Source organism: Zootoca vivipara, chromosome 14 (genome assembly GCF_965207765.1).
Source record: "Zootoca vivipara chromosome 14, rZooViv2.hap1.1, whole genome shotgun sequence".
Classification (NCBI taxonomy): domain Eukaryota; kingdom Metazoa; phylum Chordata; class Lepidosauria; order Squamata; family Lacertidae; genus Zootoca; species Zootoca vivipara.
The window spans coordinates 46,444,455-46,563,260 of NC_142597.1; the positions used below are offsets into that span (position 1 = coordinate 46,444,455).

Below are 118,806 nucleotides of genomic sequence, written 5' to 3' on the forward strand. Positions count from 1 at the left end.
AATAGCCTCCTTGTTTATCAAGGCAATTGGCATTCACAGTCATACTCTCTCACACACATGCTCTGTTGCTACAGCAATGTAAGTGTAAAACAGCCCAAGTGGGATTTTGCACAAAAAGGGAGGGGGGACTTTACACAAACCCAACAAGCAAAGAGAACAAAGACTCCACAGTGCTCTGCAATGCCCTTCTTGAGAACTGTATGCAGGATTCAAAGTGCACTCAATCACACACATTAGTGGCAACAGGCATTAGGATACCAGCAGGTTTATTTTCCTAGCAATTCCCAACACTCTTATTTTTTCTTAGCTTGAGTTGTGCAGCACTACGCAGTCTATTCTGTTGCATTTTTGTGGCCACTTGAAAGGAAAAGTTGTGGTCTGGATATATTGTGGGGCTGCAATACTGAAGAGAAGCTGGTGCCAAGATGGGAAGTGAGCACGTGAACTCCCTAGGGCCTGGGCTGCTGCTGCTGCTGCTGCTGCTTGTATTCTCTGCATCCTTTTATTTCACGGCACTCACAGCTCATTCATATCTGTGGCCCTTCAGATTCCTCAGCCAGTGTCCCTGCAGAATATAGAGCCAGAGGAGGAGGTGCACCCTTGGGACCTTTTGCTTAGCTTTAATTCTAGGGCGAAAAGTCTGCAGGTCAGGGTGCAGGATCCCACCCACAAGGGCCACCGAGAAGAAGATGAGTCTATAGGGCCATATTTTATAGCTTGCAGAACTGGGCACAGGATGGCAACCCACACCAGCAGCCAGTTAGGTGAAAGGGTGGCTTTTTGTTTTGCTTTCTGGACATTTGGGGAGAAACCCTGACTGGCCACAAGACACTTGCCCTCCTGGGTTTCATGCATCCTGGAGGCCTCTGTGGCATTCAGGGCTTCTCTTGGTCCACGGAGCAAGGAAAGAGCTTTCCCTCATTTCCCACAGCACAGTCACTCATCTTCCTCTCCTGAGGGGCGCTGGGGTTGGGGTTGCGGATGGCGCCCAGGAAGAGAGGGATGCCAGTGGTGTCCTCTTGGATGATGAAGAGGAAGGGCTGGTTGAGGTTGAAAGCAGAGAGGGAACGGTACATAGAGACACTGGTGGCGGCTGATGCCTCTACCCCGGCCTCAGAAAGCTCCAGGGCGGCTCTATGCTGGACACTGGAGACCACGAGGGGACCCTCCGTTATGAGGCGGAAATTTGGGGCAGAGAACAGCTCGCCAAGGCCTGCAAAGAAAGAGAGAGGAGTGAGGTCAGTGCCAAGGGGGAAGCTGCAGGCTTCTCTAGAGAGAAACCAGCCGTCGGTCAGGGTGGTGCTGGTTCAGAACATCAGCAGCGTTTGTGACCCAAGACTATTATCAGGGCTGTGCATATTTAGGGGATGAGGAGAATTTCTGCACCCACCTGCCCCCTGAATTCTGCCACTGCATTAAAATCGTTCAAATGGAGTGCCTGTATGTTTTTACTAAGGAGGCAGAATTTCTGCTGCTTCCAAGACTAGCTTGAAACAGAACCTGGACTTCTGGAGTGGAGATGGCAGAAGAGTTAGGAAAAAGTCGCACACGTTTAATCCATGAGAGAAAGAGAAAAAACCGCTGTCAGTGACTTGCTTGCAATACCAGAGCAGCCCATTTCGCACAATTAAACCTCCACCTGGAAGCACCTGAAGAGTCACCGTGGAGGAAGCAGAGGGAAATGAGGGCACAACATCCACTCGCCAACATGCCCTGCTAAGTGCCTGGAAGCTCTTTCCAACCTTCGTCTGGTGAAGACTGCAGAACATATCAGAAGCTGCCTGCGCCCATTTCAACAGATAATGTTGTGCGTAACAGGAGCACAAGACAGGGACTGTATTTAACACAGGGATCTGCCTTGCATGTCAGGAGTGCGGAACCTGTGGATCTCTGGCTCTCCTTGGACTGCAGCTTCCACCATCTTTGACAGCTGGCTTTGCTGGTTGCTAGGGCTGCCGGGAGGTGGAGCCCCCCACTTCTGTGCCAACTGGCAGCCGTGGCTTCTCCAGGCTTGGGGCAGGGGGACAGAAGCTGGGACCTTCTGCATGCAAAGCAGGAGTTGTGAAGCATGACCCATCAAGCTGTTTGAAATAAGGCAGGAGGTGGCTGAGGGTACCCAAAACCGTCCTGTAAAGGAGAAGAGTGAAGCAGGCTGGCCCCCTCCCTCCCTCCCTCCCTCTTACCCAACTGGCGGAGGGCTTGCTCTAGGTTCAAGTGGTGCTGCAGGTGGAGTTTGGGCATCTTCACCATGGTGGGCCTCTCCTTGGGGAAGTGGCTTTGGAAGTTGGCCTGGCTGAGATCAGAGAGCAGCCGAGAAAAGTTCTGCTCAGGGTGGTTTGGAAGGATGGCCACAAAGCTCGTGTTGCCCTTGAAGGGGAACCTGGCCACCTGGGAGAGAAGCACAGGGAAGAGTCAGAGCAGGGGCAGCCCAACAGAACATGAGCTGTGGATATGAAAGGGCAACTGCCAGGAGCAGAGGAGAGGAGCATCAGCGGGGCAGCCTTTGCCTTGAGCCTTCCTCTTGTGTGCTCCAGGGGCAGGAGAAAGGCCCGTGCCCACCCCACGTGGGAAGGCCAAGGAGGCCAGCACTCTCCCAAGCACTTTAACCTGGTGCCAGACCCTTTGGCAGCGTTGACAACAAAAGTCCCCCCCCCAGCTACCTCACCTGGACATCGTGGGCATCCAGGGTGAACCAGCTGAGAGGGTAGACGCGAGCCCGCATCATCTCCACGGAGACGGTTAATTCATCATCCAGGTAGAATGTGTCAGGCTCAGTCAGAAGGGGATCAAACTTGTTCTTCCAAAACCCTGCCCAAAAGGGGAATAAAAAATTGGTTGAGGAGAGGAAAGGCAGCGTCTGGAAACCAAGCCACCTGGAGTCCCGTGTCCAATTCTGGGCACTACAGTTTAAGGATGATATTGACAAGCTGGAAGGTGTGCAGAGGAGGGTGACTGAAATAATGAGGGTTCTGGAAAACAACCCTTAAGAGGAATGGTTGAGGGCGCTGGGTATGTTTAGCCTGTGTAATAGGAGACTAAAAGGTGCCATGATAGTCATATTCAAATAACTGAAGGGCTGTCACAGGGAAGATAGAGAAAGAGCTTATTTTCTGCTGCTCCAGAGGGTAGGACCTGAGCCAATGGATTCAAACTGCAAGAAACTGATGATTTGGAAGAACTTTCTGATGGTTTGACAGTGGAGTGGGAGGTGGCGGACTCTCCTTCCTTGGAGGTTTCTAAGCAAAGGTTGGGTGGCCATTTGTCAGGGATGTTTTAACTGTGGTTCCTGCATTGCAGGGGGTTGGACTAGATGGCACTCAGGGACCCTCCCAACTATGATTCTATGACACTTGTTTTTCTTGTAGGTGGTAAAAAGTACGGTCCATAAAATCACAACAACAATATTAAGTTATTAGGATGGATTAAAATGGGAGAAACAGAGGCCTTGTTCACACAGTTACTTCTTGGGCTGCTGCAATAACTTAAAGGCTGGCTGATCTGCTGGCTGTCCCAGCAAGTCAGGGGGGGTGGGGTGGGGAGGAGCAGCTGAGCTCACCTCGGAAGTGTACCGCATTGAGCAGCAGCATCACGACACTGGCCGGCAGCTCAGTCAGCATGGTGGAGATTTGCCCATGGGTCGCGTCTTTCACCCAGGTGTTGATGGCAGCCAGGTCTGCCTCACTGTTCCCAGACAGGGTGGCTGGCTTGGCTCTGTAAAACTTCTCCGAGTCCTCCAGGAACTGCTCTTTCACTGGGAATCCTGCAAAAGCACTTGATGTGAGGCAGTCAAGAGTTTCAGCCCTCCCCCTAAGCCTGCTAGGATTCTCCCCAACCCATTTTGCATGGATTTCCCTTCCCCCCCCCCTGCACTCGAGGTCCTTGGGATTCAAACTTCTTTGTGAATAGCAGCTGCCAGGGTGGGGGTGGGGACTCTTGGTCCAGATTGGGACAGAGAGGTGTGCTGACCCCTCCCAGTGCTGTTGTCCTAATGAAAACTGCTACCACCCATCCAACCAATGCTATTTGCACCATTCACATTATGGTGCAAATAGCAGCTGGGGGTGGATGGTGGTGACTTTAGTTGGGGTAAGTACATGGGCAAAAGGGTTAAGAAAAAGCATGACTATTCCTCTCCAGTCCCAATATGGATTCCCCCCCCCTCCAATCCCTCAATATCTGCAATCCATTAAAGGTTTAGTAGAGGTTCGCCTGAACCCTTCTATCCCCAGCTAAGTCTCTGAGATCACTCACAGGAGTGTTGCTGGTTGTTCCCCGAGTTGGTGAGGATCGTTTGACAACAACGAGAAACCAAGCCTTTAGTGCCATTAGCCATGTCCTGTGGAACTCTCTACCACTGGAGATTCAGTGGCATCTTCTATGCCAACTTTTAAATGCTTTCTAAATATAAATATTTATATTCTGCCAGCTATATTATTGTTATTGTTATTTTGTTATACCCTGCCTTTTCCCCTGACAAGCCTACACAGGCAGATAAGAATACATCTCCCACAATGGTCTACTAATGTTAGTTTTTAATTCTTTGGCTTTTAACCTGTTTTAAACTTTTTATGATTTTACTTTCTGTTTTTATATTGCTATGAACCATTGTGATACATTTTTTAATGATACAGCAGTATACAAATATTTTTTATAAATAAAATGAGAGAAATTCAAGCCCGCTCTTCCCTCTCATGCCCAAAGGGCAGGCTCGCTCTACTTCTCCTATTCCACACCTGCCTGTCCACACCTCTCACCTTTCTGTAGGTAAAGCCGGGCCGCGATGCTGAGCGTCGTCTGGCTGAGGTGCTGGGAGACAGTGCGCAGAGCCTGGTGCGGGCAGGGCACCGACTCCACGTGCAGAGCCTTCAGCAGTTGCTGCTCGGTCTGGTTGGCTGCGCCTGAGAGGGAAACCAGATTAACAGCAGCACAGTTAACGCTCAGCTAACCAGGGAACATGGTAACCTGACCCTGCAGACGCAGCAGCACTGAGCATGTGAGCATGGCAGTCGGGCGTGGAAGCCCTCTTGCTTGCGTTGGGCCAGTGGCCCAAATTGAGAAAGGTTCCCTGGCTGTAGTAACACTCTTAGCGTACTCTCATGTTCCTCCAGCCAGTATATGTCAGAGTTATGAGCATGCACACAGATAAAGCCTTCCAGTAGGATTCTTGCCAGCAAAGACTAGCAGAAGACCCTGAAATGGGGTGTTTCAAAGGTGGGCTGAGCAAGGCTGAGATCCATTAGATCCTGAGCCACTCTCACAGCTGGCACTCACCAGCTTAATTTGCACATGCATTTCCACCAACTATGAAAACCACCACAGGAGAGCTATGAGCTGCCTTGCTGAAATCTAAGGTTTGTAGGTGCACAAAAATATTTTGAAAACAGCTGCCTTGGGGTTAGAATCATAGAGTTGGAAGAGACCACAAGGGCCATCCAATCCAACCCCCTGCCAAGCAAGAAACACCATCAAAGCATTCTTGACATATGGCTGTGAAGCCTTCGCTTAAAGACCTCCAAAGAAGGAGACTCCACCACACTACTTGGCAGCAAATTCCACTGCCGAGCAGCTCTTACTGTCAGGAAGTTCTTCCTAATGTTTAGGTGGAATCTTCTTTCTTGTAGTTTGAATCCATTGCTCCGTGTCTGCTTCTCTGGAGCAGCAGAAAACAACCTTTCACCCTCTTCTATATGACATCCTTTTATATATTTGAACATGGATATCATATCACCCCTTAACCTTCTCCAGGCTAAACATGCCCAGCTCCCTAAGCCGTTCCTCATAAGGCATCGTTTCCAGCCTTTGACCATTTTGGTTGCCCTCCTCTTGTTCCAGCTTGTCAGTATCCTTCTTGAACTGTGGTGCCCAGAACTGGACACAGTACTCCAGGTGAGGTCTGACCAGAGCAGAATACAGTGGTACTATTACTTCCCTTGATCTAGATGCTATACTCCTATTGATGCAGCCCAGAATTGCATTGGCTTTTTTAGCTGCTACATCACACATGTCAAGTTTGTGGTCTACCAAGACTCCTAGATCCTTTTCACATGTACTGCTCTCAAGCCAGGTGTCTCCCATCCTGTATTTGTGCCTTTCATATAATTTTTTTTGCCCAAGTGTAGTACTTTACATTTCTCCTTGTTAAAATTCATCTTGTTTGCTTTGGCCCAGTTGTCTAATATGTTAAGGTCATTTTGAAGTGTGATCCTGTCCTCTGGGGTATTAGCCACCCCTCCCAATTTGGTGTCGTCTGCAAACTTGCTCAGGATGCCCTCAAGCCCATCATCCAAGTCATTGATAAAGATGTTGAATAAGACTGGGCCCAAGACAGAACCCTGTGGCTCTTCCCACTAGTCACTACTCTCCAGGATGAAGAGGAGCCATTGGGTTTGGTCAGTCAGCCAGTTACAAATCCACTGAATGGTAACATTGTCTAGCCCGCATTTTACCAGCTTCTCCCCACAGTGCTCATGCCTTCCCATTGTTATTCCATCTCTCTTCCCCCCCCCCATTTTGACCCCCGTGATGTGCGCCCACATTTCCAGTCACTTATCTTTTCCTGACTGCCTTACTAACACAGACATCATAAGTGTCAAAAAGGCTTCACCTGTGCAGATACACCTGCATAAGTTCCAGAGCAGTTAAAAATGTTGCTTAGCTCCCTGGCAAGTGTTTTCACAAAGCCCAGTCTGTGTTTGAAATATGATTGGTCGGGGGGGGGCAGAAGGTGATCTCGCCTAGGGCGCAAAAAACCCTAGCACCGGCCCTGTGGGCCACTGTGCTCCCAAGCGCTTGTCACATCAACCAGGAGTGAGAGAGTTGCTGCTGTAGGCCCTGTGTTAAAGCAGAAGAGGGCTGAAGGTCTTTCATCACACAAGCAGGAAGAAGGAGGCTTCCGTGCTTAGCACTCTGTTCTCCTTCAGTAACAGCACCAGCGTTGCCGGCAGGAGGTCTCTGGTTCAGGCCCCAACGGCATCTCCAGGCAGGGCTGGGAAAGACTTCCTGCCTGAGACCCTGGAGAGCCACAGCTGACAGTGTGGGAAACACCAAACTAGACGGACTACTGGTCAGACCCAGTACAAGGCAGCGTCTTCTGTTCCTACTCCTCCCATCTCCATTGCAGAAATTCTCAGACTGTGCAGCCAACGAGGCTCCTCATGTGCTGGGAGAAATTCAGCTAAGTGGAGTCCAGAGCACTCAGTGGCTGGCAAGCTGCTTTGCTTTCACCCCTGCCATCTCTGCATTGGTTATTCATTCAGAGAGATGACCGAATTGCCTCTCCTCGGAAGAGGCTGCCCCACACACTTAGGAGCCACCACTACTTGGAGGGAGAGCAGCACCTCACCTTTTCCACATCCTAAAAGCAAAGCCCTTCATTGCTGTTAACCATGAATAGCACCTTCACTTTTGAGTTCAGAAGAAGTCAACAAACCGGCTGTCTTTGAGAGATTTGGGGATACTGACCTAGAGCCAAGTGAGCCAGTGCCAGGCTGATGCTGAGCGGAGAGAAGAAGAGGTTGCCTTTGCCGTTCTCCAGTTCCACCTGCCGCAGGAGGTTAGCACCCAGCTTCATCACAGCCTCGGCCACCATGTGCGTCTTCTCCAGAGGGATGTCCCTGTCGCAGCTTCCTCCATGGTCGTCCTCCTGGGTCTCTGCCTCAGAAGAGCTCTGGGGCTCTCCCAGCTCCACGGCTGAAACCTCCTCTGCCAGGCTTGGAGCAGAGGGTGGCAGCAAGGTGCCAAGGAGGCCCTCCTGGGTCTTGGATGAAGGTGGGAGCACCTCCGCCTCAGGCAAAGCAACCTCCGGCAGCAATGCTTCTTCCACCAATCCATCTGCTTCATCGCCCTGTGAGGAAATGGGCCCTTGGAGCTGAAGGTAGGGAAGAAAGAAAGAATGGGCAGCTAAGTCTGGGAGAGAAGGAGACATATGGGTAGCTGAGGGGCAGAGGATGGGCTTGGCAGGCAAGAGGGCCCAGGCTCACCCTCTAAAGAAAGAAGCACCTTGTTTTCACTCTGGGAAAAAGCTGGCGAGTTCTCCGCTCATCAGGAGACCAGGGAGCTGCTGCCAGTCAGAACAGGCAGTGCTGGACTGCATAGACACAGAGACTGGCCTGGTAGATGGTAGTTTTCATAAGCATAAGAAAGGCCTTGCTGGATCAAACTAAAGGGGCCCCATCTGGTCCAGCCTCCTGTCCTCACAGTGGCATCTGAATGCCCCCAAGGGAAGCTCACAAGCAGGACCTGAGGTACAACGGCAGCACTCCCCCCCCTTGTGATTCCCAGCAGCTGGTATTCAGAGACAGAACACATAAATGAATCAGAGCCAGCCTAAGTATTCCTTAAACCAGGCATCCCCAAACTTCGGTCCTCCAGATGTTTTGGACTACAATTCCCATCTCCCCCGACCACTGGTCCTGTTAGCTAGGGATCATGGGAGTTGTAGGCCAAAACATCTGGAGGGCCGCAGTTTGGGGATGCCTGCCTTAAACCCTCATAAGGCAGCTTACAGAAAAATAAAAGCGAGACACAAAATCACATTTCAGTAAAAACCAATCACTTAAAAGCAGCATAGGCTGGAGAAAAAACCTGAAAGAGGTTTCAGCATCAGTGGCATTGTCAGGTCCTTTAAGACAGAGCTTGTGCCCTTCCAGGCGTCTCTGAACCGCAACTCCCATCGTCATGGGAGTTCTAGTTCAGCAGCATCTGAAGGGCCAGCAATTGGTTCTCCACACCTGCTTTGGGAGAAAGCTGACTGAATTGAGTGGGTTTGCAAGGCCCTTTTAAAAAGCCTCTTCTGGCAGGTTGTTCTCATGATAGTGTCTCCACTGAGGAAATCCTGCATGCGCTTGATTATTTTACCTTTAATAGTACTTCTCAGCAATTTACCTGGAAGAGACGCCAAGCCTGTAATTTCCTGAATCCCTTTGTAAATATTGGTGTTGCACTGGCTGCTTTCCAGTCCTCTGGGACCAAGGACACTCTTTGGAACGGTACATATTTTTGTTAGAAGATCAGTTTCACATTTGAGTTCCTTAAGAGCTCTCAGGCAATACCATCCAGATTATTCAGCACGGCCTGCCATCTCTCTTGCTTGCCTCTGTTCCCAAGACTCCCTTTCTCGAAAATGTCACTCCAGGCTCAGGGATCTGCCCTGCATCTCCTGCAGTGATTCATCCTCTCCACCATCTCCTTTTGCACAGCTTTGGCTCCCTGGTTGTCCAGAGGCCCAACTTCCAGAAGGTGCCCCCCAGCACCCAACAAAACCAAGACCTTCTTCCTGGCAGTCACATGCCCAAGCCCCTCTTCGGGGAACCTTTTAGAGAAAGCTGCCTCAACAGGTCCTGTCTTTGAACTTTCTACTTGCCAACCTAAATTCTGCTTCCGGGACTGGCTACGTTTGCTCATGCCATTGGTGTTGGCTTCCATATGTATATTATTAAAATGTGGTGATCCAGGACTAGGACTATCACGCAGCAATGTTACCCGCCCAGCTCTCCATTCCCAAGTCTCAAACTCGACACAGTATTTGCCTTTTCATTAAAAATAAGCAAATCTTTAAAAAAGAGAAGCTGTGGGATTCATCTCCCCTTACCTGGAGAATGTTCCTCTGCACATCATCATCAAAGGCATGGGCAATGGACACCTAAAATAATAGAATCTTAAGAGTTGGAAGGGACCCCCCAAGGGTCATGTAGCCAACTCCCTGCAATGCAAGAGCCGTAGCTAAAAATCCCCGACATCTGGTCATCCAACCTCCTGTTTAAGACCTCCACCACCTTCCCAAGGCGAGGCTGTTTGTTCCACAGGAAGGAAGCCCCCCCCCCACTAGTTGGGAGACCAGCAGCACATTTCAGGGGCCAGTCCCCCCACGGCCCCCACGCCCTCTCCTGCCCCTGCCTGTCTCCCCGCGAGTCTCCCTCGGCTGGACTTACCCCGTGGTGCAGAGCAGGCAGGCCAGCCAGCAGGAGCAGCAGCAGAGGCCAGGGCGGGGCAGCCATCTTTTAACAGAGGGGAGGAAATCTGCCAGAGATGGGCGGATAAGTGATGCCTAGAGTTGCTTCGGGGTCCCGTCCCCCCTTCAAGACAGACCCGAGAGACGCTTTCCCTTGAGCCATCCCCTGGCGCCCCCCCCAAAAGGAGATCTCCCTTGAGCCATCCCCTGGCAAGCCTCCCTTCTGCCATCACCCTCTTCTAGACTGAGGGCTGCAGACATTTAAATTTCACCCCGCGTCCCTTGGAGTTAGCACTTTGGTGGTTGCCTGTTGCTTTTTGAAAGGAAGATCTTCAGGGACTCGCTCGGTTCCTTAGCGCTTCCTGAGCGCAAGGGAGGGGAGAGGAGGAGGCTGAGCCCCCCCCCCGCTGCAGGCCGAGAGAAAGGTCAGGGGTGGGTGCTGGAAGCTCAAGCTGGTGCGTGGGTGCGTGAAGGCGCGCGCTCTTTCCCTTTCACGGCCACAGAAGCCGTGGGTAGCGTAGTGAGTCAGTGTCGGACCTCGGGAGAGACCCGGGTTCAGATCCCGCAGCTCAGCCCTGAAGCTCCCACGGGCTGTGAGCCTGGGGGCAGTCACTCTTGCCTCTCGGCCTAGCCTACCTCGCAGGGTTGTCGTGGGCATTAAATGAGGAGGGGGATAATTGGACATGCCGCCTTGAGCTCCTTGGTGGGATATGAAATGCAATTAAATTAAGAAAAACCAGGAAAGCAGAGCCAGGAGATCCCCCCCAAGCCCCGCTTAGCGAAGCAGTCTCTCTCTTCGCTCAGAGGAACCCAAACGGCCCATTGCGCAAGGATTCGAAGCTCTGGCTCCCCTCTTCCCCCCCCCCCAGCTCAAGCCCCCCCCCCCCATCTCACGTTGGTCCTGCACGGGGCTCTTCCTTGCACCTCTCTCCTGCCGCCGCCGCCGCCACTGCCGGCTTCGTGGAGGGGGGGGGTTGCAGAAGTGGCCCCCAAGTTTCGCCAGGGACCAAGTGCAGGAGCAACGCCTACTTGTGGAATCTCTCCCCCTTCCCCACTACTTCACCACCCTCCGTGGGCAAATATTGACTTTTTCTGCATCTGGTTAAACATTTCTCCGGGAACTGTGTGGCGGCGTAGGAAGGAACCTGAGCAACAGGACCGAGCCGCCTCCCCGCCTGCTGCCCGACGTGTGTTTGGGGTGGGGGGTCCTCTTAGAGGGCAAGAACGGGGGCACTTTGCACCCCGAGCCTAGCTGCAGCCTCCGTGCAGAGGCGAGCAACGGCCCAGCTGGGACTACCGAGCCCTCAAGCACCCGCCCGCTGGATCCTGGCCAAAGCTTAGGCATCTGGGGAGCGGGCAGCAGGAGCAGCAAGAAAGGGGGAAACGACTCTCGAAACTCTGCGTGCAAAAGGGACATGCACTCCCCCCCCCACCTTGAATACAAGAGCTGGGTCAGGCGGCGGCAGCTGAACAAACAGCCTGCCTTAGGAGAAATTAAGGAACATGCCAAAGTGAAGTTCAAGGATTTCCAGTAGGTGTACTCCCTGCAAAACTTAGCTGAATGCTACCTTAATCATTCCTCCCTGCTTGGCTGGAAGCTGCTTGGCCTTTCTAGGCCTCCTTTGAAATCAACTTCATGGAACTGTAGAGTTGGAAGCGGCCCCCAAGGGTCATCTAGTCCAACCCCCTGAAAGTCAGGAATTGCAGCTTTGCCTTGCCTAGAGCGCACTCATAACCTTGACTATGCGGCGTGTTTGTTTCTTGCAAGGGGCTGGACATACGTTTACTAAATAAATAAATAGCCAGACTATCTCACTATCTGGCACAGATTAACTACAGAAAGTTTTGGAACATCTTGGCCCTTTTGTGGCGCCCTGTTGTCCCTTACGGAGGAGGTGGTCTGTGAGGGGGAGAAGGAAGCAGCAGAGGGACACCAAATTCATGACACACACATAGAGAGAAAAGGCAATTGCGAGCTCCAGGGTGTTTATTAGAATATGTATATATATATAATCTATTGCAATCAGTTAATCAGCAAGGGGGGGTCTGCTCCCCGCCCCCCAGGAAAAGGGGGCAAGCACTTGCACAGGTGTGCTGACCCTTGCCTGGGTGGGGGGTTTTCCCACAAGCTGCCTCCCTGCCACTCCCACCCCAGGGAAAAAATCATTCCAGGAGGACAGGCAGAGCGAGCCAGAACGTGGCACAGTAGCCACCAAGTGCTCAAGATGGCAGGGCAGTTGGACCACTGCATCTCTGTGTGTGTGTGTGTGCATCCTCACTGGGATTGAGCAGAGACAGGGAGACTGGAGAAGTGGGTGCCAAGGGCATCTCCAAGGGCTGGTCAGCCAGGAAAGAGGCTGCCCCCTTCGCAGAGGAGGAGGAGGAGGAGGTTCCGAGGGTTCCAGGGTCAAGCCAAGCACCACAGGAGGGCCATTCTCCACAGGGCGGAGAGAAGGCACTCTCCACAGTCCAACTGGAGGAGCCCTCGGTGCCCGGGGGATGCAAAGCCTTTTCTCTTTGCATGGAGGCCAGCTCTTGCGGGGTGTGGGGAGGAGACGCATATGGGATGGGTGGGGGGAGCCAGAAGGACAGAAGAAGTCTTGTGCAGCACACACACAAAACACAGCAGAGGAAGTGCCCCCCCCATCGAAACAGGAATGCTGCGTTGGAGAGGGGAGGTGGAAGAGTGCAACCCTCCGTGGGTTCCTCAGGGAACGCCCACCCCCACTTCCCAGAGTGTCAGGCACATACGGTGATGAGAGGGTTGGGGCCTCTGGCTGCCCAGCAGCCTGCTTGCAGAGAGTCAAAGCGGGCACGGAGGTCTCCTAGAAGCCCCCTGCCCCCTCTCTCACCCAGTCCCCCCGCAAAGGGGCTCTTGGCCAGTGGCTCTGCCCCTGTCCCCAGAAGGGAGGAGAGACGCGTGTCACTGGAGCCGGGGCTACGCCAGGAGCCGGACGGTGCCGTTGTCAGAGCCCAGCAGGAGCTGGCACTTGGTGGGCAGGACAGCCAGGCTGGTGAGGGTGCCCCGGAAGTTCTCGGAGCTGAGCTTGGTGACACTGGGGGGCAGCGCCTCCTGCAGGGCGTAGACGCTGATCCTGTTGGCCACGGTCCCAGCCACCACCTCGTTGCCATAGAGGTCGAAGGTGTGGATGGGCTCCGAGGAGGCCGGCTTGTAGGTCTGCAAGGGCTTCGGCTCCAGCTCCTTCCAGATGGCCAGGGAGTGGTCGGAGGAGGAGGAGATCAGCACATTGCCCTCCGTGGCCTGTGGGGGAAACGTCACCGTCACCTCGGGGGCATCTCGGCCCAAACCCAGGAACCCCACCCAGAATGTGGGGGGGCAGCAGTCCTTAGATGTCCCTAACCCCGCCACTGAATCCTGCTTTGGGGAGGAAGTGTGGTTACAAAGTGGCGGGGGAAAGGCACTTCGCACATGCCTCAAGGCACTCTTCCTTACCCTACAAGATCGCCTTACCCTCCATATGCCCTCTCGACTTCTTCCATTGCCACAACTGGACATTGCCACATATAACACATGTCCCACATTTGCTCAAAACTCAACCTAATCTGTTTTAGTATTTTAAGTTTTTGTATATTTTAAAGAACTTGCAGATTTTTCTTGATTTTCCTTTCTTTATTAACAATCAAGTGGTGAATGAATTTTGTGACATAAATCATTTCCTTTCCCACGCCCCAGGCAGGAGCCCTGGCTAGTATTCAGCCCCAGCATTAACTGGGGGGCTCACCCGCCCCACAACCGTGCTTCATGGGGGACTCCAAAGGTGCCAGCTTCTCCACCGTTCTCGGCGTGCTCTCCAGCAAGAGGGGCAAAACCAGAACCGGCCTCTGGCATCTCACTGCCCAAAGGCCACCCCTCCCAATGCAGAATCGGTTGCAAAGGACCAGGGGGCTGCACATCCCATTTTGCCACCTGAGGCAAAGCCAGAACATGCGGCCGCCCAAGCCTCCCTTGCCTGCAGCAGCGTCTGTTTCCGGCAAGATCACGTGAGGTTTGGGCAACATTCTGCCGGAATCCAGTCCTGCTGTGGGATCCTGCCTTCAGCGCCCGCCACCCAAGGCAGCCTGCCTAATGGATGGGCCGGCCCTGCTGCCACACAGGATGCCAGTGGGGCTTTGTGGCCGAGGGCCTCCCATCAGTGGAGGAACAGCAAGTAGCTGGGCTGTTTGGCTCTGGGTGAAGGCCACAGAAGGCAGCCCAGGGAGCAGGCAAATAGGGAGAAGGGTTAGCCATTCAGATAGGGGCAGCCAGCCAGCGCTGAGTGGGAAAAGCAGGAACCACCAACACACACACACATACTCGGCTTCCCCGCCTCTGGCACACAAGACCTTTGTTCTCCTCCCACCAGCCCGGAAATGGCCCAGAGAGAAGGATCAACAGAGGGGACAAGCGGCCAAATCCCCAACGCCCTAACCCCACTTCCACACCCACACAGTGCAAGCTGCTCCACAAACGGATGCCTTCCACGGGGTATTGCTCACATGTGACCGCCCTCCTCTCTGGAATCACGAAGGCTGGAGACTTAACTGCAAGAGGGTTTTGTGCTTGTCTGTGTGCAACATTGCAATACCAGATCTCCCGGTTTCTCCGGCGTACAATCTGGGAATGCACTGGAGACATGTAAGCAGACAAGGCTACGGCGAATGATGCCCCTGTGTTGGATCTGAGGCTGCAAGGGCCTTGTGGCAGGGGCTCCTGAGACCCACCCACCCACCCATGCGGAGCATTTCCCTATACAGAGAGCAGGCCTCAGCCTGGCTCCTTGTGCTCCCTTAACCTGAACCCCTCAGCCCAGCGCCAAAGGGCACCAGGCGATACCTTGGACCCACAGAAGGGAATCTCCAGCTGTCCGTGGTGCAGCAGTGGGGAAAGGGAGGCAGCCGGTCTCTGAGCAAGAGTGAAAAGGCATCTAGGGCAGACCAGGAGAGGCAATCTGGGGCCCCCAGGGTGGTGCCATGGGCACAGTGGTGCCTCCAGACATCGCCTGGGGTGCCTGCAACCTCCTAATTCATGGCTTTTATTTCAAAAATTTAAACCTTGGTTGGCCACAGGTGGTTGGCTTAGATGGGCTCTCTTCTTGTGTCCTTACGATGGGATGCTCACCAGTTTTAGCCAGCATTTGAAAGGTCAATCGTAAACGAATTCGCCTCTGAGACGAACGAGGCGGGGGGGGGGATGCATCCAAATGAACCCCTCCAGCCCAGCCCCTTACCTTGATCTGCAAGATGTCTCCCTCGTGTGCTGGCCACACCTTCAGGATGAGGCCTGTCCGGGTGTCCAGCAGGGCCATGAAGCCAGAGGAGAAGCCGGCTACCACGCTCCGGCCACTGGGGCTGACGGCCAGGCAGCGGACAAGGCCAGCGTTGGCCCCACAGGCCAGGCGGAATTCATGCTGCGGGCACAGAAGGAGGGGAGGCAGAGGGGCGTCAGAAGCAGCATCACTCCCAGTCAGAACCTGCGGCAATTCTCCCTCGGTATCGCCTGCTCTGACTGGCAGCAGCAGCTCTCCAGGGTTTCAGGTGTGCGGGGCTTTCCTCCCAGCATTTCCCTGATGCTGCCATCAGGGGTTGGACCCGAGACCTTCTGCCTGCAAGGCCACTGCTCTGCCTCAGAGGACCATGGGAAGTTGCTTCAAAGCCACGCCAGGCTCTCTCTCCTTTTGGCCCTCCAGGGCCCTGGGAAAGGGAAACCCTCCCAGTACCTGCCACGTGGCCCCCTTTGTAAGTGAGGGGACTGGTGCGGGGCTGGACTGGGAACCTCCTGCCCGCAAGCTGGGTTGCGCTGCCCCCCAGTGGCAGCCCTTTCAAGGAAGGTGCCTCCCAACTCCCAAAGTTGTCACTTGGGGTCACACCCACCAGTTCAGGACTCCCAGATTGTGAGGCCCCTTTAGCCCCCAGGTCCACCATCACAGGCCTGGCTGCAGGCCAGACTCTCGGTCCACCTGGTCCAGTGCTGCTTGCTCTGACTAGAAGCATCTCTCCAGGGCCCCATCACCTGGGAGCGAACCAGAGACGTACATGCAAAGCAGATGTTTTGTCTCCGAGTGACAGTCCCTTCCCAACAGAACCCATAGGGAAGCGGCTGAGGGATCCCGGAAAAGAGACTCAGAGGGGACCTGAGAGCCACCTTCCAATCTCTGAAGGGCTACCACATGGACGGTGGTGCAAGCTTGTTTTCTGCTGTTCTGGAGGGCAGGATCCGAACCAACAGATCCAGATGGCAAGAAAGATTCTGACAGAACATGAGAAAGAGCTTTCTAAGAGCTGTTTGAAAGCGGGACAGACTCCCTTGGAAGGGGGCGCACCCTCCCTCTTTAACTGGAGGTTTTTGAGCAGCTCTGACCACCAAGAGGTTCTTCCTAATGTCCTGTCCAGTTGGCTGGCCATCTGCCAGAGATGCTTCTATTGTGATTCTGACATTACAGGGAGTTGGACTGGAGAACTCGACAAGGCTGTTATTCTAAGCTGCCTTCCTGCCTTTCTCTATCCAGCTCAGTCCTGGGAGTACAGGCAACGACACCCCATTTACATGGGTTCAATCTGTGTGCAACCGCACACACAGGCAACACGCCAAGCCCGGAATGACCCAAAAACATCATCAAAAGGGGTGGAACAGGGGGCTGGCAGGCTTTTTCAATGGTGCTTCCAATATATGCAATTTGACTTGAACATGCGTAAATTGGGAGTTGCCTGTATTGGCTCCCTGGCGTTTGTGGAAGAGAAAACCATCGCCTGCTCTCAGACCCTTTTCCAGCGGGGAGATGCTCTGTCCCAAGACTATGGCCTCCTCCTCACAGTCATGCCCAATGGGGAGCGGGAAATGCTGTTGGATTTTTTGAATAGTCAAGTTACTTTAGAGCCGGTCTAATGTAAATACTGTCTGTTTAAGAGAAACAGGTGCCGGTGTTTCTGTTAATTGCTCACAGGCGTGGGCTCTGCTCCTTGTATATAAGGCTCTGCCAGAAAGCCTTCTGTATCTCTTAGTTTGATCTTTCAGTTTGATTTATCTCTAAGTAGATCACTCTCTCAGTTGTTCTCAGTTTAAGAGATTCCTTAGTTGAATCTTAGTATGAGAGTCGCTTAGTTATAATGCGAGTTTGCTGTTAATTCTCGGGTAGTTTAATGGGAGTTTTGTGGGAGGTTTGGAAAGTGGGTAGATAACATTGCTAAGAGAGAAAGCATTTATCTTTAGTTTTAAGTCTCTTTAGAGAGTCAGTTTGTTTTTCAGTTAAAGAAACCCAACCGTTTGTATTTTCATCTGCATACTTTTACAAGTGTGCAGCTAGTAAGGGGTTTCATATAAGGGAGATAATTCCCTACGCTCTTGGTGGTATTTTCTTAGCCAGGTCAACTTCTGACTGCGTATACTCTGCGTGAAGCGTACTTTAAAGGGCTGCTGGAAACTGGGATATATGATTTAGGTTAAGCAAGTTTCAATACCCAGTTTTCTCCATTATTCTTATATATATATATATATTATTTCTCAATAAATGCCCCCCACCTCGGCCGACTAGAGCAGCCCCAGGAGCAACAAACCCTTCGGGTACCTGGAGTCCCGGCTTCCGGTGGTCGATGAAGCGCAGCACTGAGTCGGCGCTGGCCATGCTGATGCTGCCGTAGGGAGGCGGCATGGCGCTCACTGCCGTGATGGGCACTTTGCAGTCAGGTGCCTCAAATGTGCGGACGACTTTGCCTGCAGGAGAGAGACAGCCTGTTCAGATGGGGTGAAAGGGGCCAAAGAGGCTCTGAGCTGCCCTTTCCCTACACCACCCAGCCACAGGGGGCCACACTCCTGCGGCCCAGCCAAGCCCCTCCCCCCGCCTCACCCGTGAAGGGGTCCCAGATGTGGACGGTGCCATCACAGCTGACCACGTGCTGCGGGGCCTCCAGGGCGCCGACGTAGAAGACGGACTTCTTGTGCTGCACGTAGGTCAGGCGGGGCTCATCCTCGTGGGTGCCGTCCCCCCGGTTATAGAGGGGCCAGAGACGCACCGTCTTGTCCTTGCTGCCGCTGAGGAAGAAATCCTCCCCGCCCAGGGGGGCCAGGCACTTGATGGCCCCCGCGTGGCCCACAAAGCTCTGCAGCTTGATCTGGTGGAAGTGGAAGCGGGCATCGTGCTGGCTCACCCCGATCTCATACTGCCAGTAGGCCAGCCAGTTGCCGCAGAGGTGGTGGGTGCTGCGGTGCAGCTCCTGCTTCAGCGCATCCCCCTCCTCCCGGCGCCCCGGCATGGGGCAGAAGCTGCCGGGGCTCCCCGAGACCTCCTGCTGGGCCTCCTTGGGGACCTGGATCCGGTTGCCCACCAGCACGCTCCCGAAAGTCCCCGAGTGCGTGTCCTCACAGGGGCCAGAGGAGGGGTCTGCGCCCAGGGCGCTTTGCTCCAAGGAACCCGGGCCTGGCCCAGCTGCATCCTGGCTCCGGGAAGCCAGGCCTCGGGGGGTGATGCTCTCCAGGTAGAGGCCAGCCAGCTGCCCAACCAGCGCATGGTTGGGGACGAGGGTGTGGATGACGTCACCTGCAGAGAAGGGAGGAAGGTGGAAGAGCTCTGGGGATGGATCCAGGCCACACGCAAGGCCAGGGAGCACTAAGGCCTCACCTCACAAGCGCAACGGGGCCAAGGAGCTGCAAAGGCAACAGAGTCTGGGGCTTGTCAAGTTTTTAACAAGGAGGGAGAGAAACAGTCAGAGAGATTTATAAAAGTTGTGCACAGGTTGGAGAAAGGAAGCAGGGAGACGTTTTTCTCCCTCTCCCATGCAGTTCTAGAAAAAGAAAGCATTTATTCACACTGCTGCAAATTAACCTGTGGAACTCACTGCCTTAAGATGTCCAGGGTCCAAAAGGAAGAATGGGTGTTCCTTAGGGGCCTTCAGGCCTGCCAACCTCCCAATGTTTTGGACAACTTGGCCACCCCACTCCCTGCAGCCCAATACAGCTGGAGGGCACCAGGTGGGCACAGGCTGGGCTGATCTTCAAGGTGCCACAAGACTCGCTGCTGTGTCTGCTGCCCGAGACTCACACCCAGAGCCATTTGAGAAGGTGCAGAGTGTGTGCGCATGCATGTGTCTGCAAGAGCACAGAAGAGAGACATGGATCGGGAGAAAGCAGGGGAGGAGAGTCAGGCCACACACCATACCTAGCAGACAGGAGAAGGGGACAAAGGTGATGTAAGCCATCTCCAGGCTGAAAACCTTCTGCAGCTCCAGCACAGCAGACGGGTCCGGGGGCAGCAGCCTCGTCGGCAGGGCAGGCAGCTCCTGTGTCATGCCCTGGGGGGGGGGGGAGGAGGAGAAGGGAACCAGTCACAGACAAACCTCCGCCTCACTGGTGAGCTTGGCCTTGCTGGCACCCACCTCCAGGAGAGGATTCCCACCCAGCCCCAACAGCTGCCCTGAGAACAGCACCGCATTTTGGAAGAGGCCATTTCCCCCATGCCTGCACTTTTCATAGAACGGTAGAGTTGGAAGGGACCCCATGAAAGCAGTGTAGAAACTGGAATCCACTGTTTGTTTCTCCCCAACCTCTGCCACCAAGGCTCCCTAGATATAATAAGACCATTTTGGCTCTGCAGAGGAAAGATCACTTTCTGGACGTTTGTGGCCTGAGAAACGTCTCCTGGGTTGGCCTGATGCATAACCACTTCCACCCCACTCACCCCCAACTTCCATGTGCGACGAGTTCAAGTGTTGCTAAAGCCAGGGGTTCTTCGCACTCTCTCTCCCTCTCTCCCTCCACCCCCTTTAGCAGAGGCCGAAAAAGCTCCCTGACCTCCTGCCCTCTCTTCCCAACTCACCTGCTCCAGCAGCGAAAATGTCTCAAAGAACATGCGGAGAGTCTGGCTGAGGTGCTGCTGCACCATCTCCGACCCGATCCGCAAGCAAACCAGCGCCACGAGGCTGATGGTCTTGAGGCACAAGCCGACGCGGGCCTGGGCCCCACTGGGGAAGCTGGAGGGGGAGGGTGGTGTGTCAGTCAAGAAGGGTGCCCAAGAGACACCCCAGCACACACCACCCAGTCTCCCCCCAAAGGGCTCTGGGAGCACAGCAGGGGCTGCTGGGTTCCCCCAGCCAGCGCCTCCAGAGCAGAGACCCTCGTGGCCAGAGAGGGATGCCTGAGGCTTCCCAGGGACTGGTCCCTCCTGCTGCATGCCAGAGGGGGTCTGTCGCCCCAGCCTCTCATCCCAATACATCACCTGATGGTGTCCGAGGTGAGGAAGCCCAGGACAGGCAGAAGGACCTCCTGGCTGATTTTGGGGAGGATATCCATGAGGGTGGTGTCTGAGAGGTAGACGACGATCTTGCGGGTGAGCGTCATGGCAGCCAGGAGACCGGCCTCCTTGCGGCTGTTCAGCCGGACGACGCCTGCTCCGCCCCCAGGAGCCACCTGGAACAGGGAAAGGAGGCCCCACGTGGGTCAGCGGCAGAACACCTGCTTGGCATGCAGAAGGTCCTCAGGAGGCATCTTTAGGTAGAGCTAGGAACAATCCCCCCACCTTAAAATCCTTGAGAGCCACCGCTGCCTTTCCTATGGCACTTGAGAAAATCACAGAGTGGTAGAATTGGAAAAGACTCCAGAGTCATCTAGTAGAACCCCGGAGGAAGCCTGCAAGCAGGATCTGAGCCCAAGAGCCCTCTCTCCCCTCCGGTATTTTCTAGCATCTGGTACTCAAGCAACCATGGATAGCCTTCTCCTCCATGAAAAAGACCATGACCTCATTTGCACCACTCACCTCATGAGCAAGCTGAGGCAGGATCCACAGTGGCAGCAGATCCAGTCCCCAAGGAAGGCATCACCTGCTCCTGCTCCTGCCTCTGTGGCCACAATGGCTGTGGTGCGCTCCTTGCAGGCTGGATCTGCCACCTCCTGAGTAGCCGCCCCCATCTCGCCTCTGTGGCAAGTAGGAAGTCTGCTGCTCTCTGGGGTCCCCTGGCATGATTCAGTGCCCTTGGATTCCCACTTCAACCGTCCGGTTGATTCCCCCCTTGTTCCTAATACTGTATAGCTCTTCCCCCACCCCTTTGCCCCTAGTGGGAGGGGGCGCCATTTTGTGCTTCACCCCCGGTGCCAAACTGACTTGGGTGAGCCCTGCCTACCTTGCCCGCCTGGCCAATTGGACATCACTGCTGGGAGGCTCAGCAAAGCTCTTCCCAGGCAGCCTCCTCCTCCTCTTCTTCTTCCTCCTCCTCCTCCTCCCCCCACCACCCAGCGAAGGGGCTGCTTCCTCCCCTGACTTTGCTGAATACAACCCTCCGTGTTGGGAAAGAATTAAAATGGGGAAGTGCCCCCCAATACAGAAAGTGACCTCCACACACAGAGAGCGAGCAAGTGGGCAGAGGGCATTCAGAGCCCCTGGGGCTGAACATGAGTCAGCTTCTCCTTTCAGAGCAGCTGCCTGGGAGGAAATGAAACTCCTCCCTCCAGGACACAAAGCAAGGCAAACTCCCTCCTTGGAAGTGGGGGGGGGCAACATCTAGGATTTTAGTTGGCATATATCTGCCCAATCTTCTGTCCCGCTGGCCCCTCCTCTGCTCAGCCCCCCACTCCTGCCCTCTGGGAGTTCGCCAGGCACAGCTCAGGTACATTTCAGCTTCCCTCTAAAGCCATGAGGGTTAGAAACTTGGGAAGGTGAGTTTGCTTGGGCTGCTTTGTTTTTAAAGCTAAGCTTCTCTGGCTGCTGAAATCTTGAACAAACTCCTGTGTTCCCTGCAGCAAGCTGCTCAGGCTGCCCAAGAATGGTGCTGGAGTGGAAGGATGAGAACGAGCCCTGGGTAAGGGCCCTAGCTCAGTGGCGCAGAGCAGCTGCTTGGCATGCAGAAGGTCCCAGCTTCAATCCCCAGGGACACTCCCTGCCCCAAACCCCAGAGAGCCATTGCTGCCAGTCAGTCTGGACAACACTGTGCCCGATGGGCCCCGGGGTCTGACGCAGCATATGGCAATGGTGTAGGAGAAGGCAAGGTGGAATCAGAGAATCCTGGAGCTGGAAGGGACCCCCAGAGTTCATCTAGTCCAACCCCCTGCGATGCAGGAATCTCAGCTAAAGAATCCCTGGCAGATGGCCATCAAAACTTTGCTCCGAGGAAGATGGAGAGAGAGGGAAAGTGGAGCCCCCCTCCCCCACGCCTGGAGCCCTGTCACCCTCAGATAGAGACACTGACCAGGTAGCTGATATAGGGCAGGTACAGGTAGGTGAGGACGGGCTCTCCATACAGGTGTGCTAGGTGGATGAGGCAGGTCAGCACTGGCTCGGACACCACATCCCCCACCAGCAGCCGCTTCTGGTAGATGTTCCCGGAGCTCAGAGGGCTGCTCTCTTCAGCCCCGGCCACAAACTGCTGCCTCCCAGGACCTGCAGAAGGAGAAAGAGCAGAGAGAGAATGTGGGAGGGAACCTCAAAGGTCATCCAGCCCAACCCGCTCCCAAGTCAGGAAATCCCATTGCAACAGGAGCCCTGAAAGGCGCCGTTCAGCCACTGCTTACATGCCCCTGGTGAAGGAGAGTCCACACACCCACAGGGGCAGCTCAGACCCTCCATGCCCCTGGTTCAAGTCCTACCGTCTGGGGAATGCCTGTGGGGCTGCTGGGCTCTAACACCTCTTCCTGTCTCTGACCAGGTTGCCCATGCCAGCTGCTGTAGCCAATGGAAAACTGGAGCCCGGTGAAGACAAGTCCACCACTTACAGAGGGAATCTGTTCTTATCCTCAGAAAGTTTTTCCTAATCTTTAGTTGGAATCTCCTTTCTTGCAATATGAGTCTGTTTGTTCAGGTCCTGCCCTCCAGGGGAGAAAGCAACTCCTATCTCCTCTTCTGCAGGCTAAACACGCTGTAGACCCCCAAGTGCCCACCCGCCCCACTTGGGCACCAGGTTGGCAAAGGCTGTTCCAATAGAAGGTCACCCTCCCCTAGATCCACGAAAAGCAGCCTCCTTTCCTGCCCCATAACCCCCCAGGCGAGAATTACCAATGTAGCAAGACGTCAGGAGTCGGAGGAGGTTCCTGGCCACGTAGCGGGAGGTGGTGGTGGGGCCCAGCTTGGGCGAGAGCCACCTCACCATCTTGCATGCTGTGTCTGGGAGACAAGAGAGGGTGGGAGGGGGTGATTAGGCGGCACCCTGCCCACACCCAAAGGAGCTTCCTTTGCGGGCGCAGCCTGGCTTCCCAGCACCTCCCCAGCCCCTTCCTGCAAAGGCCTAGGCAGGCAGTGAAGGGCCCGTCCTCCTCCTCCCGTGGTCCTGCTGCTGTTTCTTTTGAATTCTTTTTTTGCTTATATTACTCTAAACCAGGGGTGGCCAACTCCCAAGAGACTGCGATCTACTCACAGAGTTAAAGACTGGCAGTGATCTGCCCCCTTTTGGGGGGTTCAGGTCAAAGATGTTTTTTTAGGAAGGGGGAAGGCCCATTTTAGGGAGGAGGAAAGGACTGTTTTGGGGGGGTGCAGGGGAAAATGTTGAGCTTTTTTTAGGGGAGCAAACTTGTTGAGCTTCTTTGGGGGGGGCAGTGGTCTACCAGTGATCTACCACAGATGTCCAGTGATCTACCGGTAGATCACGATCTACCTGTTGGACGTGCCTGCTCTAAACCACTATGACGTATTTCTATGATACAGCGGTATATAATTTTTTAATCAATGAATGAATGACTAGGCCCCCCTCCCCACCCACCCCCGGAAGGAGCCTTGGCTCACCCAGCAGAATGCTCCTCTCCTTGTCCCCCTCCTGGTCCAACAAGCCCCTTCCGACCCGGCCTTCCTCCTCTTCCTCTTCTTCCTCCACCTCGCCATCGTCATCATCTGCCAGGCTGGCTTCCACCGAGGCGCTGAGTCCCATGGAGAGTGTCGGCTCCTCTGTGACCACGGTGGTGGCGTCATCGTGCTCTTCCTCCCCATCCTGCTCGCCCTCGTCTTCCTCCTCCTGCGGCTGCTCCTCTTCCTGCTCTTCCTCCTCTTCCTCCTCGCTGTGCTTCAGGTCCTGGCTGCTGTCGAGGGATTTGAGGCTCCCTTTGTCCTTCTGGGACTCCCCGTCGGCGGCCGACCGGTCCTCCCCCAAGGAGACCTCGCTGGCGCTGCTCTTGTCACTCAGGCGGCCCAGGCTGAGGGATTCCTCGGCTGCCGCGGCCTCTTCCTCCTCCTCCTCTTCCTCCCTGCCCCGCAGAGCCTCGGCCACGTAGAGCCCGTTCTGGAAGTCCTCACTCTCGGGCAGGTCGGCCTGGTCGTGCAGGCTGACCCCGGACATGTAGCCCAGCAGCTGCAGTGCCGAGCCCCTCTCTGCCTCCGCCTTGGCCTCCTCCCCAAAGGAGCAGGGCCCGGGACTGCCACCCCCGCTCTCGTCGTCGTCCTCCTCTTCCGTCGCCCCCAGCAGGGCCTTGTTCTCCTCCAGGGCGGCCCCCTCGGACCCCACCAGCACCTGCAGGATGTGGGGCAGGAGGGCGGAGAGGAAGAGCTGCAGGCCCAGCCGCGTCATCAGCTGCGCCACGAAGCAGTCGGTGTACAGGTAGAAGCGCCCGTGGAGGCAGCGGGGGTTTTCGTAGGCCCCCACCAGCAGCTTCAGAAGGTACTTGTGGGCGTTGCGGGGGCCCAGGGCCCTGGCAATGGGCTCAAAGAGGTACCAGGCGGCGTGGACAGCCGTGCGCTCCCCGGACAGCAGCGCCAGGACGAAGGGCAGCAGGATCTCCAGGCCCTCCGGAGTGATGCTGCTCAGCACGCCCTCCAGCTGCCGCCACAGCTGGAACACCAGCTCCCGGCCCTCGGCCTCGGCCTGCCGAGACAGGTAGGTGGAGATGAATCGGTGCAGAGCTGGGAAGTAGGCGGGGAAGGGCAGCAGTGCGCTGAAGGAGCTCCGCAGCTGCCAGGGGCAGGGCGGAGGGAGGCCCTGCCAGACAGGGGGGTAGTCAAACAGGAGCGGCCCCCACCCCGCCCTGGCGAGCTGTCCATCCGCCACCTTCAGCTGCAGCAGCGTCTCCAGCAGGTGCAGGAGAGGAGCCGGGATGTCCTTAGGGTGCTGGTGGCACAGCCTCCGGGCCGCCTGGAAGCGCTCCGCCAGGGCCGCCCCGGGCTCCAGCGCCCGCAGCTTCGAGGCAAAGACGATCTCGGCCACCACGACCCCCAGGGCCTGCATGTCTCTCTGGAAGAGGTCCGAGGGCCCCGGGGGCAAGCGAGGCTGGCGCTGCTCCGGCCGGCCCACCTGGGCGTGCAGCCCCTTCAGAAGGAAGGCGTCCAGCTTCTCCAGCTCCTCCAAGGCCTGCAGGAAGTTGCAACCCTCGGGAAGGACGATCTTCGCCTCTGGCCCTTCCGCAAGAGGAGCCCCCGCTTTGGTCCTGCTGCGGCCGAGGTGCTTGCCCTCTGCGGGGATCCCCGGGGGCGGGGCGGGGGTACCGGGCAGCTCTGTGGCCCGGCCTGCCCCGGCCGGGAGGGCCTCCAGTGCCTCTGCCCCCTGCTCCACCTCCTCCACCGCTGTGAACCGGCCCCCATCCCACGTGCCTTCGCATGGCGCCGTTTCCACGACCGGCCCGCCGGCACCCTTGGTGGCCTGGCCCTTGGGGGCACCCCCTTCCAGGACTCTCGTCTCCTGCACGGGGGGGATGAGGGGCCTGGTGATGGGCGGGGCTTCGGCGGAGAGGAGGGCGCAGCTCCCCGCTAGGCGCCGGGGGTGGGGCTGGTCAAAGAGGGGCACCACCCCGTAGCTGGCCAGGTGGGTGTGGCCGTCCACCAGGTGCAGGCAGACGTTCTTCTCCCTGACAGCCTCCTTGCCCAGCAGCTTGTAGCCAAAGGTGAGGTCGATCCAGTGGTGGAGGTCCTGTGAGACCTCCGTGCTCTCCAGCAGTGCCCGGTGGGCCGCCACAAACTCCTCGCGGCCGCTGCACCAGGCTGGCACCTCCAGGTCCGGCATGTCCGGGTGGATGGAGCGGAAGATGGCGGGGTCGGAGTAGAACTCGGGGATGCACTCGTCCGGCGTCCAGCCCTGCATGCGCTCCATGCTGGCCGGGTACTCGTTGGGCTCCCACTGGGAGCGCACATGGGAGCACAGTACGGCCCGGGGCGTCCGCCGGGCGGTGTAGACGTAGTAGGTGATGTCCGAGAGGACGTCGGAGATGTGGTGGGGCACATGGGGCTGCTCCCCGCCCAGGCCGCCCCCAGCCACAAAGGCCTGCTTGGTCATCTCATAGGTGAAGTCCAGCTGCTTGTCGCCCTTGTTGAGGCGGAACTTGGACTTCCGAAGGTCCCGGAAGCGGCCATTGCGGGTGCTGAAGTCCACCACCCAGGGCAGGACGGGATGGTAGTTGGGGTCACCCGCCCGGCGGCCGGCCAAGCGGTTCAGGTGCAGGAGGTAGTCAAAGTTGCTGAGGCGCCCTTGCACCCAGTCCAGCACCAGCTGCCCCAGGCCCTTCCGAGGCGCTGCATGGATGCCACCTCCGTCCACCAGCGGGTCCCTCTCTGCAGTACCCGCCTCTGTTTCTGCCACCACCTCCTCCTCCTCCTCCTCCCGCTCGTAGTCCCGGAGCTGGACCCTGAGCCGGGCGCACAGCTTCTCGTCCACAGCCACGTCGTGCAAGGAGAAGGCCCCACACGCCAGTCCTGCCCGGTGGCACGCCTCCATGGCCTGCAGGACCTGGAAGAGGATGAAGAGGAGCTTGGCATGACTGTTGGTCAGCTTGGCCGGGCTGAAGGTCACGATGTCGTGGAGGCAGAACTGGACGTAGGGGAAGACCACGTACAACATCTCCGGGGAGTCGAGCAGCGCCTCCGCCGGGAGGATGCTGGGGCAGCCCAGAGGAGGGCAGCTGCCGGGTGAGCAGCCGCCCTCTTTAGCTGGGGAGGTGCAGGAGGGGGTGCCCCTGCCCACGGGGACGATGGGGCAGCCGTAGAGCCTCTGGAGGGCCCCACAGAGTACCTCCAGGGCAGGGGCCGTGGGTGGGGTGGTCGCGTGGCAGTACGGGCGGACATAAAGGCGGTGAGCCTGGCTCCACAAGTTCCGGTAGTTCTGAGAAGCCACGTGGCGCATGAAGCCATGGAGGGTCTCGGGGGGCTCCTTGGGGTCGCCAGGCACCACAGCCAGCCTGTAGCGCAGCCGGTCCTTCCTCAGGCCATGGATCTCCACCCTGGTCCAGCCGGATGGCAGCTTCTGCACCGAGTGCTGGAGGCAGGTGCGCACCTCCACATCGCTGAGCCCATCGGGGCGCGGGCACAGGCTGGGCAGCACTCCCCGCTCCTTTAGGCCGGCCAGCCACTTGGTGGGCACCAGAGCGATGACGTGGGAGCTCCCCGTGGCAGCTGCCAGCTGGCTGCGATCAATGCCCAAGTCCTTCTCCACTTGCCTGAGGAGCGTGTCCATCTTGGGGGGCAGCACAGCAGCATTCCCTGGGGGGGGGGGTGGAGAGAGAAAGAGCCACAGATCACTGGGGCAGAACATAGAACGTCTGTGGAAGGGGTGGATAGCTAGAATCACAGAGTTGGGAGGGACCACAAGAAGCATCTAGTCCACCCCCTGCAATGCTCAAACCCACCACCCTGACTGAGTTTGAGTCTCTCATGCTCTACCCTCTGAGCTCACAGCCAGAGGCCTGGGGCAAAGTTGGAATGCCTGTTGTACCCAAGTCCCATTTGAACAAAGGGTTGGGCTGATGACCCTTGGGTCCCTCTGTGGTTCTATGGAAGAGAGCAGCCAGAGACCAACTCAGACCATGTTGGTCCATTCACCAAACAGCGGCTGCCCAGTCTCATGAGAGGCCTGCAAATAAATGGGTCTCTCCATCCCTCTAGCTCAGCACTGCCTGCTCTGACTGGCAGCAGCTCTGCAGGATTTCAGGCCAGGGCCATTTCCTGCCCTTCCTGGATTTGCTGCCAGGGACTCAGCCTGGCAGCTTCTGCTTGCAAAGCAGGGGCAGCGGAGCCCAAGCGGAGCTCAGAGACAGGAGGCCCACCTCGCTCCCCAGCACCCCGTTTCCCACGAGGCCAAGGGATCCCACCCCACCCCGAGGAGGCGACCAGCTCCTTCTTGCCAGGATTAATTGCTAAGAATTGAGGAAGCGCCCAGCCCGAAGCTGCCTCGCGTCACGCGCCTCGCACGCTACGAACTGTCAGCTGACGGTGCGCTTCGCCCGCGCTGCCCCACGGAAAGGGGAAATCCACTCTGCCCATGCTCGGGCGACCGGGCTGCTGCCAGGACCACGCGGGAAACGGACTCCGGGCTCCCCTCCTCCTCCCTCCCTCCCTCCGCTCAGGGGTCGCGGCAGCGGCGTCCCCTCTCCCGGGTCTCCACAGCACCGTCGCCGAGGAGGAGGATCTCCTTCCTTCCCCGCAGGGCGCGACCGCCCTACCTCCAGCAGACAGCAAGGCACTCTGCACATGTTCAGAGGCCCGCCTGCCCCGCTTCCCTGGCGGGGAGGGCTGCTGGGCGAGGCTCGGGGCCGAGCAAGGGCAGGCGGGCCAGCCTCACCTGGGGGCGCGCGCGGGAATCAGGCGGCGCGCGAGGAGGCGCCTTCCTCGGCGGCAGCGGCGGCGGCGGCCGATCTCGCTCCGCTCCCAGCCATGTTGGGTCAGCTGACGCGCGGGTCACGTGGCGCCGCTTCCCGAGGAAAGACACAAACTCCACGTGGCCCGAGGGTGGGGAGCGGCGTGCACGCGCAGCCAAGGAGGAACGGGGCGCGGGCGCGGGGAGCGTGTTGACCTAAATTCACGTAAATTTGGAACTTCCTGCCATATCACTATTCCGTTTGGCAGCTGCTGAGAACAGTAATGTTTACTCAAGTCCACCTTGGTGTGGGATTTAATCTAATATTTTAACTTTTCATTTGTTTTAAAGCAACGTTATAAAATTTTCTCGATTTTATTGCTTCATCTTTTTGTAAACCGCTTTGAGGTTTTGTTTTTGCGATCACGTCACCTGCACATCAGATATATATGCTTTTTCATGCAAGACCATTTGCAGTCGTTCACAGTCGTCAACAGCTATCAGTCAGTCAATCACTCATTTTCACCACCCTTCGGAGTGATACCCCCACCCCCCCCTTTCCCTACATAAGCGCCTGGGGACTTCTGCTTCAGTGTATTATAATTATACGGGTGAATTCTTACTATTAAGTCAAAACGAAATAAAAAAAATCCTTCCAGCAGCACCTTAAAGACCAACTACCGGTAAGTTTTTATTTTGGTATGAGCTTTCGTGTGCATGCACACTTCTTCAGATACGCTGGTGTGCATGCACACGAAAGCTCATACCAAAATAAAAACTTAGTTGGTCTTTAAGGTGCTGCTGAAAGGAATTTTTTTTATTTTGTTTCGACAACGTCAGACCAACACGGCTACCTACCTGTCCTGTAATCAGATATACAGTTAACGAAATGTGCTGGCGATTTTTTTGCCGAATGATTGACGCGGGTCACAATTCGTACTGTGCCTTATAAAGTTGAAAAAGCCACAACCCCCCCCCAACCTTCTTTTGAATTTGCGAGAGTTTGGTGCGTGGGTGGGTGAGAAGGAACATCATTGCCCCGGCCCCGCCTAGGAACGCCAGACCCGCCCCCGCCCCCGTTTCTGCCCCCCGCCCCCACCCCTGTAGCATCTGGAGCTGCGATGCCCCCTGGTGGCAACTGCTGGGGTGACACCCTCGTCTTTTTCCGCGGTGGCGGGTGGCTCTTGTTGCGACACAGCCGGGAAAGGTGGGCAGGCTGCACGAGGAAGACGAGCCAGCGAGCCAACCCTCTTCCCCTCCAGGCGCCTTGGACTGCAACTCCCATCAGCCCCAGCGGGCGGGCAAAGGCTGCTGCAAGCTCTCTCCTTTCTTCCCAAAGGTCGTGTCGTGACCTCTCTGGTTTGCACAAGCTCTCCAGGGCCCTCTCTGAAGATCAGATCTATGGGGTGGTGGGGCACCCCAAATGCTGCTGGACTCCAACTTCCATCGCAGCATGGCCAATGGGCAGGTCATGGTGCTGGGAGCTGTAGGTCCATCTGAAGGGTGGGGGTGGGAGTCGCCACCACCCTTGCATTAATGCCTTGTAGTCTGGGGGGGGGGCCCTTCCTGGCGCCCACTACTCTGCAAATCTCAGCTGCTGCTAAAAGCAATTCATTTACAGCAAATTGTTACTCCAAGGAGTTCAAAGCTGCGTATCTTGTTCCTTGTTCCTTCCCATCCCCAATTTATCTTCACAACAGACCTGAGAGGTAGGCTAGATTTTAGGGGTAGCAACTGGCCCAAGTTGGGCTGACTGCTGAGTTTTATTATCTTGGGCAGCTGTGCCATCTATTGAGGGACCGTAGGGGGCAAGCCAACCCCCATTTTCACTGACGGGTCAATGTTCCTCTGCCAGCTGAGCTCCATTGGGCCTCCTCCCACATCACGCAATGTTGGGCATAACGCATCACACCTGATCTTGGGTCTCCTCAGGCCTGGTCTGAGGTGCCAACCCTGAGACACTGACGAAGTGGAGTCCCAGCCCTCATCTGTAGGGCCCCATTGCTGCTCTCCCCCCTGCACCACACCAGCTCCCTCCCAATATTCTGAGACCTTGATCCTCAGTGCTTCTTCCTCCTGGTAACTTTCCACTCCACCATTTTTGGATGACCAAGCAGATGCCTCTCCTGGGAAGCCCCCCAGCAGGACCCCCATAGCTGCTGCCCTCCAAGTTTCCTATTCCCAGCAACTGGTATTCAGAGTCCGACTGCCTCTCACAGGGAAGAACATTGCCATTGTGACTAGGAGACACATGCATTCCCCTCCTCTGTTCATCTTATCCTTCATAACAGCAGCAGTTGGATCAGGCCAAAGCAGGGCTATCTAGTCTGGAATCCTGTTCTCACAGTGGCCAAATATCCCTAGGGGTCTAGGTAGACTGCCTTTGTACCTGGAGGTTCCATAGGACCATAATAAGAGCCTGGCTGCTGGATCAGGCCAAAGGAGACCCATCTAGCCTAGCATCCTGCTTTCACATTGGCCAGCCAGGTGCCCCCAAAGGGAAGCATGCCAGCTCTCCCCAATTTGGATTCCCAGCAATAGGCACTCAGAGGCCTCTGGCAGTGGCTATAGGCATTCAGCAGCTAGTTCATAGCTAGACAGAATAATATCTGCAGAGACAGGAGGATCTCTCTTGCAAAACTATTCCAGACTTTGGGTACCACAACTGGAAAGACTCTGTTTCCATAATTCATCAGCCACCATCCAATAATTGGAGGGTGGGGGCAGAGAAGGAGCATCATTTTGTGGGATGAGCAATTGTTGAGAAATTATTGTCCCATGTCGTTTGGGGCTTTAAAAGGTCAAAACCAACGCAAGAGATAAGCAATACAACCCTATGTGCATCTGCTGGGAAGGAATGGCTAAATAGTTACCTGGAAGATAAATAAGTAAAACCACCTCCCTGTGGCCAGCAGATGGCGCCCCAGCCAGGTTTTTAGATAAATGGGTTTTCCTTCGGGAAACTTTTGGGTGAGCCTTAAGGAGAGCAAGTCGAGGGTCTCCTATGTTCCCTTGCTGCTGCTGCTGCTGCTGCTTTTAGTCTCTACTCCCTCCCCACCGACAGCGCACAGCGCAGTGGATAAAATGTATTTTCGCCGCTTGTGAAAGTTGCTTGCTTTTTAAAAACTGAAAAATACGGTACCTTTGATTGGTTCAGAAAAGGGGTCAGTTTTGACCCACCAGCGGGTCACCCTCTTCCTATTTCTATCCCACCTTCCGTTTTTATCCTCGCAACCAGCCCTGTGAGAGGAGTTGGGCTAAGAAAGAGACCGTGCGTGGCCCAGGGTCACCCAATGACCTTCCTGGCTGAGCAGGAACTGAAGTCGGGGTCTCTCAGAGGTCCCAGCCCGGCATTCTCGCCTGCCCACCCCTGAGGGGCTTCTCCTCTCACAGCAGGGGTGTGTGTGTGTAAAATGGTCACTGGAGGGAGAGGAGAGGCTTGCCTGCTTCTGAGCGAACTCCTTAGCTGTGTCCGCAGGCATTCGCACGGCTGATGACCCTCCCTCCTCCGGTGACGGGCCAGGGGTCTGAGACTGAGTGGGAGAGGGGCAGCCAGGGGCTCCTGAGGGGGAGAGGACTGCGAGGGGACGGCAAAGCACCATGGGGGAGATGTGGGTGGCTGTCGCCTTCCTGGGATGAGCTGCGCGCGCTCTCAGCCTCAGTCTCCCCTCTGGGAAATGGGAATAAAAGAAACCTCCTTCCCGGAGGGGTGAGCAGGGCAGCGTTGCCCGAGTTCTCCCCTGTCCAATGTGGACTCTAGAGAAACGGGTCGGTGCCCGGATGGGTGCGCGCGCGCGGCCACGGGGATGGGCGCCGCACAGGTGCGCCGGAGATGCTGCGCTGCCCTGGCCAGGGGCGGCCAAGGTGAGTTACATAAGTCCCCGCTGGGTGCCCGAGGCAGCCGCCTATACATAGCCCGGCGGCGGCCGCTATTTCAGTCCCGGGCGGCGGCGGGAGGGGAGGCCAAGCGGCCAGGAGGAGGTTCTGCGGAGGTCAGAGCGGCGCAAAGGCGCCCCGAGGCCGCAGTCGGGAAAGTGGCGCTGGCGAGGCAGCGGCTCGTAAAGGCTCTGGCACTAACGGGGCTGGCGATGGGTGACGTCGGGCAGGGCCGACGGGAGAGCCTGGGAGTGTGAGCCTCTTCCTCGTGTCTTCCATCTAACGCAGAAGCGGAGGGGGCCGCGGCTGCGGCCCCCTTCCCTAGGAGAGGAGTTGGTTCTTCTTCTTATTATTATTATTAGAAATCCCTACGGGAAGAGCCAGCTTTCTAGCTGATGTTATAAGAATTTTGAGGTCATATATATATATATATATATATATATATATATATATATATATATATATATATATATATATGTTCATAAAACATGTACATGAATGTACAGAAACATGTCTGAAGCAGCACAGGAAGACAGAATATGTCACAGAAGGGGTGTAGCCCAAGACCCCTCTCCCTAGATTCATCATAGGTACATCATGAAAGGGGAGGTCTGTCATTCTACGGCCAGCGGCAACATCGTGCCTGCTTGCCTGGATCCTTGGGCTCTCCCTGGGTCAGGATCCATTTCTCTGGGTTCATAGGAACCAGCTTAAATTTTACTTCACTGAGATGGCTCAGAAACTATTTTCCCCAAGGAAAGCCTCCTGCCTTCTTCATTGAAGGTTTCCAAACATGGGTTGGATGCCTTCCTCTCTAGCTGCATTCCTGAATCGCAGGGGGTTGGACTAGATGACACTGGGGGGACCCTTCCAGCTGTATAACTCTATGATTCTGCCGCAGCCCTCCTGGTTGGCACCTAGCGTCGTGAGATAGACCTGGGTCCCCCGAAGCAAAAGCAGCTGCCTGGGCCTAGGTCCACCTTCCTCACCCCATCTCTGCAGCCAACTCTCTTGCTCCAGGCCTCCAGCTATGGGTCAGCTGCTCTCTGGCCTCCCCACACCCTCCAGGCCAATGGGGGGGGGAGGTTCAGGTGACATGGGAAGAGCGAAGGCCACGACTGCTGGATTTCTGCTGCTGCCCCTGTAGCCACAGAGCATTCCTCTGCCTCCGCCTCCTCCCATGACTCATCCAGGAATGTCTGGAGAGTGAGACAAGCAAGGCTCCCTCCCTCTACGCCCCCCCGTGGCTGCTGAGGGCGGAGGGGCCCAGGCAGAGGCTGCCTTTCCCCCTCCCACGTGGCATCCCTCAGGATGGTGCCCTTTACACCTGTGTTCACACATGCAGGCAAGGTCTGGCGGGAGAACCAGGAGCTGCTTATGGGGGCCTTTTCTGCCCAGGTGGGTTTGTCCTGCTCCTCCTGGGCCAGAACAAAAGGGAAGGGTGTGGAATAGACCTCCCTGGGTACCTTCCCCCTTCCAGGGGGGCTGCCGGGCTGTGGCACCACCCCTGGGCACCTCTGTGTCTCTCTGGCTGGAAAGGGAGTCCCCTGCCGCCCTGAGCTGCCTCCAGGGCTCCGTCAGGCCCACATGCTGCAGGAAGGGCGGAGGTGCATAGTTGACATTGCTGGGGCATTGGCTCATGCGCAGCAGCCTGATCCGCTCTGCAACTTCTGGCAGGGTCTGGAGGGGCCTTGGCAGCCCAGGAGTCCTGCAAGGACAGGAGAGAGAGGCAATTCAGGACTGGGGAGGGGAGAAGGGGGCGCAGGGGCTTACCCAGAGGAGGAAGGGACAAGCAACTTTCTGGGTGAGGGATTGGCAGACTCCAGAGGGAGGAAAAGGAGTTGCAGCCACCAGGAGCGAGTTGGTGGTCCCTTTTGAAAGCGCCCACCCCGTTCCTGTCTCTCCTGGGGCACCTGGTCACTATGTAACAGGTCACCTCTAGGGACTAAGTTGCCAAGGCAGGCTAGAGGAAGAGGTCAGTGTGTTTGGGTGAAATAGAAGCTGCTGTGTCAAGCTTGGGGGAATAAACAATCCTCTCTCAACAGCCCTCCTGAAGCTTCCTGGCCTGCTTCCTCACAGGGACAAGAGAAGCCGCCTTCTGCTGAGTCATAAGAACATCAGAAGTGCCTGCTGGATCAGGCCAGTGGCCCATCCGTTCCAGCATCCTGTCCTCACAGTCACCAGCCAGGTGCCTAAATAGAGAACCCGCAAGCAGGATCCGAGCGCAAGAGCCCTCTCCCCTCCTGCAGTTTCCAGCAACCAGGATTCAGAAGCATTTACTGCCTCCCAACTTGCAGAGCAGAGTCCTTGTGGTTAGTGGCCACAGATAGCCCTCTCCTCCATCAGAAGAATCTGATGGTCCACATGGATCAGCAGCAGTGGCTCTCCCAGGGCTTCAGGCCTACCTGGAGATGCCGCCAGTGGGGCAGAGCCATCTGCATGCCAAGCAGGGGCTCTGTGCCCGTGTGCTTGGCTTCTTTGCCTCCTGTGCCTTCGATCCTCACCCTCACAGGCAGCAGCCCCCACAGCCCTCCCAAAGTGCCCCCCTTGAACCTGACCAAAGAGGCAGAAGAATAGAATAATAAAATCATAGAATTGTAGAGGTGGAAGGGACCCCCAAGCGTCATCTAGTCCAACCTGCTGCAATGCATAAATCATGGCTAAAGAATCCCTGGCAGGCAGCCCTGCTTAAAAATCCTCTGCCTCCCTCTGGGCCCTTTTGGCCCCTTGGCTTCCTTGCCAGAGACTGACGACTAGGAAGCCATCTCCAAAAGCCGCTTAGGCTAATTAGGGCTTAGCAAAGTCTCCCTCCAGCCAATCGGCCGCCTCCTCCTTCTCCCCTTTCAGAAGCCTTTGCAATACACATCTATCATATCTAGAGCCCCACCATCCTTCCACCTTCCAACATTCACCTGCTTCCTCCATGCTGGACTTCTGCCTCGTGGCTGATTCCGTGGCCAGGATTTGGCAATGGGCCTCTTCCCTCTCCCTCCCCAGCCTCTCAGTTAGGCTGCAATCCTCTTCGGGCAGGATGCGTCCATTTGTGCCTGGCCAGTGTCAGAGTAGCAAAAGAGCAGGAGGGAAAGGCCTAGGCTGCATCAGGCCTAGGCTGCTACTCTGTGCCCCACTCTCAACACAAGCAGCTGGCCAGGGTTTGGGCCAAAGTGTCTCCTCCCATCTCTGCCTGGACCTTCTGCATGTGGCTCTTGGGTCATGGAGGGGAGGACTCTTGATGGCTCTCAGCCACTGTGGCCACACTCTGCTTCCACACCTACAGGCAGCAGTGCTTTGATTTCTACCCTTGCACCTGGATCCTGCTTGCTGGTTTCTCACTGTCCAGCCACTGGGAGAACAGGGCACTCCCTGGACTATTGTGGGCTAGCTGTGGCCTGAGCCAGCAGGGCCCGCCTTGTCCTTAGGATGAGCCATTGCTCCAATTTAGTCAGTAAGAGCTGTTCGACAGTGGAATTTGCTGCCAAGGAGTGTGGTGGAGTCTCCTTCTTTGGAGGTCTTTAAGCAGAGGCTTGACAGCCATATGTCAAGAATGCTTTGATGGTGTTTCCTGCTCGGCAGGGGGTTGGACAGGGGGGTGCCACAGGGTTCTGTCTTGGGCCCAGTCTTATTCAACATCTTTATCAATGAATTAGATGATAGGCTTGAGGGCATCCTGAGCAAGTTTGCAGAAGACACCAAATTGGGAGGGGTGGCTGATACCCCAGAGGACAGGATCACACTTCAAAATGACCTTAACAGATTAGACAACTGGGCCAAAGCAAACAAGATGAATTTTAACAAGGAGAAATGTAAAGTACTACACTTGGGCAAAAGAAATGAAAGGCACAAATACAGGATGGGAGACACCTGGCTTGAGAGCAGTACATGTGAAAAGGATCTAGGAGTCTTGGTAGACCACAAACTTGACATGAGTCAACAGTGTGATGCAGCAGCTAAAAAAGCCAATGCAATTCTGGGCTGCATCAATAGGAATATAGAATCTAGATCAAGGGAAGTAATAGTACCACTGTATTCTGCTCTGATCAGACCTCACCTGGAGTACTGTGTCCAGTTCTGGGCACCACAGTTCAAGAAGGATACTGACAAGCTGGAATGTGTCCAGAAGAGGGCAACCAAAATGGTCAAAGGCCTGGAAACGATGCCTTATGAGGAATGTCATATGGAGGAGGAAGAAAGATTGTTTTCTGCTGCTCCAGAGAAGCGGACACTGAGCAATGGATTCAAACTACAAGAAAGAAGATTCCACCTAAACATTAGGAAGAACTTGCCTGACAGTAAGAGCTGTTTGGCAGTGGAATTTGCTGCCAAGGAGTGTGGTGGAGTCTCCTTCTTTGGAGGTCTTGACAGGCATATGGCTTGACAGCAGAGGCTTGACAGGCATATGTCAAGAATGCTTTGATGGTGTTTCCTGCTTGGCAGGGGGTTGGACTGGATGGCCCTTGAGGTATCTTCCAGCTCTATGATTCTATGGACTGGATGGCCCTCCTGGTCTCTTCCAACTCTGATTCTATGAAAGGCTGGCTTGGCCCACCTGCTGCTGTCTACACGTGCAAAGAAAACCTAACTCGCAACGCGGTGCTTCGTGATTTTCCACCGCTGAGAGCAAGGGGGCTTCCCTCGGAGTGGGGGGGGGGCGGGAGTATGCAGCCGGCGGCCCCTTTAAGATCCAATTTCGGGGAAGTGGCGCACGTGGGCTGCCCCCCCCCCGGTTGATTGCACGGCCGCCGCTGCGGCTTCTCGGGCGCGTGGTAATCACGTGGGCGGGATGTGGAAAGAGCTGATTGGCCCCCTGAGGGCCCGGTTGCTGCTTTGCATCCATCAGCTGTTACTGGGGCGAAGGGCGGCCAAACTTTCTTAAAGGGGCAGAAGCTTCGCTGAGGGTGTTCGTGTGAATGCAATGCGGTGGTTCATAGGCTTCAAAACGGTGCTTCTGTACCGAGAGAGGGGCGGCAGTTAGAATAGGTCCTGGAGGTCAGGGCTCCGCCTTTGTCCTGGAAAAATCTCCGGAGGGCAGAGACGGGCCTCTGCGACTACTGTATGGGGAATGGACAAGCACTCTGCATGTGCTCAGAGACTGCCCCCCGTTTAGCGCGAATCACTATTCCTCCGCCCCCACCAGCTGAGTAGCTAGAACGGTTTTGCCAAGGGCAATTGGTTCGCACGTGTAAGGCGAGCGCATCTGGGCAAGCGGCGGCCCAGGTGGGGGAGCAGATGTGAATCCCCCTGACTCATCCTCACATTGGCAGCGCTCGGTAGCCTTTAAGGCAACAGACGTCAAACGTGGTGCGTTCACACGACGCCACTATGTCTTCCCACCAATAACACATCTCCAGACACCCAGAGGCGCCTCCCTCTCGCCCAGGCCAGCGCACCCCGCCGCGCCCAAGCCCAAGACGTGAATGCAAAGAAACTGGGCCTGCGCCATCACCAGGGCTTTAAAATAGGCTCCGAGACCGAGCCGGCCGTGAGGAGTCCTTTGCACATGCTCCGGGGCGCTCTTGTTTCGCCATTCTTCCCCCGCCACAATTGCCGGCACTTCTCTCCAGAGTTCTCCCGCGGAGCTCCCCACCCCCACCCGCTGCGGGAGTGCATAGCTGCCAAGTTATCCCTTTTTTAAAGGGATTTTCCCTTATGCTGAATAGGCTTCCTCGCGAGAAAAGGGAAAACTTGGCAGCTATGTGCGGGAGGCGCAGCAGGGCAGATCGGGCGTCTGTCCCTTTAAACAATTTGCGCAGTCATCGTCCGCCCGGCCCGGATTGCCAAGTCACCGAGTTCAACTGAGTTCCCTGGGCCACGCCCCCTGGACGGGCTCCGATTGGCGGGCGGCGAAGAAGGACCAGAGAGGCGCTTCCGATTGGCTCCCGCAGTTTGCAACATCTCGGAATCTTTGCCTGCGTCATTGAGCTGGAACTCTCGTTAAAGCTGCAGTGCGCGCGACCCCAGGAGCAAAGAAACGGGGGCGGATTGGGGGGGGGGGTTGGCTTGCAAAGCGAAAGCGGGCCAAGGGCTGGCGAGCAAGACAGAAAGTATTGCAATGAGCATTAATGGCATCAATTGCCAGGGATGACCCCCCCCGGCCGCTTTTCCCTATTGCATTCATTCGAGGGCCCCCTCCGATTCTAGAGAGCCCAGATGCGCGCGCGAGGCTCTTTCCTGCCCCCCCCCAAACGGGCTCGCCCCGCCGCAATCTTTGACTCCCCTCGAAAATGCCAACTCACAGTGGCGGCGCCGGGCATGTCGGGAGGTTCCCGGAGCCGGTGCTCCCCAAACTACATTTCCCGGCAACCCCTGGCGCGGTGGCGGGGTCTCCCTGGGCCAGCCAGCCGAGCCCCCTCTCCGCTCCCCTCCCCGGCTCAGCCCCTGTCAATCACGGCCGGCTTGGCTCGCACGTTGCAGCGGGATGGGGCGGGGGCTCAGGGCCGAGGGAGGTCCCCGCAGGCGCTGATTGGCTCGGCCCGCTTGCCAATCGGGGGGCGGCGACTGGGTGGCAGGCGAGGCCGCCAGCTGATCAGAGGCAGCGGGAGCCGGTGAGTGCGGCGGGGAGGGCAGGCAGGCAGGCGGCCGGCGGAGAGGGAGAGGGTAAGGGGCGCCGAGCCGCGAGTCCCGGCCCTTGAGCCGGGGTCCCTTCGGCCAACTGCGGAGTTCCTACCCCGGAATGACAGAGGTGGCGGGGGTTCCTCCCTCGACGGAGGTGGCCGCCCAGGGGTCCCCGCTGACTCCCACTTGCCCCCTGCTGCTCCCTCCCCCTCCCGGGCCAAGCGGGGTCCCTGTCTGCCCTACTTCGGGGTGGGGGCGAAAGGGTTACTCGGCGGGGCTGCCGCGACGGGGCTGCGGCCGGCGCCGCTTATGCAACCAGAGGCCGGTTATAGGGTTTCCAGTGGGTGGCACCCGCCCCGCCGTCGCCGGAGGTCACCTTCCCTTGTGCCCGGCCCTGCCTGGGGCCCTCGGGGGGAGGGGCGTCTCGCTACCCCGCGACCGACCTATGCGCAGACCCGGCCGGGGGTAACGCGTGCGGTTGTCCCTCCACCCCGAGGGAGTGTCCCGAGACCAGCCGCCTTGTTACCCGGGCGGCCAACTCCTCATCCCACTCCGGGAAAGTTTGGCGCGCCCTGCCAGGGAGGCGTCCAGGCAGCGCCCCAAGGACAGCACGGGGCCCCTTCTTGCGCTGCGCCGTCGGAGCGCGCCCGGGCCGCAGCCTTGGCCCAGGTCGGCTGCTGCTGCTTGCCTCGGAGCCCCCGGCAGGAGGGGTGGAGTCCGGCCGGGCCGCCTTCGGGCCGAAGTTCAGCGCGGCCACCGCCGAAGGGGCCGGCGGACGGGCTGGAATGCGGAGCATCCGGAGCAAACGCGCGTGGAATGCGCGTTGCGTCGCGCCTCTCGGCTGGGTAAGGCGGGGCGGCCCCGGAGCCGGGCTCCCTACTGCCCGGCGTCCGGCGAGGGTCCCCGTGGTGGAGGTGCTGCCTTTGGCCGGGCCGAGGGGGCGTGCCGCGCCGGGGCCCCGAGGGGGGCGGGCAGGCGAGCGGAGCCCTTTGGCCGAGCGGCGCTCCAGCGGGGATGAGTCAGAGCTGCTCTGGCGGAAGCTGCTGGTTCCTTAGGCATCCAGCCGGAGGCCAGAGAGGGCGCCGCCGCCGCCGCCGCCTGGGGAGGAGGAGGAGGCAGGCGGGGAGGCTGCGCAGGGCTTCCCTTCGCCGGGCCAGAGCGGCGGCGGCGGCTGCCTGGGGCGGCTGGGAGGGAGGCGGCGGCAGCTGCGCGCCCGTGTCTGCCCGCCGGGGGTCTGTGCGTGCCGTCTAACGTGTCCCCGCTCGCTCCGCAGGCTCTGCGCCTGGTGGGTCCGCCTGGCTACCGCGCAGCAGTTCTTCAGTGGCATGCTTTACGTCTCCCCTCTCGCAACTAAAGCTGCCAGTTGAAGAACTGTTGGCCGTGGCTGCTCCTCTCCTGCCCCGACGGCGCCTCCGGATGGGTGTGGACGAGCCTCGCCGCGGCGGCCTCCGGGTAAGTCGGACGTCTCTTCCGCGCAGCGCGGGGCTCTGGCCTTGCTTGGGGGTCCGAGGGCAACGTGGCAGCCCCAGCTGGGAGCTGGTGTTGGTGGGCAGCCAGATAGGGGACTTTCTCAGCAGCTCTGCTTAGCCGTTTCCCCCACCTACTTCTGTTCCAGCCCTGCTGGTGCTCCCACCACATAGAGACAGACAGCCACTGATGAAAGGGTGTGGGCTTGCGAGAGAGGAAAATGGCAGCTCAAGGAGGGTTAAGGGAGGAGCTCAGTGCTCTCCCTCCCCAGGAAAGGAGACCCTGGTTGGGGCCTCTAGTCTGTTGGGGGAATTCCTCTGTGGAGCAAGCGAGGACAGGTGGGCATCCAGCCACATCCACCTGAGAGCTTCACAGATACTTTGTGCAGTTGTGTGGGGTGGGTGGCAGAATGGGAGCCCGACCACCACAGCTTGGGGGGGGGTAGGGGGCCTGGCCTTCCCACTGTCTAGTGGGAGGGTGAAAGGACAGGCTAGCCTCCCCCCCCCCCCGCCCTCTTCTCAGCCAGGATCCTGTGTCAGCTTATTTGGTCCAGTTCTGCTTTCCTGCTGGGAGCCTCTTTTAAGGGGATCTTTTGTCTGCTTTAGCTAAATGAGCTTGGTAGGCATTTTTGGAAATGGTTTTTGTGGGGCTCTTGCTATAGAAGCAGGGGAACACCCCTCCTTCCTGCCTGGCCCTCAAAGGTCTGTCGGAGGCAGAACTCCCTGGAATTGATACCTGGGGCCTTCATTGCATGCAAGGCAGCTGTTCTGTCTCTGAGCTCAGGGATCTCTCCTTGGAAGCTGCCTGGCAGGGATTCAGCCTTTGCCCCACCAGGGTGCCCCCGAGCTCTTCCAGGGTACATGGTGGTACCCCTTCTGTGCAATACTGAGGCCGAGCCGCTCTTTGCGAGGTGCCTTTCCTCCCCTCCCTCCTTAAGATGGTTCTGTAGCAGAGGCTCCTCCAAACTGGTCATAGAACCATAGAGTTGGAAGGGATCCCCAAGGGTCATCTAGTCCAATCCCCTGCAATGCAGGAATCTCAACGAAATCCCACCTACCCACAAGTCTTTCTGCCTGGGGTGGCCCAACCCTGCCCGACACTTGCCTGACTGGTGATGCAGCTGAGAAATTGGTCAGCCTTCCTGAGTGGGGGGCGGGGGTGGGGAGCCGAGGGGGGGGCAGGGCATGCCTTGGGCCCCCTTTCCCTCTGCCCTGGTCCCAGGGAACCTCCAGTCAATGAGGAAGTGAGCTGACCAGAGTGCAGCCAGAGCTGGGGCAAGGGCACCCTCTGCTGGCCAAGAGTGGAACTCTCTACCTCTCCCCATCAAATCTCCTTCAGGGGGATCCACCTGCAAAAATCCTATTACATTAAAGGCTGTCACCTGGAGTTTTTTGGACAACTGTTTATGAATGCTGCTACAGTTAATTCAGAACAAAAGTGGCAAAACCCTTAATCATATCGGAACAAATACTACATTTTGCAAGACCATCTAGGCAGCTGCCTCCTCTGCACAGAATCTAGTGTTGTCTGTACAGGCTGGCAGCTGTTCTGCAGGGGTCTGAGCAGAGCCCCTCCATGGAGATGACGCTGATGCTTCACCCCTGAGCTGCTGCAGCCCCTTCTCCCCCCCAAAAAAAAACATGGCACGGGGGCCCTACTTGGAAGGAGAGGCAGCTCAGCTGAGGCACTTATTCCTGGCCTTCAACACTAGCAGAGAGGACAGCTTAGATCTGAATTTCAAAAGTTTGTGAGAAACTTAAAGCTAACGTGAGTTTTAGGAATTATTTTAGGCAAACATTAGAAGCTTCAGTGCCTGTTAGGATCAAATCCAGCCTTTTCTTTTCTCAGCGGGGGTAGGAGCCTCATGGCCTCTCCCTGGTCCCGATCCTAGCATGGGCTGCGGGGTGGGGAGAGAGGTTAGGCCTTCTCTGGTGGGGCTTCTTCATTCATCGCCCTGAAAGGAAACAAGATGGCTGGGGTCACCCAAACAGAGGAAGCGTGGCCCTGGTGGGGGTCAGCACCTGTGTTGGGGGGAAACCCCTGATGCAACTTACTCTGCCTCATCCTTGGTGATGATCTTCCCCGAGTACAGGACCTCAGCCACCATGGCCACCATGGGGTCAAAGTTTAGGCTGGCCACTGCAGTCACAATGCCATCCCTGCGCAAGGAAGAGAGAGAGCTGGGTCAGGATGCTCCCCCCCCCCCCAAATCCTCAGGATCTTTCCCATCAGCCCCTGCTGCCTGACCTGTCTTTAGGGAGAGATTCTGAGGAATGAACCTGGGACTTGCCAACAGTAATGTCCCACCACCCCCAATGATGGATGCCGCTCTGACAAGCCTCATGATTCCTGCATCGCAGAGGGTTGGCCTAGATGACCCTTGGGATCTTTCCAGTTCTACAGTTCTATGTTTCTATCGGCTCTTTCTGCAACTGTCATCAGGCCCAACGTTAAGAGGGCAGGATTGGAGAACACCCCTCTCCCACAAAGTGGCAATGGACTCCGATTATCCCTGACCACTTGACCAACAGCATTTAGGGGACCCCCCCTTTGCTGTCTCCCCTTCCAGGCAATAGGAGTTAGAATGCACATCAACCTGAGGGGGGTGGGGAAGAAAAGGGTTTTATCTGCCCCTGCCTCAAGACAGTTTGGAGCGTCACCAGCATTAATGCTCTATCCTTAACCCCCACCCAAAGAAAATACTGTTTTGTAGATCAGAAAATGCTATATTGCTGATTTGGAAATCATACGATATGCCTTATGCTGTAATTCTGATGTTTAGCTTATTTTATAGGTTCCAGATTGCTGAACGAATTTCATAAATTGCAATTGTTTTACTGATTATTAATTAAATGGTTTGTGCTGTACTTGTTGTGTTCTGTTATTGTTGTTCATTGTTTTGTGAGCCGCTTTGGGTTTCATCTGAGTGGAAAGCAGCACAGAAATGCAACCAATCCAATCCAAAGCAGGCAGTTGCTTCTCTGCAGTGCTGGGCACGGGGGCTTCTGCACTGGCAACTGGGGGCCCTGCTCAGCCACCCCCCTGCCAATGACCAAGCGGAGCTCTTGACTCACCTGATGTAGAAGATGAGGAACTTCTCCTGGCTCAGATCTCCTCTGAGCACTGTCTCAGTGTAGCCAATCCCGCAGCCTGTCAGGCAAAAGGGCAGCAAAGTTTTGGGATCCAACAAGATAGTTGGCAGGGAGCTGGCAGAGAACTGAGACACCTCCTGGACATGAGGCTCAAAGCTCTAGGATGGCTTTCTCTAGGTCGTTTATGCAGATATTATGTTTTTATATTTTGCTGGAATCTGCTCAGAGTGGCTGGCGAAACCCAGCCAGATGGGTGGGGTTGGTATAAATAAGAAAATTTCATAAAATTCATATAGCGCTAGACTAAAAAAACCCAGGCAAACTGCCAAGTGGATTTACTAAAAGATAGAAATGAAGAAAATAATAATGCGGCAGTACCTTAAAACAGACAAAAGTAAAAATGCTAAAACAGATTAAAAATCAGCTCAACTCTATAAGCACCTGGACAAGATTGTCTAAACAAGAATGCTTTTTGCAGGTGCCAAAACGAGTACAGTGAAGGCTCCCGCTTGATATCAATAGGCAGCGAGTTCCAAAGTGTAGGCGCTGCCACACTAAATGACTGGGTTCTTACAGATGTAGGGCTGGGAATATGGGGCACTGCCAGTTGGTTGGCTCCTCTGCCTCTCTGGCTGGCTTTGGGGCAGGAGGCTGGTATGTGTCCCGCCCCCTCACCTACCTGCGTAGCGGATGCTCTTGGCCTGCAGCTTGGTCCAGAAGAAAGGCACCGTGTGCAGCTTCTCCTGCCTCTGCAGCATGTTGAGGGCAGCCACGCGGCCTGGGGGGGAGAAAGAGAAGTAGGGAAGGATGGAGGGGGGCTGTGGTCAGTTCTCTAGGGACCACTCTGAGGACACAGCGACTGAGCAGGGACAGTTGTGACCTCTATCTGACTGCCCCCACCCCTTTCTGGCTTTTCTTCTGCTCTCTCTGCCTGCCCCCTGGTTTCAGAGACTTCCTCAAGAAAGCAATCCTCTATTCTCTGCGGTCAATAAGGACTAGAAACCTGATGTTTCTTTAGAAAGAAACACATGAAAGCTCTAGGCTCTGGGCAGTTAATTCTGCAAATGCTGTACTTGCCCCGAGGGGTGTGCACATTCCTTCCCCACTCCTGTAGTGCTTACCGTGGGCTTGGGCGATTTGCCAGTGGCAGATGTCGATGTTTTTCCCTCCGAGCAGAGCCACGGGGAAGGAGGCCACGTCCCCAGCAGCGAAGACAGAGGGGGCGCTGGTCTGCATGAACTGGGGGGGGGCAAAGGAGAGGCTGGTCAGAGATGGGGAGAGGGGAGAGGGAGGGGGTCCTCTGAATCCTCCGCTTACCAAATCCACAACGACTGCGCCTCTGCGGTCCAGCACAATGGAGCTGTCCTGAAGGAAGCTGGAATTGGGGGTCACTCCTGGGGGTGAGAGGGGGGAGTCAGGTGGTGGCCATGCCCAGCTGGCACCAAAGTGCTTTAGCCTGGCCTCTAGCCTGGCATTGCTGAAGCCCTGGCCTGATCCCTCCCTGCCAAGCCATGTGACTTACAAATTATTTCCTCTCTGTGTGTGTGTGTTTATGTGTTTGCAGGGGGGGGCACTAAGCTCCCCCTTTCAGAGCAAGATTGTGACCCTGCTGGGCTCTGAACAACTGGCATGACATGCTAGAAATCATTGTAGCTAAAATGGCAAAGGATATGTAATAATAATTTATTATTTATACCCCGCCCATCTGGCTGGGTTTCCCCAGCCACTCTGAGTGGCTTCCAACCGAATATTAAAAACAATACAGCATCAAACATTAAAAACTTCCCTAAACAGGGCCGCATTCAGTTGTCTTTTAAAAGTAAAATACTGTAGTTGCTTATTGCCTTGACATCTTCTGTATCGCTGAAGACATTTTTGTTATTCTGTGCCTAGATATTATTCTTGAAAAATAAATAGAAACATATAGAGAAAGAAAGAAAATCATTCCAGTTCTGCAATGGGTGGGTGGCAAGTGGCTGCTTCAAGAGCACCTTACCTTGTTGCCAGAGTGTGGAAAGGGCTTCCAGCTTTTTTGGGTGTGGGGGGAGGAGAAAACACCACCATCCCTCCATATACCCCAACCCTTCGACTCACCTATTCCCACCACCACCACATCGGTGAGGATCACCTGCCCATTGCTCAGAAGGACCTGCGTGACCTGGGGGTAGGGAAGGAAGAGGAGGAGGAAGGCAGCTGTGATTGGAGGACCTGCCACTTTTGTGGTTGCTGAGCTCTACCCCTGCCCTGCCCCCCCCCTCACAGACCTTTCCTCCTTCGCCTTGCAGCTCTGTCACTTCTGCCTTCAGGTGGAACTTCACTCCCTGCACCTGAAGCATCTACAGAAGCGGAAGGAGACACAGGTGTTAACCTTGGAGCTCCCAGCGAGGACAGGCAGCCTGCACCTTCTCCTGGGATGCAGCTACACTGGGGTGCTCTGGGAGGGCCTGGGGTGGGCATCACAGGTGCCAGAAAATGCCCACAAGAGAGGTGTGGCATTTACCCCCCCACCCTCTACTTCTCATTCCAAGAGGTTACCCCATAGCCCAGCCTGGAGCTGTTCCAAGACCACCTCCTAGCCAAGCCTCAGCAGTGGGGGGGGGGGGAGGAAGGTCCAATCCACCATCAGAGCTGGGGCCTGGGCCATGCCAAGCAGGCACTCTGGCCCTGAGCTCCCACCTCTTCCCTCTCTAGAAATCCCTCTGGCTCCATGCCTGGGCTGCTCACCTTCATGGCCACGTGGCCCACCTGGCAGCCCAGGGCTGCATGGTATGGGCACTCTGCCCTCTCAATCACCTCGATGCAAGCGGCTTTGCCCACCAGGCTGGCGGCCACTTCCATGCCTACAAGGAGGAGAGGAGGTGCCTCACTCAGGGGGGAGAGGCCAGCTGCATCTCTTTGCCCCTAGGTGCCTGCTTCACAGACGGTTCCTTAGAGCCAGGCCCCTGCAGCTGCTCTGTCCCTGCCTTCCCCTTCGCCTCTGCTGCTTGCCAAACTGAGTGCACCCGATTCCCATACCGATGAAGGACGCTCCCACAATTGCCACCCTCTTGCCCGTTGCCAAGCGCAGGATCCGGCTGGAATCTTCAGGGGTGAGGAGGACGCAGACGTTCTGGAGGTTGGCGCCTGGGCACTGGAGACGCCTGGGGCTGAGCGAGGGCAAGAGGAGAGGGGTATGAGCAAGATGGCTTGGCTTATGGTAGGGGTAGCGTTCGAAACTCCCATTGTTCTAGGCACGTTTTGCAACGGGATTTCAGTAGCGTGAGCAGTTTCTGGGCGCAATCCTGTACCCTTGTGCATGGGAGGGGGCAGTGCCTACCTGCTGCCCGTGGCAATCAGCAGGTGGTCGTAGCTCTGCCAGGTCCCGTCACTGAACTCTGCCCTTTTGCCATCCAGGTCCAGAGATGCCACCTGCAGCCAGGCCAAAGAGAAGACCCAAAGTGGGGCTGGGATGGAGGGATGGAGGATAGACAGAGTCCTAGAGCAGTAGAGTTGGAAGGGACCCCAAGAGTCATCTAGTCCACCCCATGAACTAAATCTGCCCTTAACATCATCCTCCGTTGATCCTTTGACCACAGTCCTTAAATGGCCTCATTCTGCAGGACAAGGGTCAACCCTGCTAGCTCCTCCTCATCCTGCCTTTCTGTCTGTTTTTCCTTTCCATTGTTCTGAAATGGGGGCACCCCATTTTGCATGGCATGAGGCCCCTCCTTATGCAAAGGTGCATCATCCATGCTAGTGGGGGATGTCTCCTTTCCCCAAGACAGGGTCTGGAATGCGATGCCACCCTGTGACACCAGTGTCCTAATCTCCCCCCTCCCCTCGCAGGTGGCAACCCCACTCGCCTCTTTCTCCATCCAGACTTCGATGTTGTGAGCATCCAGGAAGCTCTGAGACCGCAGGTAGATGTCTGTTGCTTTGGTACCCAATGCCTATGAACAGCAAAGGAAGGAGACCTGCTTTATAGCAGGGTTATTTTGGCCACATGACCTGGAAGCTGTACGCTGGCTCCCTCTGCCAATAACGCGAGATGAGCGCTGCAACCCCAGAGTCGGTCACAAGTGGACCAAATGGTCAGGGGTCCCTTTACCTTTATAGATTGATCTATAAAAGGTAAAGGGGCCCCTGAGCATCAGGTACAGTCATGTCCGACTCTGGGGTTGCGGCGCTCATCTCGCTCTATAGGCCGAGGGAGCCAGCGTTTGTCCGCAGACAGCTTCCGGGTCATGTGGCCAGCATGACAAAGCTGCTTCTGGCAAACCAGAGCAGCGCACGGAAACGCCGTTTACCTTCCCGCCGGAGCGGTCCCTATTTATCTACTTGCACTTTGATGTGCTTTCAAACTGCTAGGTGGGCAGGAGCTGGGACCGAGCAATGGGAGCTCACCCCGTTGCAGAGATTTGAACCGCCGACCTTCTGATCAGCAAGCCCTAGGCTCAGTGGTTTAACCCACAGCGCCACCTGGGTCCCTTAGATTGGTCTATATAATCTATTAGAGTGGCTGGGGGAACCCGGCCAGATGGGCGGGGTATAAATAATAAATTATTATTATTATTATTATTAAAACATACAAATAACTGCAATAAAAACTTCATTAAAAAGCAACCAAAGGACTTCACCTATTGGTGGAGAGACAGCAAAGAGGGAGCCTGTCTGGCTTCAATAAGCAGGGCGTTCCAAAGCTGCCTGGGAGGAGACACCTTTGAAGACGGGGAGCACCCAGCTCATCTCTCCCCACCCCAGCAGTCTTCTAAAGCAGGGGCTTTAAAAAGTGGTGGGGTTGGCTGGGTGAGGTTCCTGCTAAAGGGCAGTATATAAATGCCATCGTGTGGCACAGGGGGTTCCCATCTTTTTGGGCAAGTGGGCACAGGTAGTGCCTTGGGCACCAGCCACAAAATGGCTGCCATGCAGAATGTGGTATCATACACCATTAAAACAACTGTCATGCCCACCCTGCACCCGGGCAGCTTTATGCCTACCCAGGGAAGGCCAGTGCCTCCTGCTGGTCCTGGGTGGGCAGATCCCACCATACTGATCCTCTGTGCCAGGAAAAATGGGCAAGGCAGCCACACCACCCTCTCAGTTCTCAGAAATCACTTCAAAGGTGCCTCCACCTCTTGGCCCGTAACTTTCCTTCTACGGAAGCTAGAGACTTACTCAAAAACAAAAGCTGAAAGCCTGGGCCCCCTGAAAACCTTGGGTGATCCCTGGTGTAATGAATGAGGGGCAAAGAGACTTCCCACCCTCAGCGTTTTCAGGCCCCACTGCTCATGCCCCTGCCCCAGCCCCCCCCCCCGAGACCTTGCTCAGCTTCGTCTTGTCATAGGGCAGGTGGTTCTCCCGGGTCACCATGACGATTCTGCCAGTAAAGCCCTCTTGGCGAAGGATCTCGCCGCAGGTCAGGGCTGCGGGCCCTAGGAAGAAGAGGGCTGTCTGGTGAGCAGTGACGACTCTTTGGCACTCTGGCTGACACACACACACACACCCCAGCCTTGGCCCTCCTGGACTCACCTGCCCCCAGGAGCAGCGCTGTCTGGCTGTTGAGAGGGTTCCGTTTGCTCATGGGCTTCACCCTGTGGCTGCTCTCCAGGTCCTGCCAGAAAGTGGGGGGGGGCAGGTGGGGAGAAGAAGGGTGTGAGCCTGGGCTGTGGCTGGGCAAGAAGAAGGACAGGTAGCCAACGTGGAGCCCCATGGCACCCCTGGCATCCAGCCGTGAGGAGGGGAGGGGAGTCAGAGTTCCTTACCTTAATCTTGGCCGTGACATACACATGCCCACCGTCCACAGTCACCTGCAGAGACCCAAAGGATACTGAGTGGAGCTTGGACAGGAGAGGGTTAATGGGGCTGCAACTATCCCTTGAAGGTCTGTAGGAAGTGGCCACAGACATCTTTTGGTGGCTCCCTAACTCCCTCCAGGGATCTGATGGGGGGGGGGAGAGAAGTGCATTTTGGGTGTGTGAAGCTGTGCCTGCCGACTCCACCTGTGCTCAGCCTGTATGCAGTACTGGTAAGTGAATGCAAATGCCACAAAATGCTTCTAAGTCTTCTGTGACTTTTCCTTCCAGAGGAAATCAAAGCCCAGGCGAGTCCTGCATTTGTGGGACTCCTCACCTCCAAGGGAAGTGAGTGGGGCCACATGGAGCCATCCTCTTTCCCACGGCAGCATTTGTGGACTGGCCTCCCTCTACTGAGGCTGACCAAAGGCCAGGATTCCGGCTGCCAGGCGTGCACAGGCACTAAAACACACACTGATTTATATGCTCATTTTGGTGCCTTCAGGCCACCAAAGACAGCTTATAGCCATAATAATTCACATGGCACAACTGAGTCAGACCCTTGGTCTATTGAGCTTAGTATCCTCTACTCTGACCTGCAGCAATGCCTCTCTGGGATTTCAGGCAAGGAATCTTAGCCTCTCTCCGGGTTGAACTGTGGATCTTCTGCATGCAGAGCAGCTGCTCTGCCACGGAGCCTGAGAGCTGAGGGCAGATCCAGGGCCTGAAGAAGTCAGCCCTTCCACAGCCTGCCTAAAGGCCTTGAGAGAAGAAGGCAAGCCAGCCGCTCTTGAAAGGGAGCACCACAAGCTCTGGTGCCACAGGAGAAAAGGCCCCGCCATCCGTCCGAAGGGGCAACGAGATAAGCAGCGGGGCCTGGGAGGGGAGGCTGTCCTTCCAAGATCCTGGCTCTCAATTGGGCATGCAGTGCTGCACAGGCACCCCCAGCAGCCCCTTCCACCCGGGCAAGGAAGCTGCGCAGAAGGACCACAGTGGAGGCCTCCCCCTCCCTCTCAAGACGAAAAAGCTCCCTTGGCTCTCTGTGCAAGGAAGCCCCGGCAGCCAGGATCAGAGCGCACCTTGAAGGATGTGAGGCAGTCCAGGGTAGGGTATTCCTCAATGTCCCCCGTCTTGAGGCTGAAGCAAGCCCCGTGCCAGGGGCAGCGGATCCGTCCCCGTCCCAAGTAGCCTGGAATTCAGAAGGAGAGACCAGCTGAGCAGGAGAGAGAGAGAAACTGGCAGGGGGGAGGAGAGAGGGGAGAGAGGCACCCCCTTACCTTTGCAGAGGGGGGCTCCGGCATGGGTGCACCTGCTCCCTAGAGCGCTGAACTGCAGGTGGTCCCTCACGAGCAACACCGGGTGCCCGGCCACCTCCACCTCTCGCATCCTGCAAGCGGAAGGGAGACAGGTAGCCCTCCAGAAGCCTATTTGGGGGGAATGGGGTGATGCTCTACAGAGGAGTTTCCTAGGAACTGGATCCCCCCACCCCCCACTTCCAAGGGAGCCAGGGACTCCAGTGTTTAGGGTCCAAGAGGAGCCTGCAAAGGAGTCCTGCAGGCAGGCAGGGATTGTCCGGCTGCCAGCCGCCCCCCTTGCCCAATCTCCTGCCTCCACAACAGCGAAGGCCAGAGGACCAGGGCAGATGCTCCAATCTCTGTGTTGACTCAGAGGTCCAAATGCTGCACCAGGTCTGCAGGGTGGATTCTGTACCGTTTGCAAATGACAAGATGTCTAGCTGGCTGTGAAACGAGCGAATGCGAAAGCAAGAAAAGAAGCCTTTGCTGAACCTGAGCTGCCAGACAACTCTGCAAGGCCTCGGAGACATGTGCAGACGGGTGGGGAGGCTTGTATAAGACCCGAGCAGGAATTATGCAAAGGCCTTTGCATAACATGCAGGCTCAGCTCATAACATGCCGCCTGGCTCAGCTCCTGTCCTGGGCAGCCCGGTGGCTTAAGAAACAGTAATGGAAAAGAAAGCAACCCTTGCACAAGGCCGATGCATATATTGTAAAAGTGGGAAGGCAGATGGGGAACTTGGCAGCCTTAAAAATGTGTCCTGTCCTGTCCCCCCCCCCCACGCAAAATGCATACAGTCTGCAGGTCTATAAAAGGGCAGAACTGGGAGGGGCTGGGTAGCCAAGCAGAAACAGCAGGAAGAGGAGGCAGAAGTTAGTAGCAGGAGGGCTGGGTGGGGGGAGCAGGGAAGGAAGGAAGTCATCCCGAGGGAGAGGGAGAGGGAGAGGGAGAGGGAGAGGGAGAGGGAGAGGGAGAACACTTCCCTGTGTGTGTGTATCTAAAGACTAGACAGATCCATGCAAGAAGGAGAAGTCAATCCTTGGTTATTAGCCTCAGGAGCTTCATGTGGAACCTCCAGGGACAGAGGCAGCCGGGGGAGAAGTGGCAGGAAAGGGTTGTTCCCTCTGTGTCTTGCTTGGTGGTCTTCCATGGTGGCCCTGCTTCTGTTCATACAGCCCAAACAAACGCAGCAATGCTTTTACCGCTACAAGATGCTACTCACTCTCCGTCATACATGTCGTCCTCCTGGCAGACCTGCTGTGTCACCACCGTGTCTCCCCCTTCCATGGCTCCTGCTGGAGGCCCAGAAGAAACAAGGTCAGGCAGAGAAGACAAGGGCAGACCCTCCCTCCCTGAGCAGCCTCTCTTGTCTGCCCCCCACCAAAATAACTTCTGCCTTGAACAAGGAAAGCCAGGGAGGCAACTGCCCTCTTGCACCATTTGCCCACAAACAACTGCAGGTCTGGCCTCGGGTGCAAGCCAGACCCAGAGCTGAGCTAGCAAAGCTTGGGGTCCTCCCAAACCACTGAATCGCCTGTTGAAAAGTCCATGAAAACATTCCTTGGAGAAGAAGAAGATGGCGGGGAGATCTCCTGCCTTTGGCCCAGATGCCCTTCAGGGAACTGGCCCACCCCCAGCAGCAGACCCTAAACTCCCCCCCTTCTACAAAGGAGAAATAACTGGGCACAAGGGAACTCCCTACCACTCCTTTGCCTTGTTTCCCCCGGAGTCACTTATTGTGTAGTAGCATTTTCAGAAAATGGCTTCTGGGGACTACCAGATCTCAGGCGAACCCACTAGGAAAGATACATTCTGGTTGCTAGGAGGAAAAGAATGGCAAGCTACAGAGATCCAAGGATGAAAAAGGAAGTCCGAAGCAGGAAAAGGGCACTAAAGGGAAAGGGAAACAGCAGCTCCTGGGGACCCCAGGAATTCCTGTTATCCAGACGGCTCACTTGTTTCTTACAGCTTTAACATCACTCCTGGGCCAGAAACACTGACAGGTGGGAGCAACTGAGTTGGCGGATGGGACAGAAATGGCACAGAAGGGTGCAGGCATGCTTTTCTTCATAACTTCCTTTCTCGGAGGGCCAGAAACTTGGGGTTTTGTTTTTGTTTTAATGAAAGCTCAGCATCTGGGGCCTCTACCCAGGGATGCCAGTGAAGGCCTTTTCCAGCAGGTGAGGAAGCCCTGCCTAAAATTTAAGAGAATTTTGCAACATTGGGGGGGGGAGCATTCTCCCAAAGCCAGTGAGGAAAAATTCTCCTGAGGTTAGAAAGTTGGGGGGGGGGACAGGCCTTAGGCTGATTAACATCCTATATATATTAAATGTGTTTGTGGGGAGGGGGGTTTATTGGTTTGTGAGGGTTTCTTTGGTTCTTGTTTTTATCAGGTATTTTGTGTTCTGATCATGTATTTTTATGTTGTGAACCACCCGAGATCTACGGATGAAGGGCGACATAAAAATTTAACAAACCAACCAACCTTGCAAATGCAGCAGCAAATCTAAGTCAGATGTCTGTGTGCCTGCCCACCCCCACCTCCCTTGATTTTCAGTACAGTATCAGAAATTGAAAAGAGAAAGAATAATAGAATCAGGAGTCCCAGCTAAAGCATCCTTAGCAGATGACCGCCACCCAACCTCTGCTGAAAAACCTCCAACAAAGGAGGTTCAAAGGGAGGGTTCAAAGGAGGTTCCCTGTGACAGCCTTTCAGGTATTTGAAGATGGCTATCCTATCCTAGCTCCTTCAAGTGCTCCTCATAAGGCTTGGTTTCCAGACCTTCGATAATCTTAGCTTTGCACACATTCCCACTTGTCAACATCTTAAATTGTGGCACCCGGAACTGGACACAGTATTCCAGGTGCGGCCTGACCAAGGCAGAAGAGAGTGGGACTATGACTTCCCTTGATCTGGACACTAGACTTCTGTTGATTCAGCCCAAGATGGCATTTGCTTTTTTTGCTCCTGCATCACACTGTTGACTTGCGTTAAGCTTGTGATCTACTAAGACCCTGAGATCCTTTTCACATCTATTGCTTCTGCTACATCCCTTTCTCTCCAGGACAGGATTCAGGTAGGTAGCCGTGGTGGTCTGACGCAGTCAAAATAAATTAAAAAATTGTCCAGTAGCACCTTAGAGACCAACTAAGTTTGTTCTGGGTATAAGCTTTCATGTGCATGCCATTGGGAATTGAACCTGGGGACCTTCCGTTTGCAAGGCGACATTCTACCTGAGTACTTGGGATGCTGCCTTCTAACAACCGGCCTGATCACCTAAGCTAGGATTGTGGCAGGCGGGAAAGGTGTTCCTCATTGCTAGAGGCCCTTCCAACAGAGCACAGGGAAACATCTGTGGCTGCCCTCCAGATCCCTGCAGCATCCTCCTCACCCCTAGCTATGAGCCCAGGCTGGCTGCTGAGAGCCCAGCAGACAACGCCAGGGAGGAAGCAGCAGCCTCCCAAAGGCAAGACGGGTTCTCTGTCCCCAGGGGGAAAATCAGATGCTGGCCACCCTTCAGGCTTGGAGGGAAGCCCCATCCCTTGTACCTCCTGCAGCCTGTACTGCCAGGGAAGTGGCCTGTGGCAGTGCCAGCGAGGGAAAAGCAAGTACTCACGGCCTTGGATTCGGTTTCCCTGGAGCTCAGCTGATCTGCCTGTGGCTCCCTCCCTCCTTGCTTCTCCTGAGAGAGAAGGTGGGTGTGAAGAGAGGCTGCTGGTCTGCTTCCACCAGTTCCTCCTCTCACCTCCTGCCTCCAATGCACAGCTCCTCTGCGGCTGTTGCTCTGCTGGAAACGGGGGGCCCCAGGGGCACCCCTATTGCTCCGGAGGGCTGAGGCCTGGAGAGGAGCTTCTGACTCTCCTTAATCAAGGTGTCAGGAAGGGAGTGTGCAGACTGCCCATGGGGTAATGAGCAGCTGGGGCTGGGCGTGGCAGAGGCTTGGCAACTCCTACATCACATGCAACGAGGCAGGAGTTGCTCCATCCACCTCAGTACTGTCTACGCTGGCAGAAAGAGAGCCATTCCTAGCCCTCCCAGGAGATGCCACTGGGGACTGAACCCAGGCCTTCTGCATGCCAAGCAGGTGTTCTGCCCCTGAGCTACGATGACCCTTCCCAAAGCCAGCCCAGCCAAAGATACTTCTTGGACTTGCAGTCTCAATCCTCTTCCTTTCCAAGTTGGGGGAGGCGAACAGTAACACTCGAGCCCAGGCCGCAAACCATCTCTCCGCTGCCCCTACAATCTTTGGAACTCCCTGCCTATTGACATTGGGCAGGTGCCTTCGCTGTACTCTTTTCGGCACCTGCTAGAAACGTTTTTGCTTCGACAAGCCTACCCAGATGTTTGGAAAGTTGATGTGAGTCTTGATCCCTTGTTATTTTAGCTTTTCAAATTTCTTAATTTATTGCTGCTATATTTTCTTAGTACTGTAATAATAATTCCATTGTTTTATCTCTTCTGTAAACCAGCTTTGGGGTCATTGCTTTTTTAAAAAAATAATAATAATCAAGTGGCAGATAAATTTAAATGAAACAACCAACATAATTTTCATTTGTATAGAGAAGCAGATGTAAAGAAGGCGGACAGGCCTGTCTGATGGAGGATGCGGAGAGGGATCCAGCAGGCAGACAGGGCAATGGGCAAGATCCTGCTCTCTGGTGAGAACAGCCTCTGAGTCAGCAAGAAAAAGGGAGAGGCAAGTCCTGAGCAGAGGAGCAAAGATGCAACAGGTTGGTCCTCTAATGAGTGATGAATCCTTTATTAACGGAGTCCTTTATTAGAAAGAGTGCAGAGCAAAGTCTGATGTTGCAACAGGGACCAGAGAGTGACTTGACTGGCTCTGGTATCGCTTGGAGAAGCACAAGAGTGAGCATTAGTGAGTAACATTAGTGTTGCCAGAGGTTGGGTGTCAATTTAGAAAGAAAGGCATAGCTTAATAAACATTGGCAGAAAGTTTCTGGCACAGCCTCCCCTCCAAGTTGCAGAGAAAGCAATTTGGGGGGGGGGGGACCCAAGGGAAAGCATGGCCATGGGGCAAAGCAATAGCAAAGGATGGCACCCCAGACAACGGAATGAGTTTGCTGTGTCTGTGGACAAAGATTAAGCAGCCTTAGGAACGTAGGAAGTTGCTTTCTACCCAGTCAGAACATTGATTCACCTAGCTCTGTACTCTACACACTGACAGCCAGCAGTGGCTCTCCAGGGCCTCAGACAGGAATCCCTCCCCCAGCCCTTCCTGGCCTTGTGGGCGGGGAGGGGGGGGTTGCAGTGATTTTTAGGAAGTCATTAGTTTGCACCAGGCGTCCTATTGGGAAGACCCAGTTCTCTGAGTGCATGTTCTGGAAGTTGGGCAATAGGGGCAGTACAGGATTCCTTCTGGTGTACTGACCTCCTCGCTGCACCAAGGATTCCCTGCCCAAGCTGCTTCAGGTTGTGGTGGACATTCTCCTGGAGACACCTAGCTTGGTTGTCCTAGGGGATTTTAATATCCATGCCGACACGACCTTACAAGGGGCCGCTCGGGACTTCGTGGAAAGAATGGCCTCCATTGGCCTTCCCTGAAAAAGTCTGGCCCAACTCATAGCCACGGACATGCCTTGGACCTGGTGTTTACCTCTATGGATGTTGGTGATCTGACACTAAGTAAAAGTGAAACTAAAGAAGTGCCATGGTCAGATCACTACCTGATGCAACTGGACTTCTCCGCAACCCTTCCCCTCTGCAGGAAGGTGGGACTGATTCGGATGGTCTGCCCCCGCTTGGACTACTGCAATGCCCTCTACGTGGGGCTACCTTTGAAGGTGACCCAGAAACTACAACTAATCCAGAATGCGGCAGCTAGACTGGTGACTGGGAGCGGCCGCCGAGACCACATAACACCGGTCCTGAAAGACCTACATTGGCTCCCAGTATGTTTCCGAGCACAGTTCAAAGTGTTGGTGCTGACCTTTATAGCCCTAAACGGCCTCAGTCCAGTATACCTAAAGGAGCGTCTCCACCCCCATCATTCTGCCTGGACACTGAGGTCCAGCTCCGAGGGCCTTCTTGCGGTTCCCTCATTGCGAGAAGCCAAGTTGCAGGGAACCAGGCAGATTTCAAAAAGGAAAGCAGCTACCAGATTTTTAGAAGACATCTGAAGGCAGCCCTGTTTAGGGAGGCTTTTAATGTTTAAGAAATTAGTGTATTTTAATGTTTCTGTTGTAAGCCGCCCAGAGTGGCTGGGGAAACCCAGCCAGATGGGTGGGGTATAAATAATAAATTATTATTATTATTATTATTATTATTATTATTATTATTATTATTATTATTCCTGGAGATGCTCTCTGGGAGTGACCTGGGGAACTTCTGCATGCAAAGCAGATGCTCTGTCACTAAGCTCTGGCCCTCTGACCCTTGGCCAAGCCTGTGGGAAAGGGTGCATACTCAAAGTGTGCCCTCGCACTTTCTCATATGCACACACAGACTGGCAGCATCCCCTCTATTGATGACTGGAGAAAGGGAGGTCTGAATCCCCTTGAGAGCACTGGGCTCCCCCACCCCAAGGTTTATGCTGACTTTATATAATAATAATAATAATAATAATAATAATAATAATAATAATCAACTTTTATTTATATCCCGCCCTTCCCGGGCTTCATTTCTTCTTTTTCACCTTTTCTTCTGCCACCAACATTGTCTAGGTTTGGGAGAGGGCAGACAAATTTGCCTGTTTCCCCTCCCTTTTGCCCCCAAACAGAGTGTTCTGCGCTGGCTGGGAGTGATGGGAGTTGTGGTCCAAAGCATGTGGCGGATTGGCACCAGACTGGCATGGCATCCGCTTTAGCAATGGTTCCCACACAGTTTGGTGCCTGAGGGAATTTATAAGCACCTTTGCTCAGTCAAAACAACACAGATTCTTCTCAATCTGTTACAGGCTGTACTCAGTGTCAAAGTAATTAACGGGCATTGTATCCTGAGGTCCGTTAATTTCAAGGTATCTACTCTTAGTTGGGACAGAACAAGCATATCTACAAATTAGAGATGAATACTATTATGTTGGTAGATTGTTAAGCATTTTCAAAATGGCTAGGTGGGCAGACCCCTCCCCTCCCCGGGATCCACTTGTTGGGAGCCCCCTCGCCCCGCTCCGGGGGGGGGGCTCTCTGCGAGACACCCGAGCGGTGGCGCTCTGTGCGCGCGCCGGAGAAGCGCGCCTCGCTGACCCTCCCCATTCCTGACCGGTTGGGTCCTTGCTGGCGGGGAAGGGGACGTCGGAATACCCCACCACGGCATCCAACGCGGCTGGCGCTGCTGCCCCAGGGCGCGCCTCCCTGCCTCAGTTTCCCCGCTGGAAAAGGACCTCCCTCCGTGTAGTCCCAGCTGCGCTTTGCTTCTTGTGGGCGGCGGCGAGCCCCGCGCGGCCCTCCCGTTGCTCCGCCGGGAACCGGACCCTGCAGGACCAAGCCGCGTCACTTCTGCCTCCGCTGACCCCGCCCGCGGCGCCCCCTCCCGTCCCGTCGGGGCGTGCCCGTCGCCATGGCGACGGGCTGGCCGAGGAGCCAATGGGAGGTGCGCCCGGGGGCCCGCTTCGTTCGGCGGCTCCTGCTGCTGCTGAGCCCGGGCGCAAAGGGAGCCGGAAGCGCCGCCGTCGGGGGCAGTTCTCTGGGGCGCAGCCGGGCAAGATCGGCGGGGCTCGCGGCCCGCGCGCATCCCCTCGATGGATCTGCTGGTCCTGGGGGGGTCGGTGGTTGCCTTCCGGCTGCTCAACGGCGGCCTGGAGCGCCTCGTGCCGCCGCCGCCCTCGGCGCAGCGCAACCGCTGGAAGTGGCGCAACATCTGGACCTCGCTGGCGCACAGCCTGCTTAGCGGCTCGTGGGCGCTGCTCGGGTGAGTCGGGGGGCCGAGAGAAATTGGGCGGAGTTGGGGGAAAACCGGACAGCGCGCGCTCAGGGGTCTCACGGCTCTCTCTCCTTTTCCAGCTTCTACTTCCACCCGCAGATGGCGGAGGACCTCATCGACACCCACTTGCCCGCCGCGCACCACCTGCTCGGGATCTCCGTGGGTGAGTGGCCGCCAGAAGGAGCGGCAGCAGGAGGAGTCCCCACCTGCAGGCGACCCCCCGCTCCTCCTAGACGCTGACCCATAAAAGACGGGCGGGAGTGAGTGTGTGTGTGAAGCCGCAACCGGTGGGCACAGTGGTTGGCGCTCTGTGCACGCGCAGAGGCACTGTGCCCACGATTCCCCGGTCCCAGAGCTGAGCCGTGGGGTTGAAAATGGGCCCTGGAAGCTGAACACAGCGCTCTGGACCCAAGGAATCCACAGAAGGGTGCGTGCCTCGGTGCCCCCAGCGCCTTCCTTTTCAGTGGCTGCCCTGCTTGCCTGCCTTTGTTCCGTGGGGCTGCAGCCTCAGCAGCTCTCCCTCCCGGCGACCCACGGGGCGGGAAGCGGCTGGTGCCAGGCTATCTCCTGGGTGCGCCTCTCGCCACTTCCCTCTGGCAGGCACGTGACCTGGGGGCAAACAAACGAGCCCATTCTCATCCCTTGCTGCTGCCGCCACAGCGAATTCCTCTCCGCAGAGTTCAGCCTCGCGGCTCCCCCCCCAAAAGAGACAGAGAGTCATTGAAGCGCATGCAAAGCCCCCCTTGGGCCACTCCCCAGCCTCACCCCATGCAGCAGATCCGTTTCAGGGCTATGTCTCCACACCACTGACAGGATATAGCATCGTAAGCTTCCTCTAGCAAGGAAACAGGGAAAGTCACTGAGATTTGCTTTGGTTTACTTCCCACAATGGAAGCCTGCAAAGCAAGGCACAGAGGTGACAAGCCTCGCCTGCTGTTTCTCCCCAGTGGTAGACGGCCTCTGGCCCTGGAGGTTCCGTGCAACACTCTTGAGCGCATAGCCAGTGAATGACTTCTCACTCCTCATTTTCAAGCCAGGCTCCAGCACCGCACCTGGCCGCAGGTCCCTGAGGATGGGGCCTGGGAGAGATGCGAGTGGCCCCCGGGGCTTGGGGGGGGAGGCCTTCCAGAGCTGGGCCACATGGCCTCTTTCTCTCCCCACTCCAACAAACATTCTTCCGGATCAAGAGAGAGCAGGGCACCCGCCTGGGGGAATCAGATTCCTGGGAGTGGAGATGCCCCACCCAGCACTATGAGGAGATGTTTTGCCAGACCAAAGCACAGAGCTGAGATACTCTTCAGGGGATGCCACGAGGAGGAACAGGAAAGCTTCTCATATGACTTTTAAAATAGCCAGCCCGGGGGGGGGGATTGTTCTTCCAAGTCCCAGTCCTAACCAAAGGGACATGGAAATGCCTTGCGGTTGCCAGCCTTGCTGAGACTGCTGCCTTTCCCTATTGGCAAAAAAACTCCTTTTATTTTTTGGCTGTGTCTCTTCACCTGCCTTGATCCCTCTGGTGGCACTCAGGACTGGGCTCTTGGCACTCCTGCCCATGTTGACGGGAAAGAGAACATCCCAGTGAACAATTTGGGGGCCTGTGGAGAATCCTGTGTTTCCATGGATCATTTATTTGATGCATGGGATTCTGTGTTAAAACATGCCCAAAGCAGCTTAGGAAGATCACCTTTAAAGCAACATATAAGCACAGCAGCCACCAGTTAAAATTATGCCACAACCAGAGACTCAGATTTCGTAAATTATAACTAAAGGCTGTAAGAGCAGGCAGGTCCAATCTATCAGAATGGATCCCTTGTGTGAGTGATCCTCCAGGCTTTGCTTTCTGCTGGTGGGGTTTGTCCTTGAGCTGTGAGAGGCCTGGGGGAGCTATGGCTTCAGCCTGGATCATGAGCTTAAATCCCAGGACTCAGTCACAGAATACAGGCAAGAGCGCCTCTGAGCCTGTGCAGAAGGTGCTGAGAAAGTATTCAGGTGGCTTGGTGCAACTGCCAGTTGACCATGCTCATCAGGATGGCGTTTGCTAGCCTGGCCGGGACTGATGAATGTTAAGACATCTGGAGGGCACCAGGTTGGTGAAGTCTGCTTGAGGAAGGTGGCCTTGAGCTGCTGGGATCAGAGGCTGTCACCATGGAGAGGAGAAGGGGAGGCGAGAGGCCTTCTATAGGCTTGTCCCAAAGAACCCATGCTGTGGTTTTTTTTTTACAAGGGGGGCAAAGGGCAAGGCTGGGGCTTTCGAGGAAATGGCATTGTCAGGGAAACGTGGGCAAACAGCCCTTGCCAGCCCTGTTCCCTGCCACTGGCCCTGAATGGAGACGCTAGAACTAGGAGGGGGGATCTTTATCTATTGGGTTGGAGGGGGAAACGCCCAGGCATCTGCTTGCCTGGGGACCTGAAGAGACAGGCTGGGCCATCTTCCCCTCCCTGTATGCATGTTTTTAGCATGGGCTGAATCTGACCGCTGCAAACTAAGCAGTAGAGGTGGGGTAGGGTGGAAGGAGTCTGGAGCCAGGAATTTTGAGACTTTTTTTCCAGCCTCTTCATAATTTAATCTGTGGAAAGTTTAACACACGCCAGTCCTCAGAGGAGCACGAGGCCAAGCTCTGCACACTCCCATCCTCTTTGGTCTGGTGTGTGTGTGTGTGTGTGTGAGTGAAGGGGCCTGGCTGCTAACACTTTCTTTTCTGTTCCTCCCTCAGGCTATTTCGTGCAGGACTTCTTCGACATGATGTATCACCAGAAGATCCAGCAGTGCTGGGAACTGCTCTTCCATCACTCTGTGGTGAGTTCTGGGAGCACCTCTCCGCCACATGCAGTGGAAAGGGATTCTTCCTTCTTGCTTTATCCGCACAACAACCCTGGAGGGTGAGGCTGGCAGAGATCACACCCCGTGGTCTCTCCTGGGTCCCAGGCAACTCTCTCACCCCTGCACCACACTTCCCAGACATCAGCTGACTGGCTGGGAGGAACAAAGGTGCCTCAAATTAGTTCAGGGATAGGCAAATCCCCAGATGGCAGAAGTTTATAAAATTATGCATGGCCTGCAGAAAAGTAGATAGGATAGTTTCCCCCCTCCCCTGTCTCATAACACCAGAACTCCTGGGCATCGCATGAAGCTGAATGTTGAAAGATTCAGAAAGGATAAAGAAAAGCCTTCCTCACGAACCACACTCACTCCTACAGCAGGCAGGGATGGCAAACTTGGATGGCTTTAAAAGAAGATAAGAGAAATTTATGGAAGGGGAGAGGACCGCCGATGGCTGTTCTCTGCCCTCCACATTCAGAGTGCTCCTGAATGCCAGTTGCTGGAAACCACAGGAAGGGCGAGTTGCTCTTGGGCTTGAGTGCTGCTAGCAGGTCCCCTCGTGGGGCACCTGTTAGGCCTGATCCAGCAGCACTTCGGTTCTGATGCTAGGCGAGGATTGTCAGCAACAGCCCCGTCCTTGAGCGTGTTTTATAATGATGGCTATGCAGGTTACATAAAGAGAAGCTGACCTGTGCCTCCTTGGAGCTGGGCAGGGCAGGGCGTGCCATGCTTGGCTGCTCTCCAGCAATAGTATCTGGCAGCTCAGCTTCTTGGAGCAACCCTTGGCTCAGGCCACTTGACAAGGGCCAGGGGCTGCAGGGTCAGGCAAGCCGTGCAGGGCTTGAGTGCATGTGCTGGGTGGTCTTGTTCCCCATTCAGACCCTGTTACTAGGAAAGGGTGCTTCCTGCTCCTCCTGGTCCCTTTGCAAGTGGGCGAATTTTGAAGTGGGGGGTGGGATGAGCACATGGTAAGTAATCCAGGAGGGCAAGGAAAGAAGCCTTTGTAAGACTTTGCCCCAGTTTTCAGTCCCAAGGCAGTTCAGCCTCACAGCAGGTAAGGTGGTGGTAAAGTAGGAGTGTCTCTGTGCACATGCAGACAACCTTTCAACCCACGCTGATTAAGCTGCCTGTCTGGAGTGTGTTGGGGGCAGTGTCCCCCTGGCAGTGTGCACACCTTCCAGGCAGGCCCCTTCCCTCACTGGGATTCCTTTTCCAGCTCATTAGAAGCTGCTGCCAGATGGGTCAAAAGGCCATTTAAATAATACATCCAATTCAGGCAGAGACAAAGCTTAATCCCCAGGGGGCAGCTAATCCCATTAGGGCCTGTGCTGAGGACAGCATTGCTGGGAAGAGCTACCGTCTTTCCCCTTTTTTAAGACACCGTCTTATAACTTTTTTTCCTCAAAAAAACACAGGGTGGCTTACTTTCGGTGGGATGTCTTATTTTTTTATTACCAGTACGGTTTTTACGGCTCAGGGTGCTGCTGGGCTCTCTTGAGTGCTTGGCGCTGCAGCAGCCACTGGTTCCGGGTGGCGGGGCAGCAGGCATCCTAGGCCGGGCCAGGCAGAGGCCGCTGGCTCAGGCGCTCCGCCTGCCGCTGCAGGGCGCTCCAAGCTCCTTGGCCGGGCCAGGCAAGGAAGAAGCAGTGAGCCCAGCGGTGGCGACAAGCACAGAAGCGGCAGGGCGGCGATGGACGAGAAGGCGGAGCGCGGGGATGCAGCCAGCAAGGCGGGAGCGCGATCAGCTGTTAAGTGGAGCTCTTGGAGCGCCACTTCAGAGCTGATCGCGCTCCTGCAGTGCCAGCTGCATGGAGTGACTCTGTGAGTGGAGGTGCCTGTGGGGGTTGGTTTCCGCGGAGCGGAAGTATGGCTTATTTTGGGGGTATGTCTTATATTTCTCAAATGCTTAAAAACCCTGCCATGGCTTACTTTCTGACTACGTATTAAAAAAGGGGAAACAGGGTAGCTCCCCCCCCATTAAGAGAGGGGGACCTGGGCAGCTCCCCCTTCCTTCCTCTGCAGTCCTACCCAATCCACCTAGGTTTACAGAGGAGGAGGAGTCTGCCTGCTGTGTGAGCCCAGGATCCTCCTCCCTCTCCCTGCCTCCCTCAGGTGCTGAGCTGCCTGGCTGTTTCTCCTCTTGCTGGCCACTAGAAATTTTTTGGATAAGGCTGCACTGCTTTTCACAGCTGCAAGACAGGCAGAAATTCAACAGGTGATGTAGGCACCACTGCCACATCTCTATACAAGGGGAAAGCCATGTTTTTGCTTTGCTTGCAGCTGTTAAAACCTCCTTATAAAAAAACTGAATATTAAAACTGTTTTAGCTGGCGCCTGGCTTTGCCCACCCCGTCCCTTTGGCTTCATGTGTCGTGCTTTTCAGATTGGAAGCCTACGGGCAAAAACTGTCTTACTTTAATTGACTGTAGGTAAGCTGCTGTGTGTGCCCTTTTGCCTGATACAAATCCTGTAAATTAAATAAATCCACCGCAGCACCCTTGACCCAGTCACAGGCACTCACCCTCTGCCCTGTCTTCCTTCCTCGTCTGCTGGATTCAGCCTCAACCCTGAAGCTGCTTCCCAAATTCTTCATTGTAGGGAAATGATGTGACATGGAATTGGCTGGGGCTGATCCGCTCTCAGGCTCTCCAGGCTGGCCTGCCAGAGGGAGGCCTAGCAGCGGACAGCGATGGGCAGATTCAGCTTAAAGGCAGCTTCTCCTAAAGCCTGATCAGGAGGGGATCCCAGCTTCAAATACTGTACTAGCCGTCTTCAGTTGCTGCAGCTGGAGAGGAAGGGGCATAACTTGTGGAGAGGACACCTGTCTTACATGCAGAAGGCCCCAGGTTCAATCCCCAATGGCAGCCTCTCCGGTTTACAAGGGTCAGGAAGTCAGCAAACAGGCTCTCTGCCTGAGAGTCTGGTGACCCGCTGCCAGTCTGAGCAGGCAATCCTGGCCTAGGTGGACAGAGAGTGTGAAGGAAAAGGCCCTAGCACAGTCGCGTAGACTGCCTGCTTTGCCAATCTCCAATGGCAGTCTCTCCAGTTAACAGCTGGGGCGGGAGAGACCTTTTCCTCAGCCAGAGACCCTTCAGAGACACTGCTGGCTTCCTAATGGCCGTTGCTCCCTTCCTGCCTCTCTCCCAGGTGATCCTCTGCTTTGGCTTTGCCTTCTTGGTCCACCGCTTTGTGGGCTTCGCCATGGTGGCCCTGCTGGTGGAGATCAACTCCATCTTCCTGCACCTGCGGACGATCCTGTTGATGGCCGGCTTGGCCCACACCACCTCCTACCGCTTGACCAGCCTGCTCAACCTGGGCACTTACATGGTCTTCCGCATCACCACCCTGGCTTGGATGACTCGCTGGCTGGTGCTCAACCGGGAGAACATACCCCCCAACACCTACACCCTCAGCACAGTGGGCATGGCCGTCATGACTCCCATGAACATTGTCCTTTTCTACCGCCTGCTCCGCAACGACTTCCTCACCTCCAGCCGGCGCGAGAAGGAGAAGTGACCACCCTTGGCTCCTCCCTCCCCAACAGCTGGCTATACAGGCCACGGGGAGGGGGAGAGCAAGTGAGCAGGACGGGAGAGGAGAGCCAGAGGGTGGTCTTCAACAGCTGGATCATGGAAAAGCCACCGCAGCCGCAGCTGCCACCACATGGCAGGAGGAAGCTGCTCCTGGAAGAGTCTCTTGGAACAGTGTTTGGGGGCCCTCTGGTTAGCTGGGGAGGGGTCTTGGCAGCGGTCAAGGAAGGTGGGCTAGCGGGAGCAGTAGCCAAGGATGTGACGTCTCCCTGCAGGGAGGGAGCTGGTTGAAATGACTTGGTCCTACACAACTTCGTGTGCTCTGACTGTTGCTTTTGGCACCTGCCTGTCCCCCTTGTAGGGTGGAGTTGCACTGCATCAGAGCTCCAGAGGGCAAGACGCCTTTTTGAACACCAAGACCTGAGATCCAGGCCAGAGCAAGTGGCAGGATGCCAGGATCTCTCCCTTCTCCCTCACCCCTCTGTCTAGCAGGATTGCCATGGCTTCTCTTTCTTTCTCTCTGCAGAATATTTATCTCCTTGAAGAGTCTGTGTGTGGTCTGCTCTTCCATGCCATGTTCAGCTGAGCCTCTCCGTAACTAACAGTCTGTAGGTGTAGGTACATTCTCTACAGGCAGGCCTGGGGGGGGGTGTTTCTAGGACACCAGTTGACAATTGTCCTCTTACTATTCTCTCTTTTGAAGAGTTGCAAGCAAATCCCGCCCTCCTCACCTCTCTCCAGGCTAAGCCAGGGGTGCTGCCATGGCCAAGTTCTGCCCCTGCTGGCCACCTAGATTAATACAAGGAATCCCTCTGCCAGGGGACAGCACCACCTGGTTGTACTGGATGCTAAGGGCCAGGATCTTTTAACCCTGCTAAGAGCCAAACGGCTTCATCTGAGGCCTCAATATTGCGTAGACCACTGGTGGCGAACCTATGGCACACGTGCCAGATGGCACACTCTCTGTGGGCACGTGCGCCGTTGCCCCAGCAGGGCCGTACCTAGGGGGTGAAACTGGTGCTCCAACGCTGCAGGAGGCTCCTGGCCGCTTCCAGCATGGTCCCAGCACTGCTAGGGCTCCATTTTCACCCTCGGGGCCGCGCTGGGGGGAAGGAGGAGAGGGGGGCTCGTGCTGGGAAACTGCCGCTCTGTCCAGGCCTCAACTTTTGATGCGCCAGGGCCTCCCGCCAGTTTGTTGTTCCTATTTGGGAGTAAGCCACCTTAAGTTCAGCAAGGTTAGACAAATTATCAGCATGCGTACAACAGCAAAAATTACATTAATTGTTCAAAAGCATGCCAAATACAAATTTTTACCTTTCAAAAAAAAGTTGTTTGTATCATTGAAAGCTCTGTTACTGTGTTTTTCTTTTAGGACAAAAGATGTTAATGTACGAATTTTTTCCCCTAAACTAAAACCTCAGTATTCAGGTTAAATTGCCGTGTTGGCACTTTGGGATAAATAAGTGGACTTTTGGTTGCAGTTTGGGTACTCGGTCTCTAAAAAGTTCGACATCACTGGTGTAGACAATAAGGGAGAATGCACTTACAAGAATCTTCTTCTTTTAACAAGGTGTATGGATATGTTTGCACAAAAGTAACAAAAATAAAAGGATAAAGTGACTGCTGGTGCTTGGCCTTACCTGGCAGGAGGGAAGTTCCTTGGCGTCCAGTGGGGAAGGTGGGGCTGGGGGAACCCAAAGCTGTGTTGCTGCTCAGGCCAGTGTCCTGGTCGTCCTGTAACACTGGCCTTACAGGGTGGATTTGCCACTGTCCTCAGGAGTTTGGTTAGGTTTACAGATGGACAAGATGGCAGACCCCAGAAGTAGCCACACTCCGAAAGATAGCTGTCTGAATTCAGAGGCCTTCCGACATGGCAATAGCTGTAGGAAGACCCATGAAATGTCACAGAAGAGCAAGCTTTTGAGTGTTTCTGAACCCTTCATTGGGCTGGGATGCAGGATTCAGAAAAGCCCCCCCTGTTCCTCAAAAGTGGAGCATGATGATGTTGCCCCAGAAATTTGTAACAATTATTGAAATGGAACACAGGAAGCACCTTCTGCAGGTAAAGCTGGTCCTCGGCCACTAAGTGTTGGGGCCTTTCCTCTGGAGACACAACCCTGTGTGCGTCTCCTGAACAGGTTTCGATGGAGCTTAGCCCCCAGGTAAGTGTGTCTTACAACAGGGCTAGGGAACCAGTGGCCTTCCAAGTGGTGCAGGACTCCCACATCCCATCAGCATCGTGGCTAGGGTTTATAGGGACACGAGTCCATCTGCATCTGAAGGGTCACAAGCTCCCCATTCTCCTGCTAGAGGATATCCAGTAAAACTGAAGGGCAGTAGATTTTGGACGGGCAGGAGGACATACTTAATACATCAGCCACTTACACACCAAACATGTAAAGCACATTATTTGACCCTTTCAAGAATCCTGGAAACCAGTTTACCTCACAGCTACAATTCCCAGCACCCTTGAACTACAGTTCCCAGGATTCTTGGGGGAGGGGAAATGGGCTAAAAATGGGCACCCTTCAAGCATGGCCAGTAGCCAGACCAGGGGGGGGAGAGCAGGAGGGGCCCTGCAGAACCTGGAAGGCCACCACCAACACACGTTCCTCTAGTCCAGGCTTCCTCAAACTTGGCCCTCCAAATGTTTCTGGCCAACAACTCCCACGATCCCTGGCTAGCAGGACCAGTGGTCAGGGATGATGGGAATTGCAGTCTCAAAACATCTGGAGGGCAGTTTGAGGAAGCCTGCCCCGGGTGGCAGCCTCAGGCAGACCAGCCTCAGCAATTGTAGAAGGCACCCAGGGCTCACAGGATAGAGAAGCCATAATGGCTCCCCATACATAGATACATTTGAAATATCTTAAATTGAAATTGTTATTATGAGGGAGAATCATTACTATAGTACTATTAAGGCTAATAGTGGCTGCTGTATATTTTAAAAAGTAGTTTAATTAAAAAAATTATAATTACTGCTAAGGTTAATAAGTGCTGCCTATTGTTCTTATAATTTTTTAATTTTAAACGTTTCAAGGGATGAGTCATTACTCTGTTAATAATGGCTGAGATATATGAATATATATAAAAATGTTACTACCTATTCCAACTTAACATTATAATTATACGGGTGAATTCTTACTATTAAGTCAAAACAAAATTAAAAAATTCCTTCCAGCAGCACCTTAAAGACCAACTAAGTTTTTATTTTGGTATGAGCTTTCGTGTGCATGCACACTTCTTTAGATACGCTGGTGTGCATGCACACGAAAGCTCATACCAAAATAAAAACTTAGTTGGTCTTTACGGTGCTGCTGGAAGGAATTTTTTAATTTTGTTTCGACTACGTCAGACCAAGACGGCTACCTACCTGTAACTCTTACTATTAAGGTTCTTAATGGCTGTGTCTGTTACATAAATACAGGCCGGCAGCCATTGAGAACCTCCAGGCAACGCAAATGTTTCTCGTCGCGAGAGCGAATCAGTTGCTCCTTTGACGGTGAGGGAAGATTCCTCTCAGGAATTTCCGGGGGGGGGGGCTATATTCGCCACCCCGGCCCTGTTTGACGTATTTATTTCTCCCCGCCCCCTCACCTATTTTCGAGGGGGGGGAGAAGGTGGTTTCTACGTAAATGAAATAATAATAATTGGGGCGCGTAACCGACACGCTCGCGCGCGCCCTTTCTCCCTCCTGCTCTCACTAACCGGAAGTTCTGCGGTGCCTTCCGGAGCGACGGCGGAGAAGACCTTTCCACTCGGCACCGCCGATTGGATCCATTCCGCGTCCGTCTCCCGCTGCCGACCGTTGATTGGCTTCAACTGCCGTTCGCGCACTCCGCGCTTCGCCACATCCGGTTCCGCGCCGCCGCGCCTGCGCAGTGGCTGCGATCTGCGTCCCGAGGGTGGCGTTGGTGGCGGCCATTAGAGTTTTCCGAGGCGCTCGGAGAGAAGCGGCGGCAGCGAGAGAGAAAGCGGGACCCGGAGCGGAGGCGAGGGGAGAGGAAGAGCCGGGCAGCCCCCCCCTCGCGGAGGGGACAGGTATGCAAAGAGAGTCAGGCCTGGGGGGAAACCGGAGTGACCGATTCGGATTAACGGCTCCACATGCGCCAATCCGGATTAAGGGCCGCACCTCCCCGGGAGAAACGCCCTAAGGGACGTTTTAAATGTGCGTGCAGAATACGGCACGACTAATTTATGCGTGGAGCGAGCGAGCGAGCGTGCGTGTATTTGTATATATGTACAGTATGTATATGTGTGTGTGTGTGTGTGTGTGTGTGTGTGTGTATGTATGTTTGTGTGTGTATATATACACACACACACACACACACGTACATACATACACATACTGTATATATGTTATCTTTGTGTACACATACACACACTCACACACATATACGTATACTGTATGTATATGTATTCGTACAGCTGATGTAATTCTATTTGTAAGGCACCCACACTCCAGCATAGGAGTCTGCATGCAACTAAGCTTTACTTGGAGGAGACCCCCCAGTGAGTCGTGCCCTTTGGGTCTTTCAGGGGGTCTCATCTGAGTAGGGCTGACCTTAGAGCAGCTCTCTTTCTCTCTCTCTCTCTCACACAAACACAAATTTCTAAACGTTGAAATGTGCCCTCATTTGTTTGCATGTGCCATTTTTGTGGGCGTGTTTTGGATGTGCTTTGATATTTATATTTTAATGAACTTGTGAGGGAGCTGTAGTCCAGCAGCCTCCGAAGGGCACCCAGATGGCTCCTGCTGATCGACCTCATCAGATGGACAGACCAGCGGTGTGATACTGCCTTGGTCTCTTAGCCTGAGGCTTTGCCAGGCCTCCTCCGATGCAAAGTAAAACATGGGAAACACTGGTTTTCTTGTAGTGTCAATCTTCCTGCAGAACATATTCCACAGCTTTGTGAGATATTCTGCTCCCTCATGAAGGATTTCTGGGCTTTTCATGTTTTTCTGTCTCTCCACGGAAGTGGTGTGTTTTGGGGGGTGGGGTGGAGGTAGGACTGTGGGAAGTGCAGTGCAGGAGAATTCACACCCCTTGGAAGGAGGATCACCCACTTCTCTCTCTCCCTGATTTGCTTTCTCTTTCCAGCCCTAACTACTCAACATGGCAGGCGTGTTCCCTTTCCGGGGGCCCTGCCCCCCAATGCCTGCTCCCTTGACCCCCCTGCCTGACTACATGTCTGAAGAAAAGCTGCAGGAAAAAGGTATGGCTGTGGCAGGATGTGTGTTCCTTTCTGAGAGGGAGGGAGGCCTGTCTTTCTTCCGCTTAGGCCCTGGGGGGTTGCCCCCTTGGCCTGAAAGGCATTCGTTGCAAATAGCTCTCCAGGGTTTCAGTAAGGGCACCTTCCCCAACTCTCCCTGGAGAGCGCAAGGATTGATGCTGGGACCTTGCCTGCTCCCCTTCCAGCTCGCAAATGGCAGCAGCTGCAGGCCAAGCGCTATGCCGAGAAGCGAAAGTTTGGTTTTGTGGATGCGCAGAAGGAGGACATGCCGCCAGAGCACGTGCGGAAGATCATCCGGGACCATGGGGACATGACCAACAGGAAGTTCCGACATGACAAGCGGGTCTATTTGGGGTGAGAAGGGGAAATGGCGACCTCGGGCAGTTTGGGGGTGTGGGGTGTTTCTGGCGTTGCTTATGCTGGGGGAACAGCCAGGCCTTTCAAGGGGTGGGAGGCTGAGTTGATTCTGGGAGCTTTTGGCAGAATCCGTTATGCTTTTTACTGGGAGAATCTCCAAGTTAAGAACTTCAAAGAAGCCCTGAACTGAATCGGACAGAAGGCCCAGCAACCTGTTTTCCCACATGTGGAGGCACTGACCTTCTTTGGCTTCTCAAGAACTGGTCCTGAGAGGCAGACTGCCTTTGAATGTGGAGATTTAATTTAGCCATTAGGACTGGCAGCCATTAATAGCTTTATTTATTTCACCCTATTCAGTGGCTGTCTGTTCACTGCAAGTGCTTTACAGCTCTGCCTTGAACTTTCAGTGACCTGGTGTCAGCTGATTGACAGGTGGGCAGCCCTGTCCATCTGTCAGAAGTGGCCAGCAGAGGGTTGGGCACTCCTGGATCTGGCCCTCTAACTTGATCCAATTCCCCCTCCCCAAAGACTTATATTTTGCTTAATTATTAAGCAAGCAAAGCTTAAGGCATTGAAACCGTCTAGGTTGCCAGATGCAGTACATGCAATTGACATCCATTCTCTGTTACCCATTCATGAAACAAACCCTCAGAAAATTAAAAGTACTACAATTTTTTTTCTGGAAAATGTACCTGCAGAGCTTTGTGGTTGTGTGTTGGCTGCTACGAGCAAGTCAGCTAACCCTGATGATAAGAAAGCTGCTGACTACCAGTTGCTGGGAATGGCAGGAAGGGAGATTTGCTCTTGTGCTCACTTCCTGCTTGTGGTCTTGTTCCCTTTGGGGCATCTAGTTGACCACTGTGAGTACAGGATGCTGGACTGGACAGGCTCCCTTTGGCCTGATCCAGCATGGCAGGCCTTTTCTGATGTTTGTTTGACGTTTGTAAGAACTGGCCCAGCCTTTGGAGCCTGTTTTAGCTCTGCTTTTCCTCCCTCTCAGTGCCCTCAAATACATGCCCCACGCAGTCCTGAAGCTCCTGGAGAACATGCCGATGCCCTGGGAGCAGATTCGCGACGTCCCCGTCCTGTACCACATCACGGGGGCCATCTCCTTCGTCAACGAGATCCCGTGGGTGATCGAACCGGTCTACATTGCCCAGTGGGGGTAAGCGAGGTCTCTCATCCAGCTCCAGGGGCTTAGTCTTGCAATGTGCAGCTCAGCCCCTGACCCTCCCGATCTGCTCCAGGTCCATGTGGATCATGATGAGGCGGGAGAAGAGGGACAGGCGGCACTTCAAGCGCATGCGCTTCCCGCCCTTTGACGATGAGGAGCCGCCCCTTGACTACGCTGACAACATCCTGGACGTGGAGCCCCTGGAGGCCATCCAGCTGGAGTTGGATCCCGAGGAGGACGCCCCAGTCCTGGACTGGTTCTATGACCACCAGCCTCTGAAGGACAACCGCAAGTGGGTACCGTCCTGCCTGGGCTCATGGCTAAAGCAGAAAATCCTCTCTGCCAGGGTCTATACAGAAGGCAGGGATGGAGAGAGGGGGGCCAGGTAGAGAGGGAGTCAGCCTTCCTCTGTTGCAGGAGAAGGGGATCTGTATGGACATCAAATTCTGCTACCCCAAACAAGGCAGGGCGACTGGCAGTGATTGAGAAACCCTCAGAAAAGGCAGAAGACCAATTAGGGGGCTTAAAGGCAAGTTGCTAATTTCGGTATCAGTTTCTGTTTATGGAATTTGCATCAAGGCAGCAAGGAGCCCCTCTCCCGATTCTCGTCATCCTTTGTGGTCGCCCATTATTCGCAAACACTCTGAGCCCTCAACATGAGTTTGCCAAATAACCTGGGTCCTAAAAATCTACTTAAAGGCTGAATGTGTCATTACGTACTATCTCCGTCTGGCAACCCTCCACTCTCCTCCCTACCCTTGATTCTGGATCCTAATCCCTTCTTTGATTTTTCTGCTGAAATGTACCAGGATTGTGTTTGTTGAATTATGCTTTTTGTTCCATTGTGTTGGGGGGAGGGGGGAAACACCTCACTAGGGCTTGAAAAAGGTGCAGCTTTCAGCTGGGCCCAGTAGGCACCTTCAGAGCCCTCCTTTGGGGAGCTGTGTGAAACTCAGGACCAGATCTATGCCTTCCCCAGATGTAGGCTTTCCATCAGTTCCAGCTGGGACCCCCTGAGAATATCCTGCTTTTGGTGACTGAAGCATTCCTTGTCTCTGTTGCTAAGCACTGCCAGTTTGACCTGCAAAAATCCCAGGCCTGGTTCTATGTGCAAGGCCTGGTTTCTGCCGTGGGGATAGGAAGGAGAATGGGTTTGAAAGTTGGCTTTCTGCTCTGGGCCTTCAGATACGTCAATGGTTCCACCTACCAGCGCTGGCAGTTCACCCTCCCCATGATGTCCACCCTCTACCGCCTGGCCAATCAGCTCCTCACGGACCTCGTGGACGACAATTACTTCTACCTGTTTGACCTGAAGGCCTTTTTCACCTCCAAGGCCCTCAACATGGCCATCCCAGGGGGGCCCAAGTTTGAGCCCCTGGTCCGAGACATTAACCTGCAGTAAGTGGGAACCTATTTCCCTGGGGGTGGGAGGGAGATTTTCCTGGGTTTTAGGACCCAGGCTGCTTTTGGAAGAAGCCAATTTGGGGCTTACTGCCCTTGGACCTGTTCAGGTGTGTTTTGACGGGACCCAGAGGTGGGGTGCTGAGAACCACTGGGGGACAGTCGCTTGACCTGTGTGGCAGTGAAAGCAGGCTTTGAGTGGAGCAGCTATAGCAGGCTGCTGTTTCCAGGGAGATCTCTCCAAGGCCAGCTTGAGGCAGGCAAGGAGGGGGCGGCCAGGCTTGTTCCCCTGCCACACAGAGCCCTGGAGCTGACCACCCACCTCCCTCCCTTCTGGTCCAAACAGGGACGAGGACTGGAACGAGTTCAATGACATCAACAAGATAATCATCCGGCAGCCCATCCGGACGGAGTACAAGATCGCCTTCCCTTACCTGTACAACAACCTTCCCCACCACGTCCACCTCACCTGGTGAGATTTTGAGGGTGGGTGGGGCTGGGCCAGTTGGGGGGTGAGGACAGGAGGGAGGGAGGGAAGGAAGGAAGGAGGAAGCAGTGGAGGGCACAGCTCTGCCTGACGTCACCTGTTCTGTGCAGGTATCACACCCCAAACGTCGTCTTCATCAAGACAGAGGATCCGGACCTGCCAGCTTTCTACTTCGACCCCCTCATCAACCCCATTTCGCACAGGCACTCTGTGAAGGTGAGCTCATGAATCTAGTGAGGAGGGGGACATTTATTCATTAGCGGGGGGTGTGAGTCCACCCTGCCTCTCTGCCTTGAAAGTGGGCAGAGCAAAGAATGGAAATTTCCTACACACTTGCCCACCCATCTATCCTCCGTCCGGCAAGGAAGAGGCATCACCAGGGCAGAAGGGCCTCAGCTTCCCCACCGCACTTACAAAGGAAGGCAGGCAGGCAGGGCGGCTCACTTAAACAACTCAGTAAATGTTTGCTGGCAGTTTCTAGAGGGTTTGTGTGTGTGCCTGTTTCTCCTTCCAGAGCCAGGAGCCGCTCCCTGATGACGATGAGGAGTTTGAGCTCCCGGAGTTTGTGGAGCCCTTCCTGAAGGAGACACCCCTCTACACCGACAACACAGCCAACGGCATTGCCCTTCTGTGGGCCCCTCGACCCTTCAACCTGCGCTCTGGCAGGACCCGCAGGGCCCTCGACATTCCCCTTGTCAAGAACTGGTAAGGGGGCTCTTAAAGACACATTTCCCAATGGCAGTTTTAGGTAGAGCTGGGAGAGACGCCTGCCTGAAATCCAGCGGAGCGGCTACCAGTCAGTGTAGACAGTACTGAGCTAGGTGGACCAAGGGTCTGACTCAATATAATGCAGCTTCCTGTGTTTCTTTTAGTCCTGCCCAGAGTGGACATGACTAACTTGGGTCCCTTAAATTCAACATGCCTCTGAGCAGAACTTGGTGAGATACAACTGAGGGTGTTTTTTCAGTAGTTCCGTTGTAAATCTACTGGTTGTAAACTTCCTGGAGCTTTCGCTGGAGAAATAAAACATGTTACTTTATCTTATTTTACTTTGTAAGATTTATACACTGCATGATTTTCAAAAACACTCAAAGTGATTTACAGAAAAGGTAAGCAATGAAATAATCATTAAAAAAAATTAACAACAATAGACATTTGAAAAGTTAGGATAACATCCTTTTAAATATCTGGGTAGGCTTCTTTAAATAGAAATGTTTTTAGCAGGTGCCAGCCTGATATCAATAGGCAGGCAGTTCCAACACTTTTTGTCTTGTTAACTCCCAGGTACCGAGAGCATTGCCCCGCTGGGCAGCCCGTCAAAGTCCGCGTCTCTTACCAGAAGCTGCTCAAGTATTACGTCCTGAATGCTCTCAAGCACCGACCCCCCAAGGCCCAGAAGAAGAGGTGAGCGGCCCTCCCTGAAGGGGCGGGAGGGGAGCCCGTAGCTCAGTGCCAAATCATCCGCTTTGCAGGCACGGGGGTCCTTGTTCAAGCCCCACTGGCGTCTTGGGGAGGAGGGAAGGGTGTCAGGCAGGAGGTGATGGGAACTGGGCCTAGTGGACCAGGCAGCTTCCTGCACCTTCCCCTCTCTCCCCTCCAGGTACCTCTTCCGCTCCTTCAAGGCCACAAAGTTCTTCCAGTCGACCAAGCTGGACTGGGTGGAGGTCGGGCTGCAGGTCTGCCGCCAGGGCTACAACATGCTCAACCTCTTGATCCACCGCAAGAACCTCAATTACCTCCACCTGGACTACAACTTCAACCTGAAGCCTGTCAAGACCCTCACCACCAAGGTGCCGGCTCTGTTCTCCAGTCAGTGGGGGACCACAACGCAGCCCCTTCCCAAGTCCCATTCTGGGCACCCATCATCCGTGAAAGGGATTGTGGGTAGCTGCTGCCGGTCAGAGTCGTGGGAAGATGGAGCTGGCCTTCCCTGTCAGCCAGCTCCTGCTCCTAGCCTGATTTGGGGAGGGGGGCTTGACAGCTGCTGCTGCTGGCAGTGCAGTTACTGTTGGGGGCGTTCTGCATAGCACACCTCTCCCTCCTCTTTGTCTGCAGGAGAGGAAGAAGTCCCGCTTTGGCAATGCTTTCCACCTGTGCCGGGAGGTGCTGCGCCTGACCAAGCTGGTGGTGGACAGCCACGTCCAGTACAGGCTGGGCAACGTGGACGCCTTCCAGGTAGGTCATGCCCAGGCCAGCCCCTTTTCTGCTGCCAAGGAGAGCCTTCGGGATCAGTCCAAAGGGGACCCGTAATAGTCCAGCTTCCTGTCTTTGTAGTAGCCAGCCAGCTGCCCCTAAATGGAAGTCCACAAGCAGGATCCGAGCACCAGAGCCCCCTCCCCTCCTGCGTTTTCCAGCCTCCGACTGTGGGGGCAGAGCATGGCCATGCTGGCTAGGAGCCATTGATAGCCATTATCCCCCATGCATTTGTCCAGTCCTCTTTGACAGCCTATCTAGGTTAGCGGCCACCACAGCTGGGCTCAGGGTGGCCCTCAGGGGTCCTCCCCTTCAGGGCATAAGAGGACGCTCAACTAGATATGCCCCCCAGCATGACACTTCAGTTCTGAAGGGAGATGCATGTCCCTTGCAGAGAGGCTGTGGAAGTGCTCCCCCCCCCCATTGTAACATTCTCTCTCTCTAATCCCCGCCCACCCACCCCTCTGCCTGCAGCTTTCAGACGGCCTCCAGTACATCTTTGCCCACGTGGGGCAACTGACGGGGATGTACAGGTACAAGTACAAGCTGATGAGGCAGATCCGGATGTGCAAAGACCTGAAGCACCTCATCTATTACCGCTTCAATACAGTGAGTCCAGCGGGGAGCCTGGATGGGGGGTTGCAGCTGGGCTGGGAGTGGAAGGTGGGGTGGGGGGAGAGGAACGCTGATCTGCTGGGTTCCCCTACCCCACTTTTAAAACAAGCTTTTCTTGCCCCCTCCTCGTAGGGGCCGGTGGGGAAGGGTCCTGGTTGCGGCTTCTGGGCGCCCGGCTGGCGTGTCTGGCTCTTCTTCATGCGAGGCATCACTCCCTTACTGGAGCGCTGGCTGGGCAACCTCCTGGCCAGGCAGTTTGAAGGTGAGCAGATGGGGAGGGAAGGGGGGGGTTAGGTTGCTGTCCATTTTGTGCCGCCTTTCAGCCAAGGAGGCTCCCAAGAAGAAGCAGGTACCAAATAATGCAACTACAAGTGACAGAAATTCAAAGCATTCCAAGAATATTGAAATCCAAATACACCTGTGTTCTTGCTAGAAAGACAAAGAGCATTCCCTGCAAAAATGTTAAGAGATGACAAGGACACTTGAGTAGCATCTCTGCCTTATAAGGTTCTTGGTTCGTCTGGGGTTTCCTGAGCCATCTGGGTGGGAGTCTGCAGAGGTGGTCCCCCCTGCTGCATAGCTGTTTGGCTGGCCTAGTCTCTCCTCCCCTGACCAACCCTTCCTTCCTTCCTTCCTTTCTTAGGCCGTCACTCCAAGGGGGTGGCCAAGACTGTCACCAAGCAGCGTGTGGAGTCCCACTTTGACCTGGAGCTGCGCGCAGCTGTCATGCACGACATTCTGGACATGATGCCCGAGGGGATCAAGCAGAACAAGGCGAGGACCATCCTGCAGCACCTGAGCGAAGCCTGGCGGTGCTGGAAAGCCAACATCCCCTGGAAGGCAAGTCCCTCGTGGCCCCTGGCTGCCCCCCAACCAAATATCCATATAAGACGTTAGGAGCTGCCTTAGGGAGTCTGACCTTGGAGTACATGTATCTTTGACCTTCTGCAGTGTAGTAAAAGTCCTGTCCCACCCAGTGACCTCTGATTCGTCTCCCTCCCTCCCCCTGCCAGGTGCCAGGCCTGCCGACCCCCATTGAGAACATGATCCTGCGCTACGTGAAGGCCAAGGCCGACTGGTGGACCAACACGGCACACTACAACCGCGAGCGCATCCGGCGTGGAGCCACTGTGGACAAGACAGTCTGCAAGAAGAACTTGGGCCGCCTGACACGGCTGTACCTGAAGGCAGAGCAGGAGCGGCAGCACAACTACCTGAAGGTGGGGCCGGGTGGAGTGGGGCGGGGGGCTATGGGGCGGGGCAGCGGAGAGACCCCTGCCTGACTGTGTGCCTGCTGTGCCTTCCCCACAGGACGGCCCCTACATCACTGCAGAGGAGGCAGTGGCTGTCTACACCACCACCGTCCATTGGCTGGAGAGCCGACGCTTCTCTCCCATCCCCTTCCCGCCTCTCTCCTACAAGCATGACACCAAGCTGCTCATCCTGGCCCTGGAGAGGCTCAAGGAGGCCTACAGGTGAGGTGGCCGGCCAGCAGGTGCAACGCGGGAGGTTGGGAGGGCACAGGCCATATTGCACTCTGGCCCAGGGCTGGTGGCTACCAGCCACAACGGCTTTGCATCGCTGCTGAATAGCTGCTGGTGGAAGCTGCAGGAGGGGAGAGGGGGGTCCTGCTTGGGGGCTTCCCTTTGGGGCACCTGCTTGGGGGCCGCTGCGAGAATGGGATGCTGAGCCGGATCCAGCAGCCAGGCTCTCCTCAGGTTCTTGTGGCGGCCTTGGGGAGCCCTGCTTTCTGAGGAATTGTGGCCATTGGGGAATGCCTGCCATTCCATGAAATGTAACTTCCTTCCCTCCCATGCAGTGTGAAGTCTCGGCTGAACCAGTCCCAGCGGGAGGAGCTGGGGCTCATTGAGCAGGCGTACGACAACCCCCACGAGGCCTTGTCCCGCATCAAGCGACACTTGCTGACCCAGCGAGCCTTCAAGGAGGTGAGAGCACCTGCAGGGCCTCGGCATCCCCAGGGTGACGTGTTCCCAGCTGTGGTGTCCTTGGGGTGCTCTTCCCTTGCCCCCTGCTGGCTGACTCCTCTTCCTCCTCTTTGGCCAGGTGGGCATTGAGTTCATGGACCTCTACAGCCACCTTGTCCCGGTCTATGACGTGGAGCCCCTGGAGAAGATCACAGATGCCTACCTGGACCAGTACCTGTGGTACGAGGCCGACAAGAGGCGCCTCTTCCCACCCTGGATCAAGCCGGCAGACACGGAGCCCCCTCCGCTGCTCGTCTACAAGTGGTGCCAGGGTGAGCCCTGTGGGGAGAGAGGGCCTGGGGCAGGGGGCTTCTTGGTTGTGCTGTGTAGGAAGTTGCCTGGTACTGAATCAGGCTGTGGGTCCATCTAGTTCAAGTGGGGGGGGGTGCCTTTCCCAGTCATACCTGTAGATGCCGTCGCAGGTGTTCTTGTCTATGGGAAGCATCCATGGATCCAGCCTTCTGAGCAGCCTCTGCTTAGAGAGAGGATTGGGTGTTTCCTGATTGGGAAGAGGGCTGAGGACAGCCTTGAGCCTATCATATGTCTTTGATATGTCTTTGGCTCAAGGCTGAGGACGGCCTTGAGCCAGGCATATGTCAAGAATGCTTTGATGGTGTTTCCTGCTTGGCAGGGGGTTGGACTGGATGGCCCTTGTGGTCTCTTCCAACTCTATGATTCTATTCCTTGGCTCCAGTTCCTCCAGGAGGGTTTTGAGCAGGGCACGGCTGGCCTCAGAGGTTCCTTTCTTCCCTTCCTTCCTTCCTTAGCAGGATGGAACTGGATTGAGCCGGGCTCCTTCTCTTCCCGCCCTCTCTTCCCTTCCAGGCATCAACAACCTGCAGGATGTGTGGGAGACCATCGAGGGCGAGTGCAACGTCATGCTGGAGTCTCGCTTTGAGAAGATGTACGAAAAAATCGACCTGACGCTCCTCAACAGGCTCCTGCGCCTCATTGTTGACCACAACATCGCTGACTACATGACGGCTAAGAACAACGTGGTCATCAACTACAAGGTGGGGCCTGGGGGCGTCTTCCTCTGGGGGCCCAGGGCCTCCTTCACACAGGCGGAGTCTGAGCTTGGCTGGCTGGCTGGGGCTTGTGCCCCCCGGCTGAGCCCTCTGGCTGACCTATCTCTTTCCTCCCCCAGGACATGAACCACACCAACTCCTACGGCATCATCCGCGGCCTACAGTTTGCCTCCTTCATCGTCCAGTACTACGGCCTGGTGATGGACCTGCTGGTGCTTGGCCTGCATCGCGCCAGTGAGATGGCCGGCCCCCCGCAGATGCCCAATGACTTCCTCAGCTTCCAGGACATTGCCACCGAGGTGGCCCACCCCATCCGCCTCTTCTGCAGATACATTGACCGCATCCACATCTTCTTCAGGTACTGGGGGCTGTGGAGGGAGCAGGAGAAGGAGGGGTGCTCCTGCGGATGGGTGGCTCCAGGAGAAATGCTAATGAGATGAGGAAGGGCCCTCATAGCTGAGTGGCACGGGTCCGGTCCCTAGAGGCGCCTCCAGGGAGGGCTGGGAAAACCTGCCAAAAATCCTGTAGAGATGCTCCCAGCCAGTGTTGGTAAAACTGGATGGGCCTATCCTGGATGGACTGATGCAGCGGCGCAAGGCAACTTCCTACGATCCCATGTCCAGCTTTGCTCCAAAGGGTAATGACTCTTGGTTGTGTCCTGGTGATGTGGAGTTCTGACCCTCCTGACTTTGCCCTCTGATGCTTCCTCAGGTTCACCGCCGACGAGGCTAGGGACCTGATCCAGCGCTACCTGACAGAGCACCCGGACCCCAACAATGAGAACATCGTCGGCTACAACAACAAGAAGTGTTGGCCCCGAGATGCCCGGATGCGGCTGATGAAGCATGACGTCAACCTGTGAGTGGCTGGCTCCGGGGTCAAGAGGATGGGCCGGTTGCCCTCCTGGCTCTGGGCCCAGAAAGTGGGTGGGTTGTGGGGCCTGCCTGGGCCAGGGGATTTACGCCTCTTCCCTCCTGCCAGGGGCCGTGCCGTCTTCTGGGACATCAAGAACCGCCTGCCGCGCTCGGTCACCACGGTGCAGTGGGAGAACAGCTTCGTCTCCGTCTACAGCAAGGACAACCCCAACCTGCTCTTCAACATGTGCGGGTTTGAGTGCCGCATCCTGCCCAAGTGCCGCACGAGCTACGAGGAGTTCACACACAAGGACGGTGTCTGGAATCTGCAGAATGAGGTGGGGGGAGAGGGTGGGCTGTGTTTAGGGATGGGGAATAATCCCCTTTGGCTTCAGAGAGGCCACGGCCAAGTTAGTCCATGGGAGGCGGGGCTTACTTTTGCCTGCTGGTCGATGGAAGTTGCTGCCATTGTGCTTAGCTCCCCCTTTTGGGCTTTGGGGCATCTGGTTTACCACTGAGGACAGACGTTTGGGCAATGAAGGGGGCTCCTTGGCCTAATCCACCTGCTGCAGGCCTCTTCTGATGACTTTCCAAGAGAATTAGACAAATTCACAGACAGGGCTGTGTTCTCCCTCCACTGTTGGAGACAGAAGTGCAGGGAGTGAATCACCAGTGCCGGGAATGCTGCTTGTGGGCTTTCCTTTGAGGGTGCCTAGTTGGTCACAGTGGGTTGGGGGCTACTCTAGAGTAACGACTCCTCACAGCTCTGCATTTTATGCTTTTATTGGTGCAATCTATTTACAGTGCTATATACAGGAGGTCAGTACATCTTATCAGTCTGGCGCAGAACCTCCAAATGGAGATTCCCGCGTCTTTCTCCAGCAAAGTAGCCTGGGAATACTAAATCTCCCTCTGCGCTTTTTACGCAATTCCGGGGTGGCCGGGATCGGTCTTCTTCCCACGGTTTCCCTGCTTCCCCCTTCCGTTCCCAAGCGGCGCCGTGGCTCAGCTATCCTGCCTGAGCCAGGGCTCCTACTTCCTGATTCCCCGCTCGAAATATCCCCCTCCCCGCTTCCACTTCCGCTGGGCGATGAGCTCGTGTTCAAGATGGGAGGGGGCTGTCTATAACTCCTGTCCCTCACACAGTGAGAACAGGATGGTGTGCTAGGTAGAATTAAAGAATTGTAGAGTTGGAAAGGACCCCAAGAACCCTCTAATCTGACCCCAACTTCCAAAGAAGGAGAGTCCACTGTCAGAAAGTTCTTCCTGAGGTTTGGCCTGATCCAGCACTGCAGAGCCCTCCTAAAGTCCTTGCTCTGGCTACTCTTTCAGGTGACCAAGGAGCGGACGGCTCAGTGCTTCCTGCGGGTGGACGACGAATCCATGCAGAGGTTCCACAACCGGGTCCGGCAGATCCTGATGGCCTCCGGCTCCACCACCTTCACAAAGGTCAGGAGAGGGGCAGGTCTTTGGGCCTGGGGTGTGTTTGTGTGCTCTCGGTGCAGAGTCTCTGAGGCCTGGCTCTCCCCTCTCTGCTTCTCAGATCGTGAACAAGTGGAACACAGCCCTGATTGGGCTGATGACCTACTTCCGGGAGGCCGTGGTGAACACCCAGGAGCTGCTGGACCTGCTGGTGAAGTGCGAGAACAAGATCCAGACTCGGATCAAGATTGGCCTGAACTCCAAGATGCCCAGCCGCTTTCCGCCGGTCGTCTTCTACACCCCCAAGGAGCTGGGGGGCCTGGGGATGCTGTCCATGGGGCATGTCCTCATCCCCCAGTCTGACCTCAGGTGAGCTGGGAGGAGGGAGGTCGTGTGGGAGCGGAAAGACCTTCCGGCAGGGACTTCTCTCCACCCACACCTTCTCTCCTCTTCCCTGCAGGTGGTCCAAGCAGACGGACGTGGGCATCACCCACTTCCGCTCAGGGATGAGCCACGAGGAGGACCAGCTGATCCCTAACTTGTACCGCTACATCCAGCCATGGGAGAGCGAGTTCATTGACTCCCAGCGGGTGTGGGCCGAGTACGCCCTCAAGAGGCAGGAGGCCATCGCTCAGAACAGGTGCGCTTGAGAGGCAGGAGAGCACCTTCTCCTCCTCCTCCTCCTCCTCCTCCTCCTCCTCCTCCTCCTCCTCCTCCTCCTCCTCCTCCTCCTCCTCCTCCTCCCTCCCTCCCTCCCTCCCTCCCTGGTGGGGCAGGAGAAAGAAAGTGAGGAGCCAGCTGCAGCCTTGTCTCTCCCCTCTCCTTCCCAGGCGTCTGACTCTGGAGGATTTGGAGGACTCATGGGACAGGGGCATCCCTCGCATCAACACCCTCTTCCAGAAGGACCGCCACACCCTGGCCTACGACAAGGGCTGGAGGGTCAGGACGGATTTCAAGCAGTACCAGGTAGGAGGGTCCCTGGCTTCCCTAAACCCGTCCCCAGGGCTCTCTCGCCCTGTCCTGTAAAAAGCATCGTTCAGAAGAGCGGCCTGCACAACCCAAACAAGGACGGTGGTAACACATTAACATTCAGGAACCATTAATTGTACATTTGTTCAAAATGCAATTGAAATTACAAAGCTTAATTAATTGAACAAAACTGATGAGTGTCATCTGTTGAGCCCAGCTTTTCAGAGCCTGGCAGTTATTTTCACCTGCAGCAGGGAACTCCCCTGCCTGCCCCACTGGGCTAGGTGCGGACTGGGGGCCCATGACCAAGCCTTCCCTCTTTCTCTTACAAGGGCTGGTGGCTTGGCAAGCAACAAAACCTCTCCCCCCAACTGCCCTCTGCTCTTGTCCCCCCTCCTTCTCTAACGTTCTCCCTCTGCCCCTTCCAGGTCCTGAAGCAGAACCCGTTCTGGTGGACCCACCAGCGCCATGACGGGAAGCTCTGGAACCTGAACAACTACCGCACAGACATGATCCAGGCCCTGGGCGGGGTGGAGGGCATCCTGGAGCACACCCTCTTCAAGGGCACCTACTTCCCAACCTGGGAGGGTCTCTTTTGGTAAGGAGGATCTGGCGTTGGGAAGAGAGAGGTCAGAAGACCCTTGCGCGACTCCAGGCCTCACCATGCCTGTGTTTTGCTTCTAGGGAAAAGGCTTCCGGCTTTGAGGAATCCATGAAGTGGAAGAAGCTGACCAACGCCCAGCGCTCAGGTCTCAACCAGATCCCTAACCGAAGGTTCACCCTCTGGTGGTCTCCCACCATCAACAGGGCCAACGTGAGTCTCCTACTGGCTGTGGGTGGGTGGGTGGGGGCTGCTCCCGAGTCATCTCTTGGTGGGGACATCAACTCTGTCTCTCCTCTGCACCCTCCAGTTTTCCACTTCTGAGGTTTTGTGGCACTTCCCCCCCCCCTTTCCTGAACGTCTGCCCTTCTCCTTGCAGGTATATGTGGGCTTCCAGGTGCAGCTGGACCTGACAGGCATCTTCATGCACGGCAAGATCCCCACGCTGAAGATCTCCCTCATCCAGATCTTCCGGGCCCATTTGTGGCAGAAGATCCATGAGAGCATCGTCATGGACTTGTGCCAGGTAAGGGGGAGGCCAAGCGGAGCAGAGGGAGTAGCTGGATGCTTAGTCTCTGGCCTTGGTCAGTCTAGCTCAGGGTTGCCCCTCTGACTGGCAGCAGCATCTCTCTCGGGTTGCAGGCTAGTGGATTTTCACCACCACCACCCCCTCCTGCTCTGCCCCCCGAAGGAAAATGGGAAGGCACCAAATTGGGGGGGTTGAGGCTGTAAGAGGGTTTGTTTAGTGAGCCCGGTGACTTTCCCATGTAAAAACCTTCCTCGGCACAGTGAACGAGTCTCTAGGCTTTGCAGAAACCTCTGGGGGAGACAGGACTCAGGGGGATCCCTCTGTTGCCACTGCCTTATTGGGGGAGTGGTGGTGACTTCTGGGCACACAGGGCTGTTCTGACCCACTTCTCCCCAGGTGTTTGACCAAGAGCTGGACGCCCTGGAGATTGAGACGGTGCAGAAGGAGACGATCCACCCCAGGAAGTCCTACAAGATGAACTCCTCCTGCGCAGACATCCTCCTCTTTGCTTCCTACAAGTGGAACGTCTCCCGTCCCTCCCTGTTGGCAGACTCCAAGTGAGTCCGCCGGCTTCTTCCCACTGAGGGCAAATGGGGATGGAGGGGAGGGGGAGGAGAAGGACCCCCCCCCTGGGCTTGTCGAGTGCCATGCCAACGGCTGCCTGCTTCCTGCCCAGGGATGTGATGGACAGCACCACCACCCAGAAGTACTGGATCGACATCCAATTGCGCTGGGGCGACTACGACTCCCACGACATTGAGCGTTACGCCCGGGCAAAGTTCCTGGACTACACCACGGACAACATGAGCATCTACCCGTCTCCCACCGGTGTCCTCATCGCCATCGACCTGGCCTACAACCTGCATAGGTGAGGGGGTGGGAGGGTGTTTTCCAGGGGGTGCAAAGTAGGTTGGGGTCCCGGCAGGAACCTAAGAAGAGACGGGTCCCGTCTAATCTCCTTTGGGAGAAAGGGGGAAACACAGGGTAGCCCAGGTGGGTTGGCAGGGAATCTCCCTGTAAAGTGGACATGCAGAATGGCTGGCTTAAAAGCAATTGTGCCAAGCGTGAGGGAGCTGGGGAACCCTGTCAAAAGAAAACGCATCACCTCGTACATAAACACCATGAAACCCCACACAGCCTTCTTATCCGGCCGCGGGATCCCAGTGCTTTCATCCAGTGCTTTACCAGCTGCACTGGCTCCCGGTGGAGTACAGGATCAGGTTTAAGGTGCTGGTTTTGACCTTTAAAGCCCTATGCGACTTGGGACCCTCGTACCTACGGGACCGCCTCTCCTGGTATGCCCCGCGGAGGACCTTAAGGTCCACAAACAACAATACTCTGGAGATCCCGAGCCATAAGGTGGCTAGATTGGCCTCTACTAGAGCCAGGGCCTTTTCAGTATTGGCCCCCAACTTGGTGGAACACTCTTTCCCAGGAGACCAGGGCCCTGCGGGATTTGTCATCTTTCCGCAGGGCCTGCAAGACAGAGCTGTTCCGCCTGGCCTTTGGGTTAGACTCAGCCTGACCCCTGTGTTTTCCTCCCTCATGGCTTGGATTTATGGACTACTTGAAATGAGGCTGCATTTTAAATTTTAATACTGTATTTTAATTAATTGTTTTTATGTTTTATTGTGGTTTTGCCGCCCTGAGCCCGGTTTTTGACTGGGGAGGGCGGGGTATAAATAAATAATTATTATTATTATTATTATTATTATTATTATTATTATTATTATTATTAGAAGTTCACAACTTGCCCAAATGAATCAAACTCCTGAGCGAACCCTGCTTCAGTCAACAGTGGGTGGCACTCAGATCAGGAAAAGCTCATTGAGTAGCCATAGTCCTCAAAGACTTGAAATTATTATTTATTATTATTATTATTATATTTTATTTATACCCCACCCATCCGGCTGGGTTTCCCCAGACACTCTAGGCGGCTTACAGCATATATAAAACATAGTAAAATATCAAACACTAAAAGACACAACAGTGCTAAAAGACAAAGGAGGCGGATTCATTTTCGCTAAAGATGGCAAAACTAAACTGACAGTCGGCTTCATATATGCTCCTTTGGGAGAAAGGGCAGGATAGAAGTTTAGATAAAGCAAAAATAAACAGCCCAGCACCTTGATGCCCTAGTGAGAATCTCACAAAGAAGGTCTGAGCATGTCAGCACCTTGTCCTCCAGCGACCGGGATTCGGAAGCAGACCTCCTCCAGCAGCGGAGGGAGCCTCTTGCCTCCAGCAGTCAGTGGTAGCCTTGTCCCCTTCCGTGAATTTGGGCAATCCTTTAGCAGAAGAGCCTGGCTGCTGGATCAGGCCCATCTCCTCCATCTTGGCACAATAGCCAGCCAGATGCTATCATTGGAAGCCCAGGGGCAACAGCATGCTCCTTCCTTGCGATTCCCTTCAGCTGGTGTTACTCAGAGGTTGCCTGTAGCCCACCCATTGGCTTCTCCGTCTGGGGCTACCAAAAAGCAGATAAGCAAGCCAACCACACCAGACCCCGAGCTTGCTTTGGTCCACAGAATGAGTCCCCATATAGGTGTCTGCCCCCACCCTGGAGGAACGGGAGGGGCTGGCTCTGACCTGTGACCCTGACCTTCCTCCTGCTTGGCTTCCCCAGCGCCTACGGGAACTGGTTCCCCGGGAGCAAGCCCCTGATCCAGCAGGCCATGGCTAAGATCATGAAGGCCAACCCAGCTCTGTACGTCCTGCGGGAGCGGATCCGGAAGGGGCTGCAGCTCTACTCCTCCGAGCCCACCGAGCCCTACCTGTCCTCCCAGAACTACGGGGAGCTCTTCTCCAACCAGATCATCTGGTTTGTCGACGACACCAACGTCTACAGGGTCACCATCCACAAAGTGAGAGCCACTGCCGACCCTGCGGGGTGGGAAGGAAGGAGGCAGCCTATCCGTGGCCTGAGAGGTCTCCCAGTGCTGCTGTGACCTGCCTTGACCCGGCTGGGGGGAGGGGGGAGGGCAGCGGAGTGTCTAGAGACTCAAGGGCTTGTTCTTTCCCCTTCCAGACCTTTGAAGGGAACCTGACGACCAAGCCCATCAACGGGGCCATCTTCATCTTCAACCCCCGGACGGGGCAGCTCTTCCTGAAGATCATCCACACCTCCGTGTGGGCAGGGCAGAAGCGGTTGGGCCAGGTGAGGAGGCGGGGCCTGGGCCAGCTCCACGGCCGCCTGTGCATGTGCCTGTGGCCTGGCTGCTTTGGCGCCAGAGCTGGTTCTTTACTCAGCACCTTCTCTCTCTTTTCTCCCTCCCCATCCCTTTTCCAGCTGGCCAAGTGGAAGACGGCTGAGGAAGTGGCGGCCCTGATCCGCTCCCTGCCCGTTGAGGAGCAGCCAAAGCAGATCATCGTCACTCGGAAGGGCATGTTGGACCCTCTGGAGGTGGGCTGGGGTCTTTGTCTTGGGACGGGGGGGTGACTCCCTTGGCTCTCCTCCAGGTGGCGCTGGAGACCTCTGGCCCCACCCTGCTCTCCTGACCTGCCTCTCTTCTCTCTCCCTCCTCCCAGGTGCACTTGCTGGATTTCCCCAACATCGTCATCAAAGGCTCAGAGCTCCAGTTGCCCTTCCAGGCCTGCCTGAAAGTGGAGAAGTTCGGGGACCTCATCCTGAAGGCTACAGAGCCCCAGATGGTGCTCTTCAACCTCTACGATGACTGGCTGAAGACCATTTCCTCCTACACGGTGAGGCTGGGGTGGGAGAGCCACTCCAGCAGAAGCTGGCGTCTGCCAGGGGCTTGGAGCATGGCGGCACCCCCTCTGGCCTCTGGCTGAGCTCTGGAGGCTTCCCAGGGAAGGAGTCCCTCCCCAGCAAGATCCAGCCCCAGATGCCCACCCTTTGGGACGCACTTGCATGCCTTTTCACCCGTCTCTCTCTCTCTCTCTCTCTGCAGGCCTTCTCCCGCCTGATCCTCATCCTCCGGGCTCTGCACGTGAACAACGACCGGGCCAAGGTCATCCTGAAGCCAGACAAGACCACCATCACGGAGCCTCACCACATCTGGCCCACCCTGACGGACGAGGAGTGGATCAAAGTGGAGGTGCAGCTGAAGGACTTGATCTTGGCCGACTATGGGAAGAAAAACAAGTAAGAGGCTCCCTAGTCTTTTTCAGCCCAAGGGACACGTTCCCTTTTGGGGGGGGGGGCAAGCACACACCTCTCGTGGAGGGGCAGGGGCACACGAGGAATGGCGGCAGAAGATTTGCGCAGGGTCCATGTCGGTTCCTGTGGAGAGAGGCAGTCCTTGAGGTATTCCACTCTCTGGGCCTCCCTGAGCTGACCCCCTTCTCCCTCATCTTGGCACCAGCCACGGTTTTTAAGAAGGGGAGGGAGGGAGGGAGGTTTGTCCTGCTGCCTTAGCAGGTGCCAGGGTAGGAGAGTGTCTCCAGGCCTCTGGCTGCCCGATCTCACCTTTCCTGGCTTCTCTCTCGCCAGCGTGAACGTGGCCTCCTTGACACAGTCGGAGATCCGGGACATCATCCTGGGCATGGAGATCTCTGCCCCTTCGCAGCAGCGCCAGCAGATCGCCGAGATCGAGAAGCAGACCAAGGAGCAGTCGCAGCTGACGGCCACCCAGACACGGACCGTCAACAAGCACGGCGATGAGATCATCACCTCCACCACCAGCAACTATGAGACCCAGACCTTCTCCTCCAAGACAGAGTGGCGCGTCAGGTGGGCAGCCAAGGGGCTGGCGGTGGCAGAAGCAGCAGCTGTGGCCTTGGGGTGTGTGAGGGGGGGCGTGCCTGGCTCCTCCAGTAACCCCCTTCCTCTTCCTCCTCGTCTCCCCCAAACAGGGCCATCTCCGCTGCCAACCTCCACCTGCGGACAAACCACATCTACGTCTCTTCGGACGACATCAAGGAGACGGGCTACACTTACATCCTTCCCAAGAATGTCCTGAAAAAGTTCATCTGCATATCGGACCTGCGTGCTCAGGTGCCCTGGCTGGTGGTGGTGAAGGCGGGGGGGGGGGATGGTTGAGGGAGTCACGGACTTGGGCCCTTGGGGGAGGGTCTTTGCTCTCTCTCTCTCTCTCTCTCTCTCTCTCTCTCTCTCTCTCTCTCTCTCTCTCTCTCTCTCTCTCTGTGCCCCATGGCTCTTTTCCCCTCCTCCCAACTAACTAGCTGGCTGCGTTCTTGCCCATAATCTCTTCCCCTCCTGATCTCACTGATCTCTGCTGCCAGTATTATTCCTCGGCAAATATGTTTTAAATGCTAGGAATTTTCTCTTTGGGGATTGGGAAGAGTCCAGAATAACACAAAGCCAGCCAGTAAAATTGTGTGTAACAAAGACAAATAGTTAATTAGAGAGGGGCGGAGGCTTTATAACTAGGCCAGAAGTTGGTCATAAAATTGACACAATTTCCAGTTGTCTCTTTTCCTCATGAAAACTAACACTCCAGAACATCACAACTGTTCTTCCCAGGGTGTTTTGTGTACAATGTCAGTGCAACGTAGACTGCACGGCTCTGATGTTTTTGTCATTTACTGTGAAGCTTTGCTGCCCCCTGAATTCCAGCTCAACCTTCTCTACCCCTTGGGTTATCTTGCTGTCATTGTGGGGATCATCTGCAGGCCTCCGGATGATGCTGGGCTCCAACTCTCACCAGGGGTGATGATGATGATGATGGGAGTTGCAAGTCAGCAACCTCTGGAGGACCAGCCCTTCCCCCGCCTGTTTCACTGGATCTGATTTTTTTCCTTCGTGTGCCCTGAACCCTCATTCCCTTCCTGTTCACTGACCTCTTTCATTCTACTTGGTTCTGTGGGGCTTCCTGGGCCTTTCGCCTCCCGGGGGCTGCTTTGCCAAAGCCTCTCGCCAAGACCGGTGTGCCTTTTCTCCCCCCCCCTCCCAGATTGCAGGATACCTGTATGGGGTGAGCCCCCCAGATAACCCCCAGGTGAAGGAAATCCGATGCATCGTGATGGTGCCTCAGTGGGGCACTCACCAGACTGTCCACCTTCCTGGCCAGCTGCCCCAACACGAGTACCTCAAGGTGCGTCTGGCGTGGGCACCCCAAACATGGCAGGGGAGGCGGCTCTGGGTGTCTCTTGGGTCTTGATGATGGGCCTTTATCTTGTGCCTCTGGGGGAGGAAGTCAGGAGTGGTTAATGCAGTAGCAACACAGTTCTATCCTTGAATTTTTGAATTATTCCAAGGTGATTTAGGAACATCTGTTTATTTTAAATCCTGAAACCAGAGACCTTTTTGCCCAGCTAAGAAAGCTGCTTGAAATAATAAGGTCTGTGGTCTTTTTTAGAAAACACAGACCATGGGTGTTAGTTGCATCCCAACAGGGATTTGCTGCTCCTTCTTGCCACCATCTTTGTGCTGCTTCTGTTCACCCACCAGTGGAGGGGGCTGGAGGGGGCAGACTCGCTCTGTCCATTAGCCAACGGCGCCCCACGCCCCCATTTGGGAAGCCTCCCCCTGCCGTCAGTCCTGGAAGGAGTCAGCGATGACGTTTCTCTCACTTTTTCAGGAGATGGAGCCCCTAGGGTGGATCCACACACAGCCAAATGAGTCGCCCCAGCTCTCCCCACAGGACGTCACGACCCATGCCAAAGTCATGGCTGAGAACCCCTCTTGGGATGGCGAAAAGACCATCATCATCACCTGCAGGTGAGTCCCAAAAGCAGGAGAGGCTGTTGGGCCCTGCTTGGAGGCTGGAGCAATCACTATCGCACCCCCCCCACACACACACACCCCGCACCTGGGCAGTGTGCTTGGGCGTTCGGCGTCTTTGATCCCCTGGAGGGCACAGATGGGAACTGAGCTCTGCTGGGGAGGGGGGGCAGAACAGAACTTGCCCTGTTCCTTGTCCTCACCCCGGGTTTCTCTCCCGCCCAGCTTCACCCCCGGCTCCTGCACCTTGACGGCCTACAAGCTGACCCCCAGTGGCTACGAGTGGGGCAGGCAGAACACCGACAAAGGGAACAACCCCAAGGGCTACCTGCCCTCTCACTACGAGAGGGTGCAGATGCTGCTCTCCGACCGCTTCTTGGGCTTCTTCATGGTGCCAGCGCAAGGCTCTTGGAACTACAACTTCATGGGTGAGTTGAGGCGGAGGGGTTTCTGCTGCAGTGGCCCATCCCAGAATCGGCCTCTTCCTCTTCTCTCCAAGCTGACGGGCCTGTGACCTAGAAGCAGCTCTTCTCTCCGGTCAAGACCCACCTCCTTCCCTCCTCAGGATCTTTCCCCCCAGGCTGATCCAGTCCCCTTAAGCGCATGCTCAGCTCTGAGCTTTTGTGTTGCCCACAGCTTGTTCTGGTGGCAGAGATGAGGCTGCTGAGAAAACCAGCCAGCTGTGCCCACCACCCCACCTGCGCCTTCGCTTCCTGCCAGGCAGGATGTAGCCGTTCTGCTCAGAAAGGAAACGGAGGGGAGGGGGGCAGCCTTACTTCTGAGATCTGTGGCACTTGATATGTTTTTGGACTCCCTGCTCCCACCAGCCCTGGCTGCTGGGTGTCCATAAAGCATCTGGAGATGCCACAGAACTCCCCAGCACATGTCGGCCTAGCCTCAGGCCCACCTTGAAGTTTTCTCACCATCCATTCCTGGCACCAAAGCAGGAGCCATTGAAGCTGAATGTCGGAAGATTCGGGGCAGGTAAAAGGAAGGACTTCATGCAGCGCAAACTGTGGAACTCACCCCCACAGGAGGCCGGGGTGGCCCCCCACTTGGGTGGCTTTAAAAGAGGATTAGAGAGGACAATCAAGGAAGTGGGGGGTGGGGGCTATCGATGGCTATGAGCCACAGTGGCTGTGCTCTGCCTCCCAATACCAGCTGCTGGAAACCCCAGGTTGCTCTTCTGTTCGAATCCTGCTTGCCATGTGGAAAGAGGAGGCTGGACCAGTTGGGACTGATGGTGGCGGTGTTTTGCCCCCCCCCTTTTGCAGGTGTCCGTCACGATCCCAACATGAAGTATGAGCTGCAGTTGGCGAACCCCAAAGAGTTCTACCACGAGGTCCACCGCCCCTCTCACTTCCTCAACTTCGCCCTCCTGCAGGAAGGGGAGGTGTACTCTGCCGACCGAGAGGACCTCTACTCCTAGGCCCAGGGTGTCCGAAGGAACCAGGTGCCCGCTGGCCAAGACAGAGAACTGTTGACATTCAACAGTGCCTGCCATGTTTTACCTTCTCCCCTCTCTCACCTGCGAGTTAATGTTCAGCATCTCCCTCCCCCGCCCCTTTTAAGATTTCTGAGTCAAGTCACTTTACAACACTTGTGTAAAGTGTGTGTATTGGCTGGTATGTGTGTGTGTATAGTGCCTGCTTCTGAGTGTAGTTCCACGGTTGTTTAATAAAAATTTTGTATAAATGGGAGCTTTGTGTGGTCTCTTGAATGGATATCTCAGCAGCAGAGGATGTTGTTAATTACATTTGTATTCTGCCCTATACCTGTAGATCCAGAACAGTTCACAACATACAAATTACAATATAAAAACACAAATGCACAATAAAAACAAAGAGCTCAATAGCCTCCCCGCTTCCACAAGGGGGTTGGCAGAAATGTAAGTCACATCCCATTGCCAGAAAAGTTTTCAAGGAGGTTAAATGAAGCCCTAATTTCTGTGATGGTGTTACATGCAGGAGGCCCCAAAGTCAGTCTCTGTGTGGCATCTCCCGGTAGGGCTTTGAGAGACCGTCCCTCTGGCCCACCTGAAACCCTCGAGAGCCACTGCCAGCCAGTGTTGGCAGTACTGAGCTAAGTCGCTCAGTGACTGGTTCCTTTATATACAGAGTGGCCGAGGCTCGGCATTGGGGCTCTGGTAGGCAGAAGGTTCAATCCCCAACAGCAACTCCACTTGAAAGCCTCCTGATACGAAAGGCTCCTCTAGAGAGCTGCTGCCAGTCAGAGCAGGTAGTACAGGGTTAGATGGTCGAAGAGTGCTGTTGCCACACAGAAACTTCTTCTAGGTCCTTTGCTCAGGGCTGCCCATAAGCCACCTGCTGCCCAGACCCTCCCCTGGGCAATGAAACTGGCTGCAAGCCAAGACCCGAAGGCAGCCGCCACCACCACCAGTTTCTGGAAGCTGCAATCGGGAATAATGTGGCTGCTGCTGAGTTCTGCTTGCAAGCTTCCCTTTGGCAGCTGTGGGAAACAGAACACTGGGTGAGGGAGGTGGGCCTCATCCGGGCTTTTTGCCTTCTGAAACACTGGTGGGCCTCCTACCCTTAACTGCCACCAGTTGGACAAGCTTGCCAGGAAATGGCCAGCAGTGCAGTGCAATGGTTAGAGTGTCAGGCAAGGGCCTGAGCGAAGGGCATTGGAAAGCCCTGCGGAGCCGTCAACTCCTCGGAGGGAAAGGTTGCGGACACCCCACGGCATTTCTGCCGCCGATGCGGACGGCGTTATTCTGGCACCACCAGAAAAATTACGCGCTGCTTTTCCCTCGAAGGAAAAAAGCACCCCCAGAGCAGCACCCTTGGGTGCTTCTCCCTCCCTCGGCTCAGCAGGGAGTCCCGGGGGCTGAGCTGCGTCACTGCCGCCGTCACAGTAGCCCAAAGTCCGCTGGCGGGGGCGCTGGGCGCTTGGAAGTCCCGGGCCAGCCAGGCCGCCTTGGCCCGCCGCTCGCTGCTCTCTGCGCTCCCGAGTCGCCCCGGCGGAGAGGCAGGCGGGCGGGCGGGCAGGAGGCGGAGCGGCGCGGCGCGGCGCCTCCCCGTTGGCCGCGGCTGCCCCGGAGAGGAGGCGAGGCGAGGCGAGGCGCGCGGCGGCGGCGGCTGGGACTCCGGGGACGGGGCACCGCGCGGCCACCGCTCGTTGGCTCCATGGAGGCTCCGCCGGAGCGGAGGGCGCCTGCGCCGGCCGCCGCTGCCGAGCCCGTGTACCGGCTGGCGGGGGCGCTGGGCTCGGAGCTGCAGCGGCTGTCGGGCCTCTTCGGGCCGGGCGCCGTGGCCGGGCTGGTGCCGCAGGTGGTGCGCCTGCTGGAGCTCCTGGAAGCGCTGGCTGCCGGCGGGCCGGAGCGGGCCGAGGGGCCGGGCCGGGGCCGGCAGCTGCAGGAGGCTGGCGAGCCCTCGCCGGGCCCGACGCGGGACTTGGCGCAGGTGGGCGGCGAGGCCGAGCTCGGGAGCGGGAGGGTGGCTCTCTGCACGCGCTCGAGGGCTGGATCCTGGCACTGTCCGAGTGGAAACGGGAGGGGGAGAGGGAGCGTAGCTGGGCGCCAAAGCGCACGTTGGGGAGGCCGGGAGAGGAGCCGGCTGGTGCGCCTGCATCTGCTGGGAACAGCAAACCTTCCCTAGACCCTACTGCACTGGACGCACCAGCCGGCAGACGCCGTCTAAAAAGGCACCTTTGGGGGTTCCTTGGGGGTCCGTGCTCCCTTCTCAGATCGGCTCAGCAGCTGTGTGCAGGACTTTCCACTAGGGCCTCTCTGTGTGCGCCCAGTTTTAGATCCTCAGAAGGCCAAGGCTGGTTTTGTGCCCCTGGGAAGAAGGGGGGGGGGGCGATTGCTAGGTCACAGCTGCCTCCCTGTCCTCTGCCTGAAGTGGCTCTGCCTGAGTCCAGTTGCCAAGAGGTTTCCTAATAAGACCACCTTTGCCAACCTGCTAGCCGGTGGTGCCTGATGAGAGGTGCCGTTCAAAATGTCTAGAGGGCACTAGGCTGGCACAGACTGTCCTCAAACAGCTCCCAGGACCAGCTGCTGCCAGCTGCCCACAGAGTGCCAATTTGCCTCCATCTCTCCCCACATGCCCCTGAGCCCTCCCTGGTCCAGCTTCCTTTCCTTCCTCTTCCTCAGGCTCTGGAGCTGCGCCTGGCTGAGGCCCAGGAGAGAGAGCGCCTCCTGCAGAGCCACCTGGCCCACGCTGAAGCAGAGAACCAGCGCCTCTTGGCCCAGCTGGCAGGCACCCAGTCCCAGGAAGGTGAGATGCACGGGAGGCGGGCTGGGGGGAGGGGACTGCACCAGCCACGCGGCTCAGGTGCCTTAGCACTTGGCACTTGGACTGACGTGGGGTTGTTGTGCCTGGCCTGGGGGAATCTCCCAGGGTGGAGCAGAAACTCGCCTGCCTCGTGACTGGTGTAAATGCAAACCATGTGGCTGTGGGAGACGGTGCTGCCAGCTGGTTAATGACTTGCTGCGTGCTGCCTGCCCGGGAGTGCCCAAGACAGTGTCCTCTTTAATGGCTTCCTCGTGTGCACCTTGTTTCTCTTTTGCTTTCTGCTCCTTTGGCTTGCCAGGGCGTGGAGGAAACCAGAGCGAGGAGACAGGCGGGAGGGGCCTCCCCCAAGCAAGAACAAGCAACTATAGTGCAAGTAACTGGGAGAGATCTGATTTTTCCTCTCCTGCATTGCAGGAGGTTGGACTAGATGACCCTTGGGGTGCCTTCCACCTTTATGATTCTGTGATTCTAGGAATGCCACACTTTTCTGTGACATTTCCTCAGCATTCAGTTGCATTCCCTCCCTCCCTCCCTTAACCTGGCCTGCTTTACTTAATGTGTGAAATGCAGTTGTCTGAATGTTGTGGTTGGTCTGGTTGGCATCTGTCTGTCTTGAGAGACAATGGAGTGTGCCCCTACTACTTTTATTAGCAGCACCAAAGTGAGTTCCCTGGAGTGCAAGCCTGCGCAGTATGTCTAAAGGTCCTGGGCTGCTCAGATATCAAGGACACCCCCCCCCCCGAGGTGGTCCAAAGGAAAGCAGTTTGGCACCAGCTTGGCGGCAGGAGTTGCTGGAAGGAGGAGTACAAGGTGCCATCCGATCATCTTAGTGACTCCACTCTGGATTTGTGTAGGGTTTACTTAGCCATTTCTTCTCCCGAAGATCTCCCACAAGGCAGTAGAGGTTTAGGATCACGGTTTTCACTGAGGGTTTGAGGCCCACTGGATGCCCTCACTTGCTTTAGCTGGCCAGTAGTGGGCAGTAAGGTAAAGGTAAAGGGACCCCTGACCATTAGGTCCAGTCGTGACCAACTCTGGGGTTGCGGTGCTCATCTCGCTTCATTGGCCGAGGGAGCAGGCGTACAGCTTCCAGGTCATGTGGCCGGCATGACTAAGCCACTTCTGGAAAACCAGAGCAGCACATGGAAACACCGTTTACCTTCCCACCAGAGCGGTACCTATTTATCTACTTGCACTTGCACTTGCTTTCGAATTGCTAGGTGGGCAGGAGCTGGGACCGAGCAACATGAGCTCACCCTGTCGCAGGGATTCGAACTGCCGACCTTCTGATCAGCAAGCCCTAGGCTCTGTGGTTTAACCCACAGCGCCACCTGTGTCCCTTCAGAAGTGCAGGGTCCTGTCATTATAATCATAGCCATGCCCCCTTCTATGATTACACAACATTCTAAGATAATGCAATAACCTTATAATTTGCAACCCTGGACCTCTACAGCTCTGGGTGTGGGTGGCTATTGGCTAGTGCCTGTGACGTTGCTAGGGAGGAACAGGACTTCTGACTCTTGTGCCTCAGCACTCTTCTGAGTTTTTAAACTGTTGCTTTGAGTTTAGAACAAGGGAGGGGAATTTAGACCCAGGTGCCGAATGCAGCTTTCCAGGCCTTTGCCTCTGGCCCTCAGGCCACAGCCTAGCCTCATCCCCACCATCCTCGAAGGAATGTCTCCTTGAGCTGTGACATCTCTCTTGCTTGACTGGTTGGAGAGGATGTGTTGATGCCTTTGCCCTCTGTGTGGCTGGAATGCAGCCCTGTACAAAAGAGTGGGAGTTGTATCTGTGTTGCTCCGCCCACTTTAGCCCCTGGCTCCGCCCACCACTGGCCTGTGGACCCTGGAAGGTTGTCTGTGAAGGAATGTGGCCCCCAGGCTGAAAAAGCTTCCTTCAGAGGCTGGACGCTCTCTCCCCTCAGGGTAAATGAGCCCAGAAGTCCCTGCAGGAAACTTGAAGTCAAGGCCCAGATGAGAGGGTAGGTGCAGAGGAGAGGAACAGCAACAGGGCGCTTCTGTCTTCTCCTTTGCAGCCTGCACTTTCCCCCTCCCTCCCTCTCTCCCTCCCTCTCTCCTTGTCTTGTTTTTGAAAAAGAGAAAACCCTTGACATTCAGCTGGTCCACGAAAAGGCGTTGGCTTGGCTGCCGCTGGACTGTGTGCTTTGAGCAGCAACTTGGGCTGGGTGTCACGGCAGTAGGGAGGGTTGTGCATTTGTTCAACCATTTACTGTCCACGGTCACCCCCAGTTCCCCCAAGCAGTGCAGAGTTCAACAGGAGCAGCGTTTCCCAGGCTCGGCTTCCTCTGGAAGGAGGTCAACGAAGGCTTAGGGTGTTTTGTAACAGCTGGATGGATCTACAAACAGGGCAGGTTTTGTGGTGACGGAGGCACAGTCTCAAGCCAAATCTACTGCCCTGCATTGCATCTCTGGGGAGAGACAGGCACACCCCCCGTCAATGTTCTTATCAAGCAATAAGGAGAAGGAGATTCAGGGAACATTCAGGGCAGGATCAAAGGAAGTCCTTCGCACAGTGCAGAGTTACACTGTGGAACTCCTTCCTGCAGGAGGCAGTGAGGACCACCAATCTGGATAGTTTGAAAGAGCATTTTAAAAATCCATGGAGGAGGAGGAGGAGGAGGAAAGGGCTATTGACAGCTACGAACCACTATGGCTCTACTCTGCCTCTGCAGTCAGAGAGAGTTGCTGGAAGCCACAGAAAAGGGCTCTTGTGCTCCAATCCTGATTGCAGGTTTCCCATTGGAAGCACCTGGTCAGCCACTCTGAGCACAGGAAGCTGGACTTTAATGGCCCCTTTTGGCTCGATGCAGGAGGATTTTCTGATGTTCTTATCAAGTCCAAAGAGAGGCCAAGCCAACTCCTTCCAGTTTTGTCCCCATCCTCCTTCTCCTCCTTGTTGAGTCCTTGACTGAGGATGGAGAGGAGGAAGCGGACAGCCAAGACCACGCCTTGGGCTGGTTGTTCAGTAGCTGGGTGGGTGATGGATGGACGAGCCAGCTGAGGTTGGTGGAGCTGCCTCCCTTCATGGCCTGATGGCCTGACTTGGTCTAAGGCAGCTTCCTAGGGTGACGGCAGGGACCCCGGAAAGCCTCGCTTCCCTCAGATGAACCTACCTGGGTTCTGAGATCTTTGGGGAAGCCCTTTTCTCAGTCCCACCACCTTCAGAGGGGACCTTCTTGGTGGTGGCTGCTCTTGGAGATCTACGCAAGTGAGTTGAGCGCAGGGAGAACTTGCATTGGCCAAAAGTCTCCCTGATATTAATTTTACAAAAGGCCTGATTGCATTTTAATGGATATCTTTTTTGTGATTTTAGCTTTTTTGATTTTATCTGTGTGGTTGTTTCCATTTGTGGAAGCCGTCTTGAGTCCAGGGAAGAGGTGGGATATAATAAATAATAATAATAATAATAATAATAATAATAATAATAATAATAATAATAATCCCATGGGCCAATGCCAGGTCAGGAAGAGTGTCTGGGGCTAGTGAAGGCAACCCAGGACCCTGTCAGAGCTGGGGGTGGTGGGTGCTGTGACTGTCCGCCCAGGGGCGCCACTCAGCTCTCTCGTCCTTGTCCAGAAAGCACTCAGCGCAGAGAGAAAGAGGTGATGCTGCGCCTCAAGGAGGTGGTGGACAAGCAGCGGGACGAGATCCGTGCCCAGGCCCACGAGATCCTCTGCAAGGCCCGGGACACTGAGGCGGTAAGGGGATGTGAGGGTGGGGAGGCGCAGGGGCTGGCCTGGAGGGGACCGTCAGGCGCTCAGCGCCATTCCTGCGGCACGTGAGAGCAGCGCTGTGTCCTGCGTGCGAGGGCCCCTTTCCCCTTCCCCAGTGTGGGGCTGGCACTATGGGCCATGGGGTCATCTAGCCCCACCCCTGGCAAAGCAGTGCCTGTGTCCTCAGCTGCAGGAGCAGCTGAACCGCTTCATGACTGTCAACGAGGAGATTCGCCGCAAGCTGGCCATCGTCCAGGCCCAGCTGCAGAGCGCCCTGCAGAGGAAGGAGGAGCTGGAGAGCGCCCTGCTGGAGGCCCGCCAAGAAGTGGAGAGGCTGAGCGAGTCTGCGGGGGCAGCAAAAGAGGCCTTGAGGACTAGCGCCACGGTGAGAGGATGTAACCCAGAACCACGTCTTGACTTATAAAAATACTGGTATACCGCGGTTTGCAGTAATAGCCTTGCATTATGCCAGCCTGTGGCAACCTGGTGGTGCGCTCCATCAGCCCAGATGCCCAAAATATCTGGGTGGCACGAAGTTGGTGGTGGCTGCCCTCTGTGGACCCCCTCGATGGGCTCCAGAGAGGGTGGTCTGCGAGAGGCGTGAGGCCGGGCTAGTGGAATGGGGTCCTGACCTCTGCCCACCTTCTCCCAGGACCAGGAGGTGGCGCCTGGTGAGGAGCTTCCTGGCAGCGGCCAGGGCAGGAGGTCCTACTCCAAGGAAGAGCTGCAGCAGGTCCTGCAGGAGCGCAACGAGCTCAAGACCAGCCTGTTCCTGGTGCAAGAGGAGCTGGCCTATTACCAGCGGTCAGTTTATTCCTGCCTTTGCAGGGGGTTGGACTGGATGACCCCTTGGGTCCCTCCCAACTCTGCATTTCTATGATCCTACAGTGGGTGCGAGGAGGGGGGAGCCAGCTGGTCCTACTGGCCAGTTGCTCTTGGACGACCGAATCCCAAAGCAGAGGGATGTGCAGTTTTATCCAAGAGTCGGGTTCCTGTAGGTTAAGAAGCAGGGACCCTGTGGCCATCCAGGTCTTGTGGGGAGAGTGTTGTTGTTGCCCCCTGGTCCTGCCGGCTGCTGGGCTCCCCATGGGGGCATCTGGTTGGCTACTGTGAGGAGAGGCGGCTGGGCTAAATGGACTCTCTTTGGCCTGATCCAGCCGCTGGGCTCTTCTTGATTCCCATCAAGCCTGACTGCTGGCTGTGGGAGCTCAAGACCATCTGGAAGGACATGGATGTTTGGAACACTGTTGGATGTCGTAAAAATGACTTAGCGACTTACAAATTCAACAGAAATGCTAAATCAATAATATCAGTCATTGCAGATAGTAGCCATGGATGGCCTGAGACTGTGAACTTGTCTAATCCCCTTTTAAAGTCATCTAGGTTGGTGGCCATCACTGCCTCCTGCAGAAGGGAGTTCCACAGTTTAACAAGGAGCCATGCAAAGCAGTCCTTCCTTTTCCCTGTCCCGATTCCTCCCGCTTCCAACGTCTGTGTTCCCGAGCCCTGGAGATCCCTGGGCGGGAGGGTGGCGCAGGCCCTTCTGTCTCCCTTTGGTGGGAAGAGTCGATTTCCTTCCTTCCAAGGCTCTCCTGAGATCCTCCTGCCTCTCTTCACTCCCACAGGGAGTTGCTGAATGATGAGCGGATTCCCAGCCTCCTCCTGGACGCCGTGAAATCCACCATCAAGAAGCAGCGCAGGAAGATCCGGGCCAAGATGCTGGGCACAGCAGAGGAGCCCCTGAGCAGGTGAGTCTCCTGCTTCCACTGCCTGGGGAATATTTGCAGGGCCGGCATGTGTCTGGCCGACCTGGGACTCTGGCAGGAAGAGCCGGTGGCTGAGGAAGCTCCTGGTCCCGGGTCACTGGGGATGCCCTGGGACAGGCCTGGCTGGGACTGACTTTCGGGGACTGAGAGCGTCTCGCTGAGCAGGGCACTCTATCCTTCACTTCCTCACAGATGGCTCACCTTGGTCCTCCGGTTTCTGTTGAACTCCAACTCCCAGCAGCTCAATGGTCAGGGATGATGGGAGTTGCAGTCCAACATCAACCAGAGTAGTAGTAGTAGTAGTTAGTAGTAGTAGTAGTAGTAGTAGTAACAATAATAATATATTATTTCTAACCCGCCCATCTGGCTGGGTTTCCCCAGCCTCAAGCTCCCAGCCTCTGTGGTACACATTATTATTGTCGTCAATTAAATTTATATCCCACCCTTCTTTAAAAAACAACCCCATTGCCCTGGCTAAAAGGTCCTTCTGCTGGTGTCACTGAATTGCAGAGTTGGGAGGGGACCCAAAGGATCTAGCAGCACAGGAATTGGTTGTGCTCAGGCGACAGAGCGCTTCTTCAACCTGCTTTGGCTCTGCAAACGTCCAGTTCCAGTTTGTGCTCGGGTCCCACTGGCCAAAGACCTGATGGGCTGACCTTTCTCTTCCCAGCGACCAAGAGGAGGAGGGCGTGTGGCTGGGGTCCCCCATGGGCTCGGACTGTGTGGACAGCCGCCTCCCCGAGTCCAAGATCCGGAGCTTGTAAGTGGAGCCCCATTGGCAGAGGGGTGGCTGCTGTGGCTGGAGTGAGAGGGAGGGGCACCCGTCTCTGGAAGAGCAGCCGGGCAGGAGGACAGCTTGCACAGAGAGAGCAAACCGACCCCAGCCAGTCCAAGCCTGCAGAGCCTTCAGGAGGAGGAGGAGGAGGAGGAGAGCTGCTGGGCGGCAGACAGCGATCTTAAATTCAGAATTAAACAGGTTTAATTTGAAGGCAGCCTCCAGTATAATCAGCCTGAGTGAAGCTGGATCACAGTGGCTGGAGAAGAGTCAGGAGCCTGCAAAGGATGATTTTGCATTTACAAACCTTTCAAGCCTGGTGCCTTCCAGCTGTTTTGGACCCTAGCTCCCCCCGGCCCTGGCACTGTGGGGCTAGGCTGACGGGGAGGTGCAGCCCAAAACATCTGGAGGGAATCTGTTCTGAGTTCTCATAGATGGCTTAATCATGCTACAACCTTAGCAGTTTCATACTGCACCTGCTTTAAAAAAAAAAACACAAAGATTTTTTTATATATCACACTTTTCTCCTCCTGGGAGCACAATGAGGAATGCATGGTTCTCTGCTCCCCTTTTATTCCCACAACAACACCGGAGGGTGAGGCTCTCTGGCTGCTAGTCGTAATGGGCAGCACAAGCAGGCAGGGCCTCTGAATACCCATGGCTGGGAATTGCAAGTGGGGAGAATAGCTGTTGCCTTCAGGTCCTGCTTGTGAGCAGAGGAGGCCGGACTAGATGGGTGCCCTCTGGCCTCACCCGGCTGCTGTGGGCTCCTGGGATGTTTCTTAGGGGGTGAGAGGCGCCCTCCTTCCCATATGACCTCAGCTGGGGGAATGGGCTGGACATCCGGCATTTCTGCCTCCAAACTCTCACCCAACCAATCAGTCTATTATTTATATCTATCATGTTTCTTTTTCTGCATGAGAACTTGGAGTGGTTTCACAGCATAAAAATAGAAATTAACATGTACAGCAAAGCACACAAGAAAGAAATTAAAAAACGCAAAATTTCAGCCAGCAATCACAAACTCTAATAATCCAGTAAATGGTAGAAGTGAAATTAATCGAAGGTGCAAAAACTCCACTCAAAAGCGAATGTCCTGGTTCTTCTGTGGGGCATTTTTTCTCGGCCTCTGCCAAACTCCACTTCTCTTTCTCTTTCTCATTCTTCTCTCTCTCTGCCTGCAGTTTTGGCCTCTGGTATCGTGGGAGCAGCAAAAGCAGCTCGCCAGAAGACTGCCCTGGAGCCTGGGAGATAGTTGACCCTCAAGATGTGGGTCCTGAGGAGGAGGAGGAGCAGGGAGGGAGGGAGGCCTCCTGCAGCTTCAGCCCCCCAAGTGGACCCTCGCCCTTCCCTTGAGCCAGACGCTGCTGGTTGAACCCACAACAGCGCCCTGTCCGGGCTGACCCCACAACGATGGCAGGCTCACAGAGGTCGCTGCTCCAGCCTTGGAGAGGGAGGGAGAGAGGCAGCCTCGCAGAAGGCTCCTCTCGTGGGACTCTGCAGAGTCCTGCCCGGCACCCGCTTGAACCCAGGCCTGCAGCACAGCCACTCAGAGGTGTCTCTGGCAGTGGTCTGCTGGTGCTGAGGGGAGGGGCGCAGAGGTTTTTCATTCTTGCATGGTGTGCTCTGCTTGGCAGGGGGAGCAAGCTGCCCATTTGGAGAAGATGTGTGTGTGCACTGATATAACTGAATTGCAGAGCTGGGGGAATGTGAACCTGCTTTTCCCGTCAGCTTTGCTGGGGGGCTGATTTTGCCTGGGCTCCTTCAAGGGCTCCCCCCCCCCCCGCTGATGTGTGAATGGCAGAAGCGTTGCTTTGAACACACTTGAACCAGGAATCTCACGTAGGAAAGTGCCCTTAGATGAAGCACGCCTCAAAATCTTCCTGACTCCGTGAAGCACAGTTTGAAACCTAAAGCAAAAAGTGGAATCCCTCCTCCATCCACCTCTTTCCTCCGTATAATTTGCACACGTTTGGGGAATGTGATTTGTTTTTGTGAGAGATGGGTTTATATTGCACAAGAAGATCCTCAAGGTAGTTAACAAACATTGCAGTTAAAATGTCAGCCTTTGAAAGCGAATAAAGCAGGAGCCAGTAAAAGACTGAGACATGCGGGGGGGGGCGGGGGGAGTGGGCCCACATCAACCTGTTAAAGGTCAGGAGAATCCCATGGTGTCGATTAAAGTTGTGTTAGCCCCAGCCGGGGGGATTTATTATGGCACAACTGGGGTGCCACCTGCACCCCCAGGAAAAAGGGCCTGCTCTCCATTGGCCACCCAAAGCCTGCGCTCTGATGCAAATCTGAATGAAGGGGGTGGAGGTACAAAGGGTGAGAACCTGAAGGGGGGCTGGAAGTCCTTGCATATATTTTTACAAGAGGTGATCTGAGTTCTCAGTTAGTCAAGAATCTGGTCTATGCATTAGGAACAGGCCCTCCCTCCAGGTGCAATGATTGGCAGAGGGGGCCCTCAGAGGTTTGGGGGGGTGGCGGCTGCCAGGGGTAGCGATCCCTGAGCTGGGGGGCTCCCTCCCAGCAGAGGTGTGCCTGGCACCTTCACTGGACAGTGCTGCAGGTGCATTTCTTCACCCTTGGATTCTTTGGACATTTTGGAGATGTGTATTTTTAGGACCCACCTTATTTCTGTGATGGAAAGTTGTTTTAAACTGTATTTTTATAATAGATATAGAGATAGATAGATAGATAGATAGATAGATAGATAGATAGATAGATAGAAAGATAGATGGTGTTTTAATTTTTGCAGCCTGCCTTGGGACCTTAGGATGATGGGTGGGTTAATTAATTTATCATATCATATCATATAGGAAGCTGACTTGGACTGGATCAGACCATTGGTCCATCTAGCTCAGTCCATTGGTGAAATGCAGAAGATGAGTGAAGGGCTGGTGGGGGCATTGCAGAAAGTGTGTGTGTCTGTGTGTTTTGGGGGGATCCTCACACTGTCACCAGGATTCCCTCCAAATTTAGGGTGCCTCCAAATGACTTATTTATGGAGCGTCCTTTCTGATTTCCTTGCCCCAACCCTATACGGAGAATGCATTCTGCCTACTCTTTATTTAACCATTAGAATCATTTCATTGTAGAGCTGGAAGGGACCCAAAGTGTCCTCAATTCCAGCTCCCTGCAATGCAGGAATTGCAGCTAAATTCTGATTAATTAATTCTGGTTTGTGGTGTGGTGATTTGACAATGAGCAGGAGGGATAATAATAATAATAATAATAATAATAATAATAATAATAATAATATAAAGCATATATTGGGGATTTGAATGTATTGAAGCTATTATAAGTGTTTATTTTACTTATAGATTCAGTTTCATTTTTGTGTTTTTATTTCTGTAATTTTGTGTAAAATCAACAAAGTTTTGTTTTAATAATAATAATAAAAGACAATGAGCTTCCCTCCTGATCTGCCTGGCGGGTATTGTCTGTTAATCATTTGTTCATCCCACATCACAATTCTCTATTGATTTCCAAATTACAATAAGTCAATTTAAACAACAACAACAACAACAACGTCAATTGCAGCAGAGTGCTTTCATACCTGATAACTGTGTAAACCTACATTTGTGCTTTGATCTGCCTCACAAAATACTGACCGTCTGGAGGGAAACCCTTGTTGCAAGGGAGGATGTGCGTGGCTGTAATGCCTTCTCATGCCCAATCTAATGTTTATAAACCAGCGGAAGGGTTACCTGTCAATGGTGGCACAACACACCTTAGCCAAAGCAGGGTAAGGTTGCCGAGTGATTATGAAACCATCTGTGAAATGCATGTGTTTTTGGCTTTGTGCATACAATAAAACCAATTTAGTTTGACAGCTGCTGCTAGTTGAATCAATGAGCATGGAGCAGAACATTTCCCCCTTTTCTAAGAAAGGCTGGGATTTGAGAGCATTCATAGAATAAGCACATCCCACCATTCTCCTGGAGCCCACCTCTGACTCTGCTTTTGACCTATAAAACCTTCAACAGCTCAGGACCGCAAGACCTCAAGGACCGCCTCTCCCCAGATGAAGCAATCCAGACACTGCCATCACCACCTGAGGCCCTTCGTGTGCCACCTCTGTGAGAGGTCGGGGGGGGGGCGGCAACATGAGAATGAATGGGCCTTTTCTGTGGTGGCTCCCCGCTTGTGGGATGCTCTCCCCAGGGAGGTTCCACCTGGTGCCTTCATTACAGATCTTCAGGTGCCCAGTGAAAACATTCCTCTTCTCCCAGGCCTTTGACTAATTAAACAACCTATGAAACAGTGTGTGTGTGTGTGTGTGTTGGGGTGTATTTTTGAGTTTTTCTATTGTAAACTGCCCTGTGATCTTTGGATGAAGAGTGGCATAGAAATGTAACAAACAAATGCATGGAATGAAAGAAACCCAAACCCCTACAATTCACAGATTTTCCTGGAAAGAGGTGTTGACGGGTGGGCCGGTTTTAGCTCTGCAACGCAGAAAAGCCTGGGAGACAGACTCTGGCCGGACGCGAGTCCTCAAGCAGCAAAGGTGGCGGCGGCGGCAGGGGGGCTGTCTCTGCGCAAAGCATCCATTGGAGCAGGAAAAAGGTGTTTCCTGTTAATCTGCTGACATGAAGCTCTGCTAAAGGCGAGGGAACGGACAGGAAAGACCCTACAGCGGCCTTGACTCCCCTCTTCCTTGTGGGACTTTGGGTTGTGCCAGTTCCTTAGATGCATCCATGGAGCCCCCTCCTAGAGCCTGTCCTGAGGGCTGGGAGGAAGGCTGAGACTCAAAGAAGCACCGTTCTGGAGTCACCACTCAAAAATCACAGCCACCCTTGAGAAGGTTTCTGGACCACCAGACACACTGGGGGAAGGAGATGCCTCCCTTCCCTCGACCCCAAGAAGCAGCTTGCCCTGATCTTCCTCCCGCATTCGGCTAAAGATAGCCAGGGGCACATGTGTGTCCGTTCCTTTGCTGGTCTTGCCCTCTGTGCCCCTCCACCCACCTACCAGTTTGCTTCCTCAGGAAAACCCAAGGAGGAAATGGGCGGGAGAGTGTCGCTGGCTGCAGAAGCAGCGCAGGAAGGAGGCGGCCCAGGAGTGGTGGCCACGGCAGCCGACCAGGCAGAGAGTCTTTCTAGCCGGACTCCCTAAGGAGGGTGATGGAGCGCTGGGCCCTGCCGCTCTTCCTCTGCCTCCAGGCGCTGGGCTTGGGGGACGGGAGTAGCAGCCCTGACCTGGACCCCAGTGGGAGAAACGTCTGCAGGTCCAGCAGGTAGGAGAGCCCCCCCCCCCCCGCGCGCGGTGGAGGGTCCCTCGCTTCCAGGCTGGGAAAGTCAGGCGAGCCCCAGTCCATCTTGCTTAGCATGGCCTTCTCTGAGTGGCTGTGGCTCTCCAGGATCCAGGCAGAGAAGGGCCTTCCCCCCATCACTGCCCACCTGGAGGTGCCACGGGGGTGCCTGGACCTGGGACTGACCTTCTGCATGCAAAGCATGCCTCCATAGTATAGGGAGTTGCCATCTACCAAGTTGGACCTTTGGTCCATCTAGCCTAGTATTGGCAGCTCTGACTGGCAGCGGCTCCTCAGGGTCTCAGGCTACTCGCTGGGTTTCCCCCATCACTGGTCCCCTTTTAAAAGCAGGATGCCTTAAGGCAGGCGTAGTCAACCTTTTTATACCTACCGCCCACTAATGCATATTTCTTCATGGTAAAATTTCCTTACCGCCCACCAGGGCTCAATGGAAGGAGGGTTCTGCTTGTGCCATAGAACCCCCGACTGCCCACCTAGAATCCTGAAAGGCCCACTAGTGGGCGGTAGGGACCAGGGGGGCAACCACTGCCTTAAGGGATCAGACCTGCATCCTCCTGCTCTGCCGCTGAGCTACAACCCTTCCCTTGTAGATGAAATTCTGCTCCTCAGGGTTGTGTGGAAAGGGACTGGATTGAGAGGATACAGCCTTGGGCTTACCCAGCTTGCTATTGCCTACACTGACTAGCAGCTGTTCTCTGTTGCTTCGCACACGGTCTCCCATCCTTTCCTGGAGAGGCTTCCAGGGCCTGATCCTGGGGCCTGAGTCTTCTGCATGCGGAGCAGATGCTCTGTGTCCCTGAGCTGTGGGGTGGGGGCAGAGAGTGTGGGCCCCATGCCGTGCCCTCTGCTTGAGGCGCATTTCCCACTTCTGAATCTCTCCCCCACCCCCACTATTGTGTTTTCAGTTTCCTGCCATTCATACTGAAGTCTATTTAAGTTCAGGACTGCTCTGTTCAAAGCCCAAGGAGGCAGAAAGAAAACCACTTCTCTACTATGGGCACATTCATTCAGGGGCCGTGAGCCTGTGTGCCCCCCCCCTTCCCCAGATGAGGAGGAGGCTTCTGCTCCCATCCTCATCCCTGACCATTGACCCTGCTGGCCTGCTAGGACTGAGTTGGAAGGCAACAACAGTCCCCCCCCCCATTTAAGGGTCACCCGCAGAGCCAGCAAGGGACCTCTTGCAAAGCTTCCCCTGCCAATTGATAGCTAAACTCAAAGTGGAGGGAGTGGAGCCCCCTTGGGTGACATGTTCTGTAATAAAGAATCATGGAACTGTAGAGCTGGGAGGGACACCCAAGGGTCATCTAGTCCCACCCGCTGCAATACAGGCTCAAGGCAGGCTCCGTTTCCTTACTGGGCTCAGTAGGCCAAAGTGACCAGTCTGGAAACAGAGAAAGCTGAAAAGTGAACTTCAAAGACAAAAGGTGGGGGGAAGAGGCAGGCCTGTTCTTACTGGCTGTGGGAGTTGTTAATAATAATAATAATAATAATAATAATAATAATAATAATAACAACAACAACTGGGTGGCTTCCAGTTTATATGAAAACGTAATAAAACATTACACATTAAAAAGCTGCCTTCTACAGTAATGGTTACAAATGTCTCCTTGACATCTGCAGGGAGGGTGTCCCACAGGGCGGGTGCCACTACCGAGAAGCCCTCAGAGCTGGATCTCAGTGGAGACGCTCCTTTGCATAATAGATGGCGCCATCAAACTGCGGCTCTTCCTGGGTACTTTTGCCAGCGGAGGGTGGTGCTGCTGGGGAGGGGGGGGACCAGAGAGTGGGGGGCCCCTTCATTGCTGCTTTGGGCACCTCTCACCTCTACAATTCTATGATGCTATGACTCTCCAAACTGCAGCCCAGCAGGGTGCCTTTTTGTTTGCTGTTTGTCTGTTTTTCTGTCCCCCCCCCCAACCCCCGCTGCCAGCCACCCGCCAGTCTTCACCTGCTGCCCAGGATGGAAACAGGAGGGCCAGGAGTGCCCAGCTGGTGAGCATGCCCACCTTTCCCTTTCCCTTTCGGTTCTCATTGCCCGAGAAATTATGAGGGCTTGTCTGAATGCCTCCTTCTGTCTCCTTCATGCTGGGGCCAGCACTCTGCACAGGAGCAGACGCCTGCCGGGAGGGTGAAGTCTGTGTCCGCCCGGGTGTTTGCCGCTGCCGGCCTGGATTCTTTGGGGCCAACTGCATTGCACGTGAGTCCTGGCTTCAGGGTGAGGTGAGGTGGGGGGGGCACAGGCAGACAGAGTGGGAGAGGGCTGGGAGATTCTTAAGGGACAGACAGACGAACCATCTGGTCCAGGAGGGCAAATGGGGCTCTGCCCCAACCACCTCAGCCAACCCCCACCTGCCTGCCTTCTGACTGGGAAACAGTCCAGGGGTGGGCTGTGCCTCTCATTGGCTCTCTGGCGCCACCTACTGCTGGGCTCCCTGCCTTTAGCTCAATGGGGCCCCCACACAGTGGACAAGTGCAGGCAGAACTGCGCTAGACAGAAGAATGGCTTGAAATCAGGCAGCTTCCAAGTTCCCATGTCAACCCTTCATTCAGAAGCACAAGGACTAGAACCCTCTTTTATTTTTATGGGGAGAGAAGACACTGCTCTGTGGCAGAGGGAAGAGCTCTGGCCTGAAACCCTGGAGAGCTGCTTCTTCACCACCTGCCCTTCCCTTCCAGGCTGCCCCGACCAGTACTGGGGTCCGGACTGCAAAGAGAGCTGCGCTTGCCACCCCAACGGGAAGTGTGACCCGGCCAACGGAGAGTGCCGCTGCCACCCTGGGTGGTGGGGCCCCCTCTGCCAGTCCGTGTGCCCGTGTGGCCCCAGAGGCCGCTGCGACCCCCTCACCGGGGTCTGCCATTGCGAGCCAGGCTGGTGGGCGCCCGACTGCAGGCGCCAGTGCCCTTGCAACCTCTCTGGCTCCCGCTGCGACCCCGTGACGGGCCGCTGCCTCTGCCACCGCGGCTGGTGGGGCAGGAGGTGCTCCTCGCTCTGCAGCTGCCATGGCTCCCCCTGCGCCCAGGAGACCGGCCGGTGCGAATGCCGCACGGGGCAGTGGGGGGCAGCCTGCCAGGCCAGCTGCCAGTGCCTGCACGGGACCTGTGCCCCCCAGGACGGGCGGTGCACCTGCCACGCCGGCTACCAGGGCGACAGCTGCAGGGAGCCCTGCCCTGCTGGGAAATACGGGCTTCAGTGCATGCAAAGGTAAGCTGGCCGAAAGCTGCCGTGATATATGCAAATATTTCTAGGAATACATGCAAGCTGGGGGTTTGTGGCTAGGGCTGAGACTGGCCCCACACAACCCCAGCCGTGTGTCTGGGGGGCAGGGTTGGGGAGCCCTGCTCCTGGGCCCCCGCTTCCTCTCTTCCGCATCCTGCCTCTCCCCACAGCTGCGGCCACTGCCAGGACCTCAAGGCCTGCTTTCCCGTGGACGGATCGTGCCCGGCCTGTGACCCAGGCTGGAACGGGACCCACTGCAAGCAGCCATGCCCACCGGGGCACCATGGGGAGAACTGTGCCCTGCTTTGCCCTCCTGGCTGCCGGGAAGGAGAGAGCTGCCACCCAGAGACGGGGGAATGCCGGAGCTGCAAAGCAGGACTCACAGGTGCCAGGTGGGAGCATGGGGGGGCCGCTCAGGTGGGGGAAGTGGTCTTGACCTGCCTGGAGTGGGGGGAGGGCAGCTGGGGAAGGAGAGGGGCTCCTTGGGGCTTGTGCTGCAGCCCCTGCTGAAGGACAAGGGGGGAGGGCAAGCCAGTGCGGTGGAAGCTGCTCAGAGGGGCCACCCCTGCAATCCCCCCCATCCTCACAGGCTCTGGTGCCACCTCCTCCTCGGCTCCCTGCCTCCCCCCCTACCAGGCCCAATGGGCACCAGCTGCCACTAGTTTGTGGGTGGGTGCCTTAGATGCCCTTGGAAACGGAACCCGGGACCTTCTGCATACCACGTCAGCTGTCCTGCTGCTGAGCCGCGGCCCCTTGCCTGCCTCCTTCCCTGCAGGTGTGAGCTCTCCTGCCCAGAGGGCTTCTTTGGAGATGGATGCCGGTTTGTCTGCCCAGACTGCTTCAACGGGAGCTGCGACCCGGCCTCTGGGGCCTGCGTGTGCCAGGCTGGGTTCTGGGGTACCAGGTAAAGTGGGGGGGGGGTTGTGGAGCAGTCGGGGTGAGGAGGAAGAGATGTGGGCTTCCCCCTCCCAGCCTTGCTCCTCTCTCTCCCTTTGCAGCTGCAACTGGACCTGCCCTGCAGGGTCTCACGGCCCCAACTGCTCAGAGCCCTGCCAGTGCGGAGGTGGCCTGTGTCACCCTGTGACTGGGGACTGCCAGTGGGGTAAGTCACTAAGGGCACAAAGGGAGCCCAGAAGCAGCAGCTGAGTCAGGCCAAAAGGGGACCCCATCAAAGACGGTATCCTGCTTTCTTGTTCCCCAAATATCCTAAAGAACCCAGGAATCTAGGTGGACGGCCTCTGGACCTGGAGGCTCCATAAGAACATAATAAGCACCCTCTTCTCACAATGGAAATGGTTTAAATTTGCAGAAAAGTGGACGTTCTTTCTTACTAAACCACCCCCCTTCTAAGACTCTATATCCAAAATGACCTTTAGACCAAGCAGGCATGACGGCCTCAGTACCAAGTCACCCCACTTGATATCCAGCTTGAGGAAGGGTTCTGGTGGGGTTCAACAGCCTGCTCCCTAATTTGTGATGTTTTAGTTGCTCTTAATAATAAAGGGACTTCTGGGTTTTTTCAGTGGCAATTTGACCCTTTGCCTTGCATGCAAATGTCATGTATCTCTGCCACTGAACCTGAGGAGAGCCAGGATCTCGATGGACCAGGCCAAAAGGGGCCAATCAGACGGCTGCAAGGCAGGACTGAGCGTGGCAGAGAGACACTCTCCCCAGCTGCAATTACAGTACAAGCAACTGGCCTCTGATAAGGGGAGATAGAACATAGAATCACAGAACTGTAGTTGGAAGGGACCCTGAGGATCCTCTTGTCCAGGGGTCAGCAAACTTTTTCAGCAGGGGGCCGGTCCACTATCCCTCAGACCTTGTGGGGGGCCGGACTATATTTTGGGGAAAAATATGAATGAATTCCTATGCCCCACAAATAAGCCAGAGATGCATTTTAAATAAAAGGACACATTCTACTCATGTAAAAACATGCTGATTCCCGGACTGTCCGCGGGCCGGATTTAGAAGGCAATTGGGCCACATCTGGACCCCAGGCCTTAGTTTGGGGACCCATGCTCTTGTCCAACCCCCTGCAATGCAGGACTAGGCAGCTGTCCCCTGCAGGGATCCAGCCTGTAACCTTGGTGTTTTCAGCGCCACACTCTTAACAACTGAGCATACAGGACCATGCTTAGCTTCTACTGTATATTTTGCAGGCAGAGGATTGGCAAATGGTGCACCAGGATATGGCCCCTCATGTCCCTTGGGCTGAGCACCAAGAAAAGCAGCGCTGCCGATGCATCCACTGAGCAAGGCAGCCGGGGGTGGTGGTGGCGGCTTTGAGTGTTGGACTGGGACCTGTGAGAGGCCAGGGTTCAAATCCCCACCCAGCCATCATGATGCTCACTGGAGGGGCCTTGATCCAGTTGCCACCCCTCTCAGCCAACCTTACAGGATTGTTGTGAAAATAAAAGAGGGAGGGTGGAGGAGAACCACATGGGACACTTTGAGCTCCTTGGAGGAAAGGGTGTGTGTGTGTTTTATATAGGCCCCCCCTGCTTTCCAGCACGGCCAGGCCTTGCTTCTGTGATCATCTAGGAGCTGCTGGGGTGGAGGGGGGGCTTCTTCCCTTGCTCTGACTGCTCTGTCTCCCCCAAAAGGGCAGAACCAAGCAGCCCTCTTAGCAGGAATCCTGACCCCTTTGATTCTCCTCGTCCTCCTCTGTATGTGTTGCTGCTGCTGCTGCTGCTGTGAGTCCACCCCAATGGAAACCAGGTACTGATATCAGGCTGTGGGAAGAACCCCGACACTCTGTTTAGCAACAGCCATGTGCCAGCTGCTGTACACAGCCTCTGCTTGGGGTGCTGACACCGTCTGGCAACGGAAATTGCGTGTGTGTGTGTGTGTGTGTGTGGTGGAGTGGAGTGGGGGGGGAGCAGTCTTGAGAAACAGTTAAGCCAGCCTCGTACTTAGAATCCTAATGTGGACTAGAAACATGCTTTCTTTTTTTTCAAAGGAAGGCCTAGAGCACTTGAGCAAAGGGTCCCAGTGTCACCTCCAGCTTAAAAGGTCCAGGTGGCCGGCGAAAAGACCCTTCTCTGCCAGGGATTCTGGAGAGCTGCCAGTCAGAGCAGGCAATACTCATCTTCTAGATGGCGTACTGTCTGTGCTTTAAGACAAGGACCACAGCTCAGTGGGGCAGAGCGCCTGCTGTGCATGCAGAAGGTTAAGTTCCAATGGCCCCTCCAAGCAGGGCTGAGAGAAGCCCTTGTATGATCCCTGGAGAGCCGCTGCTCCCATTAGAGATCCAGGGGAGATCTGCCACACTGATTTCTGATGTGCTGGCGGTATTCCACAAAGCATAAACTGTTGGAGGAGGATCTGGTCCTGTGAGCCAGAGCCTACGGACAGGCTGACCACCTCAGAGACTGAGAACTGGGTCAGAAACCGCACCTGGAGCTGGAAAAGGAACTGCTGAGTGTCTTCTCTCCAGCTGCACTCCCTGCCCCACAGCAGCAGGAGAGGGGGCCCCACCTGTGCATAGGAAACGGCGGGGGCGGGGGGTTCCCCCTTGCTTGTCATTTGCACAATGCCCAACCCCCTCCTTGTGTGAAATTGGCTCCCTCTCTTTGCTCCCTCCCCAGGTCAGCAGCTGTGGAGGGAGACCCCATCTCCCGCGTGAAGCATCACGTTCTGGGGACATTGGCCAACCTCAGCCCCACCTTGCCCTGCTTCTCCTTGGGGGGCTACAAGCTCCCACGTGTGACAGGTGAGATGCAGCCGGGGGCTGCTGCTGCCGCCTTGTGAACGGCTTCGTCCGGCTTCTTGGCCTCCTGGTGCCCCTTGGAAGTAAGAAAGGGTCACACGGCTCAGGGACAGGACAGCTGCTCTGCATGCAGAAGGTCCTGGGTTCAATCCCCGCCAGTGTAGCCAGGTGAGGATGAGGGGAACGTCCCCTGCCTGAAATCCTGGAGAGCAGCTGCCAGACAGCATTCTTCAACCTGGAGTCTCAAGAAGCTGCTGGACTACAAAACACATCATCCTTGGCTAAGCCACCTGTGGATGATGGGAGTTGTAGTCCCAACAGAGGCCCAAAGGTGAAGAGGATTGGTGCAGGCAATACTGAGCCAAGTGTATACTTAGTTGAAGGCAGCTTCAATCTATGGTTACACGCAACTTGACAGTGGAGAGCCCCCCCCCCACTTGCTGTCCTAAGAGCTGGGGCAGGTGCTCCTGAGCTGAGCTACTGCAGAGCAATGCCCCCCCCAAAGATCTGTGGGGCAACAAAGCCTGGGAAGGAGAATGGATGGATGCTGAGCAAAGGCCTGTGGTTTAGAGATCCAGGATTTGGGAACCTTCCTCTTTGTGCCTTGCTCTAAACTCTGGTTAATTTATTATTTCTTTCATAAAAATTTATATCCCGCTTCATTGTAAGAAGAGAAAAGCCTCAAAGAGGTTTACTAAAAGGATAAAACAATAAAATTATCAATACACAAAGCTAACAACTTGAATTGAAATCTTTCTAAAAAGTTGTAATAACGATAGACTAAAAACAGGTTAAAACTGGCACCAGCCTTTCTAATCATCTGGACAGGCGTTGCCTAAACAAAAATGCTTTTAGCAGGAGCCAGAAACAGTGCAGTGGAGGCACCTGCCTGACATCAAGAGGCAGGGAGTTCCAGAGGACCAAGTTGGGTGGGAGTTGTTAGTGGCGCCAGTTCTGCAGATCAAAACTCTTGCCCTCCCCCTCTCCTTCTTGGGGTTTCTTTCTCTCCCCCCCTCTTCCTCCCTCGCTTTGGGCAGTCTCCCACCATGACGCCGAGATCCCCTTCAACCCCAGCTTCATTGAGCCCCCGTCAGCCGCCTGGCCTTCGGACAGCTCCTTCTCCTCCTCCTTCGACACAGATGAGGACCATGAGGACCCAGCCTCTCCTGCCCAGGAAGGTAGGGCTGTGAGTGCTGCTCCCTTCTCCTCATTGGCCCCCCTAGAAGGCTGGTGAGGTGGGGGGGGCATAGTGTGGCACAGTTCAGTTGCCAAGACCCCAGCTACTGAGTCACATGCTCAGCCACAATGAAATGGTCTGTAGGAGTGGGTTGGAAACCTTTGTTGCCCCAGATGACGGGGACATTTAGATTTTTGAGGGAGGGGGCCACCCCTCTAAATCGCCTCCCTGACCCCCAGGTCGGCCCCCTCACTCACAGGCCGAAAGAAAAGGCACACAAACATTGATCTTACAAGGGATCTGGATAAAGGCTGGGATCTGGATAGAACCCACCCAGGGCTTTTTCAGCTGGAACTCACCAGAACTCAGTCCCAGCAGCACCTCTCAAGTGGGGGCAATTGCCATTCTAAGACATTCACAGTGATTTCCAGCACCTCTTTTTCTAGAAAAATAAAACTGCCTACACCCCTTTCTTTCAGCGGCCAGGACTAAACACCAGCCAGGATTCCCCCCGGAGGAGCCAGCCTTGAACTCGGAGCCCTTTGCCATCCCCCGCACCTCCAGCATTGCCAAGGCCAAGCGCCCCTCCGTCTCCTTTGCAGAAGGGACCCGGTTCATCTCCCAGAGCCCCAGAGGCTCCACGGAGGCCCTGAACCCCACCTGGAAGGCCAAGGCCCCCTGGGGCTCAGCCCGGGCCACCTCCTTGCAGCAGCCCCCAGCGGACCCTGCTGGGCAGGAGGGCCTCCCTGCGATGGGCGAGTCACCGGGGGGATGCTACGAGAACGTGGAGCCCGGTGGTAGGGAGGAAGGGAGCCACAGACCGTGCTCCTCCTCTTCCACGCAGAGGAGAAGCTCCGGGGGCCACAGGAAGCGGGGGAAGAGCTCCCGGCATGTGGCCCAAAGAGTGGAAGCCCTGGAGGCTGCCTCCAAAGCACAGGCCAAGAGCCCAGGCGTCACCACCATCTACGTGACCGTGGGCAAGGCGGGGAGCGAGGGGCCGGTGCAAGCTGTCCTGCAGCGGCTGGGGAGCCTGCAGAGGGCCAAGCAGCTGCCCAGGGAGGAGCTGCAGCAGCGGCCAAGGAGAAGGAGCCTGGAGGGCCTCCTCCAGAAGCCGCCACGGAGGAGAGTGCTGCTGGACTCCGAGGGGGATGCCGGGAGGCTGCTGCCCCAAGGGGGGACTGGCCAGGAGGCTGCCACCATGCTCTGTGCTGAAGCCAGCACCCCGGAGGAGGCGGCTGAGCCCCAGGGCTTTGCCAGGGGGCCAGGAGCTCCTGCTGGTGGAGAGAGTGGCGGCGGCAGCAGCGGCGGCAGCAGCAGCGAGTCACCCAGCAGCCACAGCCAGGCTGAGGTGGCGGCTGGAGGAGGCGGAGGCGGCCCCTTGCTGGAGAAGGAAGAGCAAGAGCCAAAGTATGAGAATGTCTCCGGGTGGTCTAGCTCTCCTTAGACACCTAGAACCTACCCCACGCCCAAGAACCTTCAGGGAAGCCACTTGGAGGAGAGCCAGCCACGGAAAAGGCCGGGAAAGGGCCCCGTGGCTCCACCTGATGCTCCTCTCCTGCTTCCAGCAGAACTCTGCCCCGTGGCAACTTGAACAAGGGGCCAGGAGAGTCCAAGGAGCCCCTCTTGGCTCAGACTGCTGGTTCTCAAGTCACAGCTTTTGAACGAACTTCTGCATATCTACTTGTCTGATTTAATTTGCAGGCATTGTATGGCTTTGTTGTATTGGGTTGCCGCCATGCGGTTTTATAACATTGAACTTTCTTTCTTGGGAAGCAGCCTTGCAGTCAATTTGGTGAAAGGCCGATTTAAAATAACAGAGATAAAAGGAGTGACACGTACATACGCAAACCCTTTCCATCCCTTGGCGCCAATCCCTGCTTTTTATCCTGAGTTCCTCACCGGCTTTAGAACCTAGCAACTGCTGGAAACTCCTCTGGGACCTTGCTCTCCAATATCACACACCTAAAGTGGCTGGGAAGCCCCTCCGGCTCACCTGCAGTCTCTTCAGTCATCCAGGAAATGCTTGGCTTTGCAAAGAGCCCCTGCACAGACATCCTTTATCCTCCTGAACTCTGAATTCTCCCAGAACTGACCTCTATGAAGCTGAGCCAAGTTTCTTCATGTCCTTAATACGCGGAGAATAGCGGATCTCTCCTGATTTCCCTGGTGGGGAATGTTTACGCTTCCCTGGCAGAATATTCTGAGCGTCATGGCGCCAGTTTTGGTGTGGATGCTCCACAGGGGATATACCTGGAATCAAAACCAGATTATTACTATTATTGAATAGTATTATATTATTTCCACTTAAAGAGATTTATTAGCTGCTCTGCAGCTGGAACCCTGACAGCAGCATACAAGAAGTCAAAAGCAAATGTAAAAACAGGATAGTATAATACACAGCCCAACAGTAAAACTGGGCAGTGATAAATGTTAGTCATAAAAATGTAAAACTAACAACTTTTAAAAGCCTGGGGTGAACAAACAGACATTTTATCAGCTGGTTCCAAGAGCAAAAGCAAAGTGGAGTGGGGGGGGGCAAGACTAAGAAGACCCTTTCTAAAGTCACTGCATGCCTTAAACCTGGGGGTGGGGAGTGGGGTCTCCAAAAGAGCCTCAGGCACAATAATTCTAATATCCATTTAAGTATCCTGGCCACCTAGGCTGATGGTGCTTTGAAATGCAAAAGCGGCACTTTGAGTTGCACTCACTCATGACTGGTTCAAGAGTCAGCACAATTGTGCAAAAGAGATGCTGTCATGCCCAGTCCCAGTTACAAAACACGGCTGCATTTTGCTCTAATTGTCAAGCACTCTCCCAAAATATTTCCAGAGCAAGGCTAACTGTGGCCACAAGGGGGTGCTGCTGCCACTGGCAACAGACCAGCCTCACCTGGCATAGGGTGCTCCAGATTAGGCACCTAATAGCACCCTCCACCCCCACAAAGTCTGCTAATCTGGGGGAGGGGAGTGCGACACCACCCAGATCACGCTGGACATCCCAGAGGAACCACCTGCCCACAGCACCACTGCCTTGGCTTCTGTGCTTTCTTTGGCAATCCCTCGTAGCCAAAGAAGATTGACTTCCATGAACATGGTCTTAACAGTGAGTCCGTAAGTGACTATGGAGGCCGATTCTGGATCCACATGTCCTTCCACAGTGGGGCATTGATTTCCGGGCGGGAGTTGATCATGGTGTGGATTTGCCAAGCGTGCCTTCCTCTTAGCACGTTTCTCCCTTGCGTCCTGAGATCGAGTGTCTTCAAAGCCCGTGATACCTTTGGTAGAGGCTGTTCTCCAATTGGACTGTTTGCAGGTCAGTATTTCCCAGTGATTGGTGTTTATACTATTTTAAAAGATTTGCCTCCAGAGAGTCTTTAGACCTCTTTTGTTGTCCACCGGTATTTCGCTTTCCATTCTTAAGTTGGGAATAGAGTAGTTGCTTTGGAAGACGATCGTCAGGCATCCAAAGAAGTTGATGTTGAAGAATCATTGCTTTGACACGAGTGATCTTTGTTTCTTCCAGTACACTGATATTAGATTATCTGTCTTCCCAGGTGATGTGTAAAAATTTTTTGAAGACACTGTAGATGGAATCTTTTGAGGAGTTGGAAATGGCGTTTATAAGTGGTCCATGTTTCACAAGTGTACAGTAAAGATGGTCGTACTAACATGTCGGGACAGTGCTGAGCATCATACATGAGCCTTGAAGGCAAGACCTTGTGCAGAGAGCCAGGCCTTTGGGGGATGGAGGTCAGCCTGCAAGTTGGCTGTGCAGAGACGCTTCACCCCAGAAACTCCTTGCAGGGCCCTGAGACTAAGATTGGAGGGCAGTTGGCCAATGAGGTTGGTTGACCTGTCACTGCAAAGGATGTTCCAGAGTGTCAAGCAAGGCCTTCACCCCCAATTCTTCCCATTTGTGCAAAGGGAAAAATTAAAGCAATAATGTATATGCCACCCATCTGACTGGGTTGTCCCAGCCTCTTTGAAATACTTCCTCCCACTTTTTCTCCTGGCTGCTGAACAGGCTGCCCATCTCTGCTCAAACTACCAGGAGTTTCCCGGCAGTCCTGTCCTTCGCTGTGGGCTGAGCTGCTCTTTCTGCCTCGTGAGCCCCAATGGCCACCAGGGCAGCTTGGAGGACACCCCCTTTGCAGCCTTTCCAGGGGACACCCAAAGAGCAGCATTTCTTTGCCTCCAGGCACAGGAACCCTTTGCTTTCCCTTCCCGCAAGAAAGGCCGGCTGATCCTCGGAGCAAAGCGACCCAGTCACACAAGGCTGGACGTCCGGCAGATCTGCCTCTACCAATCCCCTACCCTCAGAGGTTGGGGAGGGGGTCTTCTCTGTGGCAGCCCCCCGGCCCCAAGTGGTAGACCCCACCCCATCATACAGCTTTTGGCATATGCTGAAGATGCCCGTCTTTCCCCTGGCCTCTGAGGTGCATTTTCAGCCCCTGCATTCCTAGAAGTGCAGTTGGAAGGGACCCCAAGGGTCACCCAGTTCAACCCCCCTGCGACTCCTGTTGTGGGAATCTGATTTAACTCTTTGATGAGGATGGGTAAGAAATGCAATGATATTGCTAATAATAGTAACCACAAGGAAAAGAATCCTGCACTCCGTGGCCTGGTGCTGCCAGGGGGTGGGGTGGGGAGAGCCACGGCAACCTTCCCCCAGCTGTTCCTCAGGGCAGGAGAGGGCCAGCCAGGGCTG

At 55.4% G+C, this 118,806-nt stretch overlaps 7 protein-coding genes across 22 annotated transcripts; 4 read left to right on the forward strand and 3 right to left on the reverse strand.

The window, feature by feature from the left end:
* Nucleotides 1–249: 249 nt before the first annotated feature.
* On the reverse strand, nt 250–11,022 carry SERPINF2 (serpin family F member 2). Of its 2 annotated transcripts, XM_035139313.3 has the most exons (9): nt 10,844–11,022; nt 9,930–10,017; nt 9,590–9,640; nt 7,462–7,867; nt 4,755–4,898; nt 3,557–3,760; nt 2,666–2,808; nt 2,184–2,388; nt 250–1,213 (listed from the first exon to the last, which is right to left on the reverse strand). In XM_035139313.3, the coding sequence occupies exons 2-9, from the start codon at nt 9,993–9,995 to the stop codon at nt 876–878; spliced, it is 1,557 nt and encodes a 518-aa protein (XP_034995204.1). In that variant the 5' UTR covers nt 9,996–10,017; nt 10,844–11,022; the 3' UTR covers nt 250–875. The 2 variants fall into 2 exon arrangements, with proteins under 2 accessions (XP_034995204.1, XP_088514106.1); XM_088657980.1 differs by lacking the exon at nt 10,844–11,022 and having other exon boundaries at nt 9,930–10,119.
* Nucleotides 11,023–11,918: 896 nt separating this feature from the next.
* WDR81 (WD repeat domain 81) lies at nt 11,919–28,496 on the reverse strand. Of its 3 annotated transcripts, none has more exons than XM_035139312.3 (11): nt 28,391–28,496; nt 23,644–27,312; nt 22,921–23,028; nt 22,118–22,308; nt 20,155–20,345; nt 19,756–19,909; nt 19,099–19,231; nt 17,791–18,480; nt 17,512–17,657; nt 15,178–15,357; nt 11,919–13,211 (listed from the first exon to the last, which is right to left on the reverse strand). In XM_035139312.3, the coding sequence occupies exons 2-11, from the start codon at nt 27,284–27,286 to the stop codon at nt 12,888–12,890; spliced, it is 5,760 nt and encodes a 1,919-aa protein (XP_034995203.1). In that variant the 5' UTR covers nt 27,287–27,312; nt 28,391–28,496; the 3' UTR covers nt 11,919–12,887. The 3 variants fall into 3 exon arrangements, with proteins under 3 accessions (XP_034995203.1, XP_088514097.1, XP_088514098.1); XM_088657971.1 differs by lacking the exon at nt 28,391–28,496 and adding an exon at nt 28,272–28,373; XM_088657972.1 differs by lacking the exon at nt 23,644–27,312 and having other exon boundaries at nt 28,391–28,487.
* A 13,613-nt stretch (nt 28,497–42,109) lies between these two features.
* LOC118096990 (apoptosis-inducing factor 3) lies at nt 42,110–57,853 on the reverse strand. Of its 9 annotated transcripts, none has more exons than XM_060268654.2 (19): nt 57,725–57,853; nt 51,682–51,754; nt 50,441–50,550; nt 50,243–50,352; nt 49,134–49,178; nt 48,901–48,982; nt 48,691–48,803; nt 47,235–47,321; nt 46,709–46,800; nt 46,408–46,538; nt 46,117–46,232; nt 45,657–45,728; nt 45,487–45,550; nt 44,710–44,786; nt 44,514–44,631; nt 44,072–44,170; nt 43,375–43,450; nt 42,355–42,459; nt 42,110–42,254 (listed from the first exon to the last, which is right to left on the reverse strand). In XM_060268654.2, the coding sequence occupies exons 2-19, from the start codon at nt 51,744–51,746 to the stop codon at nt 42,218–42,220; spliced, it is 1,599 nt and encodes a 532-aa protein (XP_060124637.1). In that variant the 5' UTR covers nt 51,747–51,754; nt 57,725–57,853; the 3' UTR covers nt 42,110–42,217. The 9 variants fall into 9 exon arrangements, with proteins under 9 accessions (XP_060124637.1, XP_088514276.1, XP_088514272.1 ...); XM_088658150.1 differs by having other exon boundaries at nt 57,720–57,846; XM_088658146.1 differs by having other exon boundaries at nt 51,682–51,751; nt 57,720–57,845.
* Nucleotides 57,854–58,067: 214 nt separating this feature from the next.
* On the forward strand, nt 58,068–66,309 carry TLCD2 (TLC domain containing 2). Its single transcript, XM_035139502.3, has 4 exons — nt 58,068–58,326; nt 58,419–58,501; nt 61,053–61,135; nt 64,307–66,309. Exons 1-4 carry the CDS (start codon nt 58,157–58,159, stop codon nt 64,673–64,675), a joined length of 705 nt encoding a protein of 234 aa, XP_034995393.1. The 5' UTR covers nt 58,068–58,156; the 3' UTR covers nt 64,676–66,309.
* A 2,255-nt stretch (nt 66,310–68,564) lies between these two features.
* PRPF8 (pre-mRNA processing factor 8) lies at nt 68,565–91,882 on the forward strand. Its single transcript, XM_035139484.3, has 43 exons — nt 68,565–68,727; nt 69,789–69,903; nt 70,107–70,275; nt 71,279–71,443; nt 71,526–71,744; nt 72,638–72,850; nt 73,200–73,325; nt 73,451–73,556; nt 73,855–74,045; nt 74,625–74,744; nt 74,941–75,130; nt 75,396–75,515; nt 76,008–76,142; nt 76,281–76,410; nt 76,792–76,988; nt 77,162–77,368; nt 77,460–77,623; nt 77,968–78,094; nt 78,213–78,405; nt 78,959–79,146; nt 79,281–79,519; nt 79,873–80,019; nt 80,143–80,353; nt 81,348–81,464; nt 81,559–81,806; nt 81,898–82,077; nt 82,268–82,403; nt 82,835–83,004; nt 83,091–83,220; nt 83,387–83,533; nt 83,933–84,093; nt 84,213–84,404; nt 86,163–86,400; nt 86,565–86,693; nt 86,826–86,939; nt 87,065–87,238; nt 87,448–87,641; nt 87,990–88,229; nt 88,352–88,493; nt 89,413–89,553; nt 90,040–90,179; nt 90,408–90,610; nt 91,457–91,882. The coding sequence occupies exons 2-43, from the start codon at nt 69,804–69,806 to the stop codon at nt 91,609–91,611; spliced, it is 7,008 nt and encodes a 2,335-aa protein (XP_034995375.1). The 5' UTR covers nt 68,565–68,727; nt 69,789–69,803; the 3' UTR covers nt 91,612–91,882.
* A 1,125-nt stretch (nt 91,883–93,007) lies between these two features.
* On the forward strand, nt 93,008–104,139 carry RILP (Rab interacting lysosomal protein). Of its 5 annotated transcripts, none has more exons than XM_088658154.1 (9): nt 93,012–93,604; nt 94,297–94,420; nt 94,737–94,811; nt 98,035–98,156; nt 98,365–98,556; nt 98,824–98,975; nt 99,797–99,919; nt 100,608–100,697; nt 101,897–104,139. In XM_088658154.1, exons 1-9 carry the CDS (start codon nt 93,329–93,331, stop codon nt 102,066–102,068), a joined length of 1,326 nt encoding a protein of 441 aa, XP_088514280.1. In that variant the 5' UTR covers nt 93,012–93,328; the 3' UTR covers nt 102,069–104,139. The 5 variants fall into 5 exon arrangements, with proteins under 5 accessions (XP_088514283.1, XP_088514280.1, XP_088514282.1 ...); XM_088658153.1 differs by having other exon boundaries at nt 93,032–93,604; nt 98,359–98,556; XM_088658157.1 differs by lacking the exon at nt 100,608–100,697 and having other exon boundaries at nt 93,008–93,604; nt 98,359–98,556; nt 101,897–102,213.
* Nucleotides 104,140–105,739: 1,600 nt separating this feature from the next.
* Nucleotides 105,740–116,565, forward strand: SCARF1 (scavenger receptor class F member 1). Its single transcript, XM_088658152.1, has 11 exons — nt 105,740–105,957; nt 107,924–107,985; nt 108,089–108,190; nt 108,670–109,195; nt 109,381–109,602; nt 109,986–110,114; nt 110,209–110,312; nt 111,817–111,931; nt 112,801–112,925; nt 113,960–114,100; nt 114,579–116,565. Exons 1-11 carry the CDS (start codon nt 105,845–105,847, stop codon nt 115,541–115,543), a joined length of 2,604 nt encoding a protein of 867 aa, XP_088514278.1. The 5' UTR covers nt 105,740–105,844; the 3' UTR covers nt 115,544–116,565.
* The last annotated feature ends 2,241 nt before the right edge of the window (nt 116,566–118,806 follow it).

Excerpts from the sequence above, each read along its gene's own strand:
- SERPINF2 (XM_035139313.3), bottom strand. The coding sequence starts at position 9,995 with ATGGCTGCCCCGCCCTGGCCTCTGCTGCTGCTCCTGCTGGCTGGCCTG. Across the intron at positions 9,641-9,929 it reads TGCCTGCTCTGCACCACGGG|GTGTCCATTGCCCATGCCTT; the intron begins GTAAGTCCAGCC and ends CTATTATTTTAG. Across the intron at positions 3,761-4,754 it reads CCGGCTTTACCTACAGAAAG|GATTCCCAGTGAAAGAGCAG; the intron begins GTGAGAGGTGTG and ends GTGCTTTTGCAG.
- WDR81 (XM_035139312.3), bottom strand. The coding sequence starts at position 27,286 with ATGGACACGCTCCTCAGGCAAGTGGAGAAGGACTTGGGCATTGATCGC. Across the intron at positions 19,232-19,755 it reads CATTTTCGCTGCTGGAGCAG|GGCATGACACAGGAGCTGCC; the intron begins GTGAGTTGGGAA and ends CCCCCCCCCCAG. Across the intron at positions 15,358-17,511 it reads ACCGGAAGCCGGGACTCCAG|CATGAATTCCGCCTGGCCTG; the intron begins GTACCCGAAGGG and ends CTGTGCCCGCAG.
- LOC118096990 (XM_088658150.1), bottom strand. Across the intron at positions 46,539-46,708 it reads CTGATTGCCACGGGCAGCAG|CCCCAGGCGTCTCCAGTGCC; the intron begins GTAGGCACTGCC and ends GCCCTCGCTCAG. Across the intron at positions 45,551-45,656 it reads TGCAAGGCGAAGGAGGAAAG|GTCACGCAGGTCCTTCTGAG; the intron begins GTCTGTGAGGGG and ends CCCTACCCCCAG.
- TLCD2 (XM_035139502.3), top strand. The coding sequence starts at position 58,157 with ATGGATCTGCTGGTCCTGGGGGGGTCGGTGGTTGCCTTCCGGCTGCTC. Across the intron at positions 58,327-58,418 it reads GGCTCGTGGGCGCTGCTCGG|CTTCTACTTCCACCCGCAGA; the intron begins GTGAGTCGGGGG and ends CTCCTTTTCCAG. Across the intron at positions 58,502-61,052 it reads CCTGCTCGGGATCTCCGTGG|GCTATTTCGTGCAGGACTTC; the intron begins GTGAGTGGCCGC and ends TTCCTCCCTCAG.
- PRPF8 (XM_035139484.3), top strand. The coding sequence starts at position 69,804 with ATGGCAGGCGTGTTCCCTTTCCGGGGGCCCTGCCCCCCAATGCCTGCT. Across the intron at positions 75,516-76,007 it reads GCAACGTGGACGCCTTCCAG|CTTTCAGACGGCCTCCAGTA; the intron begins GTAGGTCATGCC and ends CTCTGCCTGCAG. Across the intron at positions 79,520-79,872 it reads CGCATCCACATCTTCTTCAG|GTTCACCGCCGACGAGGCTA; the intron begins GTACTGGGGGCT and ends ATGCTTCCTCAG.
- RILP (XM_088658153.1), top strand. The coding sequence starts at position 93,329 with ATGGAGGCTCCGCCGGAGCGGAGGGCGCCTGCGCCGGCCGCCGCTGCC. Across the intron at positions 94,812-98,034 it reads AACAAGCAACTATAGTGCAA|AAAGCACTCAGCGCAGAGAG; the intron begins GTAACTGGGAGA and ends GTCCTTGTCCAG. Across the intron at positions 98,157-98,358 it reads AGGCCCGGGACACTGAGGCG|CTGCAGGAGCAGCTGAACCG; the intron begins GTAAGGGGATGT and ends CTGTGTCCTCAG.
- SCARF1 (XM_088658152.1), top strand. The coding sequence starts at position 105,845 with ATGGAGCGCTGGGCCCTGCCGCTCTTCCTCTGCCTCCAGGCGCTGGGC. Across the intron at positions 109,603-109,985 it reads GCAGGACTCACAGGTGCCAG|GTGTGAGCTCTCCTGCCCAG; the intron begins GTGGGAGCATGG and ends CCTTCCCTGCAG. Across the intron at positions 111,932-112,800 it reads TCCACCCCAATGGAAACCAG|GTCAGCAGCTGTGGAGGGAG; the intron begins GTACTGATATCA and ends CTCCCTCCCCAG.